This window comes from Micropterus salmoides, unplaced genomic scaffold (genome assembly GCF_014851395.1).
Source record: "Micropterus salmoides isolate LMB-PRFRI ecotype aquatic unplaced genomic scaffold, ASM1485139v1 Ms_hic_scaffold_4, whole genome shotgun sequence".
Taxonomy (NCBI): domain Eukaryota; kingdom Metazoa; phylum Chordata; class Actinopteri; order Centrarchiformes; family Centrarchidae; genus Micropterus; species Micropterus salmoides.
The window spans coordinates 13,185,826-13,328,721 of record NW_024043372.1 but is presented as its reverse complement, the minus strand read 5'-3'; the positions used below and the strand labels follow the sequence as shown (position 1 = coordinate 13,328,721).

Genomic DNA, 142,896 nt, shown 5'->3' with positions numbered 1-142,896 from the left:
GGGTGGGAGCTCAGTGAATACATGCAGAGAGCAATTCAAAGTAAAGCAAGGCCCAAAATTGTATCATTAATCTCATACTATTTTATAGAGTTAATATTTTTTGATAAATCTTCCCAAATACACATAACGTATCAGCAAAGCAGGGGTTCTTGGAGGTACTTTTTCTCAATTTTGTTATTTTGTTGTATTCATTCTCATTCATTTTCTTGTTGTGAACCCACTGTTCTCAGCTCTGAAACATCTGACATTCCTCTCTTAATTGTCCATTGAAATATCAGCTGATGAAAGGCTTTATAACCAAGACTTGCAAGACTTCTGACGAGCTTATCTGTGACAATATCGTCTTGAATAAATGTTGCTGCTGTTTTCCAGTTGATACAGAGTTGATACAAGTGTTCAGAGCTATCAGATGGAAGATACAAAGCTGAGGACAAAACATCAAGTTCAAGACAGTTTTACAATATGCATTTACTGCTGGATTAATACATATTCACTTAAGTCTTTTATTTTCAAAAAGCCAACCGTTTATTGAACAACTCTCAATCAGTGAATTATTTTCAACATGTTTCAACAAAAACATAACAAAGTAATCTTTAAAGAAATAAAAACTAATCAAGTAATTATCTTTGCTGTTTTGTTCTCTCCTGAACAGGTCATCATATCTGTATAACGTGTTGAAATTTGAAAAGAGGAGATTTGTGAGTGAAAATGGCGCCTGCTGTCGGTGGTCCACAAGGCTACACACCACCTGAGGGTGGCTGGGGATGGATGGTGGTGGTTGGGGCCTTCATCTCTATTGGATTCTCCTATGCATTCCCCAAGTCTATCACGGTCTTCTTTAAAGACATTGAGGTGATCTTTGACGTGTCCAGCAGCCAGGTGTCCTGGATCTCTTCCATCATGTTAGCGGTCATGTACGGTGGAGGTGAGCTGTGAAACAAAATACAACCAGCCAAATGTTGGTTTAACGTTGACATTTAGCACGCAAATAAGATTTATAGATTGAATCAATTTCTGGCTCTTAGCACAACTGTAAAAGATTTATTCCTGGAGTGTTCAGTTAAAAGTCAATCCACTGCTTTTTGATCAAATACAGACTTGCATTCAGCCTCAGTTTATCCACAAAGAGGCCACAGTTTCTCAGAATTATAGTGTGGCTTAAATCAAACATTTCATACCGAGATAAAACAATACTGTAAGTCCTCTATTGAAAGTGCAACATTATCTGTCTCTGGAGCACATGAATGAGTTTTTGCCTTTTGCTTTGAGAGTGGAAAACCACCTGGGGTTCAGTTGTGTTCCTGCACTGATGAGATGAATGAGAAGCTGGGTGATGTCACACAGGTCCGGCCAGTGAGGTGATAAGGCTCTATTCATGTGCGTGATATTTAATACAGAGAGAACAGAGTTCAAAGGAGCGTTCCTCGTCCCTCAAGACCGTCTGCTCTGAAATCAAAACACTGCACTTCTCTTTACTCTATCGTGTGATAAACTGGAAAAATGATGACTTAGGCATCTTTTTTTTTAATCTCAGGGAAGTTTCAGAAAAGTTGCTTTATGGTGCCAAACTGATGTGAAGTAGAAAATATTACACCATATAAAACTACTTTGTATCAAATTTTCTATTCTGGCCAGAGTGGAAAATTTATTTGCAAGATCTGCATGTAATAAAAGTGGACTGTATTTTCTTTTGCTAGGCTAGCATTTTCATTTCATTCCATGCATAGTGTTGAACATGTTACATCTAAACAAGTCTTTATTGTATATCATATTGGTACTACATAACCTACATAAAAGAAAGTTGAGAACATCTGACTGTTAATTTGTCTCTCACCTTACAGTGTGTTAATTCTGTAGGAGCACATAAAGGCTCCAAGCTTGTGTGAGGTTACAACCTTTTTAATGGCTATAAAAGTGAACAAGTCATGAGCTACACTGGACTCAATATGCATTTTCAGGTGTAACATTGTTAATTACTGCAAATGTTTACCTGTAGATATACACAGATGAAAGCAAGTGATGCCTGGTAACTGAAAGTATGAGGAAACGTTTGTCACTGCTGTGAGTAGATAGACAGCTGAGCCTGTTACTGTAGGTGTTAAACATTCTGAGCACATCAGCAGGGGAAGTTCATTAACAGCCTACTGTCGCGTACCTCTGTACTCCTTCAATTTTTGATTCATTACATTCATAATATTCTACATTGGTTTGTCTCCAACCTTTTTATTCTAACTCCCTGCAAGGCAGAAGGAAAGAACTCATTGCTAGCTTGGAGACCGCCTGCATTACAATTTAAAAACCTTTTGTCTTGCACCGTGCTGGCAAATGAGTCTGGACATCCTCTAAACAAAAACTGTCAGTTTCTATTTAGGTTCATTGGGTAGTGCAGGGATTTGGCAGGAAGGCAGAAGTGTCTTCCATGTGGGTCCTCATACTCATTTGGGCCGGTTGTTATAAGCTGTAGATGGATGTGGTGTTTTGTGACCTGAACCCTCTTTGCATTTCAGAGTGATTTTCTTTGAGAATCCAAGTGGGATTGCATATTAATAACTTAATGGACCTAGTGCACCAGGTGGCAAAATTGTAACAAAAAAAATTTACTTAAGAAGATGACAGTTATTTTAACCCCATAAACCCCCTCATACCCCCCCCCCCCCCCGCACCCCCCACCCCCAACAAACAAAAACAAAGAACACACGCACACTTACACACCCATCCTCCTGTCTGAACTAAGGTACTTCCGATAATCATTTCATCCATTTAAGAAGAATCCACAAACAAATCATTCCCTTGTCAATTTTTATGAATCCCTGAACCAAATAAATGAAAATTTCATTACAGCTTTCATGTTTTTTCTGACAGATCGTATTATTAATGGCATGAAAACACATCTACTGCAGTGCAGCACTTACACAAATGATTGCAGAAGTTGCTTGAATTTGCTGAGCCGCAGCTGTGGCACTGGAGCTCTCTGGTGGTTAACTATAGAACTGTGCATTGATGACTGGATAAAAATCGTCATCTTTCAGCTTCTAATATGTATATTTGTGTATTATCATTTGCTCTTCAGGTCCTATCAGCAGCATCCTGGTTAATAAATATGGCAGTCGTCCTGTTATGATGGCGGGAGGATGCCTGTCTGGAGTGGGCCTTATTGCTGCCTCTTTCTGCAACTCCGTTCAAGCACTGTACTTTTGTATTGGTGTGGTGGGAGGTACCTAATTGTAACTTTCTATATTTCTAAGTTTGCTCATGAGTCATCTATTTTTTTCCTGCGCACTGTTGCCATCTAGTGTTCCTCAAATGTAAAAACACCAAGCTATATTTTGAATCTCCGAACACTGTTTAATGCTCAAATCCTTCTTTGTCAACTCTACAGATTTCAGATACACTTACACAAAAAATTGATTCTTTCAGGTTTGGGATTGGCCTTCAACCTCAACCCTGCCCTCACTATGATTGGAAAGTACTTCTACAAAAGGCGGCCTATTGCCAATGGAATTGCCATGGCTGGAAGCCCTGTCTTTCTCTCCACCATGGCTCCTATAAACACCTTGCTATTTGACCGCTTTGGCTGGAGAGGAAGTTTCTTGATCCTGGGTGGTTTGCTCCTCAATTGCTGTGTCGCTGGTTCCCTCATGCGGCCTATAGGACCAAAACCCAAACCTGTAGAGAAGATCACAGAGAGGAGGACTGTAGCGCAGACCATTAACAGCTTTATCGACCTTTCTTTGTTCAAGAACCGTGGCTTTTTGCTTTATATTATGGGCAATATTATCATGTTTTTTGGTCTCTTTCCACCACTGGTGTTCCTCAGTAATTTTGCAAAGAGTAAAGACATCCCTAAAGACAAGGCGGCTTTCTTATTGTCTGTGCTGGCTTTTGTCGACATGGTTGCCCGGCCCTCAATGGGCATCGTGGCTAACACAAAGTGGGTCCGGCCCAGAATACAGTACTTCTTTGCTGCCTCTGTGTTGTACAATGGTGTTTGCCACATTCTAGCACCAATATCCGTGGACTACACAGGCTTTGTGATTTATGCAATCTTCTTTGGGTTTGCTTTTGGCTGGCTGAGTTCAGTGCTGTTTGAGACCTTGATGGACCTAGTGGGAACCCAGCGCTTCTCCAGTGCTGTTGGGCTGGTCACTATTGTGGAGTGTGGTCCTGTATTGGTAGGGCCCCCTTTGCTTGGTGAGTACATCACCCTTGGGACTTGGAAGTTCACAGTCACCAATTGTAATTTATTTCTGTGTAGTTTACCCCAGCTTAATGTTGAGAGTGACTACAAATTATACAATGGGACTCTTTTTGTCTTCACAGGGAAGTTCAAAGACATCTATCACGATTACAAGTACACATACCAGGGCTGTGGGATCCTCCTCATCGTCTCCAGTGTCTTCCTGTTTGCAGGGATGGGATACAACTATCGAATGCTGGCCAAAGAGAAAAAAGAGGAGGAGAAGAGGTCTAAGGTGGGATGTAGAGAACAAAGGTCCAACAGGGTCAATGCTGCCAAAGAGGTGGCAGAGGAAGGGAACACCGAAGACACTGTCTAATATTCTGTATCATGCTCATTTCAAGTTCATTTTTTTGTCTGTGAGGTGTATATATGCAAACTATTTACGCACCTATTAAAGCCCTTTAAACTAGAATGAACAATCCACATAAAATACCTCTAATATTCTTATAGGATTGTCAAGTTTGCTTAGCCTTTTATGCCACTTATATTGTTATATTATGGTATTGTAAAAAAAAATAATCTCAGATGGTATCAACTCTTTCTACAGCACATCATTTATAGTATTTCATCCTTCTAAAATGTACCATCAGATAATTAAAATATATTTTTCAATGAGGAACACGCAAAGTGCAGCTCTCCATTTTTTCAACATGAATGCAAATATTCTCTATGAGCATCTCTATGTGCATACTTATAGTAGTCACCTCATTTTGCCTGCAACACCACATGTATAGACTTTTTCCTGTTTACAAGGACTGTGCAATTTTGGAAGGTTTGAAAACATCCTGTGCCACTTTCACTTTGTATGTTCTAGTCAAATATATTCATACTTATTCTCAATTTCTATTTTAAACATGTTTTGCTGTTCCATTTTTGATGAGTATCAATAATTCTGTATTAAACCTTGTTGCATAGCTTTGTGTACTGACATGATAAGACAATGTGCCACTGAGTTACTGTGTATGGAAACGTGTCAGGAAATCAAATAAACTAATCTGACAAGAATACAAATGCCGCTGTTTCATTTGTTTATATTTCCAATAAATCTGAGATCAGAAAAATGTTAGTTCTTGAGTATTTGAGATGCAATAACACTGTTTTTCTAAAAAAAACTACACCGGTATCATATATATTAAGCAGACTGAAGGGAGTGCATTATTAGATTTACTGTATAGTAATCTGTGGCACTTATAAGACAAATGCCTTCACTGCATCAACTCATTTGATTTTAATTATGCGCTTGCCATTTTATAACAACCACAGTCAAAAATAATAACAGACCTTCTCACACAATATTAAGTAGGCTTAATAGAATATTGGCTAGACAATAATAACTTGATATTATTTTTCCACTGGCTGAACATGTGCAAAACTGACACAAATCAGTGACATACTGCTCATTAAACCAGCAGATAAAATATGCAAACTAAGCCTTCAAAATTAAACATGAAGCAATGTTCTGTACTAAACAGCATGTCATGCTTTTTCCATCTGAGAAATTTTCAAAGATTAGATCTGTACTGAATTTCTAGGACATGGAGAGGATTGCATATGTTTATTTAATTTTTCCTTGAATAATACATGACCTGTTCATATGCCCTAACCAAAGAGGAGGCGGAACCAAGGAACACCAATGTGTTTTATGATATCATTCATCATGACTCAGGAACCTCTTCTATTTATTTAAGGCCATTTAAGGAACAAGTACTTAGATTATTTACTTCAGTAGCAATACCACAGTGTAGAAAAAGTCAAGCAAGTAAAAGTACAAACGTATTTGAATCAAAATATACTTTACTAAAAGTAAAAGTACTCATTATGCCGAATGGCCCATTTCAGAAGAATATTGTAATTATTGATGCAGTTATGTGTAGTTGCAGCTGGTAAAGGTGGGGCTAACTTTAACAAATGTACGGGTTGTTTAATCTATAATGAAACATCATAATTAATTATATTTTATATTACTAATCTGAATCTGGAAAGTAACTACAGCTGTCAAATAAATGTTGAGGGAAAAAAAGCACAATATTTCCCAAAGAAATCTAGTTGAGTATAAGTATGAAGTACCTCAAAAGGACTTAAGTAAATTTACTGTTACTTTCCCCCAGTGCTTAAGGCTTTATGCATTACTTTCTAGTTAAATATGGCCAAACTCTTAGTCTTCTTTCTGAATTTATGAACCTGCAAGTCTCATTGTTGTCTGAAAGGCTTGGGCTCCAGCGCCAGTGTCTTCTACTTTTCTTAACCTTACATGTTTTGTTAACTAACATGTTAGGGGGTAATAATAAAGCCGCACATATTATCAGTTACCAGCTTCTCAACGTCCATGCATGTGTACTTTGATCTAATTATTAATTTTGCGGCCCATGGGTCCGTTATCAGACAAACAAGACCTACCTAACAGCGGCATCCATGTCTTTTGTCCTACAACCACCTCACCACTAAACATCTACCTCTACATGTCATAAGTTAAAAGGAAACATGTCAAATGACATTGACATGATAAATGGCATTTAAAAAGTACGTTTGTGCTCTTAGCTGTCCGATAATGGATGTAATCTTACTGGTAGCCGTTACACAAAGTTTGAATTAACCGTTAACGTCATGTTATTCAACAGGAGAATTGTTGCTCGCGCCGGCAGACGTTCGTCAGCTTAAAGGAGATAACGTTTTGTTTGACCAGGTCATAGACAGTAAATGCTTGAAACTTTAAGTTACCAACAATATGTAAGTTAAGTAACCTGGCTGTTACGTAACTTTAAATGTTTTTGCCTAGTAGCTATCTTGTAAATGTTTAGGGGGAATTAGTGCTAACGTTAAGTAAGCTAACGTCAAGTGACACCGGTTGATAGCTAACGTTAAGTTAACGTTATAAGTTAAACTGAATTTATTAGCGAGCTAATTCGTTAACCCAGCCAACAGCTAACGTTAAGGTAACGTCAGGTCAATGGGTTAAATGAAATAATGTAAAGGTTGTCTTACATTACCTCTCATACTCTGTTACAAAAAAATGTATCCCTCTTGATAAAGTCGTAACGCTAATTGTACCACTGATAAATTGATAAATAACCTGGACTTTACCTTAAAGCTGTGTCAATGTGTCCATTTCAGGATGGAGAGAGACCGGGGTTTTAACTTCAAACTGTTGGTACCGCCCAGGGTCAATAGTGGACAGGTGTCTGCTGTTCGACCTCAGGAATTAGTTGAGAGCTGTGGTGATTTCGTGAATACATTGCAGCAGGTAAGTGATATCAGCAAATAGTTAACCAACAGCAGCGTTAAATGGTGATGAATAAAGTAAATGCAAAACACTTCGACGCTAGCTCAGCACTAACATCATCTGCAGCACAATTATTAGCCAAGTTTTTACCAGCAATGAAATTCTTAACCATACTTTTCGCGCACGTATGTGCATTGTTTTCCTTGTTGTAAGCTAAAAACATAAATGCATGGTGGCAGCTGTAGTCTAAGAGGCAGTAATCATTAAAATAAATCGTGACGAAGCATAATTGCTGTTTTCCCTTAGGAGTACAGTAAATGTTTTGACAAAGAGCAGAGCATGCCTTTCCCCAATTCAGGCATGGTTGCACCAACGAGACAAGGTATTGTATATTAAACAACACTGGCTACATAATTTCAGCACATAAAGTTGGCAACTATCATAAACCTTATGATATATGAATTAATTATTGTCTCTCCTCTAAAGACTTTGCCAAGATGAAAGTCGTGCCACCAATGGAGAAAGATGAGGTAACATTTTCATTGTACAAAAACCTGAAGCATGAATAGGATAGAATTGGCCTTTGCAACATGTTTGTTCTGAAGTGTGTCAGTTTACTTCCTATCATTGTGAATATCTCCCAGAACAATGGCAATCCAGTACAGCTTTACTCCAAGCTGTTTGATGAAGTTGAGAAAATTAAGTGTTGGAAGGTCAAAGTTGACTCTGACACTATGCAAAAGGAAAGGAGACTCCAAGAAAACAAAAGAACAATAGAAACTCAGCGCAAAGCCATTCAAGACCTGCAGGTGGTGTGCTTCAGTGACACATTTCTTTGTCTCTGTCTCTGTCTGTCTGTCTCTCTCTCCCTCTCTCTCTCTCATTAAAGCATTATTGATCATGTTAGTACAGTGTATTCTGACACCCTTTGTAGTTAATCTATTGTGCGTGTTCTGTCTTTACAGTTTGGAAATGAAAGTCTCAGCATAAAGCTGGAGGAACAGATCAGTGAAAATGAGGATTTAAGGAACAAGTATGGGTTTATTCTCTGAAACACTCTAAATGTGCTTTGTAATTTGGTCTCTTTTTAAATGTCAATGTTTACATTTTTAACAGAAACAATGGAACAAGGAACTTGTGTAATATACTCAAAGATACTTTTCAGCGGTCAGCTGAGAAAATGCTTTTATGTAAGTAAAAATGCTTTAAATTTTCTGCATCATTAAGGTGTATAAAACAATTACAAATTACTGCATGTTTTAAAACCAGTTTTTACATTTTGCAGTTGAATCCGAAAGAGAAGAAACACATCACCTCTTTATGGAAAATAGTGAGAGTATTCAGGTAAAACACCTCTAAATCTATATCATAATGCAGTATTTACTTATTAAAAAGAATCTGTTGGACATGAGTTAGTAAAACAGTAGGACATGGTTTGATGGTCAGTTTACAAGTAACTTTCTTTCTGTAGAAACTGATGGCAGCATTCGAAAGCCTTCGTGTTCGAGCAGAAGCTGATCAACAAGAGATGCAGAAAGGTTGTTTTTTGTATGTGTATGATTACTAGGCTTTTCACTACAGTAGCTCCAAATCTTCAGATGTAATAATCAGTCAGAAATAATATGAAGAAGGAAGATAATGAGCAAAATAGCATGTCCACTAGCAAGAGAATTAACTCTTCAGTCTTTTTCTAGTCAAAGCGGACTTGCTGCAATTTGAAGATCTAAGAGAGAACTATCGTCAAGAATACAACATGAAAGGGGAAGAGGTTAGTAAAATAAAACTCTCTTAATGTAACTACAAGTGTCAAAACAAACTGCTTAAGGATTAACACTGCATTTATAGGTTGCAGTTCTTCAAACACAACTTACAGTTAAAGAAAATGAACTACAAAAAATCCTGCTTGATTTCCATGAAGCTCAGAAGCACTGCAAACAGCTTCAAGAAGCAACAAGTAAGATCAAGATTAGATTTCAAGATCTAACTCATGCTCATATGTTTATTTTTACATACAAAAAGAAAATTTGATAAACTTTGTTTCAAAACAAAACAATAGTGTTGTGGTGATTGTCAATTCTTTTGTTAAACCACATTCAACAAAGTTTTGATACACATTCCCAATGCAAATGTTCAATGAGCACTTTAATTGAAAAATGATCAAGTAGCAGTGACTATTCATTTGGTAAGCATTATGAATTAATTAATGGTTTGATCTTATTTTACATCAGACTCAACAAACAAGTAAATAGCTGAACTTGTGAAAATGACATTAAACATGAAGAAAATAGTACTTTGTATAAAATGATTATTGTAGTTGGTTATTTTTTCTCCAATGTAAGGTCAGTGAGCAGTATTAGTGCACTTTGTTATTTGAAGGAAAACTAGAGAAGGATGATATCATTAAATATTTACAAACTTTACAGATGAACAATATGAACTTCTCAAAAGCTCAAAAACTGAGCAGGAGTGCCTTCTTCAAAAACTGCAGAAAGCAGAGCAGCGATGTAAAGAAACTGAGGTGTGTGTTGAGATTCTTGTCATTTTCAGTAAAACTGTTCTGTGCTTCTGTCTGCTTTGATTAAAATGTTTTCTTTCCTTCAGAAAAATCGTGAAGCTGTTGCTGCAATGCTGGAACAAAGTAAAGAAGAATTTACAGAGTTGATTCAAAGCAAAGACTTAAACTTGCTGGAACTCAGCAGAGTTAAAAATCAACAAGCAGAGAAGCTGGAGCAGATTCAGACAACCATTCAGGAGCTACAGAATTCACTAGCCTTAGAGATACAGAGGTATAATGAACTCCTGAATATTCATAGCATTTTCCTGACCAAAGGCAAATCTTCTTCATACTGTAATGTTCATGTTGTGTCATTTTCAAGGGCCAAGGAACTAGAGGATAAACTCATGGCAAACAAGAAGGAACTTGAATTAAGAAACACACTTTTAGGTAAGCCTCCCTGAGTGAAATGTCTAGATATTTTCATTAAATGCTCTGACAAGCTGAAAGAAAATGTTTTAATCAACAGGAGAGACCGTGGAGCAGTGTGCAAAGAAAGATGGAAAGATCAAAATCCTCGAAGATGAACTTGTAAGGATGCATTTTTGATTTTCTACAGGAATGTATTCTTTGTTTCTCAACCATTCATTGTAGTCCAAACACTATAGAAGATGACTTGTAGACACTCACAGTGTGCTGCTGTTGTTCTTAGGACAAAAAATCCAAATCTGTTGAGTCTCTGAAAGGTAAGATTGACATCACTGAAGTCAGAGTGAAGGAACTGACAGCCGAGCTTTCAAGGAAAAAAGAAGAAACCCAGCTATTTCAGGTGATTCAAATAGATGCTTATATCTCAGAGGGAAAGGGGATGTTTATACAGATATTCTAATACAGATACCTAAATATGTATGCCCTAGATAACATTTTTTACTAAAACAGAATAAAGTAGAGATCGCCTTTGCTGAAAATGATCTACTGAAGAAGGCATATGAAACTGCTGAAAAGGCACAAGAAGATTTAAAGGAGAGGTCCACAGTGACAGAGGTTTTTACATGATTGTCTTGCTGCACTCATCTCACCCACTGTGGAGATATTGTTTGGGAAAATATTTTTATAATGAAAAACATTCAGTGATATGGTGTATTAAATGCAAGACATAGCTTCTCTGTATAATGTTTTAAATACCCTCAGATCAAAGTGCAGGAGCTGGAGGGACAATTGTTTACTGAAATACAGAAAAATAAAGAACAAACCTTTCAGACGGAGCAACTAAGGAAGGACATCACACAGCATGAGTGAGTTCTTAATAGCTATTGTTCCATAATATTAGCCTATAGTATATAATAATAAACTATTTTTAATCTTGATGTCTGTGTTTGATTTATGTCATTTTTAAGAGTAAAGTACAAAGAACTATTATCCAACTTTAACGAGCTCCAGTCTGAGAAGGCAGCCATTCAGAAGCAGTTGGAGAGTGGATCTTATAATGTGCAAGCTATTGAGGTAAACATGAAGGTCAGAATGATCAAATCAAATGTGAGAGATTGTTTTCATGTGTACAGTAGTTGTTTGTTTTGTATTACATATAAATGACACATTTTATCTTATCAGGTGAGTGAGGAGAAGGCTGTGAAGCTCACAAGAGAAATTCAAAGACTGGAAGAAGAAAACCAGTGTTTACGGTGAGTTTGCACTTCAAAGAGGTAAAGAGGTTTGACATTTTGCAATTTTTGAGATTTAGATTTTTGAATTTTCATTAAATAGAGAGGAAGTAAACTCCATTCAAACCAAAATCCAAGACAAATATCAGGAAACAGAGACTCTACAGAAGAAAACTGAACATAATGTAAGTATGCCAACTAAAGCAATTATCAATAAAAACACAACATGCCTTTTGTTCTGAACGTGTGAAACAATTACCCATTTATTTGTGCCTTTTCTGTATAGTGTGAACATCTGCAGAAGGAAATTAAAGAAAAAGAAAAACACATCAAAGCCGTGGAAACAAAGGTAATTGAAAAACTTGTGGAAAAAAGTGCTGTTATTATTGTTGCTCATTTTCGGGAAGTAACAAGAACTTGTTTGGTTTGTAGCTGTGCAATCTCAGGAAAAAAATTGAAATGAAACTTAAAGCCCAGGAGGAATACCAGAAAGAGGTTTGTGATGACAATGAAACTATAGATAAACAATACTTGCAATGAGGTTGTTATTTATTCAGCTTACATTTAATTTTTTATTTTCAGAATAAAGTGCTTAAGAAACAAATAGCAAAGGAGATTGCAAAATCCAGTCAACTTGAAATTGTGGTATGGTGATGTTTTTTTAAATCTTCCAGTTCTTAATATTGATATAAAACAACAAAAACTAATAAGTATAACCCTGTTAAATGTAGATGGTTGTTTTTGTGTTTAGGTCAACAGTCTTCACAAGGAGTCCAAGAGCCTTAAAAGACTGAATGAGAAAGACCATCAGAAAATGCTTAAGGATCTTGAGTCCAAATCAACCTTTGCAGCAGAACTCGAGAATGAGGTAACTTATATAATGTTAGGATAAAGACCACATTTTTAACTCCACAGAACAAACAACTAAGAATAAAAACACCTTGTCCTGCAGGTACAAAAGATCAAATTAACAGCAGCAGAGGCCATCAAGAACAAGGAAGACACAGAACTCAAGTGTCAACAGAAGATAGCTGATATGGTCGCATTGATGGAAAAACACAAAGTAAGATCATCATAAAGTATGTATTTTGCTGTATGAAACTGGTTTTGTAAAAACACATGCTGCACTGGAAAGATCTTGATTTGTTTTCAACAGAGCCAGTACGATCGGATGGTTGAAGAAAAGGATGCGGAGCTTGATGAGAACAAGAAGAAAGAGATGGAGGCTGTTTCCCATAGGAAATCCTTGGTATGAAATTCCAAATTAATGTTTATTAAAGTATATAAAACAATTATAAAATAAATACATTTTAAACATTGCCAAATTTATATATATTCTTAAAATCAGGAGTTGGCACTCGAGAAGCATAAGACAGATAATGATCAGCTGAAGCAACAGCTGAAGGCAGCAGTGACGGAGAAGGTGTGTCCTTTTGGCTTTTTACTGAAACAGGTTGTACTTCAGAGAAACGATCTATTCTTAGATAAACACTTTTCATTGCTATTAGGAAAACCTGGAGAAGGAGCTAACTGATTTGAAGAAAGAAATGTCATCAGTCAAAATCTCACTGACTCAACTGTCAGAAGCATCAAACAAGCAGGTACAAAATCTGTACATCATCAAATAGGCTACCTCTAATAGTGTGGTTTGTCTTCACTAGTACTTAACCAAGAACACCTCTTTAAAATTCTAGTCGCCTGCCTCCAACAACAACCAACAGACTCCAAAAGAGAGCTCTTCAAAGAGACACGTGTTTGACTTCTCCAAGAGCAGGAAAACACCCTCCTACAGCAAAGATGATGGAAATACTGCACTTATAAAGAAAACTGTGAGTTTAATCTACCAAATGTTTTTAGACCGATAGAGCAGTTTGTCTCATTTCAGCACTGTTTAATTTTTGCGGTGAGTTTGAAATTCAAGAAAGGTTAAGTAAAAATACTTTGGACATTGTGTATTTAGTCACCTGTTAGTCCCATTCAGACCATTCTCCCATCAGGGATGCCAGCTTATAACCTTTCAACAGTATTTGTGTTTTTCATTGAGACTTACTGTCCATTATTCACATAAACTGTGTGTGTAGAAGATAAAAAAGCGAGGTGTTTTGTCAACAGTGAATGAATGCAGTGTGAGCGTGTAACTGCTGGTTATTATTGAAATACTTGTACGATTTTCTATTCTATTCTCTATGTCTATTGTAGCATTCATATTAACTCGTTCATTCCACTCTCATATTGACTTTTCATCATAGGAAATTCGCAATGAAGACCTGAAAAACCCAAAAAATATTACCAACAGGGTTGGCGGAACATCAAAGATCAAAGTAATATACAGTATCATTTTGACATTTTCCAAAATGAATAAAAATATGAATGCCATTTGCTGACATTTACTCTTTGAATTCCCTTACAGTCCTACAGAATACGAACACCCCCTTCTGAAAAGGCGGCACGCTGGGCGAAGAGCACCATAGAGCTTGATCCAAAGTCTGACAGCTCTGATCAAAATGATCTCTTGGTGAGTTTTATTTTCATTGGTTGATGGAATCTTTGTTAAAAGTATACAGTATCACAAACTGTGTTGGTGTTCATTTGATCATTTGTGCAAGATTGCCAGAAGAACTGATTTGGCCTTTTGTTTCTCTTCTTGACAGAGCTTTGCAAGTGCACCCACACCCAATTTGTCTGCTCCACTCTACAAATGCAACATCCTTAAAAAGGTAACATGGCCACAGTGGTGCAGTGCTATTTGAAAATTATATGTATGCATGTTATGCGTGGACAAAGAAGGAAAAAGTCCCTGGTAATTTTTATTTAATATTATAAAAAATAAAGTTACAAATGATTTCAGATCCAGAGCCCTGTCACTCATAAATCACCAGGGAACTCCTTGAAGCTAGCTGCAATGAAAAGGATGAGAGATGCTGGTTGGACTGCTGTTACTGGTGGGGACAAAAAAAAGAAGAAGACCAATGAGAAGATATTTGGATAAATAGTGCTGGTAAAGGTCAGATAAAGAGTGATAAAAACAGCATTAGACAGATTTAGGTGTTCATATTCCAACTTTCATAACATGCATATAGTACTGTTAGGGATCAAAAAGGCAAATGTATTTTTTAACATGCTTATATGGTTTTGTTATGGATCAGCTAAAAAGTAGAAATAGTAAAACAGTAGAAATATTTAAGTATTCATACTCCAGCTTGTTTAGCAAGTTTTTGGTTGGGGTTCTGAGGTAACTTTTAAGTGACTTTTAAGAGTGTTGAATCACCCTCTATGCTTTAAGTACTGAGAAGAAAAAAATCTGTTTGATGTAGTGCTGTTTTATGGAATTATTTATCCTTACTGGTATTCACATGAAATCTCATTCATTCTGCATATGTGTATTTGATGAACATTGATGTGGGAAAAGGTGTAGTTGTTATGTATTACTATCTAAATATATTTACCGTAATATATTTATGTATCTTAGTATTGGCAGTGATATAAGTAAAAGTGATGTTCAAATCAATCAGCATTGTCCTTGTTTAAATGTTCTGCCCATCGTCATTTTCTCTTCCTCCCATTAGCCTCTCATGAAGATTTATAATTTCACAGGGGTGAAATTTCCATCTTGAAATTGCACTAATTGGGAGATGAAGAAAATTGGTTTTGTCCATGCCTATCGAGCAGCAAAGGACCTCTCTCTCCTTAATGAAGGAACTCAAGACGGAATTGAGATTGGTCTGCTGGGACTGTTGGTACATTGTCGTATATTGGGTGACCATCATAAAGTCCTCCAGAAATTACAAGTGTGTCATCGTCTGCCACAAATGCATCTGTTGAAAATTAAAAAGGCAGTTTTAACTGCTGATAATAAACAAAATAGTTTGTACTGATTGTATGATGAAGGGGAACTCCTTACCTGTGTCCTCAGTGTTGTCAAGAGGCTGATGGAAGTATTGGATTTTGTGTTTGCATCTGTGGTACATGAACACAACCAATGCCGTAGCAAACACTCCAAGTACAACGCTGAAGAGAATAGTCATATTCCTTTCTGAAATGTTTAGTCCCAAACCTAGTAACACAGGAAAAAGAAGAAATTAAAGCCATTCACTTGAGTTAAGTTTCAACATACAATAAGCAGTTAAATCATTTATAAAACAGGAAGCCTGATGCTTACCTTGTGTGGTTCTGTCCATTGTATCTGCAGTTGTGTTGACAGTGTGAGATGAATTTGAAGTAACAGGTGTACTTATGTAGCCTTCTGTGGTCTGCTTTGCTGGCGTTGTACGTGCAGTAAATGTTGAAGTGTGAGTGCCAGTTGTAGTCATCACTGATGTACTATTTGTTAGAGAAGTCATGATGGTTGTTGACTGAGAAGTCTTGAAATGACTTGTGCTCTCAGTTGTAGTTGCTGTAGTTTCGCTGAATGTTTCATTCTGCCGTGTTGTGCTGGTAAATGCCGTGGTGCTCTCAGTCAGGTTTGAGATAACAGTTACATGTGCAGTCGAGTTAGATGGGGTTACCACTGTAGTCGTGTGTGTCAGGTTGAAGTCAGGGTTTGTTATTGTAGGTGTGGTAGTCAAATTCCTATTTTCTGTTTGTGCCACAGCAATAGACAGGGCCATGAGGTAACAAGCCAGGGTAGCAAAGATTGTATCCATGACCATGAAGTACTGTACTGGGAAACAAAACATGGGCTGAATTACACTGTGAAATCGGTTTCCCATATCCTAGTTATATTCAGTTTAAACCTAAAGTCTGAGCCCTTGACTATCAAACATAGTGAAAACAATACCTTAAACATGGCGTATGACCTTTTGTAAGTAGGTCATATGCAGTGCATTTTTAGAGATCACATCAGTAGATCTGCTGCAGGAAATGACTTCATACATACTAAACACGACTGTACACGCACAAAGAAAATACATGATTGGCTACCAACTCTGATCTTTTGTTGTTACGTCGATGGAAACTTTATTAATCTCCCTCCCATGTAAAAGCTTGACTAAGTCCAAACACTGATTAAGAGGTTACCTTTGCTGAACGTATTGCTGTAGACTTAAAACTCAGGCTCACCTTGTTTTGTTAGTCGTGAAAACAGCAAATTAGTTCAGTTCCCCAGCAGCAAGTCTGCCTCCATGTCGCGTCTCACTCTACTTCCTACAAACCTGTAACGGCTCAAGGGTTGATATGCTGACATAGTAGCAGGTAAAAGTGGGCAGGTCAGTGCTTTGTAAACTTCCTCTATTGTATGTTGCCAGGGAGACAAAAGACAGTTAATACCTAAACTAAATCTCTCTCTCTCTCTCTCTCTCTCTCTCTCTCTCTCTCTCTCTCTCTCTCTCTCTCTCTCTCTCTCTCTCTCTCTCTCTCTCTCTCTCTCTCTCTCTCTCTCTCTCTCATGAAATTTTTTTCCTTTATTTATTCAGGGGAGCTTCACTTAGAGGAAGTCTTTCTGTGTTTTCAGTTCGTTTGAAATGTTTATTAACAAGTAGAATTCGTGACTAATTCTTACAGGTAGTTCATAAAGAGTGCAATTCCATATAAAAAATAACCAGGTAATAAACAAATACCCCAAACCAACTTCCATCAAAAGTAGTAATCATATCATACATAGTGTAAAATAAACAGTATTCCAGTGTGTCTGTCTGTGTCAGCACAGACAATTTTCAGGTAGTAAATATAGAGCTGTTAGCTGCTATCAGGGAGAACAAAGGGCAATAAAAGGAAAACTGTGTTGCCACATCTGCTTAACAGGAAATGGTAGACGCTCAGTTGTGTGGCAAAAGATGTGGTGACCTTGCATTATTTTTAATGTCCTTTTCCCTATTGCTCTGAAACTGAAATGTCTTTTTTTGCATATTTCTTGTTTTTTCTATTGGAAAATACAATATAAATAAGCAAGCTTTTATAATTATATAATTTCAAGTATATCATTCTACAGTTTCATTTTTGCCAAGCTTTATAAGAAGTTGTTCTCCTACATGTAAAATCTAAATATTTTCAACTTTAGTAACACATTTAAAACATAATTTATATCAACATAAATAGGCACATACTGATGATAGAGTTTGCAAATCAAATGTACCACAGCTACACAACTACGGTGGATGTAGAAGCAAAACAGTTGTGGCTTATCATTTATGTGTTTATAAAATGAAATGGCATTAAAATGTCTCCACAAAGGAACTACATGTTGATATATAAGGATTACAGTTTAGTGGCTTTTTCAACATCTTTACTCATCACGTCAAAGTCTGTGAACACTGAGTCGTCAGCTTCCATAGGAAAGTCTGTTGCAGCCTTTTTTGTGACGTCTGATACCTGTAGTGAGTTGAGAACATTAAGCAAACACTAATATCTTGTGTATTTTGGTGTCATATACTGTATCCTCTTTTTGTTACCCGTAATCTAATAAAAGACTCAGTCTCTTACCTTTGACTTAATACAGCTGCTGAAGCAGATCAGGTCACTCTTCCTCACAAACAGATTAGAGTCTAATTTTTCTTGCTTGCATCCACCTTAAAATAAATAGAAACACATTCCCATAGCTGTTTATGGTAGCTTTAGAATAAAACATTTAGACTACAAGCATTGATTTGTCTCTGCAGAGGAGTAGAGGTTAAAAAATTATGTCTCACCTGTGATCATGCTCACCAGCAGCCCAGACACAATTGTGGTCAGTGTACCCAAGAGAGAGAAGTAGAGGTAGGACAAAGAGTACCAGGAGTCTGCCAGATATGGCCTGACACTGACACACAAAGGATATCACTTTATTATTATCCTCCTGTTATTCAACACCAACATGATTCCCCCATCTTTCTGATGACATACTGAACGAAGAAGCTCTACAACTAACGGTAAACTGCCAATTGTTTTCTCAGTTAATCAGTTGGTCAAGTCTTCAAATGTCTTGTTTTGTCCAACCAACAGCCCAAAACCCAAAGATTTTCAGTTTACAATTATATAAAACAGAGAAAGGCATCAAATCCTAACATTTAAATTTAAATCAACTCATTATTGTAGTTCCACTATACAGTGTGTTTTATAGGTATCTAGACCAGTATCTTTGGATCTTCTTTCCATGGAGGTCTTCACTTAATCACTGTGCATATCAGTTGTATTCCAGAATCTATTTGAAAAGCATCTAAAGCCTATACAAAATTGTGTAGAAGACGTGACTTAGCATTGTACCGGAAACTTGGATTCCAAGTTCTTGTACTTTGTATTCATTTGCTGCATTTAAATGACCGCAGTAAATTCCTATTTGGTCCAAACCTATCGTGTGCTTGATGGACCTTTGTTTTATGTGACATGACTCACTCAGGCTGCGGGGTTAGAGTCACTGGACTTGTCCACGGAGCTGTCGTTGTGTAGTTTTGGTCCATTGTGACATTGCAGCCTACAGTGCTGACTCCAAGAGGTTTTGTCTTTTCATCTGTTGGTGGGTAAATCTGGCCTCCAATCCCCACCCAGAGAGTCAACACTAGACCAATAATCATTCCCACAAGTCCTCCCTGCAAAGTAGATAATGACTGCAGTCAAATACTTCCTGGATGTGTCATTGTTTTATTAGCTTGCTTTGTGTTGTGAGGGGGTGCAGTTGTGCTAGTGAATGTTCCAGTAAAAGTAAATACTCACTATTGAATTTGATGTGCGGAATAGCATGCCTAATAGGTAAAGTCCAAGAAGAGGCCCGCTGATCATGCCAAATATGGACAGAGCTGCCTGAAAATAGAAAATGACCAGCATGCTTGTAGTTCCTAATATTTAGCTCTTGGTGGTGCTGTAGAGCAATAAATGGCCGCAGTGGTGTTGGTGCATGGTGTTAAGAGAGGTTTACCTGCAGAACGCTTCCCATCACTGAAGCAACTCCAGCCATCCCAATACACAGGGCACCGAAGAATACACCTGGGAGAATTTAAAGTCAGCATGATTGAAATAAGAGAAATGATGTAATCACAAGTTTCCAAGTGCATATCTTTTTTTTTTGTTCACATTTGCTCATCAGAAGTTTGTGATAGATATAATTGAAATCTGAATTTTATTGACTTTGTTTTTGCATCTTGGTTTTTACAGGGAATCTGCAGGTCTTAAAAGGTCTTTTCTTCAAAAAATTCCTTAGTCTTTAATTTACAAAAGTCCTATATATTTTCACTTGCCCGCCACAGGCAGTAGTGTTAGTTATAAAATGTTTTATTTTATTTTTATCTGACTGCAGGCTGTCAGGAGTACATGTCTATAAACCAAAAGTGGTATTATTTCGACAGTGGATTGAGTGCAGGAGCCTGCTCAGTTCTTTTTATGACGTTTCAATCAAATCTAGCAAACACTGTCACTACTGCTAGCTACAGTAGTTATTCATGTCATTAGTAATGGAAAGTACTGGGGAAAAAATGTGATATAATAATCATTCTTGGCCATATTGTGCCTATACTTTAAAAATTGATTGTGAAACCAGTATTAAATTGTTTTCTATGTAGTATTATAAAAGTCTTAAATTTAACTTAGTGACCCCAATCCTGTTCTTATTAACACATATAACTGCACTGTAAGTAACAGGAACGTTCTGACCCTATATTGAAATAATACAGTGATGAGCTGTTTTTGCTGCAGAATTCCTCTCACATAAAATGAGATAGTGGAGCCACACCCTCAATCTTAACCTGCCAAAAAAGATAATAGAACAAACATGTTTCTGCCTGGGCAGGTTTATCTCGGTGTTCCATTTAAGTTTTACACATTTTGATCATGTTGTAACTTGGGCAGAGTAACTGGGAACACTTTTAATTACCTGCTAAGAATAATAAGATAAGCTATAAGATAAGATAATGTTATCTTGTTGACTTCTGGTGTCTTTTAAGCTTCAAGGAGGCTGGGGGTTATAGGAGTCTAGGTTGATGTGTGTATTGATGATCAGAATGTACCATAAAGTCATACTAAATATGTGTGAATGAATAAGATATGGAAATGCATTCTTCAGAAAGGTTTTTCCTTAGTAGTAGTTTGTCCCTCTTTACCTTATGCTTTTCTAATGCCTGTTCATTCTTTGGCTACTGTGAAAGTAATTTTTACACAACTTACTCAGGCCCATGTTCAACCAGGTCACCTGTTTCTCTGTGAGGTTTTTGCACAGTGGATGAATAAAGTCTTCCACAGTGACAGCAACTAGGGCATTAATGCTGGAAGACACTGTGCTGAAAAATATACAATGGTAAGCTATTAGTCACTGAACAAAACAAAATGACTGATGCAGATTATATAACAGTTAAGAGTAGTCTGAGGTAGCATGCAGATTGTAGTTTTTTGCATTGTGTATAAATTAAATGACTAGAAATGTAAACGCAACAATAATCAGTGTCGTCAGTGCTACAATGAGGTGGACCTAAACAAAATCACCCAGGTATTGCCAGCTAATTCTTTCTTATCTTTGTATCTTATCTTCTAGAGCAAAGAATAATATTTCCCTTGTTTGTCTGAGGCCTCACCTCAGGGTACCACTGTATGCAGCAGCCACAAACAAACCAGGAATTCCAGGGTAGACTGCCAGAATATCCATCACAAGGTAGGGTAGCAGCTGGTTTACAGACATATTTTAACTGTTTACCATATTGCTTTGTTACATAACAAACAACATGACGTCTATATGATGATGACTAAAAAGACAACTACAGCTGCTTTACCTGGTCAGGGGTGCTTATATCACCGTTGGTAAGTGGGTCACAGTTCTTGTAAATGGAGTACATGGTAAGTCCGGAAAACACAGCCAGACTCACAGTTACCCACAAGCCCACCATGTTCACATACAAAGACCTGAGAGATGAAAGACAAGTTGTCAGTGCATGATCCTTCGCTCCCTGCCAATAAAATACTGTTTGCACCGCAGTGCCAGAAGGCTCACATCTTGGCGTGTCCCAAGGTTTTGCAGGAGATGTAGCGCTGCACCTGAGACTGGTTGATTGAGTAGATAGATACCCACATCATACTGCCACCGACTACTATTGTCCAGAAAGTGTGTCGCTTCAGAGGATCTGTGTCAAAACTGTGATAAAAGTCAACAACATGTGAAAGAATACTGAAAGTGATGTTTGGGGACATCAACAGACAGGCATCATTGATATTCCGTTTTCTTTATTATTGTTTGCAGAATGGTTTGCAGTAAAGTTTCCCTTCTTGGATACTAGATACTAGCAAAGAGTCACAGGATACAATTATATGAAAGCTGATCTAATTTTTTTTCCTGTGGCTGGAAACTAATTGCTCTAATTCAGGATGCCCAATTCATCTGGTAAAACAAACAAACGAAAACTATATGCGACAAGTCTGCTTGTGTACTTACTCAAACGCCTCTAGTCGTCCTCCTTGCCTGGCGTCTTCCCAAATATTTGTCAGGCCTCCCTGAAGTACAGCTCCTCTAGTTATAACAGCCACAAAACCTGCCAGCATGATCCCCATCTGTATCACATCTGTCCAGATGACAGCTTTCAGTCCGCCCTGAAACAATATCCATTTTAGAGCATGTTAAGTACTTTTGTAAAGCCTTTCCAGTTTAGTGCTAGCTGGGGATAACTGTAATGTTAAAATGTGTCCAAATATTCATTATCAGCAGAGAATAACTTGCATTAGTTTCACAAGCAGATCTGTTAGGTGGATGATGATACCAAAGTGTAAAATTGGTCATAGAAACCATAATTTGCTACTACTGCTTTTAGTCACAGAAATACAAACTACTAATAATAGTACTTTTTGAAATATGCAGTACCAACCAAAGTGCAGTAGATGATGCACACCACTCCTGTAGCCACCAGCACTCCCCATAGATCAAGTCCTGTGACTGAGTAATAACAAAAAAAGCTCCAATGTGTTTCATATTTCAAAATAAGCCTATTGAGACTTACCAACATGTGTCAATCAATCAGTCAATCAAAATTAATTTATAGAGCACTTTAACAGCAATCACGAAGTTGCATAAAGTGCTGTACAGAGTGTGTCAGTTTTAATCACTTCATGCCAAAGTCTCTGAAATTTATCCATCTTTTGCTACATGACGCAAGCAAATAACTTCCTTAATTTCAAACAAAAACACATGTGGACATCTTAACACGAGAGATATAGTGGTGCTACTGTATTAGTAGTATACAGCCTCTGAGGGTTATTCAGGACAAACTAGATAATTATAACGAAATTAGACGGAACACTGTATCAACTGGTTGCAGTTTACTAAGTTACAGTTATGTACGGCCAATATTTAAAAACCCTTGTTTGTCCAGACATTTGTTGTCCAGAAGAGGTAGACCAGAGAGTTTGCAGCAAAGGTGAAATATCGCAAATCAACAATAACACAGGCACCTTTTTATTCCTAATTGTTGCAATAGCCCATGTACATACTTACTTTGATTTAGTGCAAGAGCTGGAGCATAGATGACTAATCCGGTGTACAGGGCCTGAGAAAAGATTTCCACTATTAGTTGATTGGGTGGAAACAAGGCAAGCATGTCATTCATGTTAATCTTGGAATTGATATCAAAAAAGACAAAAGGGCGAGTGCTTTTCAGTATAATTATGGATGTTTGTTCCATTCTTCATGGCTTTGTAACTTTAGTTTTTAATTATCTAAATACAAAATGTTATTGAATATTCTTCTTTTAAAATAAAATCATGTTTTAGTTACCGTCTGTACTATGTACATTGATGTCCCAATGACCCGAATGGGCCGGCTAAAGCGCATCTCCAGGTACTAGGAATGGAAGGAAAACATATCAATACAGATATCAGTAAACCTGTGATTTGTTCACATACAGTGTTTACGTTTATACTTCCCGATTTACACAATATTAAATTGTAATTTCAGTGTCTGTTGACCATTTGGAGGAAACACTTTTGAAGCTTGATTCTGTATCTGTATTTTGATCCATTTTAAACCAGTCATGGTAGTGGATGAATCATTAGCTACTTGTCTTGTATTTTTATGGCCTATCAATAAATCACCCTTGCTTTATTGATCTTTACATTTTATGGTATTGCTGCTGCACCTGTCAGTTAGCCTTTGTACCATTATAATAATTAACAATGACATTTCCTTACCTCATAGGCACTGGTGATCCCCAGTCTATAGAAAAGAGGGACAAAAATCTCAGCAGTGATGACGGACATGATGGCATAGGAGAAGCCGAAGAGCCAGAATGCGGCTCCAAACCGGTAGGCCTCAGTAGGTGTGCCAATGACTGTGATGCCAGACATGAAGCTGGCAGTGAGTGACATGGCCACCGGCACAGCTGTCATTTGCCGTCCACCCAGCAAGAACTCGGCGCTGCTGGTCTCCTTACGTCCTCGGATGGCCTGGAAAAGGCCGATGCCAGCTGCCCCCAAAATTGTTCCAGCAAACACCACATAATCCCACACAGAGAAAGTGGCCACTGGACCACCTGTACCAGCCATGGTTAGTTTGGCAGAAGGAACTTTCTTTTTACTATAACTTCTCTCTTGACTGTTGTTAAGAATGCTTAGATTCAGAAGGATTTCTGTATCATGCAATCTTGCTAACGTTTAATGTTCTTCCTTCTAAATGATCCTAAATTTGTCACATATATCAATACCAAGAGGAAAAACACTAATACTAATTAATACTAACACTACAGCAAAAAAAATGCTTTTCAGTGCATTTCAGACCGTTAACTGTCAGATCCAATTAAATAAGCTGCACTCATACTAAAAGTTTGTCTTCAAACCTTCAGCAAAGAATAGAAAAATCCGAGATGTTGTTTTCTGCTTTGCCAATAAGTTGCTCCAACTGATTGAAGAACAATGAGAAATACATCTCCTGCAAGTGGCAGGAGTTTGGTCCACTCTGGATAAACTATAGACTGAGTAGACTATTAAAATGAGTTCACTTTAGTTAATAATCCATCAAAGACACTGAGGTCAGCCAAACTGTCAGTGATTGTAAAAGGTAGTGATCCTGTGGTGTGCCTGAGAGCGTGTTCTGAGGCCTGAGACTCCCTGTTTTCAAGATGTCTCCATTTCTTATGAAATGAAATGACATAGTGACCCATCCAGGAGGGGTCTTTATACAGCTCCAGGTTTATCAGTAGATATTGTCTATGTAAGGAATTTCCACAGGCGAGGCAGGGTAAATCTTCAAGGTTGGGTCACTACTCCTACTGTCACATCCTTTTTTATGTGTCACATGTGATTACCATTGCTTTATTTAGTACATCTAAGGTCTATATTGGATTATCAGCCCAGTGATGCATGGACAAGTGTGTCATTTCAAACTCAAAAACACATTGGTGTGTGTAGGGGGTGGGGTGGTAACAACTACAGCAAGAAAACATTGAAAATGAAAAAAGTAGGTGTAAGATGTTGTCGAGGACATTTGTCAATACAATAGATATTAAGTGTGATTACTTGTCAGATGAGTAATCTAATGAATAGAGATGTTATGGTTGAGTTCACTGAAGTCCCTCTTAATGAGAGCATCAAATCCAGTAAACTTAGAAGGTTAATGTAAAATGGCAGATACTGTTAATGTTTGAGTAGGTATAAGAGGTAGATGAAATGAGCTGCTAAAATGGACATTGACCTTAAACCCAGTTAACCATATCCATTGTAAAAGTGTCATTAGATGAGGACTTAAAGTCAGTAAGAAGTACTGATATTGAAATGAAAAAGAGGACATCAGTCTGTCCAGTGTATTTGTGAGCCCAATTATGACACAGCCCAGGAATGCCAAGAAAAGTGTTTGTCTGTAGGAATCATATTGAACTATAAATACAGAGAAAATAATAACAAACAACAGTGACATTAAAATGCTTTACAATGATGACTTAATGTGTTGGAGAGACTTTGACTATCCTCGACAATCATTAAACAAAAATATAGATAAGTAAATCCCTGTAGTTTGGCAGTGTTTGGCGGATAATTGTACTCCTCACTTTTTAAGCCAAGGCAGTGACTTGTCAGTATGTTGAAGTCTGTATCTGAAGAATTTGTTTAGAGATAAATGCTGATGTCTGCTCTTTTTTTACTTCCTGTGAGAGCAGATTAGATAACCTAGCTCTGAATGTTTTCCACTTATGTTCCTTACAGGTTTGAACTGTGGCAGCTTGTGAATTGACTTGTGCACATTGCTGACTGGTGTCGATTTTTGTAACCCATAATGCACGAAGCAGGATTTGGACTTACACACTCAGAAAGTGTGAAATCTGAAATATTTTGTGTTACAAGAGGTGCTGCTTCTTCAGTTTTCAGTTATTTTTCTTTCTTTTCTCAGATTAGGTTTGTTTTGGAAAATGAGGTAAAACTCAGGTTAACATTTAAGCGACACTTTACATAATTCTCTCAAGCAGAAATAAAGCTTTGGGGCATTTTGTGACATCTAGTGGATGCTGTTTTGTGTCAGTTTCCTTGGTTACTGCATGATCTTTGTTCATGAAGGAAATTATTCATGTCATCCACATAATGGACTGAGTTCAGTTCTTCCTTTTCGTCACAGATAGAAGATAAGCTAGCTTTGATGAAGGTGAATTATTTTTGCATAAATACTGTTCAGCAGGGTTGTTCAGATTCACAGCATCGTCAGGACTGCAGGTTCCCACGTCTGTCGAGCAGGTGACTCCCATACGCAGAAGGGAACAAATAATTTTTCAGATGCTAAACTTTTGATACTCTGTTATCTGGTTGTCAATTTGTCTCTTTCTTTCCTATGCAGGTTCCAAACTGATTGAGAAAAATAACATTGCTTAACATGGAGACTGCAGTGTTCACCTGCTGGCTCATTTTTCTGCTCTTCAGCCCAGCTGTTCCCATGTGTTTACCCACTGACTTCACCCTTTATGTGGAGAGGCCAGAGTGCGACTATTGTGTGGCCATCAACACTACCATCTGCATGGGATTTTGCTACTCAAGGGTATGTATGTAATTTGTGGTGAAAGAATAGATTGTCATTCATTTCTTCAGGTGTAAAAAGGGACAGAAGGTTGGGTGGCAGTAGTTGCGGAGGGTGGACTGGTAGCTGAGGTGCCAGTTCACCTCCTGGGCACTGCCGAAGGTGGCCTTGAGCAAGCCCCTGAACCCCTGACTGGTCGGGGCGCCGCACTGAGTGGCAGCCCCCCTCTCTGACGTCTCTCCATGTTTATGTGCGTGTGTTTTATTTCAGACCTGTGTGTGTATTATATACTGACATTAACAATAGAGTGAAAAAACATTGAATTTCCCCTTGAGGGATTAATAAAGTATGTCTTCTACTTCTTCTTCTTATACCATGGCCAGTAAAAATTCTCAGTTCTGATTGGCTTGAAGGTGGGAATCTACGTTTAATAAACTTTTTTTCTTTCAAAAAAGGTTTTTATTCAAAACATATATCCAAAAGTACAATCAAATCACGTGAAACTAAATATGCAGTAGAAAGGGAAGGTACTTTATTGGCACTGCGGTGCTGTCGTGAATGGCACTGACAGGAGAACCTATCAAGTTTTTGATGGTGGGGGAAACCCACAGGGAGAACATGCAAACTTGACTGGGGTTTGAACGCAGGACCTTCTTGCTGTGAGGCCACATTGCTATCCACGGAGCCACCGCTCCGCCTAAAGAAAATAAAAATAACTTATATACAGAAACACAATAAGATAATATAATAGAATAAAGACTGATTTAATTGTATTAAAACTATAAATACTGTAAAACTATTTTAAAAACTGTAGTTATGACATTTAATTTCATATACACATCTTGTTTTTTTTAAATTGTGGAATTTACTAAATATGTGAAATAATGAAGGAAAAGAGTAACACAAAGGTAATGTTTTAGAAAAACAGCATTTCTGCTAAAAAATGTTCACATTAAATAATAACATTTACAATGAACTTAATGGGGGTCTTTACATTCAAAAAACATTATGACATCTTTAACGGAACGTTTTAAACTGTGGTTATAATGTGGAAAATAACTAACATCTGACCAATATTTTGCAGGAAGATTAAAATTGTAAAAGAGATTTTATACAAAAACACAGCAAATCTTAGTCCCTGTTTCAACATATAACGTTTCAGGTATTATTCCTTTCATAAGTACAACATGAAGCACATTAATTGAAAAGTAAAAAAAAAAGGTAACTATTCTGGGCCCATTTTCCCCCCAATTTCAGTTGAAAACAAACACCCCAAATAGAATTACTATCATCTCAAATATAAGTATAAATTTATTCATGTGTTTGTGTATGGTGAGCAGGACAGCAACATGAGGGAGATACTCGGCCCACGCTTTCTTATCCAGAGAGGCTGTACCTACGACAAGGTGGAATACCGTGCAGCCATACTGCCCGGCTGTCCCGTCGATGCCAACCCTGTCTTCACCTACCCTGTGGCTCTCAGCTGCCACTGTGGTGCCTGCAAGACAGACAGCGACGAGTGTGCACACAGGGCCAGCGTGGACGGAGCTAGGTGTACCAAACCAGTCAGACGTATCTACCCATACCCTGGACAGAGCAACTACTTGATCCCTTTCTGATTCTTCTGTTATCGTTCATAGCTTGTCTCTTTTTTCATTAAAATTGTTGCATTGTTGTTAACAATGTTGCATTTTGTTTGATGTCATCCTTTAGCTTGGGATGGATACAGTTACATCTGCACTGTCTGTACTGATAGGCCTAACTACTGTACCAGCCTCTTTTTATTGTGCCTTTGTTGCCCAACCTGTCTGTGCTGAAGCTCTGCTTCTCAGTTTACAATGGGGGGTTGGCCCAGTTGCATTTTTTGTCAGCTTCATTATTTATCGCCCTGTACACTTGTGTGTGTGTGTGACTCTTGTGCTTATTATGTTTACTCTGAAAGGGGATACTCTGAGTGCAACTCAATTAAAGCTGAAGTCTCTAAATAGCTCTCAGACTAAGCTGTGCTTGACTTAATCACATTGTGTGTGGGACCATTGCTTTCTGTTTACTACATAACAAACATAAGGCCATGACGTTCCACAGCGTCACCTCAGCATACTATATTTGTCTCGAGAGTCATTCTGGAAGGCACATGATTGTTGACACACTTCTTATAAAATCAATGAGGATGTTGAACCACAAAGATCAGGCATAGAGTCACCTAACACCAAATTTACAGTGTGAGTTTTACTGTGTTCATTGTGTCCCAGCCCAAGTAGAGTATATGAGTTGTTTCCCATTCACAAGTGGAATTTGGGAAGACAGCTGGAGCTTATTAATAGCTCAGCAGTTCGGAGTGGGAGAATGTGTCCATCATGTGGATTTCTGTGACATTGTCTTCATCACCTTATTTTATATTCTGTTACTTCTGTATATCGAAGCAGTCTTCTATCCGTGACAGTTTCTATATTAAAGTGTCTCTTTGTGAATGAAAACACTGGGTCAGACAGTTGCTTCATGTAACTGAGCTTTATCGGTCTTATTTGTTGGTTCTGCAGCTTCTCACATTTTGTAGCATTTTGATCAGAATAGAGTAAAATATAAAATATAGAATAGAAAGCTGGTGAACTAAACTAAATGCCTGCAAAACATTTGATTTAAAGGGTTCGTTCAATGGGTACTGACAATTCTCCTCTTACTGAAAGAGTGACCACCATCTGCATTAATCCTCATTCCCATAGATGGAAAACAAGAAAATGCTGAGTCACTATAACCTCGAGGAAGCTTGTACAGCTTCTGACAATCAGACACTCTGTTTAACCTTGCCAACAGTCAGCTGACAAAATGGCGGAGTTTCATATCCACAGTATGATCTGTAGTCTGTTTATGTTTTTGTCTGTTAGTGTATATCAAATTCTGTACTGCTTCTTTTCCTTTGACCCATATTTGTTAAGCAGTTAAAATTGGGTTAATTTTATCTATATGATGTAGCATGGTTTTACTTCACATTACCAGGGTGTTAATTATGCTGTATACTTTATACTAACAGTTGACCTGAGATGACTTTAAAAGCATCAGGCTGATATGGCACAATGGTTTGAATTGCCCTGCTTCAATTCCCTGTGTGACGGTGTTTTCAAAACCCTAATGGATAAAGCAGTGGATGAAATGGAATTTGCTTCCATCAGCGTTCCAAGAGACCCAGCAATGCGGCGCACATACCGACCACTCTTTCATTCAGACAAACCACAAAGTTTTGTTTGTTTTGTGATAATTGAACTACAAAAAATGTGAGAAATGTTTTAGCCATGTTAGTAGCTCTAGGGATGGCAATGTCAGTCTGTTGGTTGGGTGAAACAGGCTGTGATAACTACTGACAGACTGAGATTAAATTTAGTACAGACTCCTGCAATCTTTGGTGATCCCCGCTGTTTAATTTAGTGCCACCAGCAGGTAGCCATTTTTGGTATTCAGTGGCCTATCTCGACAACTATTGGATGAACTCTCATGAAATGTGGTAGATATTAATGGTGCCCAGAGTCTCCTGACTTTTCCTGTAGCGCCCCCAGCTGGTTAAGGTTTTTACTTATCCTGAAATATCTCAACATCTAGAGGATGGATTTGCACAAACTTTTGTACAGACAGTCATGGTTCCTAGAGGATGAATCCTAATGATTCCCTGACCTTTCTTCTAGTGCCACCACGAGGCTCACCTTTGTGATTATGGATTAAATGTCTCTGCATTCACTGGAATAATACAGGACCTAAGAATTGTTATGTAACATAAACATGAACACAGAGTGAGCTGTCTTGCCTGCTTTACCCTTCCGCTGTGCAAAAACGTCCACATTATTATTATTATTATTAAATCCAAGGCTAATCAATAAGGCATACAGGCCTGGACGTTTACTTTATTGTCGTGTCTCTTAGATTCCTTCTTCGTATGTCCCAACTTGAAAACTAGCACTGTGTTTGAATATCCAGTATTTTAAAACTCACTAGATTAGAAAAATACTGTAAAGTGCTGTACACTAAGCTCCAGTTTAATATCCTGCTGGTCATAGAGAAACAAACACCCAATTTATCTCACTAGAGGCCACAAATATGTTGTTTTTCTTACTTAATATAGGTGCACTGAAAAGCTCATAGCAGTATAGTAAAAAGTCCCGTCACTTTCTTTAACTAAGGGTCTGACTCTCGAACAACATATTTGAGCTGTTAATGCAGCTGAAGAACAAATTTCTAATGCAAACCTAATGCACATTTCGTGCTGCTACTCCTTCACATTAAAAGCATTTTATTGACAAATATCTGGTTGGTATTTATTGTGAACCAGCCATATGCTTTCCAGTAAGCCAAATGCAATAAAAATAAGCGACAGAAAATATACTGCTGGTTGGGGTAGCAAATTATACTAAAATGCTGAATTAATATGTGTTTGTATTTAGCGTCCAGGACCACTGTTCCTAAGTACAGCCTTACAGAGCTACTAGCATGGCTCAATAATGACCTTAGTATTGTTGACATTATTAACTATTGATGCCTCTTATAATGTAGTTCCGCTATATTTGCTAGATCACACATGCACAAGAAGAATGGAGAGATATTGTTGAAGACAAAAATACATTTTTATAACCTTCATTGTAACGCATACACTAGTTCCAGCGCAAGAGCATACACATCAATGATATATATGAATAAATGTTCTTTAGTATCAATCTAGTAAGTTTTTCTATTGAACAGAATACTGTTTTATATCATGTAGATTATTTCAGATCCTGAACATCTACAAAATTGTTCAAAACCTTTAACAAAACAGACAGTCAGCCCAAGCCCTGGGAAATGTATCTTCTTCTATCTTCTGTTTTTGTGATCCTTGATTATCTGATTCCTGATTCGGCTTCGCCTATTCTAAGAAAACTGGGTGACTAGGAGTTTGGCTGTTTGTTTCAAGCTGACATACATTTAAACACAAAAGATTCTGGCTAAAACCTGTACATCCCACCCAGAGTTACACAACTTTTCAACATCAGTCATGTATCAGCAGTAAAAAAACAGGTTCCTAATGCCTTGGAATGTGTCTATACCTTTAAACCCAACCTCTCAGGTGACCCATTTCCAAAGCTAACAAGAAGCCTCTTGCCTTTGGCATTGGCAAGTTGTTTTGCATATTATGCAGCTTGGTACTGTGAGCTCCTGCAACTTGACCCTATTCAGTAGAATTTACCAGATGGTGTGTCTAAACCCATGAAAATTCCTTTGAGTAATTCAATAGACTACCTTTTGTTCCTGATTTAACCTAGACAAGCTATAGGTTTGTCTTAACACATCAGTACTTTTACTTTTTTACATTTATTTATCTAAGGTGAATTCACTGGGTATTGTTGCTTTTCCAGCAAAACCTGTTGGATACATGTCAACAGAGAGAGGGGAAAACGCCTCAGCTCCCCCACCTACATGTGTCCTTCTGAAGGACGACATGAAAGAACCAGGATCAGTGGTGGAAGAAGTATTTAGATACTTTGCTTAAGTAAAAGTCGCAATAACCCAATTTAAAGATACTCCATTACAAGTAAGATTATTTACAACCTTACTTTAGTTATCAGCAAAATTCAGTTAAAACACTACCCATAATGCAGGAAATGGTTACATATCAGAGTTGTATAAATTGTAGTTGTTGTATATTACATTATTTTATTGTTATTACTGATGCATTAACATGTAAGCAGCATTTTAATGTTGTTACAAGTCAAAAGGGAGCTAATTGTAACTATGTGGCATACTGTTTGGTAATTCATTATTAACAGTATCATATTTTATAAACTGATGGCATGTTTTGTGTGTATCTTAATCTATGAAGTAACTAGCTGTTGAGAATATTTCTCAAGGGGCGTTGTTGATGTAACAGGGAAAGGTAAGATAGGTATGGCTTAGAGTAATTTAACTAATCGCATAAATGTTTTCTGACATTCTAGCTTTAGGTAGTTCTCACATGTACTTGTCCTTGTCAGGAAGATAACAATAGACTGATTAATTAGAGACAGTAGCTCAGGCGTCAGGCTAGCAGATGTCAGTGTTCTCTTGGAATCTTACAAGGTTGAGTCCTGCAAGAATGTTTACAAGAACTCACTGGCTCCACAGATTAGAGTACAACTCATGGATAGTGATGTATTCCAGTATGACGAAGCATGGGAGTCAGACAAAGATTAGATAGACAGTTGTTCTAGGTGAAAGATGACCTAATAGAGAAACCTACAAGCACTAGGGGGAAGACAGAAACATAAAAGGGACCAAAAGATGTTATCCTTCACATTTGGTGTTGGCATTTGACGTGTTCACATGTTGTATGCTGGCACTGTATCTCCTCAGCCGGGCTCAACAAACCATGCTATGTTAATTCTTCATCAGTCTCCGAAACTTATTTTACTTTGTATAAGTACAAAGCAGCATTATGCAAGTTAAGGTACCTCAGAATAGTGCTTGTAGTGTATTTACTAATGTATCGTGTAGGTAGTTGTTTTGCACCACTAGGACCAAACAATATGCACCTGAATAGAATATACTAGAATGCAACAGAATAAATGATGTCATCTCATTGGTGTAACCAACATGCTTAGAAGAGTGATCTCATCTTAACCTCATGATCCTTTTCACAACCCTTTCACTGACCTCACCCTTAAAAATGTCTAACCATTGGCATTTGTATCCATATTCCTTAACTTGTAACCATAACAATTTCCCGTCAAACCTCTTTTTTTTATAGTCTAGGGCAAACAATAGTGTATTTCTCCACACACCCTAAAACATCTTTGTAACTGTATGATTGGTTGGACAGTTTGATTGATCGATTTATCCTCCAATAAAGCAAGTGGAAGGTCAAATTTCCCCAATGAATTCTTAGCGTGCAAGCTAAGTAAGCTGTGATTGGTTGCATTTGGGTGAGTCCGTCCCTACCCCCCACCCCGGCGCTTAAAACTCAATGGAAATTTCCAGCCATTCTACTCACAGCTATATTAGCAGAAGCGCCCGGCAAGGTAGACGGAAGTAGACATTAACGGCTCGAAACAATCCTAAAGAATAACTACCAGACAATCTCCTGGTAAGTAAAAGCTTTTGAATTATTGTTTAAGTAATTCAGTATGTGTTTTAAAGTCATTAAATTATTCGTGAAAGCCAACTTGTTCGTGTTTTAGGAAGAGCATTGTTCTGAATGGGGATCTTGAGCTGCCGCCTGCTAACCTGAGTTAACCAACCGTAATGTGTGAAACTGAGAGTAACAGCTGTTGAAACGAAGCTGTGTAGAAATGGATTTTACCCCTTTTTTATTTTTAACTACTCATCTCTTGCATTTTCTGCAATTGAAGATTAACCTAATAAACAAATGCAGAACATTTTATTTTAAATGCGATAAAGGGAAATATTTGTACCAAAAGACGGAACGAAAGCTCTTTGTCATTATTGAGCATTGGTGTGATCGCTTTTTAAAACTCGAAGTTAATCAAAGATAACACCGCTGCCTGCATGTTACTTGGAAATTCAGCTCAAACTCTCGCTCTCGATCAGTATCAAGAATGTCTGAAAGGTGCAATGACCGTTTATGGTGTTCCGGCATGTGAGCAAGAACACGCCCACCGGTTGTACTCATGGTTGTACTACTCATGTTGCAAGTAGCGGAGCTGCTGCGTCACTGTCCCGTGATTCTGCATGAACCTAGATAAGCCAACGCGTTTGCTGCGGATGGGATAAGCTCTATGTACATACGTCTGTGAGATCTCAAAAACCTGCCCACATATTCTGTGTTATATAACCCCTTAACGTGTTCTCTGTCTAGGACTCTACTCATTGATTTGACTGAAGAACACTTGGATCTACATCACTACATTTTACACTTCTCTCTTCACCTTTTTAAAGTCAACATGTCTCAGCAGCAGATCAGGTGAGTGTCATTCATTCTAGTTCTATATATATATAATTAGCCTAGTATAATGTAATTTCATTACAGTCCATTGACAAGAGAGTTGTAGATCTATTTTGACCACTGAGGGTTTTTTTTTTTTTCAAGCACAAATTGCCAAACATTACCTAATATCAGCTTCTCATGTATGTGTGTGTGTGTGTGTGTGTAGTCTTAATTGATGGTTCATTACATTATATAGTTATTATATTCATTAAATGTTGATAATGATAATTTTCCCTATGTCCGTAAGAGTGAAAAATGTCCATCACTGTTTCCCATAGTTGTCCACAAGCTAGACAGATTGAATTTAACAGAGAAAAGCGTCACATCCTCACAATTCAAAAGCTGTCCAGAAAACTTTCATTTCAGCCCAAATTATTAACCTATCCCCAGTGAATTGTTCACTATTTCAGTTAGAAATTAATTTCCACATTTTAAATGTTGGCATTCTTTTCTTTTGACTTACTTCAGCCTCCCAGCCAAACTCATCAATGGCGGTATTGCTGGCATTGTCGGGGTTACTTGTGTCTTCCCCATTGACTTGGCAAAGACCAGGTTGCAGAATCAGAGACAAGGTCAGCAGGTCTACAAGGGCATGTAAGTATTTTTAGCTTCTGTTGTCATCCACAGCAACACTCTTATTTGCCAAATCTCTTGGCATTAAACCTACTACGTCTACATATAATCCAATACTATCTTTGCTAATCCCACAATGACACATGCAGGGCCTCAGGATGAATGTGTAGAATTAGGGACATTCCTGACTTGATGGACCATGACGACCATTCATCTTTCTCATTCCTCTCCAGGGAGGTGGTCTAAATGCCTTTTGAAGGGTGGAAATGTACTGCTCCGTTTACCCCCTCAGCGTCCATGTTTCTTAGAACAGTCACTGTTCCCTGACCCTTGTGAAGCTCATTGTGATAAATCAATAACTAAGCTTCTGTAAAATGTTTTCTTTTTTGATATGTTTCTTTCTTTCTCCTTCTGTAGGATGGACTGCCTTGTCAAAACGGTTCGATCAGAGGGGTACTTTGGCATGTACAGAGGTAAGACTTCTTCACATCTGAATATTAAGAACCAGTAGGCTCGAACATGTAGGGGAGGGCAAGATCTTTCTATGGTGAGGCTAAACATTGATTACGTGATTAGAACTGGGTGCATACTGCCCAGGGTTCAGATACAGTGAATTTTGAGTGCATGGGATGCTTGATTTACTAAAAAATATATAATTATGAGTTGGAATATGTTGTATAGGAGGAGTGGCCAAAGCTGCTATCATGCAAAGTGGTTCTGGGGCTTTAAGCTCTGGTGTTTCTTTTTAAAAATATTATTCATACAGTAAACACATGTCCTGTTTAATTATAAGTTCATTGATTTTAATGTAGAAAAGTAAGATCTTGTGGACATAGTTAACTATGAGGAAAATTGAGACCTGTAGTCTGGGTCTCTGCTTGTGTGAGGAATGCTGTTTGCATCTGTGTTTTTCATATTACAGACTTGGGTCCCCCTGGGATATTGAAGGCTAGCCGATAAGGCGCAGCCACGCTGGAGGCAAATCGTTACATGGTTCTTACAATACTGCTCTATTAAACTATAGGCACACGTTTTTGTTTTACCATCTATATGTTCTATAATTTGACTACTTGTTAATAACTACTTGGCTTTCTCTTCACTTTCCTGTCCACTTGTTGTAGATCCTCCATTTTATATACAGTGAATTGTGTCGTTGCAGATCTTGGTTGATCTTGAAAATGAATCTAGGGGAACTAAAGTTTATTTTAGCTGCTCAACAGTCTCACAGATGAGTTTTTAAGCTTGCCCAAAGTCTGCGCACACAATACATGGTTGAAGATTTGATCTGTCCTTTCACTAATATCCCTTTATTTCACTAACGTCTCTTTATTTTACTAATGTTTCTTCATTTCACTAATGTCTCTTGATTTGTCTGGTCTGTTGTTGTTGTCATTAACCTACTTACTTTTTGTAGACTTTTTAATACACAAATTTCCTTAATGTGTGTTTTTTCTTTTTTGTTTGTTTTACCATAAATTGACTTCACTATACTTCATAGTCTTTTTTTTATTTATTTTTTGCATCTTCCTCTGGATATTCACAACCCTCATTACTTCTGTCTTGTGTTTTGGTGTGTTTCTCATTTCCCTTCTTAAACATGTTTTGGATGTAATTTCTGTTGCTGTAATCTCTTTCAATCATCATGACTGAAGCTACTTTTAAATTGAGCATTTGACTTGCCTGTGTGTACATCAGCTATACAATGGACTTATTACGTTATAATGTTTGAAATGATAGTTGTAGGGAATGTCTTTGTAAAAGTTCTAAATGGCAACGTGATTGTGACTTTAGTGCTAACTGTTTGGGGTTTTTTTCCTTCTCAGGTGCTGCTGTAAATCTGACCCTGGTCACTCCTGAGAAGGCTATCAAGCTGGCTGCTAATGACTTCTTCAGACATCATCTGACCAAGGATGGGTAAGCAAAATCATCTCATGAAATCCTCATCTTAATAAAATACAGTTTCCCATCAATTGTGTTGCTTAATATTTCTCCTGTCAACAGAAAGGGGCTGACTGTGTTGAAAGAGATGTTGGCAGGTTGTGGTGCAGGAATGAGTCAGGTCATTGTCACTACCCCCATGGAAATGCTCAAGATACAGCTACAGGATGCGGGCAGACTTGGTGAGAAGAATACAAAGTTGATAATGAATATTATCTGTGTCGACATTTAATTACAAACACTGCTTCTTAGCGGCAATGGTATCTTGTGTATATTAAATAATTTTTTGTCTTTTGTCCAAAGCGGCCCAGCAGCAAAAGCCAGTCATGGTGTCGGCCACCAAGATTGTGGCCACCAACACCGTGCTCAGCCGCTCCTACAACTCTGGCATGGTGGTCTCAGCACCACGAGCTGTATCTGCCACACAGATCGCAAAGGAACTCCTGTATACGCAGGGCATCAAGGGGCTCTACAAAGGTCTGGGGGCAACACTAATGAGGTAAAACTCTTATTCCCCTCTGAGGAGGAACCATGTTAACTTGTTAGACCAGTTACTTTTGAACCAGGTTTTCAGTATGAATAACCACTTTGTTTAATTTCTTTCAGGGATGTTCCCTTTTCTGTTGTCTACTTCCCGTTATTTGCCAACCTGAACAGCCTGGGCAAACCCAGGCCTGAGGAGTCATCACCCTTCTATTGGGCTTTCTTCTCAGGCTGTGTGGCCGGATCTACTGCCGCTGTGGCTGTTAACCCCTGTGATGGTGAGTTTTGAGAGCCCTGTCAGCCATGTTGTGTAGTGTTTTATTAGTAGTACCTCTGTAATGTTTCAGGAATGCTAATCTTTCTTTTTTTATCCAGTGGTGAAGACTAGACTGCAGTCGCTGAACAAAGGGTCCAATGAGGAGACTTACAATGGCGTTATGGACTGTGTGAGGTAAGATAGTTGAGTCAGTCATTGTTACATTAACTAAACTTCTGTTGTTTTTGTGCATCTGTATAAATAAACCCATTCCTCTGGTTCTCACAGTAAAATTATGCGGAAGGAGGGACCGTCTGCCTTCCTTAAAGGTGCCGGCTGTCGAGCTCTGGTCATTGCTCCTCTGTTTGGCATTGCACAGGTTATGTACTTTGTTGGCATTGGCGAATACATTATGGACAACTCGCCTCTAAGTCTCCTCTCTCCATGAGAGTGGATCAACTTGCTGGCTGGCTATGCACAGGACCTTCCTTCCTGGGGGAACAACTGGCAGCTACATCAGACCAGTTTACAACAACTAAAAAAATTAAATTCCACAAGACTTGTTTGAGTCAGAAAGGCTTCAGGGTCTGAAGACCTAAGATTTCATCTTGTGTATGGTCTGACAGCTGTGTTGCACTAAACACTTTTGTGACTTATTCATTAGGATATGGCCAATGTTTGCACTTGAAGCTGTTGGCCTTACTGGGCTGGGGGTCTCACAGTTGCAGTGTGATTCTTTGTCCCTAAGACAGTCCTGCGTTTCCCTCTGTGAGGGAGGGGAGCTCACTCCATCAATAGACCTATTTTTGTGTAATCTCACTTTTCACATTATTTTTTATCTGTATGCTCATTTTATTTTGGATTGCTGAAATGCAGCAGCTTGCAGTACTTTTTCTGTTTTAACATTTGATAACAAGGCTTTGAGGGGAATACATGAGGTCCAATTTACACATTATTGCAAAATTATATTATTATTTTCCCTTAACATTTTAAGCAGAAACTCTGTTGTTTAGGTGGACTGATTGTATTGACATGGGACCATATAAGTTTGCCAAACCATAACAATGTCCTGTTACACACCTGATGTGAAATACTTGAGAAGCATTCATGCACATTATATGTATGTTTATCCACATAACCTCAGTTTAGACATTTCAATATGCATACCTACACTTTACACGAGTATTTTTGGTGTATGCCTTATGAGAGCAGATTGACATTTCTCTCTAAAGAAACAAGCATTATTTTGACTAAGCATGTAAAAGATGACTGTTACCATGTTTTGTTTGTGATGGCTTTTTGTACATACTGTGTACTGTACAATAAACTTGCAATGCACTCACTCTGTTGTCATGGATCAGTTGATGGCTTTACAAGGGGCATGTAAATGTAGGGAAACCAGTCTTTGCAGTTTACATGAAGGGGATAGGTAAAATTATCAATGCTATATATATAATCATAACCCTAACATGTTGCAGTCCTAGTTAACATCATCACATTATTAACTATATTACATATGTTCTACTAGTGTTGCATAACTACATTTTCTTATTAATCTGAATCTGCAAAGTTAACTTGGTGGAGAAAGAACAGTATTTCCCTCTGAAATTTAGTTTAGTATACTTTACTGATTAACAGTTTATCAGGCCAGGTGATAGAGGTACCTATTCAGGTAATGTTTCATGAGTTTTCAAGGTATATTTCATTTGATTCGTATATTAACTAAATACTATATCTCCATGTAAGTTTTATGTTAGTTTTATGGACCCGACTGCTCCATGTAGTTATTTCTGAAGTTTGTTCTTTCATTTGGTAGAGGATTTCTTCATGAAAGTTAACAGGAAGTAAACGTTAGGCTAAGTTTGAGTATACTTCTTGCTTCTCCCATAGGCTTCAAGTCCAATAAGTCTGGCACCAAGAAGAACAATTGAAAAATCTGTTTATAAATTGTAAAGACCCTTTTTTCTTTTTTAGCACGGCAGAATTAATCCAGGACGCTTCAAACTTAATTGGCGTTAGGCAAGCAATTCTCATTGGACTGAATAGGCGCCATCTTTAATACTTTATTTGTTTTAAAGAATGAAAAAGCAGTAAATGCAAAACAATTACAATATGTTAAGATTTAAATATTTTTCTGTAATGCCTTTGTTGTTTGTCACATGATACTCCTGTGTTTTTTGTTCTTTAGTTTTAGTTATGTCATGTTATGTTTTGTTATTTTATATACTTTTGTCTTGCTTATAAAATGTCTAAGAGATGAAATAAAGATTTAAAAAAAAAAAAAAGAAAAGAAAAGAAATACGCGCCATCTTTGAGTCCGGTATCCAGTTTGAGAATTTGCGAGTCCGATCCATGGACCTATCAAAGAGCTTACAGCGAAGGTATGCCCCGCCCTACTCTGCCTCTGATTGGCTTAGCCCGACGACGTTTCTTACGTAGGCTGAAAGAACATTTTTGCTGTTCTGAAGTCTTCGGCAAATTGTCTCGAAATTGTTAAGTGTAATCATTTTTTTTTAAATGCAGGGTCATTTGTTAACGGTATAGGAAGCAGCATAGTTGTGGGAGGGTGAGAAAAAGCATTAACGGTTAAGTGTTTTGAATGCCGCCAACGATACCATCACAGTGTCACCCTTAACTGAATGCCCTACCTTGAATAGAATAAACATTGTGTTTGAAGTAGTAGTAACGTTAAGCCATGACTCAACATAACAATTACCAGATGGACGCTGGTGGGATAAACATGCAATAATGTTTATTTGGGAATGAATGAGTGAGTGAACAATAACGCTGAACTTACTTTAAGTTAAGGGGAAACTTTAAGGGAAACTTGACTTACATTGCTGAGCTACCAGTCCTCCGTGTGTTTGCGTCTCTTGAAAGCGTGTTACACATTTTAGGTAAAACCTTAATGCTGTCTGAGACCCACTTTCAAATCTGTATAACTTTTAATGTATTTGTGAAAAAGTCTATTACCTAGACCACTTTAGACCCTGTATAAATCAAAAACCACTAACTCGTGAAATCTTAACTAGCCCTAGAGTATCCCAGAGAGGCTTAAATTCTTTAAAACACAGTTTGATATGTGAAAGCTTTATTCTGTGCTTTATTTTATTTATTTATTTTTTTTACTGTAAATGGGACCATCATTTACATAATGAAAATCACTGTATTGAAGAAGACTTGAAACTAGAGACTGAGGCCACCAGTGGAGTCACCCTGCTTGCCATTAGAAAGAATTAAGGCATTTCTGCATTGGCCTCACATTATGTCCACTTCTTTTATACAATGTTCTTAACACAAGGTTTACATGCTTTTTGCAAAACTTTCATCCACATCGTCTGGCCTTCCTCTGCTGATGGAGTTTCTCACTTTGTCTGAGCAATAAGTAAGTAGGTGAGTGGGCCTCCTGCAGAGATGATTTTGTCCAGCCAGTGTAATATTGCTTCACGAATCCCGAGTTCATCACTTAACACTGGTTTAGCAGTGTGCTGCTATTCTGAATGGCTGCCATTTCTTGTTGATGAGTCTACACAGAGTTCTGACGTGTTCAGGAACTTCACCGACCACATCATTTACATGCATGCACACTCCTGCACTTTACAAGAAGCACATGTGAGTCAGACACTTCATAGGGGGGAAACTGAAAAAAGCCAAACGTATCAATAAAAGCACCCAATGTGTTTTTTTATTATGGTTAACAGTATGACATAAACTACATTATTTTATAATTCACATCTTATTGGCACACCAACAAAATTTACATCCAAAATAATGCACACAAAAGGCAAACTAGCTCAGTATTACAGTTCACACATGCTCCAGAAGAGCTCGAGACGTAGTGTTTGTTACTCATGACCTTCTAGATGAATTTGGAGATTCACAAAGTGACAGTTTATCATCAGACCTTTCCTAACCCTTTGGGTTGATATCATGTCTACACTTTCTCTATTGTGCTTTAAAAGTAGAAATACTTGAGGAGTGGTGGCTGGGAGCAGGCACAGTCATTATGTACAGTGCCTTGCGAAAGTATTCGGCCCCCTTGAACTTTTCAACCTTTTGCCACATTTCAGGCTTCAAACATAAAGATATAAAACTGTAATTTTTTGTGAAGAATCAACAACAAGTGGGACACAATTATGAAGTGGAACGAAATTTATTGGATATTTCAAACCTTTTTAACAAATAAAAACTGAAAAATTGGGCGTGCAAAATTATTCAGACCCTTTACTTTCAGTGCAGCAAACTCTCCAGAATTTCAGTGAGGATCTCTGAATGATCCAATGTTGACCTAAATGACTAATGATGATAAATAGAATCCACCTGTGTGAAATCAAGTCTCCGTATAAATGCACCTGCTCTGTGATAGTCTCAGAGGTCCGTTTAAAGTGCAGAGAGCATCATGAAGAACAAGGAACACACCAGGCAGGTCCGAGATACTGTTGTGGAGAAGTTTAAAGCCAGATTTGGATACAAAAAGATTTCCCAAGCTTTAAACATCCCTAGGAGCACTGTGCAAGCGATAATATTGAAATGGAAAGAGTATCAGACCACTGCAAATCTACGAAGACCCGGCCGTCCCTCTAAACTTTCAGCTCATACAAGGAGAAGACCGATCAGAGATGCAGCCAAGAGGCCCATGATCACTCTGGATGAACTGCAGAGATCTACAGCTGAGGTGGGAGACTCTGTCCATAGGACAACAATCAGTCGTATACTGCACAAATCTGGCCTTTATGGAAGAGTGGCAAGAAGAAAGCCATTTCTTAAAGATATCCATAAAAAGTCTCGTTTAAAGTTTGCCACAAGCCACCTGGGAGACACACCAAACATGTGGAAGAAGGTGCTCTGGTCAGATGAAACCAAAATCGAACTTTTTGGCAACAATGCAAAACGTTATGTTTCGCGTAAAAGCAACACCGCTCATCACCCTGAACACACCATCCCCACTGTCAAACATGGTGGTGGCAGCATCATGGTTTGGGCCTGCTTTTCTTCAGCAGGGACAGGGAGGATGGTTAAATTTGATGGGAAGATGGATGGAGCCAAATACAGGACCATTCTGGAAGAAAACCTGATGGAGTCTGCAAAAGACCTGAGACTGGGACGGAGATTTGTCTTCCAACAAGACAATGATCCAAAACATAAAGCAAAATCTACACTGGAATGGTTCACAAATAAACATATCCAGGTGTTAGAATGGCCAAGTCAAAGTCCAGACCTGAATCCAATCGAGAATCTGTGGAAAGAACTGAAAACTGCTGTTCACAAACGCTCTCCATCCAACCTCACTGAGCTCGAGCTGTTTTGCAAGGAGGAATAGGCAAAAATTTCAGTCTCTCGATGTGCAAAACTGATAGAGACGTACCCCAAGCGACTTACAGCTGTAATCGCAGCAAAAGGTGGCGCTACAAAGTATTAACGTAAGGGGGCTGAATAATTTTGCACGCCCTATTTTTCAGTTTTTTATTTGTTAAAAGTTTGAAATATCCAATAAATTTCGTTCCACTTCATGATTGTGTCCCACTTGTTGTTGGTTCTTCACAAAAAATTACAGTTTTATATCTTTATGTCTGAAGCCTGAAATGTGGCAAAAGGTTGAAAAGTTCAAGGGGGCTGAATACTTTCGCAAGGCACTGTACATATTCAAATCACGAGGAATAGATAAATAGCACGGTAGCTGGAGGCTTGTCTCTGACTAAATAGGCACGTAATGGAAATTTGCTGTGAAAAGGTAGACTAGTCCTCAAAACATTTAAGCACACAAAGTATGTTTGGCATAAGGCCTGTAAATAGCATAAAACGGGCTATAAAGGGCACGATAAATAATGTTAACAGCAAGTGCATAAAGTAGGTGTCCATATTTACAGCAACACAACATTCCTGTGTCAAAGAAGGCTTCTTGTACTGCGCTGTCACCTCTGTGGAGCGCCAGCAATAAAACAAAAATATATTAAAATGGAGGAATGTCACAGAGTTGTGCCAAAAGCAGAGTATGTGTTATGGAAAGAGAAATACACTTTTAGTGCTGGTGGAGTTGAGGAGAAGGTGTGAAGGATAACGATCCAGCGTATCGTGTTGAATTTGGCCAGTGAACAACTGGGATGTATTGTCCTCTCTCTCTGGACTATAAGAAATGACATTGAAATGGTAACTTTAGTGTTTCCCTTCTTATGCAGATGGATTGCTTATGAAAGGATCAGTGTAGCCGGCTGGGTGGGGGGTGAGTCAACTTACCATCTATATAACCTCCCTGTTGTTCCTGATGGCACAACACAGAACCATACTGAAGATCATTCCTATGATCTGAAATCACACACATTTTGGAACACGTTAAAACATCTGTGGAGCTTCATGTAAAGTATCACAACCCAGCATAACCAGCGAATTGCAAGTGAGGATAGATAGTTTAAAAATGAATGTGAAGTGGAATCACCATTTCTGGGTTTATGAAGTTTAAATTCAAGGTTTTGAACATTCTCACCATCACTCCTGCGACACCAATCCCAATGTATCCAATAATATGCAGCTTTTCATCAAAGAAGCCTGTTATTGCAGTGAGACAGTCCTAACAACAACAACAACAACAGTAAAACATTAATATTGTTATTACAAGTGCTGTGAATTATTTTATGTGAACTTTAGATTTGATACTTAATTCCAGCTGCTCTTTTAAAATGAGGCTGTACTGCCATCATGTGGGTGTAACGTGTCATAGCAGCCATGAGTTCACCTGTGTGTCCTCTGCAGTCTCTTCACAAAGTGTGTTAGATGTGTCAGATGTAGAGCCTCCACAACAGTTCAGCTGTTCATGTAAAAAGTACAAAAAGAATAAAGTTTTGATGCAGGTGGTGTTAATTGTGACAACCATGTGAAGGAGGCAACTGAACACAAGCCAAGTTTTACTCACAGTTTTGTGGTAAATCGATGCTATTGCAGTGGCATTTGAATTGGAGACATCAGCGATGGAGCTACTGTAAAACTTTTGGACCTCCTCAACAATCTATTATTGATAAAAAAGACATTTTTGGTTTAGAAGCCATATTACAATCTGTTTCAAAAAATTAAGTGCTTAATTTGTTGTACCTGTTCCTTGTTCATGAATCCAAACACACCAGCAGCGATCTCTGCTCCAAAGATTATCAGAAGACAAGCAAAGAACTGCAGAACAGAAAAAAAGAGGATTGTTATTGCCTTCTAGCGATGAAGAATTTTGATTTTACACAAGTCATTTCCTAATCATTTTGCAAACAATCTCTGAGATTGTTTTGTCAATTTCCTAGGGAAGTCTCCTGAGAAGAACTCATTTGGCACAACTTTACTTCAAGGGAAAATATGAATATCCTTGAAAGAAAAAAAAATCTCAATTTAAACCAAAGTAAATATTAAATTGTCCATTTATTATGAGAAATATTAATCCCCAGACTTGTTAAATTGTATACTTGTCTGCTGGCAAACCTCACATTGCTTTCACCTGCTGTGCACTGACTTTGGTTACACTAGCAATTAATTGGGATTAATTAATTGGAAATATACCAATCAAACTCTTATTTCCCCTAGAATTAGTACCACATTGCATGTAGATCTTTTCAGGAAGCTTCATAGAAATCACAAGGAAATAATTTAGAAATGACACACATGTAAAAATAAAGCATTACCCTAAAAAATTCAGAGGGACTGTGTCGCATACAGTATATCTGTAGTAAAGGAATATGTAAACACAACACTATAGTGCATGAGTAATGCCACGAGAGGCAGCACTTTGGAGCACTTCAACCCACCGATGCCAGAAGACACTGAGATTCACGTACAGCCCCAAAACAACCAAAGAATCCAACGATCATCATCAACCCTCCTGCACCGAGAAGGATGTACACAGCTGAGGAGAGAAAAGGCAGATAGATTAAAACTTTGAACTGTAAAATGCTCTGCAGAAATAAATCAGGAAATAAAGAATTCACCAATTGTGCAATGTTTATAAAAAGACTGTTGTTGTGTTTGGCTAACAGCAGAAACTTGTAGGCGGAAATTCCTTGAGTAGCTTTAACCCCCACCCCCACCCCTCACACACACACAATTAAGTCTGATTCTAAGCCTACTTCTTCAGTTCAGCAGCTTGTGAATTTTAGAAACTTTGAGCTGGGATGAAAGAGAGACACAAAGAGAATCTCTGACTCAATCTGCCAGCACTTTTTATTGTTTGGCTCACTGTTGTGAGATGGTATTTTTTGCCTCCACTTGGTATATCATGAGTGATAACTGAAAATATTTAATCTGTCAGATTTATGATCGGTGTATGAACTGTGTCCTGCTGTAGTGGTCACTGAGTCTAAATTACGTGCAATATGGGTTTCAAGATGGATTGGTGCTTTTAGAGGCAGTCCAGTAACTCAAACCTGCAGTGCCCATCTGTCAGTGTGTTGAACAAAACAAGGCGCTGGATATGTCCTGCTGCAGGCAAGCTACTAAAAGCTGGAAATCCTCCCCATCTATATATGTCTCAGAGGTACAGTCAGACTCTGTGCAGTATCACGGTCACATTTGAATTAAAGTTGATTGAGAAACAAGGCTTCTGGGTAACTCTTTTGATACATTAGTGTTGTTTCCAATTACTCAGACTTGATGCATTCATGGTCCTGCAGGGTAAAGCAGTTAAACAGATGCCATCTGTCTGGTAGAAAGGCAAATCACATTTTCACGGGTTTGATTGCTGCAGAATTAGACATAATCCTCCACCAGCTCCTGGATGTCGTCACCTCTCCCTGTCTACTCCCCTGCTCCCAGGCCTCACTACTGAGCCCTTTACACTGTAACTATACACCGGACTGGTCCCTGAGGTCCATGCTAAGGGCCTAATCAGTGACATAGACAGCAACCACTGCAGCAATTTAATTAATCCACATGGGGGGATGGCAAGCTGTTGTTTTCCTGCTGTTGAACGAAAGGGAAGGTAAAGATGAGGTGAAGAGACGGGGGACGGAGGCGAGGGATACGCTGCTTCAAAGCAGAGTGTCTGGGTTAGCAATGGAAAATATAATGGGCCAAGACAGCTTCTACTGTATATACAAAGTGTCTACAGAGAACTGATCTTGGCTCGTGATGTTTTCCATCACTTAATCACTGACTTTAACATGCACTGTTTTACTGTTGCACTTGAAACTGGAGCTATCTGGCAGGCAACTTCCAACTGCTACTTCCTCCTTGTTAGCGCTGGTAGCTTGTAGAAGTACATATCAGTGAATGTAAACATCTCGCTGTGTCTCAGGTTTCTCTCTGTCTGCATCTTTTATATGCACAGAACAGAGGTGTCAGAATGGAGAGTGATTCACCCACAGAGAATGCTGCCTTGTTATGTTATTGCTCTGTTTAGCCTCTTTGCTAGAGGTAAATGTGGACTCTACCATTCTGCTCAGGAAGCTCATGATGATATTTATTTTGTTGCTAAGGCTCCTCAGTAAGACTGCCGGTCGATCTTCTGCACGCCCTTTCAGATATGTAGATGAATTGATAACTTTGCATTCAGCAATCTGTTGCAGTCTGTTGTTGCCTTACATCAAGCGCCGCACCAGGACAGATCAGTGCTTCTGCAGTCGTTTCTTGAGTAAAAGTAGCAACACTTTTACCCAGTAAAAGTTCTGCATTCAAACTAAAATTACAGAAGTATTATCAGCAAAAGGTACTTAAAGTACTCATTGCAGATCGTCCCCTTTCAGTGTTTCATTATACGTTAGTGGATTATTATTACTGATGCATTTTAATGTTGTAGATTATTCTGACAGCTTTATTTATTGGGCAGTTTAATCTATAAAAAGATGCAATAGATGTTTTAAGATTATCTTTTGTAAGTTAAATCTTAATCTGCAAAGTAATTGTAAATGTAGTGGAGTGAAAAGTGCAATATTGCGTGGCAATGTGTAGTGAAGTACAATAAGGTACACTGAGGTACTTAAGTAAGTGTGCACATTAGAAATGTGTGAGACAAGTTGGACAAGCTCTGATAAGGTCTGGTATTTGCATGTCAAATAAAACCAAACTGAACAAAAATGATCTCACCTACAGTAGTTTGCATAAGCAGATAATTGTGAGAACATAAGTAAATTGTAGCTCAGCGACACCTTGAATAATATCTTGCATGCTGTGCATGACAGCATTACGTAGTTTAAGTTTATATTGAGTGTTTACTGTAACGTTTTTTAGGCTGTATTCTTGGCGTGTTTCTGCAATTAGGCTTTTATCATATTACTTTTTAAAAAACTTGATCCCACTGTGCCTTTCTTTCTCACATTTTTAAAAGCTACTTTATTTATTCTATTATTATTATTTTTAGATATATAACAAACACGCCCTGCATGGTACAGTATTATGACTGCTATTAAATGAGTCTTCAGGATAGAGTCCTTTCACATGCCCCACCCGACCTGCTATTCATGTCCTAAGGGAGGCAGCCAGTTCCATGAAAGCACAGCAGAGAGCTGATGAAGTGAAGTCACCATTTTAGGTCATGGTCTAAACTGGAGTAACAAGAATAGGCTTCATTCTAATCATCCACTCTTACGCAGAGAAAGAAAGAGAGAGAGAGAAGGCCTATTGTAGGGAGTACTGCAACACTACTGCACACTGAAGGGTGTTTGTCTAGTCTACTGTAAGTTTTAATCATGTCAAATACTGTGTGTTTTATTCTGAGCTCTGTAAAAGGAACTCGTCACTGAATATCAATCAAAAGCCAGTACAAAGTGCTTCAAACATATAAGATGTTTCAGCAGAGACACCGAGCTGTTCATTAATCAGTTAGAGGCTGTGGTCCATTTGTCATTGTTTGAGCATCTCTGACTGATCAATTAATATTATTCCAGAAAAAGGAAAATCAAGGAAAATTTGCAATTCTCTCCATAAACCCACAAACTGGAGCACTACCTACTAGTGGGGCAATAATGATTTGAAATGCACTCTTTCACTTCTCCTCGGCACTTCCCACCATCTGTCACGTCAGCGTTGTGGTGGCATATCTGAGGATTTAAAATGGGGCTATTAAGTAAGGATATAAATGATGGTTGAAACCACTAAGAAAAGTGAGTTAAAATGGCGGTGGGGAATCCTCAGAGAAGTTAACAAGGGTTTGTTGATTTATTTTTACAATGTACCATAAAACCTGACGTCATCACGCATGAAATCTAATACTGCCCTCAAAAGAGATTGATTTGGGGACATATAGAAATGTTTGTTTTTACACGTTTTTACACATTTCTTTATTTTATACCCAAAAAGAAATACATAAATAAATTCACTCACTCACATTTAATACTTGCAAACATCATTTCACACAAAACTCTTGCTTTGCAAAGATGGGAAATAGGCTACTATAAAACTGTTTATTTAAACCAGAATGAATATTACTTGTATAAAAATTAGGCGAATAACATATCAGTTACGAATCATTAATTTGATCTAGCTCAGAGAGACAGCGCACAGGCCAACCTGATGCCCAGAGAGAGAGAGAAAGCCCCATATCAAAGTTGTGGTAGCCTACCTTAGAAAGGATGAAAGCTGAAGGTTATCGTAGTTATTTGAACTTGGATTGATTATTATGAAAAAACATTTTAATTCTTTTGAACGGTGGAACCTTACGGACTAAAGGAATATGAATAATCAATTTTTCGACTCTCTTGTTTACCATGCCGATAAATCTGAATGAATTATACTTTGGTGCCTGTTGTTTCCATAAAATGAACTGAACTATATAATTGCGGAGAATCTAACCAATCTAATGATACGTACCGTGTCCATACTGACATAAGTTTAAACATTTATATTTGTATGCGTGTGAGCAGTTTAGTACTAGCTCAAGTGGGCGACCTGGTGGGCTTTAAGAGGTTCGATACATCCAAAGAACTTCTATAAAAACCAGACCCGGTGTCTAAATGAGACATGAGTTTATTTTTCAAAATTCAAATTTTCAAATTTCATTATGTCGCTCCATATTTTATGATCTGTAGGCATGAGGTCAGGTTTGATTGGAGGCTGCACGTACCTATGAAGAAGGTGTTAGGGGCGCCATCGCCTGTCAGTAGCTCCACTGTTTCTGGGTCAAACCTGAGCCAAAGTCCCACAGCCAGCACGAACAGGCCCGACAGCTGAGGAATGATAACGTATATAATCAGTATTCATGTCATAATTACACACTTTTGCAGAATAGCAATTCACACTTGAACTTTCTTGAAATGTGGTCCTTGTTTTTTAAGATCAAAGTCCTGTCTTTTGTGATAAGTTCTAAACATTATGGCATGTTTGCCCGCTAATCCCTTCGAAGTTTACCACCGAGGCCCGTCATTTTTTTTTTTCCTTTGGCTTTTTGTCTGTTGATTAAGATTCTGCAGGTGTTGCGCTTGTCTTTGTCTCGTCAGCGAAGTGGCTCTTGACACTCACTGCTCGTTTTTTCTTATGTTTATTCTAAACAAACTGCTGCCATAAATGTTAACGCATCACCAGGTTTTTAAAAAAATCCAACAGTTTCAGACTTGTTCATACAGATCGTTAGCTGCATATGTGCCAAAAGAATAGTTATTTTTATGAATTAAATTTTTTTATATAAGAAAAAATCCAATGCAACAATCTTAGTAATACTTTAATGGCACTATGGTGATGTATAGTCTAAGCTGAGAAACAGAATATCAGGTATGATGTGTCTGATGTATTTGTCACAACATTAAGAGGACATCATTGCACCCTGGGACAGCTTGACCATAAATAAACCGTTATGGATTGAACCCAGGTGTCACCGTGAGAAAGCTCATTCTTCTGACTTTTTACATACAGCTAACTGGCATTATTTGATTTAAACTGCCAATGTTATATTCAATTAAAAGACAGATGAAGGGTTTTAATACTAAATGTTATTAGTGTATATCGCTAAAGGATAGTCTTTTCAAGAGATTTTATATATAACTAAAAAACAGTTCTACAACATTTGACACAACAAATCCAAATTTGAACAAATTATAAACTAAATTCCAACCTATATTTCTCGTTCTCTTTCTGTAGCTTATATATCTGATATGATATCTGATTAGATAAGAGTTTCCAGGTGAAAAAATCACCTTAACCTTTAAACTTTTAACAGCAAACTCTAAGAAATCAAATTCTGGGAGGCAAACATGTCGTAATCAAAGATGTCTGTTCAATCTATGGTTTCTTTTCTCGACTCAATGGATCTGCAACTACTGACGACCCAAACAATTAGTAACAGCAGCTCGTGTTTCCATATGGACCATCAAAATATCACATCTAAACGGTAGCATCACAGCATCAGTGGTCCATCTCCCATGGTGCATTTCAGCCACAGGCTGTGCCAGCCTCACAGTGCCTGGGTGATGTAACTCACACTGGCATCGGCTGCTTGTTTGGCGCTGCACCCCAAAATGACACGTACTGTACGCCCCTTTTGGCTCCAACCACAACAGCTCCGCTTTCAGTCCCGAAACTCCTAAACAAAGAGGCCGCTGTCTGTTTTGGTAAGACAAGTGATCGTCTTACAGAGCACATATGAGTCAATGCAGCCGTTTGGATCCACATATACTGTATCGTTTAGCGGTAAAAAATGTCCATCAATCCACAACAGTTGCAAGAGTTTGTAATAACATCTAGACCTGAAACAGTTGGTGGATTACTCGATAAAATGAATCTGTAGCTATTGGTAATAAGTGGTAATTGATCAATTGATTGTTTAAGTCCTTTTTCAAGCAAGAATACCAAATGGTACCTGGTTCCAGTTTATCAGTTGTGATGATGTGCTGCTTTTATTTGTCCTCTGTGACAATTAATTGAATCTCTTTTAGCCTCTTTTTTCAGACAAAAATAGCGATTTGAAGACATTGCCTCTGGCTTTAGGAAACTGTAATGAGCATTTGCTGCTAATTTTACACATTTTATTGACAAGACGATAATTGGCAGATTAGTCAATTGTTAGTTGCAGTCCTTTCATTTACTGTTTTTTCAAAACTGAAACGTAGAACTAATGCTGAATTAAAACAAAGGAGTAATTTAAGCAAAACACATGTATCTGTAATCTGAAGTGGGAGCTTAAACTGACGATGATGTTGTTCTAGTGGTCCACAACCTGGGTGTCAGGACCCCCAGAGGGTTGCAGAACAAGTCTGCAGGATTGAGAGATGTTTAACTGAATGGGAAAGCAGAAAACCTTTTCGAACTTTTTTCTTGGATTATTTAATTTATTTGGGTCACTCAAAATGATTAAAATAAAACAACCCGAAAAGAAAGAATCTTTCATTCACTCTTTGGTCTAACAGTTTGCGTATGTCCACAACCTGTGATGAGGGATCACAACACAAACAGTAGCTTTGTTTTAAGGGGTTAGAAGCCAAAACTGTTGGAAACCATGGCGCTAAACCATGTTTACCAAATGTGTATTCCCACTACAAACACAGATAATAAGGCGCCACTGCACAGAAAATCGCAAGTGAATCCACAGGTAAGTTTATCTGAGCAGATCTAACAGCCCAAAACAAAACCCTCCATGATGCTCAGATTAAGACTAGAACAGATTAACCATGTCTGTAAACTGAAGAAAGGAAAGTCACAGTACTGCCAAACCATGAGAGAAAATGTAAGCAGTGGGTGTGTTGGAAAAGTAGCAACACCCTGAGCTGCAGGATGACAATGGTACATTACATACTACATAAAAGGCTTAGTGGCTTACAGGCTGTAATTGTATTTACTCAGTAATTATTTCAAGCAGTACATAGAGAAAGGATCCTTAAAGAGCTGTAATGAGGTTATTAGCGGTTCATAATGGATTTAGATGACTATAAGATGGTTGATAACATAGCTAACACAGGACTGGTTTGAGAATTAAGAAAAACAGTAGAGAGTCAGAGAGTAGTTTGCAGAGACAGTGTGCACAATGAAGATTCCAGTTCCCCAGTGTATCACGAAACCAGGTTAATTGAAAACCATATCTAACAGCATCAACAGACAGACTGTATGCCTGCAGTATGTTGAACATGTAAACACTCGGATAAGGCGGAGCACTAACAGGTTTTCCACATACAAACAAAGCCTGATAACCATTTAAAATAAATGAATCAAACACATATCGGCTCCTCTAACAAAATAATTTAAATAAAGGTGAGAGGCTGTTCAAAACATTTTAAAACAGCAACAACGAGGTTTCTATGCAAACCGTTAGTAAAGCGGACTTACCCAAAAGATGAAGTTGAAAACGAAAAGCAGATATTTCACGCATTTCATCCCGCCCTGCACTTTGCTCATGATGTCACCTGATCTGTCGGCGTCTCCGGTCTGAAGCGCGATGTCCTCTGAACGCTGCTATTTTGCAAATCCTCGCTTCTTCCAGTTGGACATCAAACCATGCAGTAATGATAATGATGGTGACCTGCACCGCTACATCACATGCGCACAAGCTACACAGCCTGCCTTGCACCGCCCATCCGCGAGTAGGCTGCATATCCAATGTGTGCTGAGATGTAGCCTACACGAGGGTGGCTTCAGGGACGATCTGGGACCCCTGGGAGCGAGACTGCAGGAGGTTCCCAACAACACAAGGATGGGTTCATTTTTGTAGCCTATGTAATATCATTTCTTGGGGGTTTAGCACGGTAATAAAAGTGCATGATTTGGCAACTGTTATATCAAAGATTAAATCCCCCAAGTAAGACCCTTGATTAATGAATTAGATTTCATCCATTTAACCTCATTTGTAAAGGAAATGTATTTTTAGATATGAATACATATCAAATTATATAACAGTGTGGGTGGGAGATGTGAAACTGCTGCCATCTGTTTGCAGTCCCTATTTTTTTTTTTGTTCTACTTTTTAATAATAGCCTACAACTCAGTGTGCTGAGGACACCCAGAGCCTGACCACAAGGACCCCTGAGGGTCTTTGGGACCACTGCAGGTGTCGCTGTCATCACTCAGTTATACAGTTTAAGTTCATTAAATACGTTTAAGTTAAACATAAGAATGATATATGTTTAATAAAATAATGTTTTTTTTGTTAATTCACAGCCTATGTCTGAAAGGACCTGTATAATGTTTAGGCTACACAGCGGAACTAATATTTTAATAGTTTCTTAAAACGTTAGCTGCTGTATATTTAAATGTTCATGAAGATTTGGATTAAGTGAAGACGCGTAAAGCTTCCCTTCATTGAGTTAACGTGGTCAATGATGTATACAAGGTTATTTCTACGTTTTTACATTATGCTAATAGGCTAGCTACGGCTAATAAGCTTGCCGAGTTCATGCCATGAATATCTGGCGGGCTAATTATCTACTTAGAGAAGTCAAAGTAATTGTTTGATTTTTGTGTTTTGTTCAGTTGTCTACTTCTTACGATATGCTTGACGACAAGGATGTGCAAATAAATGCCTGTAACCACAATAAGGTATTGTATAAGGTAAAATTCTTCAGGGCAGCCAGTGGGACGCGAAATTACATTTTCACTTTCGCTTCTCATACCTACATGACCTTAGCATTGAAAGTTGGACAAGAGTTTATACACTAAGTGATCCTTTAGTTCTGACAGAGACACTTTTAAACCTGCATGTACACCACACCACTGATACCTGTGTTTATTGTGGAAATATCAACATGTGTACAGTATGCACATAAAACACAGTCACCTGTGTTTAGTTTCTAAGCCTCTTTAACTTACTTCTTAGCTGAATCCCACGGAGCCCCAAAGTCCAGAGGGATGACTTGGGGATAGCAATGTGGTTTGTTGGTTGGTGCACCACTTTGGTGCAAAAATCTCAACAACTATTGGATTGATTAAATTCAGTACAGACATTCATGGTCCCCATGTGATGAATCCCATTGACTTTGGTGATGCTCTTCTATAGTGCCACCACAAGTTTTGACATTTGTGGTTGGAGTAACAAAGACCATGGTGTGGTCTTTGTTAAGGGACATCTTAATGCTATAACATACAATTTTAGACATTAGTTCTTCCAACAGTTTATGTTTGACCTTTTGCTGTTTCAGATTGACAATATCCCCGTTCACAAAGCCAGCTCCATTAAGAAATGGTTTTCCCAGTTTGGTGGGGAAGAACTTGACTGGCCCACACAGATCCCTGACCTCAACCCTATTGAACACCTTTGTGATGAACTAGAACGGAGATTGCGAGCCAGGCCCTCTTGTCCAACATGAGTGTCTGACCTCATAAATGCTCTTCTGGTTGGCAACTCCATAATAATACATATAGACTTATAATGGGATGTCATAAAAGTAATGCGTAAGTGTTCCAGTACTTTTGGTGGCTGCCTTTATCCGAGCTTTTAAACCCCTGGTTTATGACAACATGCACAATGCCTATCAGCCTCAATTTAAACTAAGGCATTTAATGCATGCTAAACATCATTATTAGCATTGTCACTGTGAGCATGTTAGCATTCGATGTTAGAGGACAATAATTTGCATTCACAAGATATGAAAATTTATTACATTAAAGTAATTCTCTTCTTTTGGATCTTTTGGATCTTGACTGAGTAATAATTTGTGTACACAAAATAAACACTGTTTTCTGTCTGTCTAAAAATAAATACAGTACATTGAAATCTATTAGAATATATATTAAAATGAAATATACTGACCTTAACCCCCCCCCAAATCCCAAGGCTATGACCTCATTGTCTCTAATGGGAGTTGCAGAGTTGTTGTGTATTCCTTAGTGTTACATGTCACAGTGAAAATCAACCTATTTGCTTTTGCATGTATTAATATAGACATATTTAATAACTATTTGTATAATTTGAACATGAATGCATAGACATGTTATTGTAGTGTTGCTTTACACACTGAATACAAACTAGTATCCGTGAATGAAGACTGCATATGGAGCTTCACCAAAGCTCTTCTGTGTGTTCTCTGCCGGGGGGGCGGTCAGCTCGGGTTCACGCGCTCTCTGCCTTTGTTTGCTGCATTGATGTGGGAGGGAAACGGGTGGCTCATGAAGTACATCACATCACTGCCTACCTCCTCTATTTATCGGATGACAACTCCAGGAGCAACAAGAGTCAGCAAAAATATGTAAAAGGATTAATTTATGACATTAGTAGCATTGCTCCTTTTGATGGATAGATACATGGACCATTGTACCCTGTTTAATTACAAATGATTGATAGTTTCTCTGAATAAGATCACTGAACTGCATCAATGTTAACCTAATATCACTTTGGTCCAAGCCTGTCATGAATTCAGAGCTGTAATTTCCACAGTGGATGTACATCCAAACTGAAACCATATCCTCAGGGTATAATGGAGTCAAAATCTCATTATCCTTCCGCAGCCGCCCTCTCCTTACCCTCCTCTACAGGGCTTGATTCTGGTGCAAATAATGTAACCTGATCCCCACATATGTGTCACCCTTAAGATCCAAGACACATCAGAAGAGATGGGCAGTCTGGTGATACCAAAATAGTAATTGAATTGAAAGACAGATCAGATCAGTTAATTATTAACAACTTTATCAAAGACAAAACAGAGTTGAAATCTATCCTGAAACACAGGGCTTGCAAGTAATTTGTAAATTACATTTCTCGTCAGTGTTTTTACCACAGTGTGTTAAAACTAGGGCCGTATTTTTGCATCTGTGTCACCAAGAGTGCAGCAGAGTGGGAACCTTAGAGATTACCAGGACTAGACACCTCAATGTGTCCATCCAGTGGACAGACTGAGAATTGCAAATACAGTTTGATAGCTTGTTTACACTCATTTATATGAAGGTAGTCTACACTTCCTGAATTTATGTGTTCCCAAATGTGACCAATTTCATTTGTATGCCATTACATTTAAAATGTATTATTATTATTATTATAAGCTTGCTTCCACAAGCTTTTTCAAGAGATAAGATTATTTTGTCAAACTATATCAAAAGTCAAGAATCACACAATCAATTAATTATAAAACTTATATAAATGTGCTTTTTAGTATCACATGTTACAGTAACAAGTATTTATCATCTAAATCTAAATCTAATCTAATGTCAAACCTACCTGCGTTCCAGTGGTGGAAGGTAAGTGCATATACTCAGGTACTGTGCTTATGAACAATTTTGAGGTACTGTTATTACTATTACTACTATTACTATTATTTTCATTGTCTATTACTTTATACTACTCCACCACAATTTAGAGGCAAACACTGCCCTCCACATTTATTTTGTAGATTGAGATTAATAATATCAAATAAGAAACTAATAAAACAGCATAATAAATTATGATATAAGTGTTGTACACGACTGCACAAATAATCATAATATTATACAATATTCTGAAAAGGGCCATTCTGCATAATGAGTACGCTGATGCTTTTGTACTTTTATTTCCATACTATTTTGAATGCATGACTTTTACTTATAATAGAGTATTTCTACACTGTGGTAATGGTATTTTTAAGTAAGTAAAAGATCTGTGTACTGAAACACTGAAAAAACACTGCTGCTTTATAGTTGTGACTAATGCCTTTTCATTTGTGATAATAGAAAGCTACAAAAACATAGGCCTATCTGTGTTAAGATAAAATGATAATATACTGTTTTATGGAAGTTTGTATCCATAAGGTCTTTGTCCACACGCCATTGTCTTTATCTATCGCCTCTAAGCTGTGTTATAAAAAATATCGAAGAACGATGAAGAGCTCTTTTGTTCAAGCAGATCGCCTGAACGTGAAAAGAGCACGACGCACGCGCAGTCCATATATTCACTAACAAGCTTTTAGCTTTTTTCCAAAGCTGGCACTTAAGTGAGAGTACCATGCATTTTTCTCGTAAAACTCAAAATTATAAGCGCAACAAACTGATGTTTTGCATGCAATCCATGACAACGTATAGAATTATACAGTTTTAACTTTATAATTTCACTCCTTATAATACCTAACCGAAAGTATTAAATATATGATGTTAACATAAGATAATATGTTTACCTTTTATACAGTCTATGATGATAACACATGAAGTTTAATTTAAAGACGTGTTCCAACCTCTGACCTCTAGAGGGCAGTGCTGCGTTATTTTTGTGAGGCATTACGGCATTACGTTAGAGATGACGGCGGCCGCCATAATCCACCCGCCATAGCAGCAGGGGCGGGAAATAAAAACAGTTCCGTCAAGTTGGACACATTCTACCTGCGCGAGCTTACTGTGAGCTGAGATCAATGACTGATCTCGCGTCGTTTGCAAAGAAAATGCCGCGAGACCAGGCAAAAGTGTGGTTCCAACTTGGTGCAGCCGGGGAAAAGCAACTGCGGCCGCCGGACTCGGCGCCTGCAGCCGCCTTGCTCCCGCGAGGTTTTAATGTCATGCGACATGGTGACGTTTTGCAGCGCCGGTGTCGGACACAATTTCTAAACAGCATGCCTTATTTTAAGTCCAGCACTGCACAGCGCTGCATTAAGTCAAACGCACCTATTGTTTTGGAGACGTTTGAGGTAAACAAATCAGTAGTAAACTAAACAAATGGGCTTTAAAGAAATAGTATTTATAGTTGATGGAGACAACTTGAATGTGAGTACTTGTCTTAAAAGTCTTGTTTTCCAGAAACATTATTTCAGCAGCCTCTTGTTTATGTTTCCACTTTACCTCCAGGTTCCCTGAGCTTACATCAGACCTTAAATGTCAGCTGTGATGCAAAATTGGGCAATGAGCCTAAAATCACTACTGATACTGATGTTATGCCTCGAGTATAGTTTGTTTTGCACTGACAACACTGAAATGTCACTGCCAAAACAAAGAAAATGCTATTAGCCAGATGAATCATAGTTTGTCTTTTTCCTTTTTGTTTTATATCTACTATAGAATGGAGAGCAGGAGAAAAAACACAGAGCAAAGCCAAAACACCAAATTACTGGCAGTAAAATGAAGCCATGAGGGGTTTCTCTCCATTTTTCAATCGAGGCCAAAAAACTAAATTTATTCTTGTGTCAAGAGGCTTACTCAGTCAGGAACAACAGGCGCACCGTACAATAAATGTCATAAAACACACAGTGCACGTATGTAAGTGTTTAATAAATAACAATATCAACATCAACGTTTTAACAGAAGTATTTCTTAAATGAGACCTGGGTCAAATTGTACTTTCAAAGTGTGTGGGTTGCATTGGTCTACTTAGAATAGGTGGGGTGTGGTATAGGATGAGTGGCAGAAAAAATACTATAATCAGCATGACTGTTGTGTGGTGCTAAAACTCTTAGGGGCTGTTGCTCTCTCACTATGTTAGCAGCGGTTTAAGGATTAAGGCCTGTGCTGTCTTGAACAAAATCAGGTAGTTTCTTAACCACCATTGCCGAGTCCAGCAGTAGTCACTTAAATGCCACTGGAGTTCATCATCTGAGGTTTAAATTAAACCTGCTGCAGAAGCAGAAAGAAGGTTTAAGATCATGTGCAGGGTTGTAATAAGGTGGAGGGAAGATAGTTGAATGAATAGGTGTGGGAGCAGGGAGACGGGAGACGGGTCCAGAATTTTGTGCTAGGCCCCTGGTTATGTGGAACTAGACTTTAAATGCTAAAATTGACACTGTATGGCCCTAGTGCTATTTTTAATTTCGTTCCTTCACTCAGACAGCTGAAACTAATTTCCTTTCAGTCACAATTTTCCGAGTCTGGATCACCTGTGGCGTGTGTGTAACTGTGGGATTTATTTTTCAGAAATACATTTTGCATTTTACACAGAGAAAGGCTGATCTGTATTATGATTGATGGCTGATGAGTATTATGTATTATGTAAATTCTGAAACATGATTTATGATTGTACAAAATGTCATTAGTCAAGTGACATATAATTAAGAACATCCAAGGTGGGTTAAAATCAAGGGCAATTGGACTTATTGAAGATACTTGGAGATGTTTTTCTTCTCATCCAAGAGGCTTCTTCAGTTCTGACAGACTGGCAGGGAGTCCCAGCTATATAACCTCTTTGGGGGGTCGTTATCAAGGTGATGGATACCACTTGGTTCACTGGCACTCTTTGCTGTTGTAACAGCAGTCGTCATGGTTGTTGAAGTCACCTGAGGCCAAGTCTGAACAACCGTGGTTGGGATTGTCTCATGAGGCCAAATGTGAGTGTATGTTCAATCTCTTGGGAAGGGATGAAAAGACAGCATTGTAGATGGGTGATAAGTGGTGTCGCAGACCACCTCCCCTGTTGAGATATTTTTTCTCTACTCTGCTGCAAATGGCTTCTTTCACTCCTCTTTGAAACCATCTTTCCTCTGTATCCAGAATATGTCCATTATCCTTCGAATGCAAGTAAACTGCTTGACCTGAGGAGTTAGTTGAGAGTTGAAATGTACTTCTTTCCTTTTTGCAATCATTAGTGCTACTGACTAGAAGTATAAAGCTGGCTTTGATTTGATTGAAATCACTTTTCATGCATCTTCAATGTCTGCACTTGTCAGTGTGGTACTCCTGATTTACCTTGTAGCCTATACCAGCCGCTGCTGAGTTTGATTTGCTTTTTATTTTTATTGTAGCCAATTTAACACACATCTATCCCTCAGTATCTATTATAAAAATATTTGATTGTTATTCCACATGGCAATTGCTAATGGACATATTAAGGATTCTTGGTTAATTTCTTGTTTCTGATGCTCCTGCTCATAGCATACATGTGATCAATCATGTCAATCAAGAGTTGCTCCTAAAGTTTACTTTTACATTAACAAGTCGCTTGATAAATCTGTTTCTTAAGAGTACTCCACTGATTTAGCATTGCACCCCTATAATGTTGTTCTTATATAAATGTGCAGAAAAAAAGTTGATGTTGTTGAAAATTCATGCAGCAGAACTGCAGATGTTCTATGCGTTCCTCTCCTATGTCAAAACTGCTGGTGCCTACATTACCCACAATGCAACTTGACTGCAGGCAGTTCAGCCAGACATTCCGGCTTGTTATGCTTATGGTTATGTTTGTAGCGACTTATGCATCGAGCCACTGGCCTCAAGGAGAGATGAGTAGTGGGCTGCAGAGGTCTGGTTAGCTCACTTCTTTCTAACTCCACATCCCCTAGAATTGTTTTTATTTTCAAACTGGTCTTTAGCTCCAACCCACGCTGCCTAATCTGACGTCAGTTGAGGTAATTTATCAGACTTAATACAGCTCCCTCTGGAGCCACAAAAAGCTTTATAAAACTTTTTATACATATGCAGTAGGATTTCCAAGCCCTGTAAAAGACTTTGATGTGTATAATTGGTGGAGCTCCTCAGTGTAATTCTTAGCAGTTTAATAAATACTGTCAGAAGCTAAGTGACAAAGCAACAACCCCCCTTATGTTTGGTACTCCTAAACGGGTAAATACAATAGTTACAAACCAGTGGCAGATACTGTTTGACCCAGGCCTGGTGTATATACATGCAGTCCTGAAACTTTGACGTATACCAATAATTTACTTTGTGCAGAGAGTGAGAGGTGAAGAAGAGAGTGTGTTATCGTGTGTGTGATGTACACGCTATGTCTTCACTGCCGCCATGACTTGCGGCTCAGCACACACACACAGGCCACGTTGATGCGTATGAGCCTCCATGCCACCAGGTTCTTAAACGAAGTCAGCGCTCGTACAAAAGTGTGTGAGTTGGTGCAGTAGGAGTTCCAGTGTCTTGCATCGATTCCCAGACAGCTAGAGCTTCCTGAGCGGGTGCTGTGACACGTTGTCTCAAAGAAGTACTGCTTCTTGTTTACATTGTTGATATTCACATATGGCAGCACTGTCACCTCATTGCCAGAGATGTCTGTGGCTTTGGTCTTGTTGCCCACCCAGACACTGATGCTCTCACACACTGAGTAAACTCCACGGTGCTGAGGCTGCCTTGCTCGCCTGCGGGTCCTTCGACCAGCATCCTTCGACCCCGCTGGCTCTGCATCGGGGAGATGAGCACTGAAGAGCACCCTGGGTGAGAGGTAGCGGCGCTTGGTGAAGAGTTTAGGGTCCACTGTGGGGATGGAGTTAACGTTATTGGCTGGATCCTTCTGCTGTGCTGTTGGGGCGGTGCACGTGTCTCCTCCGATGGCAGCCACAGCCCGGGCAATGAAGAGGAGGAACAGGACCAGCATGGACGACCTCATGGGCACACAACCTGAGGGTGTCAACAAGCACTTTGGTAGATTAGAGACAGTTTGTGCAGCACGTTCTTACGACCCATATTAGACACATTTAACTATCTGTAAAGTTCTGTGTATAGCATGAAGGGACTACAAACTTTCTTAGCGTAATACAACCTTGCTTTCTATTATGACAAATAAATAACCATGTACTCTTTTATTTGCATTTATTGTGGTAGCGACCTCTAGTGGCCATAAAACGGTAGCAAAGGAGGAAGATAAATAAGCAGAAAGTCAACATAAGGAGGCAGGATGCTTCTTGATTCCAAAGATATCCACAGATAAGATATCCAAAGATAAGCAGGGATTTTTTTATAATTCTCTAGAAACACAGACCTGAATTCCCCTTGTGGAACAGTAAAGAATATCATATACATGAATAGACCTTGTACATGCAAGATATTCATGAAAATAGGTGTCACATAATCCACAGGAATCGAGACACTGTTGTGAAATCCCATTGGGTTGATACCATTATCCTTTCATCATACTGCGACTCCACACACCACAACACAACATCTGTCTTTACTGGCTTGCATAAATTGACAGGCTGTGTTCTGTATTTAACCCGGTACATCAGGGATTCAGAGGCGTGTTAACACCTGTGATGGCTCTGCTAGCAGGCTCTGTCAGGTAGGTTTATTACATGCTATGTTTCCTGAGGTGTTGGGGTGATTGCTCGTGAATTAACATTGTTGGCACAACAAATCAAAAGAAAAATCATAGCCTGTACAAAAGTATATAATGTGAGCTTTGATTACATTAATCAATGCTTGTGAGGTCTGTCCAATTCAGGTTAGAGTCTCACACCTCGCTTCTCTGCTCTCTCTTCCTGTGTGTGGTGCAACATTTGGACATGAAAAAAAAATCATTACTGCATCAATTGTAAGATGATTAGTATAATTTCTAGAAATAGAGAGCACCACTGCAGAGGAGACTGTTCGCTATTCTTTTTTTAAAATTAGACTTTTTAATTTATTTTTTACATTATCTGCCTTTTTGAATTGCTTTAGGACCCACAGGAAGTTTGCTTTACAGCAGGAAGCAGGAAACATTCATCCAGTGAGAAAACAGCAAAAACCTTTGGAGTCAAGCACAAGAAAAGGGTGATGAAAAGGAAAACAAAACCTTAAATGAGGACAGCACCTCCCCGGTGGCAAAAGGCTCTTTTTGTTTATAGGTATGTAAATTAATGCTTAAATCGCTACCTGAAGTATTTTACTAAAACTCTATAGGACATGCATCATATGTATTATGATTATTATTATTATTATATGTAAAGCAAATATGTCAACTATTAGGCCCGCTGGAGATTTTACTTTAGCACAAATGTCTTGTCTGTTTTGACAGCAGATATCTTTACATGTCATAGCAGAAAAACACATAATAAATAACAGTATTTATGGATGCCTTCTATTTAATTCTTTTAGATCTCTGGTATTATACTGTTTGTTTACTGGGACACCTGAATGCCTTAAATAATGTTATATATTACACCTGTGCATTTCCTGTGTTAAATCTCTATCTGCAGTGAAAAAGCTCTGTTAAGTGGGACTGTTGGTTTGTGGGTATAGGTCAAGACCTATGTTTAGCAAACTGCTTAAAGTGGAATTTTTTATTTAAGCGGAGACAAAAATTAAGATTCTTCATACCAACTCACATTTTTCAGAACAAAAGCTATCATATTTCTTACAACTTAAAAATACTAAAACTGAGAGTGCTTTGGATGTTTCTGAAGTTGATTAAGAGTAGAGATGACTGCAGTACAGAAACAGAGGTGCCCACCTTCTGAGACGCTTTGAAGATATTATTGGTTAAGATGAATAATACGCTAAGACCAATAAATAAAATACAGAATAGGGTCGTTTTAGCCAATTATTTGCATTTGATTTGAACATTTGATAGACTGTTAATAATTTTTCTTCATTGCATGTATCAGAGGAGAAAATAATAAGAATAAATCTTTTATATTATTATATATGATTTCTCTAATACACCTCATCAACCAGCAGTCTTCCCTGCTCCAGTTTGTTTTTTTGTTTAAATTGCAGTGTCATTTGGCCTATGTCTGTTTCCTATGAAATTACTGCACTTTATATGTTAATTGATATCCAGGAGATGTTAAGGATTTCACATAACTCTAGCTTTTTAAAATGTTTTTGCACATATCAACAACATATCACTTTAAAGTCTCTACTAAACCTAAACTGGACTCATTTTAGGGTGTCTCACGTAGAGAGGAAGCACGGTTTTATTAGATTTTCAACATGGCAAAATTAGCAAAAATGAAAAGTATTACTTGCTTGTATTTGTGTTTGTAACCCAAAACAAGGTTTGACTGACAGATCTAAATGCTGCTGCATCGATTGATAGGACACATCATTTTGACTATGACCTTATCTCCATCTCTCAGAGACAGCCAACGATAAACAGGAAATGTGGGAGACAGACAGGCATACTGCAAAGGGTCGCAGGCTGGACTCAAACAAGGACCGCTTTATTAAGGACTCATACGCGCTACCAAGTAAGCTAACCGCACCCCATACCTCTATCTCTATACCTTTTCAGTGTCTCCACATGAACTGTAGCACCTCGGTGGCTTTTAGAGGACGTGATTAGAGCTCACTGCGTTCTGGGCTCCTCCCATCAGGCCCAGTCGCGGCCCCCATCCAGCACACCTCTGCCCTCCTCTGCCTCCACTCAGTATCCCTGTCGAGAGACGAGCAGAGAAAGTGTCTCACCCGGCTCATAAACCCACTGTAAACAGATTCTTTGTGAGACTGATGCGGGAAGAGAAAGTTAATATGCTATTCCCGCTCACCAGATCCTCACATACGGAACATACCGAAATAAAGAAGCAGACCTGCATAACTTTGATTATCTAGAGTGGAAACATGAGGTTTGTAGTTTAATATTAACATTGTAAACTCTGTCAGCATTCCTTAGCATTTGAGTTTTGGCAGGTTTGTTGAGACTTTAACACTCCTGTACTTTACAAGACAGATATATAGCAAGACATATAAATGTTTAAGGTTGTTTAGTAACAAGTAGAAACCAGATCATTTGTTTTTTCTGTATGAAGCCACATACACACACCAGAGGGGTTGGAGAGGCGTCAACGCCGCGTAAGATTTTCTTACATCAGGATATGGCTGTTCTGTCTCACTGTTCAATTATTCCAATAGGTGTGATTTCCTACATTCAGAGTGCCATGATTCATTATTTGTGCAGTGATGAAACGCAGCCACCATTCAAGCAAGATGATCCATCACAGTAAACCAGAAGCCGTAATTTTGTTTTTGTCATTCAGTTTGATCGATTTGTCATTGTACTCAAGTGTCATCAGACTAAGAGTTGTTACACTTTACTTGGTGTCAAACACCTGACACTCACAGAAACAAAGTCTTGAAAAGCTAAGAAATAATCCCTGAAGACATCTTGCCTTACAAAACTCAGTCATATTCCAACAGTGTAATATTTAAAATTTAGGGTATCTTTGCAAGTAGTTACTTTCATGCACAGCTGAGGAAGTAAGAAAACAGTGTGTGCCATTATCTTCTGACAACAGAAGGTAATGGCACACTCGCAAAATGAAAAGAAAGTCAGATATATACAGTATAAACAGAAGCAAATGGACCGTAAATCTAAATGACACCAGTGTACTCCTTTAAAGAATGTGGCACAGGAAGTGTTCTTGCTTTAAGGCACCTCAACAAAGGTGGTCTCTGGCTGTTATGGGATTCTAACCTGTGACCTTTCAATCGCAGGACAGGTTGTTTCACAAACCAGCCACGCTGCTATTGTGACTTGTGCTCTGTCTATGATCTCTAATCGTTCTCAGCCATAGTGTGTCTCTATCATGAAGTCTAACGGTAACTAATTTTTCATTTTTTCTGCAGAATGTAATGCAGTTAACTGCTGAACTAACACAGACATTGAATAACTACCAAACTGCTGTTGGTATAAAACCTGATACTAACAAGAAGCCCGTTCCGGTGTTGTTTCCGGTGGGTCTTTCTCCACTGACACTACTGAAGTTTGTTTAAGGAACATAACTGTCTCAAAAAAAGCTTCCATGCAGTACATGTATGTGTAGGCAGCTATTTGTATATATGTACCATATATACTATATATTTCAAGCATCAAATCTAAGTGAAGGGCTGAAGCTGGGGCACAGGAAATCTGTGCAAGCAACAGTTCAAGCATACCGTTTGAGCAGAAGCTGAGCAAATCTAAGCACAAGCAGGGGTGTTTGAGTGCGAAGGCAGCGTTTTCAGGGAAAGCATTACAAAATCTGAACGTGAAATCAATAAGTCATGCTCTCAAATTGAAAGACCACGCTCTGGAATAAAGATGGAAAATAATCTTATAAGCCACCAAAGACCATGAAATTTATTATGAAATACTAGAGAATGTGTTACAGCAGCAGAGAAATACAGAAGTACAAACTCATGTCATGTGTAATTGACCCTTAGAGCTAATATCTGTATAAACATATAATATGTTAAGAGTACAATAGGAGTTTGTAAAAATGACATGGACATATTTGGGCTTTTAACTTTTTCTTCATGTAATTATTTTGAACAACAACATTGTTATTCTACATGTCATGAAAAAGAGCAATCATGTTAAGAGAAAACAAACATTTCACTTATTTTGAGGGTCTAAAATTTTGGCCCTCGACACACAGCTTTAACAGCTACTCAGTGGTTAAGAAACATGCAGTCAGCAGTCTCGTCCTGTGGCGAAAGGAGAATGGCAACATTCATTCAAGTTATGAGGTGGCCTAAAAATATGCACAGAACAGCGCTTTCCAACATTAGTGTGCACTGAGGCATCTCACATCGCACTACTCTTTGAACCTTGAAGCAGATGGGCTACAGCAGCGCACGACCACCTGATGACAGGAGAGTAGAAAAATATTGCTTGGTCATATAATGGTGATGGTGCAACAGTGAAGGAAATGCTATTTTTTGGCACGTCTTAGGACCCTCTGTGTCTTTCACCAGGATAATGTGTGTTGCCATGGAGCAGACACTGTCATGTTAGTTTTGGTTTGGCTTTAGCTGAACCCCCTCCCCCCCCCCAATCTAACCCAATAAAACACCATGGGAAGATGCTGAACAGGATGTTTGCAGCACAATGTGCCAATGATAACATTACAGGAAATGCTGTTGTATTAGCATGAAATGATCCTTGTGGAACATTTTCAAAAACCTTGATGCAACCCCGCTTGGGACATTTCTGGGGTCATGCTCTCCCCTTTCACTGTATTTCATGCTACTAACACCGCTATCTGTAATCACAAGACACCTTACATTCACCATGTAATTCAAATGTTCTAATGTAGCCATGTATATATAGCAACTTCCTTAGTCTACTTCCCCACTTTATTTGTGATTGTGTCTCAAGACAGTTCATAATTAATATTTACAGTGGGGAGAACAAGTATTTGATACACTGCTGATTTTGCATGTAGAAGTCTGTAATGTTTATCATAGGTACACTTCAACTGTGAGAGACGGAATCTAAAACAAAAATACAGAAAATCACATTGTATGATTTTTAAATACTTAATTTGCATTTTATTGCATGACCTAAGTATTTGATCACCTACCAAACAGTAAGAATTCCGGCTCTCACAGACCTGTTAGTTGTTCTTTAAGAAGCCCTCCTGTTCTCCATTCATTACCTGTATTAACTGCACCTGTTTGAACTTCCTTACCTGTATAAAAGACAACTGTCCACACACTCAATCAAACAGACTCCTCTCCACAATGGCCAAGACCAGAGAGCTGTGTAAGGACATCAGGGATAAAATTGTAGACCTGCACAAGGCTGGGATGGGCTACAGGACAATAGGCAAGCAGCTTGGTGAGAAGGCAACAACTGTTGCCGCAATTATTAGAAAATGGAAGAAGTTCAAGATGACAGTCAATCTCCCTCGGTCTGGGGCTCCATGCATCTCACCTCGTGGGGCATCAATGATCATGAGGAAGGTGAGGGATCAGCCCAGAACTACACGGCAGGACCTAGTCAATGACCTGAAGAGAGCTCCTGCAGCGCACGCAAGGTCTCCCTGCTCAAGCTAGCGCATGTCCAGGTCCGTCTAAAGTTTGCCAATGACCATCTGGATGATCCAGAGGAGGAATGGGAGAAGGTCATGTGGTCTGATGAGACAAAAATAGAGCTTTATGGTCTAAACTACATTCGCCGTGTTTGGAGGAAGAAGAAGGATGTGTACAATCCCAAGAACACCATCCTAACCGTGAAGCATGGAGGTGGAAACATGATTCTTTGGGGATGCTTTTCTGCAAAGGGGACAGGACGACTGCACCGTATTGAGGGGAGGATGGATGGGGCCAAGTATCGCGAGATACAACCTCCTTCCCTCAGTAAGAGCACTAAAGATGGGTCGTGGCTGGGTCTTCCAGCTTGACAACGACCCGAAACACACAGCCAGGGCAACTAAGGAGTGGCTCCGTAAGAAGCATCTCAAGGTCCTGGAGTGGCCTAGCCAGTCTCCAGACTTGAACCCAGTAGAAAATCTTTGGAGGGAGCTGAAAGTCCGTATTGCCCAGCGACAGCCCCGAAACCTGAAGGATCTGGAGAAGGTCTGTATGGAGGAGTGGGCCAAAATCCCTGCTGCAGTGTGTGCAAACCTGGTCAAGAACTACAGGAAACGTACGAATCTCTGTAATTGTAAACAAATGCTTCTGGACCAAATATTAAGATCTGCTTTTCTGATGTATCAAATACTTCTGTCATGAAATAAAATGCAAATTAATTATTTAAAAATCATACAATGTGATTTTCTGGATTTATTTTAGATTCTCTCTCACAGTTGAAGTGTACCTATGATAAAAATTACAGACCTCTACATGCTTTGTAAGTAGGAAAACCTGCAAAATCACCAGTGTGTCAAATACTTCTCCCAACTGTATGTATAGTGTAAGGTAAAATTGAACCTATTATTTAACATGCCCACGCTTCATAGGAAAAAGAAGACATGGGCTACTTTTTATTAATCCCTCTAATGGAATAGGCTGTAATTTTATTCACTCGGTTGTTATTATTATACATATACAGGTCCAAAATACACACATGAATGAACATGACCTACCAGTGTTTGAAGCGGGCCTGTACTTACCAGCACTAACTCACAAGCAGCCGAAAACTAAAATCTTTGACCCATCAGATTCTGTGACCCAAAAATACAAGTTAAGCCCTCGGGGCTTTGTAACACATGGTTGACGTTGTGAAGCGGTCGCAGTGTGGTCAGGTTTAGGCGCCAAAAGTACATTGTTAGGTTCAGGAAAAGATTCTGGGTTGGGTTTCGACATTGAATCTGATGGCTCACATGTTTTATTGCAATAGGAGTGTTGTGGGTCACAGAATCTGATAGGTCACATATTTTGGTGTTACATCGGTACTCTTTTCTGCACTCTCCATATCATGTTCTCTGGGCAGTTTATATGGCCCTAAATAAACCGCATTACCCAGGGTGCACTATGTGACGCTCGCCTGTTCCCTTTCTTGCCAGCCTGCTAACCTCTGTCGGCAGACACAGAGGAGGGAGAAGATCGTTTGTCTTTTATCCACACATAATGTTGCTCGTCAGTGTTGCTTTTTGTGCACCAATCTCAGCCTGGATGGGGCGCAACTTCAAAAAAAGTGTTTGACTTGCTACAGCAAACTTTAGAAATGTTTTACTCATTGTTTTGCATGAATGGTTATGATTGTTGAACCACTTAAAGTCACGACCCCTCTGGACATATGCTAAAGCATCACACATATTTACCTTCCATTGACCCCATAGCCAAGAGGCTGGAGACCCCTAGTGAGATTAGTTACATGGCAGTGTTTTAAAGATGGTTCTCATGAAATTCCCATTACACAAGTTAACTTGCCAACATTGGCACTTAACATCAACAAATTATAGACCAACCACTATGTAGACCATTTTTCTTGCACAAGGATTTAATGATTCAAAACAACCCACAAAAATAAACTACTATTAGAGGCCTACTTCTAACTGGCTGGGTACCAGCTGATACACATGCCAACATGTGACTGGAGAGTCCTGGCACCCATTTTCTTTCCACTTGAAACAGAGATGTGAGATGTCAACGCTTGGGTGCAAAGGATCGCTGCTTTGCTTCATCAAGCAAAGCAATGTAATGCTGCTTGTGCCGCTTATGGTGACCTAGTGTTTGTGTGCTTGGAAATGAACAACGTAAGGAGGCTTCCCAGGCTGCTGGCTGTTACCTGTTTTGTGTTTGCTGGCTGCTAAAATCTGCTATGTCATGTAGCCTACTTATGCACTATTTGTGTTTTAATTGTGAATACATTTCTTGTTGTTTCTGAGCTTAGTTTTCATTGGTCACAATTATATTAATGTTGAATGCTGTTTATTTATTTGTGTAGTGTTGAACGATAAGAATGTTTATGGGCTGAATTGGAGTTTGCAGCATATTTCCTTATTGGTTGTTGCTTGTCTTTGCCGTAGCACACTTAATATTAAGCCACACTTTCAACTCATAATAATGTGTCAACTTCCTTACTGTTCTTCATTCTTCTATCATTATTATTTGCTGCAAGGCCAGGGTGCTATGCATCAGGTAGTAGACCTTTTTCACAGCAGACATTTTAACCGTTAGCAGCAAAAACACAGGTGCATATAATAATCCTGATGATGCTCTCTTCCATTTAAGTGGCCCAGTTAACTACACTACTCATCTTTGGAATAGTTTGGGGAACTGTTTTGATGGGGAATATCCACATGGGCCCACATGAAGAAGGTGCTCCCTAAGCGATTTAATTCCCTCATAGTTCCAGTCTTCTATTGCTTCTGTATCTAACAAGGTTTTCTGGATGAAGTTAGAAAGTGATGAGGTCTTCACATAATAAACCCAGTTTATTTGAGGTCTATCTCTACATTTGTACATGATAACTGTACCCGATGCAACATACTGTATGCCAATTGTATGCGCGCTTTGCTGTAGAGCTGAAACGTTTAGTTGACTGATCAATCAGTCAACTAGCTGATTGATAGAAAAAATAATTGGCATTGTCATTCTATGTCATTTGACTGTCTAAATGTTAAGTATCTTGTTGAAGGATAGTTTGAGGCTCCTGTAAATGCTGGTATTTTTTGAAGGCGGACAAAACACTTCTTTCCTTGTTGATGTGACTTAATGAATCAGCAAGCCAGTCAGTTATTTGGTCTGTTAGCACTGAATGGAAAGGCCACCCACAACCAGTGACCTAACACTCATTAGCTCTAATGGAGCAGTTTAATAAGCCCCGTCTGGGGTGACTGACAAGCAGCCCGGGATGGCACACAATCCAGTCTGCAGACCACGAACAATCTACCTCCCTCTGAAAATAAATGGACGTGGCTTCATTCATATGGTAAAAGTCACACAACCCTTCTAGTAACCTGATCCACCAGGGCTGGCTCTCATTCAAAGAGGAAGGGAGGTACAGGTGACTTTATCTGAAAGCCACCAACAAGCTTTGAATGACATGCTGCTCATTACGTTGCTGTGGGCATTCTTGCAAAACTGAAGCATTGCTTTGTACTGAATTTAAGCCCTCAAAGCAGAGGTTCCAGGAATGACAGCCAAAGTAAAATGTGAGGATCTATATGAAAAACACAAATACTATTGTCTTTACTATGATTTTTTTTTTCATTATAGTATGTCTCTTCATTTCCTTTCTTCCAAAAGCCAGGTTATCAATTACATATAGGCCAACACAGTTCTCCTAACATTAAAACTTATAAAAAAAAGATATCAGTATTTATCCGTCATTTGTGCTCTACTGTAGCTTTGTGGGTTTTTCTAAAATGTAGGTCCAAAGGAGAAAATTTCATAAACTACAACCCAGTGGAAATGATTATGTCCATTCTATATTCTATTCTATAAATAAGTATAACAACCTTCCACTTTTATGTGATTTGTTCAAATTACACCAAAACTAGGCATAACATCATTTGATTATTAATTTATTCTAAATCTGGAACCCACAAAAATGTTGGTGTAAAATAACAATAATAACAATACATTTTATTTCTATAGCGCTTTTCAGGACACTCAAAGACATTTTACAATAAAACCAGTAGTTATGTACATTTAAAAAATAGATAAAATACATAAATATAAAAATGTATGAACGATAAGTAAGAAACATGTAATGCAAAATAAATAAGACAAATGCTACAGTAAACATTTTCCTTCATATTTCAGGTTGTATTTACTGTATCTTCAATATGTGGAATAAATGTGAACTATTTACCATTATCTATAACCATTTATCTCCAATTTTTATATTTTCTACCAGGTTCATAAAAGAAATAAATTAAGTTAAAAAACCCTTAATGTTAGGGTTGAATTGTTTCTAATTTTCACCTGCTTGGCCAAGTTGTCCCTGGGTCAAATGGTCCCGAACGCTGCTGTGAAGCTGCTGACCAGGACTAGTAGGACAACTCACATCACAACCATCCTGCCGTCTTTACATTGGTTTCCCATCATGTTAAGGATTCATTTTAAGGTTCTTCTTTTCACATATAGAGCCCCGAATAGACACCTGGGTACAGTTCTGACCTGCTTCACCCCTAAATCACCACTAAGTCACTTATGTCTTCTTACTGGGCTTACTGGTTGTTCCTCGGGGTCAAGCAACAGCAAAAAAGATGACCGTGCCTATAAAGTGGTCGCACCCATATTGTGGAATGCTCTTCCATTAGACATACATTCTGTGGTCTCTCTTGACGCCTTTCAAAAGAAGCTGAACCTGTTTTGATGGTCTTATTTGTAATATTTTGCTCTTGTAAAGCTTTATGACCTTGCTCTGTGAAAGATGCTATGTTAAAAAACTTTACTTACTTATTTTCTTACTAAATTGTACTACCTAACAATAGTTTCTGAAAAAAACTTTAAAACATTTTTTCTTCTTTGTGACTAAATTGCTAGGCTTTCACCATGTTGCCGTTTTCCTCTATAATTAGACTTTAGTTACAGGCAAAGCATTTCCCCCTCTGCAGTTGTTACAGTGCGTCCTGTTTCTTGAGCCACTCACATCTTAATTGATGGATTGGGAGCCATCAATTAACCATGCACGCAGCTCTGCTGATGTGTATTCCTAGACACACAAGGGGAGGCAGGAAGATGCAGGTCTTTTAACTTGAATAGTGTTTTCAGTCAAATATATAATTTTGTTGCTATGGCAAATGTGCAGTATATTCCTTCCTGAGGCATCACAGAGAGTAGGTACACAGGAAGAAGTAATCTTAAAATGAAAAAAGAAAACACTTAGAAGCGTGGAAAATAGATAGGCTGTGGCAATAGAAAGTTACAAATAGCTTATGTGTAACTATATTCTGTTTAAATTCTACTAAATAGAGGAAGCATTTAATAAGTCAGTGAGAACTGATCCTGATTACTAAAATACTTCTTGACTGTGGTCCTGCACAAAATGGTGAATGGTAGTTCAGTTCTTGTTCTCTCATTGATACCCCCCCTGGAGAAATGGAGTTTTCTGCTAAATACAGTTCTTAATACAGTTCTTGCATCGGACAGACCTCAGTGTATTCACATTTGAGTCTGTTTGACAAAGACCAGAGTACACAAAAACACAGTGCAGTAACAACAGGTGATAGCTGGTAATCGGCTAAAGACAGTAGGACGTTGCCACGCAGATAAACTGAGGAGAGGTTTGTCTGTCACTGAAACACAGTTGTTTTGTGTTAAATCTGTAACAGTGCCATTTTTCAGGAAGCATGGGAAACTTGAGCGGAAGAAGAGAAAACGAGGTCAATAAATTTAATATTGTAAATCTCCAGTGAACATAATCTCCTCCTTAACCTTAAGATGACATTATTTGCAGTTTTTGAACAATGTGAAGAAATATCACCCTCACACCAGAGCTTCAAAATATCTTAAAATATCTTCATTCTAAATGAATAAAGAACTGATTATAGGATGTAAACAGGCACATTTTAAAGCCCATTTTAAGGCTACTATAGATATAATCAGGGTTGTCACTAAGGCTGCAACCAATGATTATTTTCAGTATCCATTAATCTGCAGATTATTTTCATGTTTAATTGTTAAGTCTATAAAATGTCAAGAAATGACCTCATGCTCATCACAATTTGCCAGAGCCCAAGGTGACGTCTTCAAATTGCTTCTTTTATCCAACCTACAGTCCAAAACCCAAAGACTCAAATCCTTACATTTATGAAACTGGAATCAGCAAATGTTTGACATTTTTGCTTAAAAAATGTCTGAAACAATTAATCAGTTATCAATATAGTTGGCAATTAATGTTCTCTTGAGTGACTAATCGATTAATCGACTAATTGTCATGTCATCATTCTCCAAATCCACAATTTGATTCAATTTAAACATTTTTTCCCAGGTCTAATGGCGATGTCATTTTTGGACTATCAAGTCTTGATATTTAAAGATGAACAGATCATTGGTTTTATGCCTTGACAACTGCCATTTATCTTTTCACATTCTTCTTTAAAAAGGTTGGCTACATGGTATCATGTGTGGTATAACCTCCCAATTTGTTTTTTGAAATGTACCGCACTAAGGTTGTGTGGTCAAATTTAAATAATTTATTTAACATGTAACAACTTATTCAACCAACAACTGGAAACAAACAAAAAAAGTGCAGCTGCAGGCTACTGGTAAGTTACACTGTGTCGTCTTTGAAGTGTTGGGGGTGATTTTTTTCGCCGCAAGTATGGATTGAGAGAAAAAAATACTGGAAATTCGCCAATCTTTCTAATGTATACAAAGCTTATTTTCATTGATTTTCAATTAGAATCGAAATCATGACACTCCTAGATACATAACCTGTTGGAATATAACATATATAAAATTTTTCCTCACACATGCTATGAGACATGCTTATACATGATATTGGATGGTTTGCTTAAACACAGATGGTCACATTGCACTGTTCAAGGACTCACATGCAACACATTTAAGGTTACATTTTAGGTTTTGAGCCTTTGCATGCCTGCCTCAGCTTGTCCACAAGTTGTAGGGAAGTGAAATGTCTTATTTTGTCTGTTGGCAACTAGTCAAAGGAAACATGTTAAGAAGGATAATGGCATGCAATTGAAGCACATTATTTCCCATTTTTCCTGAAAGCTGTCCTGTTGCATCTAGTTTAGGCAATTTTCTGTTTTATTGTTATCAGACTATGTAAGAAACAGTTTCCAACCAAATATGACCTTTTGCTTGAGAAATGGGGCCTCTGCTGGCAGTCAGTTGTGATTTAAGGCAGATGTGTGAAAGTCTGCCTGGCGCTGAGACCAGAAGACCACATCAGGTCCACACTGAGACTGAACTGCATCAAGCCAAGGAGTAGATTGGGGAGGGCCACTCAGTCGGGAAAGGCTCAGACTGGATTCGTTCTTTGAATCCGAAGCTTTTAGTGATGCAACAGATTGAAACTTCATCACTTAGAACAGATTACTTGATTGCAACATCTGGATGACAATAGCAGCCAGTTGTTCATGTTTCCTGCCATGCAAAATCTGCAGAAATTATAATGTAGCTTTGTGATTTAGTATTTACAAGTTAAGGAGTTCCCACAAGAGGACTTAGCACTTCCTGTTGACCACTCAGATTATACGGCAGATCACACATCTGTACACACACGCAACAAAATCTATTGCATTTTTTAATGTCAAACATAAGTGAAAACAGCTAGAGAAAGAATGTGTCATAAAGTGTACAACATCTTTCTTTATACTGCCCAAACCCAACGACACGCGATGTAATCACTGACTATGACAGAAACAACCACATGTGAATGGTAAATGACAGATTTAACAAGGACAGTTTCATTACTCACTGATGGCTGTGTTTGGTCTCACTGCGCTGAGGAAACACAGCTGACCCCAGTCTCTATACACAGTGTAACTAAACTCAACAGGCTCGGCGGACAAACAGGCTCTGCTCGGGTACTTCAAATAAGTTAAATAAACTCTTACAACAATGACTCAAGGGGTCAGCGTAGGTGTTGTTCAACAATGCTGTGGAAGTTTAGTTTGTGCAGTTTGTGATGAAACCTTGGCAGACCTCGGTCTCCTGAGATGAACTATTTATCATCAGTGTATCATTGTCATATATACTTTTGGATTAACTTTGGCCCCTTTAAGAGCTGAACTTAAAAACAGCCTCAGTGACCAAGAGCTGTCTCAAATTCTCCTGCTGATAATGAGTGTAACAACCAGTGATTTTTGTTTTCAGGATTACGGCCAATTCAATTATTGGAGGACATTACAACGGCAGATGCCAGATCAGATATGGCTTTCAACGCTTGGAAATTATATAACTGATATAATATATAATAGAATCATGCAGATCCTATACAAATAAAGTGCCAGACACATCTTCACATTCAAGCCATTTTCTCACAGTTAAACTATTTTGCTGTAGGAATCCTCTGTTTACACTAATGTTTAGTGCTGTTCGTGTCTGTCAGCAGTATTACTGAGGAACGCCAGATCAAACATTTTCAAATAGCCTGTTGAGTTTTGTCATTCGAAAACATTATCCACAATTTATTCTTGGTATTCTGGCAGTCTATGTGCTGTTTTGTAAGATATTGAGTTGTGGTTGAGTTTGTGGTGTCTCTTCTTTTGTGTGTAACCCAAACGTCCGAATGTTGCTTTCATTTTCACCAAATGAAAACCAGGATGCAGGATGTGAGTTTTTATAGAAGAACATACACATTTGCAGTAAAAGCACCACATATTGGCCTTGTACTCTTTCAAGTGCTGACCCTTGTTAGCCAAAATATTTTAATTCTTTGTGCAGCAGCTTCAAGTACGAGACAGCCTGAAGTTCTAATCTACCAGTATTGTTTCGCCAGATTGCTCTTTTGACATTTTGTGGCAAACTCTTTCCAAATTGATTGTTTAAAGTCTCGGTTCACTGAGCGTGTGATACATCTGCACCTTTATGACCAATCAAACAGCTTCTCACATACCATCTGACACCTTTGTGCCTCTTTTACTGCGGCCATTGTTTTTGTCACTGCAATTTTCCGTATCCCTATATTATGGTTACACCTTCTCCAAATAAATTCACCTCTGCTGTTATGGAGGGTAAATAAAGTGACACCACAGAAGTGGCGGTGTGTATGTCAATATGCATACGTGGAGCAGTGTTTGACGTTTTCTGTTACAAGCTGATTTGACTGTTTGTATCCTGTCACTTTTAGTGGTCGTCTAGGCTTTTGCCTTAATTGTTTTTAGAGGTTAGTTTAAATGTATATTTTGAAAAGCAAGTTTCCCTTCTCGCTGTTAATGTAGAGTTGAATGTGTCTGAAGGAGAAAAGATACAGATGGATAGTTAGGTTTATGGGGTTGAGTTGTAGTTGGTGTGCTGGGTGAGGAGAGTGAGTCACAGCTCACACACTGTGTGTGTGGCCTTATAGTAACTTGGTTGATGAGGTGCTTCTGCTTGCACTTCAGTGGAGAGAGGTAATACAGCCCAATCACAGGCACAGGCTTGTTGTATCTCTTCTGCTTAACCTGCAGATATTCAGTTTTTCAATGGTTTTGTATTTATCTGCTGTCTTCAGTTACACATTTTGAACTTGGACCACTTGTGTATTTTAATGTCCACTGTGATATCAGAGGGAGGTGCTCCTCCTGAATTATTAAGAGAGATAACACTTTCTGCAGTTGTACAGCAGCAGGTTTTAACAGCAGCTTATGTTATTCTTTTAAATGTTTTGTAATCGGTACCACCATGTTACTGTGCCTGAGGCTGCAAGAGATGATGGGACATGTCTGTATGGAAGGATAGATGCTGATGCAATTATATATGAAGGGTGGCTAATCAGGTTTGATGCCAGTGAGGGAAAGAATAGCACAAACCTCTGTAATAGTAGACAATTACAATCCTGCTTTTTACTGGCAGAATTTGAAGCAGTCTGTTAATTCTTTAACTCATTCTTCACATAACTACTTATACTACTGTACTCTTCAACAGCTCAACAAAAAAACAAAAAAGGAAAAGGAGTGTTTACCTTTATCAATATTTATTAGTTCCTGTGTAACCTTACAAGTTACTGTAATTGAGAACTTTTAAACTATAACAAACAATGTAACTGCATAACTGTACATCCCTCAGATTGGAGCCTTAATGTTCCATTTGCATGTCAGCTGAAATCCAACATAGCTGACATGCAAATGACAGCAAATACATACAAATACATATTGCAAAGGACATGCTGTCCTTTGCAATATGTATCCAGTGGGATCGTGCATCTTTGAATTCTTGGAGTTACATAACTACTTCTCTACATGGCAGAAAATGTAAGAGGAAAATTAAGATTGTGATAGTTTAAATTCCAATATAGGTACGGTACGTACGGTTAACCAGTGTTAAAAAGCTTTTATTGTATGGAGTACGGCCTACGTGAGACCAGAATAAAAACTGCACGCTTAACAGGTGCAAGATTTAGATTTTAAAAAAACAACAAACATAAAGAAAAGATATAGCACTATTAACATGTAAAGACTCAGTTATTGAGGAGCATCTTGTTAAAACAAGAACAACAACAAGAACAGTTAACCACCAAATGCAAATGCATTGCTTAATAAAAGTAGTTCTGACAGATTTTTTTTGTCAGTGGTTCACTTTTAAATCTTGCGAGACAAGACTGGAACTCATTATATCTCCAACAAAGCAAAACAGAGCCAAAGATAAACAGTCAGATGTCTGTCTGTCAGATGAATAGAAAGAAAAGGAGGAGTATATGTAACAAAAAACACATAGCTTCTCTACAATTGACACCATTCACCTTATCGTCTGCTCAGCAAGTTCTAAAAAAGGTGTCAATGACTGACCATTGCAGACAGATTTTGACCAGGTTTTTTTTTTTAGGCAGAAGCCTGTTTCCCTGGTTTTACTCTAAATGGACCATACAGCATCTGTAACCTGTCTAAGAGTCTGAGCCCGGTATGCCAGACCCTGTTCATCCACCTGTGGAACAGATTGTTCAGCAATGAGGAATGCTGGTGTGTGGAAAAGTTCTACTGATGTACATTGTTGGTCTGCATACCAGAAGAGATGGAAAAAGATGAAGATTGTGGACAAGAAGAAAACTGAACTCCACATTTTTACCATCTTCCACCACAACAATTTTTGATCCAATCTATTGAAAATACATAACACGTTGATTGTGGGATAGTTACATGAGTGGTCTTCTATTCAATTAGATTGTAGCCAAATAAAAACGTCAGTTGTGGGTTGAAGACGATCTGGCAGTCACACAATATTTCCAGCGGACACTTTCCTGTGTTGCTATAAGTTCAGCTCAGTGTAGTTAAGTTTCTTAAATTTTGGCAAAATGAAACAAATTTAATGCATTTTAATTATGAGGCTGCAATTTCTTGGCCAATCTATTAATTATTATATATAAATATCTAGTGAGGTATATTTTGGCATATATATTAAATCATTATTTTTGTTGGGCAGCACTTCTGTTATTACTGGATTAGGGAGAGGAAAGGTTGGAGTAGTGCTGAAAGTTCACTTGTTCAGATTCATTTTCTCTCAAACATTCTCTGTTTTTCCGATTGTTAAATGTGGTGGTGTGCTACTTTTCTGTTTTAAATCATTGCAAATGAAATATCTTTGGGTTTTGAACTGTTGGTTTAGACATACTTCAGTTATCTGTGGTCAGGGCTCTTGGGAGAGCCATGTGCATCAGCTGTAAAAGATGACAAACCCAGCCCCTCATCACAGAGAGTAAAATAGGCCCTGAATTGAAGCTTCCATTGATCAAAAACTTTAGACCAGATACCATCAGAAATGCATGGGGAAATCTGCATTTATTATTTCCATTCCTTTACAAAAGTACCTTATTTAAGCATTGAGAGCGTCAGCCCACCCCCACCCGATTTCATCACTCTGACTTCATCACTCTCTTTGTCATTGTAAACTGACTACTGCCTCTTTTGTTTGAGCGCAGAGAAGCCTCCCTATTGATACTGCAGTTTATTTTTCAAGCTAGTTGATAACAGCCATATGGGTTAGTTTATAAATGGGTTGCTCTGTTCTTGTATTCACCATGTAGCTCAAATGCAGACCCACTCTCTGTCTGCAAACTCATTGTCCTGTATATCACTGTTAAGCACTCCACACAGAAAACATCTAGAAGTAAAAGTGATTTTTCTCACAACAGGAAATGTTCAGTACAGGAGAATGACTTCTTGAAAATATAATCAAATGTGTCCAAAATAAACCACATTTATTTTTAAAGGTCTGTTTGAATTTCTATTCCAAAATGCCAAATATACAGTACCTCTTATCTAAATAGCATAGCAAGTCTTTTCGAGTATAATCACCTGCTATTATGTCAAGAATGCAATAATTTGTTTCAACTGTGTGGCACACATAATTTGAGCAAACTACCCTGCAGCTAGCCCATTGTTTCCTCCCAACATGCCATACAAATACAAAAATTCTGTAGGAATGCTTTGAGAATATTACCTAGCCTAAGGAGACGAGTACAGGTCTGATCAGTGCTATTGTAACCCGATGAGCCCCAGGCTAAGCTTCAACAGTTTCTGAAGGGATGGAGGAGATGATCAGTTCCCTGTTAGGTCTGACTCTAAACCCACATTATCCGTTTAACACACAACAATTTTGATCAGATCCTCTGAAGGTAACTATCATAATCTATGGGGACAGAACATATAAAAATATCCAAGGGCTGCATGTGAAAGTTTACCTAGTTCAATACTTTCTCACCTGGTTATCGGAGGTTTTCCTTTGAAGCTGCACATTTAAATCTATTCCATATATTAAAAACATCTTCCCTGTATCTGTAAATTGGTTTAACATAATGCAAAACATGTTAAACTACTTTGTTGCTTTAGCATTTTACCGTAGTAAGTTCCTGTAGATTCACGCAGTGTAGGTGAAAGTAAAATAGTCCTCTACCTCTGCAGAAGCTCTCCACTGACGTAGGACTCCAGAGGATCACTGAAACATATTCCAGTTTGTGTCCGCAAGATGCCAGGGTGAAAAAGAACAAAATTCTGTGTCAATTATCCCAAACAGTCTTTTCTGAGTCTTGCACTTGTTTGAAAACTGTTCAGAAAGTAAGTGAGAAGTATCCCAGAGGCTGCAGGCTCTGTCTGACTGCAAGTACTGCAGGTCCTAGTGCCTGCCCTTCTGTAAGACACCAAGGTCTGATAATTCAGTTGGTTATTGTTGTAGTTCTTGTTCAGAGTTTAAAGTTTCCATGGTATAAACTAGTACTACTGCCGCTACTGTTATTACAGTTACTACATCGGCTACACTAGAATAAATAAAGAGTTATTTGATATGGAGTTACTGCGAATACATCAATACTGCTTTTGGCACATTTTACTGTGTATTGGTAACTAGTGTTTATGTTATTTCACAAACTTACACTCAATCCATCCACTATTTCATGCCATGCTAGCATGCATGTATGGCTCTAGGCATGGCCATTTCTGCAAGTTGGTCCTCCACAGACTGAAATATCTCAACTACTGGATTAATTGCCATGAAATGTGGGTATCACTGCTGCCCAGAGTACTAATCCTGATGATCCCATGACTTTTTCATCTACAACTGCTAGAAGGTCAAAGTTGTCACTTAACCAGTGAAATATCTCTAACTCTACAAGATTAATTGGCATAAATTTTGTACACACATTCATTGTTCCCAGAAGATTAATCTAATGACTTTGGATATCCCCTGACTTTTTGTAGCTGCAACATGAGGTTCACATTTGTTGTTCAACTATTGGATGAATTGCTGTGGAATTTAGTACAGATATTCATATTACAATCAGGATGCATCATAATCAATTCAGAGATCCCTTAACGTTTGATCTAGCCCTATCAATACATTTTTTTATTTGTCCAACACTTTGGCTTATGACCAAATAGGTGCAAAACAAATGGCATTCACATCAGTCTCAGATGTACTTTGTGTTCAGAGTTAATTAACACATTTTAAATTGTTAAACTGAGATGGTAATTGTGTAAAAACATACTTGCTAAACATGTAGGCATGTTAGCATTTAGCTCAGAGCACAAGTGCAGCCTCACATAGCGGCTGGACTCTTAGGCTGGTTATTATATATGGTCCTTGCAGTGTGATGCACCCCTTGATACAGTTAATACTCTTTTCCATTAGTGCTCCATTTTCTATGTCTGCACAGATGTACCTTTCTGTACAGACCTTTTCTCCACAGACCTTTCTATTGCTTAGAACCTCATAACAGTAACTAGCAAGTTATACCTTGTCTTTGTGAAAAACATTTTTTTTTACATTCAAAGCTTCTTTTGAGGTTTTTGAATGAAGTTTTGAATGTCTGTCTTCAGACATGACTGAGAGGGCAGAGGAGAGAGACGGAGACAGCGATGTTACCTGGTTGCTACGGTTTTATAGAGTCCCGACCTCTCACCCTTAGCACTGCAGAATGAATAGACATGAGCAGTGTTCAAATGTTGATTTAGAATTCAAATGTCAACTTTATGAATGAAGCCTTGTATTATTTGGTACAGGCCTAGAAATTGTTTCACCCTTTCCAGATTCAATGCAGTTACTGCATCTCCTGTGCTTTCTTCTGTTTAATTCAAACACACTTAGAACTGAAATAAACAGAATAAAACATTGCTAGTGTTTACTTTATTATCCAGCTGTGGAAGCACAACATTGGCCTTTTATCAGGTTTTTTACTTGCAGAAGAGCCATATTCAGATTATGATGTAACACAATGCCCAAAAAGAATGCTTTCTGTCTCCTTAGGATTTCCCAAGTATTGTTATCTCAGATGTTTAGCCCATTTTGATTTGGGTTTCTTCTTGTCAAAGTGCCAACACATGTTTCACAGAGACAGATGTTCATGAGATCACCTTCTTTGAGCAATTAATTTCACAGATCAGAATGCTTCTAAGGGCTTTTCCGTACATATGTACTCATTTGGCTGATATTAATTTCAGTACTGTTGAACTTCTGAACTTCAACACTGGAATAGAGAATGCCCCCCCCCCCCCCCCCCCCCATCATCCTAAAAAGAGAGATGCAAAACATCTTGCCAACCAGGAATTTGAGAATGAATTCATTCATTCATTTGTAGCCACCCAGATGTTTAATTGGTGAAATTGTTCAACTTTTTATAAACGGATGTAATGGTCAACACCATCTCTTACCCAGGATAGAGTTACAGGGTGTATAGGTGTTTGGCGCACTGAGAGTGTGTGTGAGTGAATAGTGCTAATGTTTCAATAACAGATTTGAGCTCAGAGGTGCGACAGCATAAACTAATCCAGGTGTGGAACAGGTTTAGATGTGGCTTTGAGTGTGTTCATATGGACCTGTGTGTCTTTTTTCTCATGTCTCACCCCCACAACAAGTTTGAGGTCATTGGATAGTCTGTGTTTTGGGTTTTTTTTACCCTCTCGTCATAAACTAGATAATGGTTGAGATTTTAAATAAGAGAAAATAAGGACTTCAGTGTGTTCGTATTTATGTCACTACCAGCCTCGCACATCTGGATCCTAATAACACCATATGGGATCAAGATCTGCTTACCATATTACACAAGGATTATACTGGGTCTTTGATTGTTGCTCTGAACTCTTCATGGTGTGGCTGGTATTTTTAAGAGTGGTCATGGTCATGTTTTGAAAAGCTGCCCTCTGGTTTTCCGATCTTTATTCAGCTATAGGAGCAGGTAATTTATGAACATTACAGTTAGACTGTTTGTCTTTGGAGAATCTGTATGACCAGACACCAATGAGAGACAAGTTACATCAGTGACTTCTTCCTGCTTTGGCACTACAGGGCTTTGGGGATTTGTAACCTGGACTCCCACTGATCTCCTGTAAAACTCATTTGCAGGAGCCCATTTAGTCACTTAGGCCAGACCAGACTCTTCTGCTGTTCATCACAGATTTTGGACATCTTTGACATGGCCAGGAATAAAAGTAACAGAGGAGGAAACACCTGGTTGTTTTAGGAGACAGATAGCATTTGGTCAATGTTTCCATTGTTCAGATGGGAAATCGTAGCTAACGGACACTTTTTATATGCTGTATTTAACCAGACAAATTGCTTGATGGAAGGAAAATACAGGGAAGGTCATTTTATTGTTTATTTTGGTATTGTAGCATTCGCACAAAAGAGTTTTGAAATTTAATTTGGCAGTAGCACGCAGCCATGGGCCATCATTGACCATGGGAAACTATGTGTTCGCATTTTACTGGGTTATATGAGCCTTTCTTATTCCAGTAACTGTGCTGTTGACTGAAGGTCATAATGGGATATACTGTACATACTCTATCTTATAATCATTGTAATTTGAGCATCCAGATCTGTATCATATATAATGGGATACCGGCCTGCAATGCAATGAAACACTGTCTTATTAAAGGGATAAGCTATTCAATGTGTGCACAGTAGATGACAGGAAGAGCGTTATGGCTCATGTTTACAGTAGCTCCAGTGGGGAGATGATGGAGGATTTCTGGCAGGCAAAAAGGAAGCTACCTTTCTCTGATTTCAACCTCTATTCTGATAGTAAAATTGAAATCAAGGGGAATATATAACTTGCACAACGTGAGAAAATCTAGATTGCTGACAATCCCAATAGGGAGCCAAATAGCCTAAAAAATAAATGCAACATCACTCCTTTTACAGTGCTCCTTTGTGATAGACCAATTCTTGGTAAAGAAATAAAAACCAAAAATGGAGAAAAAAATAATGTACCGATACATTAGTGGTGTTAAACTAACATGTCCCTTCCAAAACTAAACCCAAGTTTTTGCTTTAATACAGTGTGAATTACCAGTGACATGAATGGTATTTCATGGAGGACCACAGATCAGTTCATCTGTTTGTAAAGCAACACTGTAACTCTCAGTTTCTCTGAAGAAAGAAAATGTTTGCGCTGTGGTGATCCACATCTGGCCTTCATCAGCCACATCAACTCAGAACCGGTGTTTGAAAAGACAGCTGACTTCGTGGAACTGAGCAGGAAGTAAGGGCTTAATCTTCATTCTATGAAACATTCAGATTTGATTACCACAAAGACACAGCAGTGCAACATGTAACGCAGGTCATCTTTCTCAGCCAGCTTTAGCTCTCCTGGTCAACAATGGTTGTTTTATACTGTACATTATTTAGGATGCTGGTTGCAAACACCCGGAATGAGGTCATATTCAGATAAACATATTATTATAGTATTTTCTCTCACTTATAAAAAATAACAGCATACTGTGTTAAACATAAAACAGTAAAATTGCCAGTGTTGAACTGTAGATAAATTCAGTGTTTACTCAGGCCATAAGTTTCAACATGCTCTGGTGTCCTTGGTGTAAAATTTGTAACTTTTAAGAAGAAGACTCATCAGTGAACACCCTAGATACAATTACAATACAGGGTTTCCACTTTTTTTTTTAAAGTTTCAAAAAACATTTTGAACTGGGATTGAATTAAATATTGGATCTGTGGTCACCTGTCTGAATTCTTAGTGTATAAGTGCAACAGGCAGTGCCCTATACTCCAGCAGGTATGTCCCTAAATGTTTGCTGACTTTGGCTGGGGCTGGAGACAAAGTCTATTTGGCTGTTTGGATTTCAGATAAGCTTTTGTGCACTCCTCAACTGATTTCTGGTTCTCTTTGTACTCAACTTGGTGAAATCTCGTAAAATATGTTTGCTGCATTACACCCAATTGCTATTATCTTATTCATACAAGCCTTAAATGTTGTCATGGTTTGTTATAGACACAACATTTTATATCCAAACCTCTTTCACACAATCCAGGTCTCTACATTGTTTGGAAAATAACAGTAATGTCACTTTATGTTATCTAGTCATAACATATAGTGAACAAAATTATAAATTTATATTCTGTAAATAGCATCATAGAGTACGGTCTAGACCTGCTCGTTTATGAAAAGCGCTGTGAGATAACTGTTGTTGTGATTTGGCGCTATATAAATAAAACTGAATTGAATTGAATAAACGCAACACTTTTGTTTTTACCCCCATTCATCATGAGCTAATCTCAAAGATCTAAGACTTTCTCTATGTACACAAAAGACCTATTTCTCTCAAATACTGTTCACAAATCTGTCAAAATCTGTGTTAGTGAGCACTTCTCCTTTGCCCAGATAATCCAACCACCTCACAGGTGTGGCATATCAAGATGCTGATCAGACAGCATGGGTATTGCACAGGTTTGCTTTAGGCTGGCTACAATAAAAGGCCACTCAAAAATGTGCAGTTCAGTCACACAGCACAATGCCACAGATGTTGCAAGCCCTCTACAAAGGAGTTTCAGACAATTTGGCAGTACATCCAACCGGCCTCACAACCACATACCACGTGTAACCCCACCAGCCCAGGACCTCCACATCCAGCATCTTCACCTCCAAGATCGTCTGAGACCGGCCATCCGGACAGCTGCTGCAACAATCAATTGGTTTGCATAACCAAAGAATTTCTGCACAAACTATCACGAACCGTCTCAGGGAAACTCATCTGCATGCTTGTCGTCCTCATCGGGGTCTCGACCTGACTGCAATTTCGCAAAGCCGTTGAAGAGGAGTGGGCCAACTTTCCACAGGCAACAATCAACAACCTGATCAACTCTATGCAAATGAGATGTGTTGCACTGCGTTAGGCAAATGGTGGTCACACCAGATACTGACTGGTTTCTGGACCCCATGGACCTCCCCAATACAGTGAAACTGTACATTTTTGAGTGGCCTTTTATTGTGGCCAGCCTAAGGCACACCTGTGCAATACCCATGCTGTGTGATCAGCATCTTGATATACCACCTGTGAGGTGGATGGATTATCTCGACAAAGGAGAAGTGCTCACTAACAGAGATTTTGACAGATTTGTGAACAGTTTTTGAGAGAAATAGGCCATTCGTGTCCATAGAGAAAGTCTTACATCTTTGAGTTCAGCTGATGATGAAAGGGGGCAAAAACACAAGTGTTGCGTTTATAATTTTGTTCAGTGTGCATATTGTTTATTGTTGATCATTTTATCACATAAAACATTGTACTACACCCCGGCACACCCCGAGACGGCGGTAAGACATGACTTCAGTTGGAGAAATTTACCTGCAGCCATGAAAGGAAAAAGAGGCACAAGCACGTTTGTAAGCAATAGCAGCGGGAGCTAGCGTGCTAACATTATTTCACAAGTAAAACATTATACAGCGTTTTATCAAACCCTTTACTGTCATTACGCTCTATTAACGTTCTTGCTCTCACTGTGTCCCATTAAGTCTTGAACTTGAGGCCTGGTGAGTTCTCAAATGCCCTCGAATACGTCTCTCCCAGGTCGCTATAGAAATAAATGGGAGTGAAATCCGGTGTGACCATAGAGTACATTCGAAATGGCTTCATGGGTTGCATTCAAATTAATTTTAACAACTCAAAACTGTTCAAACCTGATTTTGTTACACTATTGGTGTGCATGTGAGCAGACTCTGTGTCAGCAGACTCTTTGTTTGACTCTTGACCTCAGGTTGTTTAATCTGGTTTGAGTTCATCAGTCTTAAACTGAGTCTCACAGCGGGCGGTTGCCTGCTCTTCTGAAACAAAAGTACTGAAAAAAAAAGGAAACCTATGAAAGGTATGTCGGCTCTTTTGACAGATTATCTCAAGCAAATTGTGCACCTGACCTATGTAGTGATCTAAAGGATCTGTGCTCAGACCACCAGCCAAAACCAGGCTAAGCATGTGCCCTGTGACCTCTACTCCACACAGTCCAGATTAGCCTGGGGCCACCAGGCAGATAGCCTTTCAGGAAAAGGCTACCCTACTCTGAAGGACAATGGCTGTGTTGTCTTTGACAGAAAAGACATTATTTGCATTGTATTACATTTCTTATAGGACAGAAAAATTCAAAAAATTTCACCACCATTCTGTAATTTCACTTCAGTCTGTTGGAGTCTTTATTATCTTGATAGCTTATTGTGTTCATCTGAATCCATATCTGCACCTGATTTGTTAGTTCTCCACTGCCTCCCCCATTTAGAAAATGTTTGGCTTTGTATCTTTTATAGGCTACACCAGTTATTGAGTGCAAATGATTTGTTCAGGGCCTACTGTACTTCCTGTTCAGCCTTGTCTGTTACATGACATGATTCTCTGCACATCTGTTTTTACAGCTGTGAGATCATGATCACTGGATCTATTCTCTCTAGTTAGTGTTTGTTTACAAAGCGTTCAGCGTGTGTGTGTGTGTGTGTGTGTGGTTGGTTGGTTGGAGGTTGTGTTGCTCTGTGAGAACTGACTGCCAACAGATGAGCTCTCAATTACCACAGTTGACGGTTCAGACTACCACACTACAGTATTTCACTTCCTTCTGCTTGGTTTATTCACTAAAGGTTGAATGACCAACGTGTTTCACATTGAGAAAATGTGAAGAATACATTTTTAAAGTTTTCATGATTAGCATCACCTCAGATTACTTTCATTTACTTTTGCTCAAAGGTCGTTTACATCATTTTGACTCATTTACTACAATTGCAAACTCTTTATTTTGCTGGTGAACGTTTTCTAAAGCACATCATATATTTTTTTATTGATATGCCACCTTTCATGAACTGGTTTAAATACATTTAGCTATTACATAATATTAATGCAGTGCTTTTCGGTGCCCAACTCAAATCTTGGATACAGACAAGAAGGGTTTTCCAAGTGGTTCATAAACAATAATTTTACTTATATAATAATGTAAATAAATAAAGATCAAAAAGCATTCATTGTAATGGATTAGCTGTCTCAAGCAAGGTTACACTCTAAACATATAAACAAACCTGGAGAAAGAAAATCTTTCTAAAGAACAATGCATTGAAACAGTCATGTTAAATGATCATGCAATTTGTAGATAATAGGCAAAACAACACAAGGGACACAATAACACAATCATGTTCCTTCAAGCATCTGCTAACCACACAGACAGCGAGTGTGAACATGCATCATCCAATTCAGTTTAATTTCAAGATACCAGTGGTGGAAAATAATTAAGTACATTTACTCAAGAACTGTACTTAAGGACACTTTTGAGGTGCTTGTACTTTACTTGAGTTTCTGCATTCTTTGCTACTTTATTCTTCTACTCCACTACATTTGAGAGGTAAATATTGTACTAAATTCATTTGATAATTTTAGTTACTAATTCAGCTTTTCACAAACTATAAATAAACAAATAAAAGATGATGTAATATTATAGGTTAAGCTGTATAAAGTAATTAAAATCACGTCTGTTTTTACCAGCTTCAACATTAAAGTAAAGTATACGTTAATGCATCAACAATTTGTAATCCAATAATATAATATATATTATTCAGTGGCAACTCAGCATAATAAGTACTTACACTTTCTACACTGTGGTATTACTACTTTTACTTAAGTAAGAAATCTGAGTACTTCTTCAATCACTGCAATCAGTGTGATGTCAATGCCAGAGGATGTACGTCAGTCAAAGTGGCATTCTGTCACAATTAGGGTTTGTGATATAGTCTGCCATTCTCTACAAGGCACTATATCGCCGGGTTGGCTCCCTTCCCACCGCTGTTGCCCTAGGGCATTGAGTCAGTGCCACAGTTTTGTGCTGCAGGGTGATATACTGAATCAGTGGAAAACATAGTTTGAGTCTGCTTTCACATACACCAAGATCTTTCCATGAATGTTCGTCTGTCATCTAGTTGGAATGTTTCCCTATATCAAACATTGTTATAAATTGGCTGTATTATTCAGTGCCATTTCCTCATGTGGGTACAGAAATCTTTGTTTGTAAAAACTCAAGCATCCATTCTCCAGAGAGAAAACCCTGGTTTTCCATTTCAGCTGAGTTGTAAAATATTTTCCCATGAAACCTGGAAACAACTATATGTTAATTAATTAATGCAAACATATTAATGATTTAAATTGAATCTATACATTTTAGATTTACATTTATTCCTTTTCATGGCCAGATAACTAAAGTCCACACCTGCTTACCCAGATCAGAAATGTATTTCTGTTCTTTTTATAAACTGCACAATGGTTTATAAGCACCGACAAATCCTTTCAAGTGGTGAACAAATGCATCAGCCAGAGAGGGCCTCTGTAAGGACGTCTCATGTGGTTTACAAGGCTATAACAAATTATAAACCAAATGTAAAACACCAGGAATACATCAACACAAGTTTGTAATATTTTACAAACTCTGATTTCCTCTATTACAGATGTCTTTTCTTGATGCGGGTGCTTATGATCGCATAAGAGGACTCACACAGAGCTGAACCCATCCCATTAACTTGGTGAACACTTCACCAAGCACAGCCTGACAGTGACAGCTGTGGAGAATAAAATCAAAAGAGCACAATCATCTCCCTCGGTCTCTTTCGTACCTGTCCAGAACCCATCAATTCAAAGATTGTCCCTTGAAATCAAATATGACTGAGGCGGGACACTGTGTCCAAAGGGCTGGAGAGGTTTGACCCCTGGAGTGGGTTGATGCCTATTATACCATTGCCCCAAGGCATTGAGCACCCCCTTCTACCACACACACACACACATACCCAGAGGATCAGGTGACCCTCCAACCTTTGAAACTGTGTATGTGATCAAACCTTCCGCCTCTGCTAAGGACACATTGAGTGAAACACAGGCCTGTGTCTCTTTACAGGGATTTTTTCTCTCCTGTCATTGTGCAGTTACAGATACTTAATGATGGGATGGATACAGTAAATACTCTACGTTTGGTGGTATTCTACTTTAACCAGTATTAAGCAAATTAATTATACATATAACCTATTTTTAATTTTTTATTACTTCAATAATTTAACTACATTATCCTAGTCATTTTGTTTTTTAGGTATACGGCATTGAATCAGAACACTTCATGTATAACGAAATGTAATTCCTCCATAATTACCTGACCTGATCTAAACTTAATTAGGTCCACTTGTAGCATGAAAACTAATACGTTAGATGGCTCCCAAATATTTGGCAGATGTGTCCAATCTATATCAACATAATTCCCAACAGCTGCACTCAAACCTAGTTTAAATTTTAATATGTTCTCAAAAGGTTGATGCACTGTAGTTGATGTATGGGTAATCGTTGACTGTGGTACCTTGTATGGAATTTATAGGTTCCCAGTGGTCATAAATGTAAATGTATGTATGTTTTTCTACATTATAAATAACATTCAAACAGGTGCTACCACTCACTGAATATTGATTAAATGCATGATATGTTCCCTATCCAGTTGGTGACCTTCATGGACGATTTAACCTGAAGAGTAAACGCAGACCTTTGTGCTCCACGCTTAACTGCACTTTTGTGTCCTTGGATTCTGAGACCCCAGGCTCTGAGGTTGCAGCGAGCATGTGATTTTCAGTTTAAACATCCTTAATCCACACTCAGGTTGGTGGGTCAGTCAGCCACATGAGACGGTTAAGGGGAAAAAAAGCATTACTAAGCTTTTGCTGTCATTTTCAATTAACCTGTCTGGTGTCTGTTTAAGTCCAGCGGTGCTGCTGCAGAATGTCCCCAGAACTGGAACAAGATGAATAAAAACACCTCACAGTATGGCAGCAGTGTGAGCAGTGTTGAATTAGCAAAGTCTATCTGCTGCCCTCCTGTGGAGCCAGGGTGACACTGTTTATGTTATGGTACATTCAAAAAACACAATCTGTGTAGCTGTCAGGGTTATAGATCGATTGAGCTTAATTGAATTAGCTCACTTTCAGATAGTTAATTAATGTATCCATCAGCCTTTTATTTTTGCATTACTGACCCAACATTTTAATACATCAGTGATACATTTTTGTATTGTGGATTGAGCCTTTTTAAATGTTTACATGCTAGTGGTGATTAAAAACAGTTGCCAATAGTTTTCATAAATGATGTAAAATGTTAATAAAACATATTGTTACTTAAAGCTTAAAGCAATTCCATTACTTTTTTCTCATGTTTCTCTCCTCTGTACCCTGCCAGCAGATGTATAGCATAACACGTCTTGTTTTGACGCCTATATCCTCAGAGGAGTTACGACAGGCAGGTATGCCTGTCCAACTTCTCATTAGAAGAAAGAGCAAAGTAATCCCCTTAGGGATCTTTTCACTTTGCGAGGCCAACAACAACAGATGTACAGGCCAGGCTGCTGGAAAACTCTAAATTATTGCTTAATTAAGCTTTCTTTTGTGAAGGAGGGTTTGCCCAGATCGTATTGTGAGGACCCACGGAAGTAGACAAAATGGCAGCAGCAGCAGCAGCAGCAGCAGCAGCAGCAGCAGCAGCAGCAGCAGCAGCAGCAGCAGCAGCAGCAGCAGCAGCAGCAGGGCATACAGAAGAAAGCCCCCAAGGCATGTGTGACTTCATCTTTGTGACAGTCCAAGACTGGAAAGCAGCATGGTCTGACTGAATCTAGACATGGTATAGGATTATGTCAGATCACAGTGTCTGATTGTTCAGACGTAGATACAATAGAGGCTTTACAGGCAACTAAGAACAAATACTTTATTCATGCTTATCCAAAAGGTATTCCTGCATAATATAGATGGCTATATATAGACAGCAACATGCATTCAATGCTGCACAGAGGCTTAGAAGACTATAACGTTGTATGGGATGTAGGATGCAGTGAACGTAAACACTGATGGATCACATTGTATTCTGTCATTTTACTGTTATTGTATCAGATGTTTGAGCATCTTTCTCTACTAATCAAAACATTGCAACAGTGATGTAAATTACTGTAGTCGGTATGGAGGGTTTCATAAATGAATATGCTTTGTGGATCCAAAGGAGGTTGAAAGATTTAAAAGTAAGCTAAATTTTAAATTATTAAATTATTTTTTTATTGAAGCTCAGTTTGTATTGTGAATTTAAAGAGTCTCTCGTTTCAGACTGTCCTGACAACAAAAGCACAGCATTGGGAAAGGTGGAAGTAGTGGGGGTGTTGTTAGTTCTGCAAAACCTCTTAGGGATCAGGTTCGGGCAGGGGGATGAATCAGCAAAGCATGTGACATGTGAGACCTCTGTTCCCATCCTATTTAGTCAACATCGTTTTCTTTACTATGAACATAATTAATAACTAACTGAACTTTATTCATTCAATAACTGCCATTTTTATCAGTTTCATGTTACAGGTACTTGAGTAATGATTTATTGTTGGGTTGTTGTTGGGAAGTAATCAACACTAAACATTGCGACTGTACTGGCCACTTACAGGCTGCAACAAGACTTTCCCATTTCCTACAGTGTCGCTTCCCAAGAGCTGAGTGGTGGGACCCTGCCCGCCCTCCTTTGCCCCCCCAACACCAAACCATCACTGATGGCTCTTAGGTTAACATATAAATGCAGACAGAAACTAAATCAAAATACTGCAGGGATACGGGTCTCAACAAACAAGTTACTCAGTATTCTGCAATTTGCCAACTTTCCTGCGAATGTGTTTTCTTCCTCCTTCACAGTTTTGCGTCTTCATTTGATTGGCTCATATTAGATAAGACCCATATTGTTCATATTCAACCAAACAATAGGTCAGTGACAATGACGTAATCATGGCAAAAGTCACTGACAAACAACCTTATCCTGCTGATGAAGAATATGCTCAAATCTGTCATTTTGGAAGGCTGTCGAGCAGACGATATTATCGTTTAGCTTAGTTGAGAGAAAAACTGGTTGACTCAAACTTAGCTGCTTAGTCACTAGAATAGTGAATAATGAAGCAGCTCCGATGGCTGCACAATTTAACATTGATTTGGCACTTGATAACTAGAGCCTGGTTGATACTGAAATTGTTAGGCTGACATCAATATTTTAGAATTACGAAATATATAGAGCCAGTAGATTACTGAATGCAAAGGTGAAACTCATTCTAAATTCCCTCCAACATATCTGTATATTTTCAGTTTCTTGTTACTGCACACACAGTAAATATGAGAATATCAGGCAGTTGTATTGTCCATCCAAAATATCCATCAGGTTCTGATAACACCATCCAAGTAAATCTTGATGCTCTGATTTGTAGTCTAAGCAGACCTGACTTTACTGTATAAAATCAATGGAACAGTGAAATGAGCATTTTGCTTTAGAAGGGTGTTCATCTCAGAAAATTGCCTTCGATTCTCCTGGGAACCTTGTTGGAGGAACAAAAACAAACATGCACTGATGTTTGGCAATCTGCCGGCTGGATGAGGTGTAGATAGTAAACAACTGTGGCTGTCCTGAGATACCACACATACGATTAAATCACACGCAAAGTAAATCTGAAGAAAACATATTATGTATCATGAAACAAATCTGTTTGAAGGTGTTTGTTGTATTGAAGATTAGAACAGAAACAACCGAGACTGATGACCCTTGATGGTTCGGAGCAAGAACTCAAACACAACTCCATTTTTCGCCCTTTGATTAGAGGCATTTTCTTTCCTCATTCCAGCACTGCTCTAATCCTCTCTGTGTGCCTTGTCATAGATTACCTGAAGCTAGGAGCAGAGCAGTCTGGCCTCCTTGTGACAGGTCAGAATATTTATATCTGTGTCCCATCTGTGCACAGATTGTTCTCCTTTTCATAAATGATTGAGCTAAGGCAATTGCACAGGCAGGAAGGAGTGAGACCTCCCCTTGTGGTGGCCGGGGCAGCAACTGAGTCCAGTATCTGTTACTTGTTTGTTTAGCGAGATGTGCTGAGAGAACAAATGTGAGCGGTATCATATGTGACACATTTAAAGTCTGAGCGGATGTTTTTAAATAAATGTGTCACTTTCTGCTGTCTTCATTGTGTGCATGAATTACTGTATCTGTGTGAGTGTTTTGCAAGCTCCACTCGCTCCAGTAAATGAGCCCAGCAAGCCTCATATTTTATCACATTTGCACAAATATGTTCGCTCAAGATAACAAACAGTGGTGAAGGCTTTGGAAAAGGTTCTTTGTGTGTGCCTGGGTGTTTAATTGTCTGCAGGCGTTGAAAAGTCTTGTAACACGATTTTAAATATTTTTATGTTTTGATCAGAGATGTGTTAATTTCTGTAATGTTTCGTAATCTCTCACACAATACTATATATACGTGGATTTAAATACGCACCTGCCAAATACAGGGTAAATGCTGTCTGTTGTAAATTTTCCTGCCACCATAGCATGGTGGGTGATTCTTGATATTGAGTTATGATCTAATGTTTTCTATGAAATATGAACCTTAAGGCTATACAATATATTCCAAACCCACAAACAGGCCAATTACAAAACAATTCTTTAAATGGATTGTACACTAATTGGCCTTATTTCTATCACATTTGATCAATGCCACCAGAATGAGAACAAGCAACAAGAGTCTTAATTGAGCCAATAAACAAAGACTTCCACAGGATTTATGGGTACACTTTGTCATGGCACCGCCTGTCAGCAGCAAATTGCCAGTGGTGTAATTGATTACAACGGTCAGTGATCGTATACACACGCACAACACCACTTTCCTTGTCATGGACTCCAGTTATACTACAACATTTAAAGCCAAAAACAATACATTCAGCTAATGTGTTCATAATTATAGGAACCCCAGAGGGAGAAAAGCAGAGCCTTTAGAGAGATCCATCTGTGATTTTGCACTGAGGATTGCTGATGTCTCTTCAAAGGCGTCTTATGTCTAATGAGGGCTCGCGCTTTGAAGTCTGTCCTCATAAAGCTTTGTTTGCTTTTGTTTGGAGTTTTAGAAAAGATGAATTGCTCGCATTAACATTAAAAAAGAACTAAAGGGAACCCTTAACTCATTGTTGGATGATTGGATTTGATTGTTATGGTTTGGTAATTATAATAACCCCTTTTAATATCACAGTGTATGGTTAATGGGGGACGACAGCCCCCTATTCGATGCCTGCCCAATGTACTCGTTATGCAACACAGTAAGATGAAGCAACTTGAAAAGCACATAAAGCAGATACATGACGTGTCCTCTGGTTTGTATTACTTCTGGGAAATGCCAAAGAAAAAGTTGCACTATTATATAATTATTGTTAGGTAGAAATGAATGCTCATTATTATTCTGATTGAATTTGCACTACAACACTCTCTTCTCCATTATACATTGTGTCTGTAAGCTAACACAGGATGCGTTGTTCACTGGGTCTTTTCCCACAGCTGTGCCCAGGCTCTAATCATCTCCACTGACCTGGATCATTACCTCAGTCAGGCCCTCACAGCGCTATCGGTAAATATTTCAATGCAAACTGATGCCGGGGAGGGTAAATGGTCCTGTAACACAGAGTCATGTCAGGATGCTGCTGCTATCGTCACCGATATGTGGTTGTAGTTTGATATCTGTTGATCTTTGTGTGGATGTTGGAAAAGAGCATCAGTCATGGCCTTCTGGAAATAGTGTAGGAAAAAATCAATGGACATGCATGTAGTGCATTATGGTCATAAGTCCATTGAATACTTTCACAGAACGTCAGGATTCTGTCTTGTACAGCATTTAATTGATGTGATCATAAAATGTATTGCCTGGAAAACTGAGCTTCCAATTATAGTTGATATCAGATTCATATTTTGACAATTTTAGCAACAGTTCAGACAGGAAAAAAAAAAATCCATCTTTGCATCTTAGAACTGAACTCTGATTAATCCATAGTACGGATATAAAAAAAATTTCTACGGGGTCCAATCAGTGCAATCTCATTTAGAGGTCAGGTCAATATGGATAAATAATTTTATCACAGTATATTTGATTTCATGTATGATGCGACAGGTTGGATTTAATGTATGATGCAACAGGTTGATTCATGTTAGATCATTATTATAGTTGATTTTCTGGAAATGCAATTGAACATCATCTATTGATAAAATGACACACTGATGCAAAACCTGGAGATGTAAGAATTTTTAAAAAATTGCCAGTCCTTCTCATTAGTATGGAAAATTTCTTACAATGGCCTGATACAATATAAATATGGATGTCAAATAATTTCCTCCAGCTGAACTCAGACAAAACAGAAATCCTGGTCATTGGGACCAGCAGATGGCATCCTACCATCTGCTGGTTCCCTAGTAAATCACAGTAAGCCTGTTGCAAAGAACCTTGGTGTCTGGTTTGATTGTAATTTAAATTTCGAGCAGTACACCACAAAGCTTGTTCAATCACGTTTTTATCAACTTAGAAATATAGCAAAAATTCGATCTGTGTTAACTTTTAAGGACACCGAAACCATTTTACACGCCTTCATCTCATCACGCCTGGATTATTGCAACAACCTTTTCACTTGTTTAACCCAAAAATCTATTGATGTTTTAGAATTGACTTTAAAATTTTAGTGATCACTTTTAAAGCTCTTCATGGCCTCTCGCCTTGTTATATTTCTGACCTTTTAGTCCCATACACACCAGCACGTACCTTGAGATCCTCGGGCAGAGGTCTGTTGTCTGTTCCAGAGTCTCGACTGAAAACTAAAGGGGACAGAGCGTTTGCTGTCAGGGCCCCGAGGCTCTGGAACAGCCTGCCCGAGGAAATCAGGTCGGCTGAGTCAGTGAACTCTTTTAAGTCCCTTCTTAAAACACACTTTTATAGGAGAGCCTTTCCCGATCTTATTTGACTTTATTTTATTCTATTTTACTTATTTTATATTTATCTTAAACGTGTATTTTAGTCTTTTCAATGTTTTCTTGCTTTTATCTTGTATTGTTTCTGTATTATTGTCTTTACACTTGTTAAAGCACTTTGTAACTTGTTTTTGAACTTGTTTTTTTTGTTTTGGGCACTCGTCATGCAGAGTACTCAGCCAGTCATCCTTGGCTTTGGAGGAGCCGAACAATTACCCTATCGATGTCATTGGGGCATCTCAGTTTGGGATTGACAAATTTATAACAGAAAGCTTGGGTGTATTTATAATAATACAATGATAATATATACAGTATATTGGCGGTTGTGTTTTGGGACATTTAGGATCCAGTGTTTCAGAGCTTTACCGGTACAAAGGTCAAAATATTATATAATATATATATATTCTGCTGATTCAATTTTGACCATTCTTTCTAGTCTGTCTCTTGTACTGTAAGTTTCCCAACTTTATGGTGGTGCAATACTTAATTCCTGGAATTCTCTTTTAAAAGGATAGCTTTGCTGTAGATATTAACAGCTCTGATGCAAGTCTTGAGTTTAAGCATTTAAGGATTCTGGCTGGTTGCAACTTAAATCCTTTATAGTGTTGCTGTGGCCATAATTTCTATCAGTTATGATAACATTCCAAATTGAGATTTGGGAACACAAAGATTTTGTAACAATGAAGTCTGATGCGGCATTAAACTCTAGCCAACAGTTTAGCCAGAGTATCCAGACCACTTTATTTGGAGGTAAAACTGAAAGTGAACGCACCACAATTAAATTGGTAAGTACATGTCAATGTTATAGGCATGAAGGTCAACACAACAGGAACATGCCAATTTGTGATCAGAAATTTCCTTTAAGAGATGTATTTTTGCCTGAGAGAGCTCTAATCTATACAACCTTCCTACAATTTACAGCAGGTGTCAGGTTGCAAGGTAGAATATCAATGATGCAACTGTACTTGTGGTTGTTACTTGTGTGCAACTTTGGCAAGAAGAGGTATGTGGGTTAACTCTATTTACGTTTATGCATGTGAACGTACATGTGAGCCATATATTTTCTCTGTAATTGTAAATGCACAAAGTGTTTAGATTTTCCTTCCTCTGGCAGGAAATGAAAGCCAAATAAGTAGCAAATTTCTAATCCTGATTTACATGTCTTCCTACCCATGTGGGTTTATAAGCAAGTTCATGTGTTTGTGTTTGTGTATACATGTTCGGGTAGCTTGGAGGGCAGTGTGTAGTGGGCAGCAAATTTAATCTGAGTATTAATTTCACAGGCTGGAATACTGGGGAGGACAATTTTTGCTGCATCACTGAGTAACAGGGATCCCCCTTTTACCATGGTTACCATGGTTACCACTAGCATGCCAAAATACCATCAAAGTGATGTCACCATCTGTGCATGCTGATATTAGTATTACTTGGCCTATTACAGAATACAGTATTGTTAGGCAACTGCACCTACAGGAACGGCAAGCTACTGCTGTTGCTGGTATTTCTTATTGTCATTATTCTTTACTTCCTCTCCTTTGCCTCCTTCTTTCTCCTTCTTCAACACCTTCATCCTCTTCCTCGTACTCCAGATCCTTCGGGAAAGACAGAAACAAAACCAACAAAATATTTAACAAAAGTCAGTTCCAAAATCTCCATCAGATGTAGGTCTATGGGCGATAAATCACCTGACTTTTCCTCTAGTGCCACCTTGAAGTTGATATTTGAGTGAAATTTCTTCATAACTTTTGGATGAACTGCCATGAAATGTGGTCAAAATTTAAATTTTTCCATTAATTTTGTTTATTACCAAACACCTGCAAAACGAATGACATTTCCATCAGACTTAGCTGTGCTTTAAATGTATAATGTCACTTTGATGGCATCTTGTTATGCATTTATTTTTTTTACTGTCTAATAAAAATCTAAATCAAATATGTTTAGTACTAATTTGCCATCGTAGCATGCTAACTCACTAAACTAAGATGATGAACAGGGAAAACATCATAGCTGCTGCAAGTCATTATGAGCATGTTAGCATGCTGTTGTTAGCATTCAGCTGAAATCATCACTGCTGAAGTACAGCCTCACATAGCCTTTAGTGTGGCGGTATACATATTCATCTGTTCATTATTCCATTAACATGTGTCTAAGTTGATTTTCCAGAAAATCTTCTATAGTGCTTATCATATCATTAATTGTTGCAAAACTGTAAATGTTTAATCATAGTATTTTGTTTTAAAATATATCAAAGTGTGTGACTGAATGTAACATGCAATAACATTGCAGTCTAAATGCTTCTCTTTTTACCTGTAACATTAAAAGTATATTTTAATAAAAATGTTGTCTTTTTGTTCATCCCTCATAGTAGATGCATTGTGTATTCTTCTCATATGAATTTTCCTGGAAAGGTCAGCGTGCCTCCTGGGGGTTTTACTCTGGAATACATGATTTCTCACTAAATGGCAGTTTGGCACTGTTTACCAGCACAATAAGTGTATTACCATCAACATGCATTTACTAACAATGTCAGGGCTGAAACTAACGCATATGACTCTCTACATTTCTGTCAATATGCAATCCCTCCAACATGAGTAAAATCTTCTTCTGAATAACTGAATCATTTTTTGTATCAGTGTTCTTGAGCGGAGATATTGTACTTGGAGTATTAGTGATAAAATCCAATGATAGCAGCCGAGAAGACCAAAATTAAATAAGCATATGCATGGTGTTGTTTATTGTGATAACCATTTTAATTGAGTTCTTGCTCCCGTCCATCCTGGAGATTCCCGCTGCAGCCTGCTACATTCCCAAATGAGCCGTTCTGCCATCTTAGTGTGATTTGGCAGCAAGACACTCACAGCTCCAGTCAGGAGTTACATTAGTCAGCCCATCTGCTCCTTACAAACTGTGGTTCACACTTCAAAGATGTCTCTCGCGCCGGCTACTGTGCGGAGGTGCGAGCCCGATAATTTGCAGAAGAAATGCAGCAGGGTGCTGTTTCTAAGACATATTTGAAGAAAACTTACTTTTCCTCTCCAACTACATTGATACTGCTTATGCTGTTGATCAAATGCTGACAACTACTCATCATTACCTGTTGAATATGTGTATGTAGAATATGTATTCTACAGTATTGCCCATTTTAAGTATGCAGCATCTATTTTGGAGTTGCAATCATTAGTTGTTTAATTGATAAGTAGATTTATTGTGAACTATCTGGCACAAATGAAATGTCAAATGTGAGAATTTTCAGCTTTAACTTTTGTTAGTAAATTTAATCTCTTTGGGTTTTAGACTATTGGTCAGACAAAACAAGACAAAATTGATTAAACTGCATTCATTGATAATGCCAATTATAAAACTCATTGTTATTCAGGTTTTGACTTTCATTTTGATTTTGGACTAAAAAAACAACAATGGAAGTGAATCCCAGAGGGCCTACAATCCCTTTTGACAAAATACAGTATATGGCCAAGCTCAGTCCACAATCAATTGAAGAGGCTTTATTAGCATCCAAGACCATTCCTGTGATTTCTCTGCTACTGAAAACTCCTCTCAGGTCAGACGTAAAGCAATGCTCCAATGCTCAGGGGGGTCTTTCTGTGTAGCCCAACCAATCTATTACTGTGACAGCATGTCATGCAGGGGCCAGGGAGCGTGTTCTCCCCAGGGATCTCTAATTCAGGAGGCAGGATCTTTTCCCCAACATATGCCCTCCTCTTTGCCAACGACCTTCACATTTCACTGCAGGGATACCGTTCGGAATAGCAACGACACATGCTCTACGTCACATGCCATATCTGGTGCTGTAATTTATGATACTTGGATCACATTCTGTCTCATCCCTTAGGATAGCACAACTCTTGCTCCCGACTGTACCTCAAATGTCAATTAGAACCTGCCTTGAGTTGAGATGACCCTGATTCAAAATTGATATTTGATGCTGCCTGTGTGGTTAAAGGTCAGATGATGCTAATCAGAAGTATTATTCAGTTATGGGAATTGTGTTTCAGTACAAAAATTTCATTTTGTGTTCTCTGTCTGCATTTGCAAGAAATTGTTTGTCTTGGAAAGTCTGTGCCTCTGTGTGTATGTGTGTGTGTGTGTGTGTGTGTGACACATATGCAAACACAATTATGAAATATATATTAATTAGTATACAGTGCTAAGTGGTCTGTGCTGTCTGGGTTTTGTGTCTTTGTTTTTGAAGTGCAACCATAACATTAAAGCAAAGAGTTTAATTCCCTTGTCGTCCCTTCTGTGTCACACTTGTTTTATGCATCACTGTGGCGGCAGCTGCTCGCACTTCCTTGAAGACTAACTGAACTCAAATATAAAATCTTAGCATGAACAGTACAAATATTGTGCACCATAAACATAAAACACATACTTGTTGGCTAAGTGGCAAATGGTTTAATCAGATTACCTGTGAAATGTTTACTCACAAAGTCTTTGATTCCCCCTTCCATTATTTGCTCATATCAAATAAACCACCGTTAAGGTTTTATTAGTTGCAGATGGTTCTATGGATCTCAACACCGATCTTTTGGTCAGTCCACCACATTGGTCCAAACTGAAATATCTGAACAACTATTAGATGGATTGCCATGAAATGTTCTGCAGGTATTTGTGGTACAAAAAAATCTAATGATTTTGGTGAACCCCTGACTTTCCATCTAGGACCATCAGAAAGTCAAAGTTTGAGTGAGATAACTTGAAGTCTACAAGATTGATTGGCACAAAATTTTGTACAGACGTCTGTGGTTCCCAGATGAAGAATGTTAATGACTTTGGTGATTCTCTGGCTTTTCCTTCAGTCCCACTTTCATTGTTTGTTTTAAGTGAAGTACCTTGACAACTATTGGATGGACTGCTCTATTTGATACGGATATTCAAGGTCAGTAGAGGATAAATTTGAACAATTTGCCTTGTTAACGTTTCAAGTGGTGCCATCATCACTTCAAAATTTAAATTTGCCTAATACTGCGGTTTATGACCAAATATCTGCAAAACCAATAACATTCCCATAAGCCTCTACTTTGTGTGTTATGCAATTTGGCAATGTTTGGCATGCTAACAGGCTAAACTAGGATGTTGAACGTGGTAAATACTGAATCTCACTCAATATGTTTTTCTCAAACATGCACACACTACAAGATTTGAAAATAACTGGGCATCCCACACTACACGATCTTAAGATTATCGTGCCAAAGGGAGCAATGCACCACCTCACGTGATCTCATGTGATCTCATGGGGAAGCAGATGTTAACAACATTGCCATTGATGTTTTGCAACAACTTCCTGTGGCAATGCTTTGCAGTGAGGAAAAAAAACAAAAGCAGTGCCCAATGAATCTACAAGTAGTTCTGGAGGTTTAAGACTGGATCTTTAAACCCCTCACATTATCAGATACTCTGGGCCAAACATCAGTACCAAACAAGGTCTTAGACCAGATTTCTTCTCCGATTGTCAGATGGGGTGAATCTGCGATATATTGACCCACAACTTCTGTAGTCTGAGCACCGCTTTATAATTATTATGACTCTGTTCAGGTACTCAAAGAACTTGATTAAAGTTAGGAAAAGGTTACGAGAGTGGATGTGTTTATTGTAGTAATGTTTAAACTAAACCACAATCTTTTCCTAATGCTAATCAAAGTGCTAACCACACAAGACAAACCTCAGTCCTTAAGACAAAAGTGCTGGACTTAATGCTCTTAAGTCGTGCTCACCATACACCCAACCACCTCTCTATACGACTTGTGTTCAGTACAAAAGGTTGCACTTCTAATCTAAAAAAACAAGCATTGAGTGCACTGTGCACATATAACAAGGTGCTCATTTAACCCCCTCGGCTGGCTGCTTGAAATAGTGGAAAGAAAAGTGTTGTTATTGTTATTAAATTATTTATGACCTTGGCCTTCACCTTGACTCATGACAGTTGTGGCAGCGGACATTGTGAATGTGTAATGATTCTGCGCTGGCAGGGATCACAGCCAATGCATGACTGATCGATAGACACTGGTCTCTCTCTCTCTCTCTCTCTCTCTGCCTTTATTGATCAGCCAGTGTGTGTGTGTGCGTGTGCCTGCAAGCCAGACTGAACAGACAGAGAAAATCCTTGCTCCTCGTTACTCAAAGAGCAGTCCAAGCATTGTCATTTGTGATGGAAACCAGTCCTTGTTCCCCTGACACAATGTTGAAGAATGAAATGTGCAGTTATGATCTTTTGGAAGGGACTTTATCAAATGCCCATGTCTCCCTCCAGACCAGACGCACAATGTAATTTGTAACGTCACTTAAAATTACAGCTTCTGCCAGAGTTAATAAGTCATTTTTTAACTTCCCAGACTGATAAAAAGTCTATCTTTAGCTGCCTTCAGCTCCAGAGGTTTGGATATAGGCAGCAGAATGAGCTAGAAAATTGTGGAGAAAATGGACTGCATGACCTTTTGGAATAAAAACTCTATTAAGCATATATGGATGCATGTCAGATTGGACAGGCAATTGCACAACAAGGTCAATATCTAGGGAAAAGCTGTTGCTTGTGTTTACAAAGACAATAAGTCACTATGCTCTCGCATTGATGGCATCTGCATGGGAATCACAATATAACAGGGTGTTGGGACTTCTTGCTCTTAATCCCACAGAGGTACACATGCATTCAGTCTCATGACAATGGAATTGGGAAAGCACTTTCACTGAATGTGCTCTAGAAGACCATTTATCCATTTTCTCTGAATCTGAAATCAGACCCTGAGCTGATACACAAAATCAGTCTGTGTTTACAAGCATAAATACTGCTTACATGGCCCATTGGAATTCAAATGTAATTTATTTTCAGCTAATAAGTTTAACTGGAGGCTGTTTGATAATGAGTGTCGTTATAAAAGTGTCTCTCCAGCCCAGGGTCAAAGCTTTATATCCGTCCTTTTTTGCTGAGCCCATTCTTCTGTGTCAGATAAGTGGCCTGGCAGTCGATGCACAAACAAAACACAAGTCAAAACAAAAGACAACAGCCTGGTTCCTTTTAATCCTGATATGTAACATGTTCATTCCTCAGTGGGAATGTGAAAAATAGTCTCTGGTTTACTTGCTCCTGCACAAGTTGGACCAGAAGCGATAACTTCTTCAACTTAAAGGGAGAGTAAGTGATTCGGCAGAAGGATTGCTGATCTATGAACTCAACTGCCAAACAAATATATCCCTCCCTTCAGTGGTCCTTCAGAAGCTCTGCCCCCCAAATTTCAAATCGCTGAGGTTTCTCGCCCTTGCCTGGTCATATAACTTTCTTCCACACGCAAAACAGAGAGGTAGTCAACAGTGAGGAAATATTTGCTGAATTTACAAAAAGTGTGTATTAAAATCACTTACTATCCCTTTCGCTCCTTTTCTCTTTACAGAACACTTGATGTTTTGTTGCCATGGAGATGAAAACCCAGACAAAACTGAGATGCAAGTACTGGGAGGTTCTTAATAACAGAATGATTTTCTCACTGCAGAGGTATTGATCAGATTTATATGCAGGGATTGGACGAGCAGGTATGACTGTGTTGTGCTGACAGTCACCTAAAAATAATCAGACCACAAAAAACGTGATTAAGCAACATAAATCTATATATGTCCATTTTACCACACAGTTCTCTGCCACCAGTCATTTGAAATTCAATGGAGAAGACGATGTATTGATAAGTCTGTCTTTAACCCCAAGGTTACAAGGTACATTTACTGTCATGCATTTCAAGAAATGTCATCATAAGTAACAGGTAGTTCATAATGAATCAAGAAGGATCGATGTACTGTCTCGCCAATCAGCACTTTAATAATGTAAAACAAACTGCCCATTGCTTTCTCAATGTATCAGTTAATCCTTTGGAAAGTAGTGGAAACAGCCCAAAATGATCACATTGGAGCAGCTGGAACCAGAGAATGGTTGGAATGTGTTCTAGTAAATGACTTAAATGATTACAGTTATCCCACCAGGCATAAGCCTGGAGTGGATCATGTGTTTGATTGCATGTGTGCCTGCATCTGTCTGCAGCTAATCTAGAATACCACTGGATTCACCAGCTTAATATTTTCTGTGCGGTGTGGGTGCGGTGAGTCACAATTTTTGATAAAATTATTTTATTGACTGAGCCTATCATAAAACTTAGACTTTTGTCTTTTCGGCACTATTCACCATTACACGATATGTGTTATGACATAACAAAAGGCATTTCCAGCACTCGGCTAGGCTAAAAACAAGTCTTACTTAATCTGTTGCAGGCCACATTTTGGCCTCTGTCATGGCTCAAAAACTGACCCGTAGAAAGTTTCATTTTGAACCAGAGCATCTGCAGATTAATTCCATAAAGGATATGTTATGATCCAGTAAAGTTAGGCACGATATGAGATGAATAAATCATCGTTTTTGCCATCTTCACCACCATCTTGACTGCAAGGAAGCCGCTATGGACAACTATAATTCTTGTTACGTTATATTGAAATGCAAACTTTTTGCTGGAAACTGCTTTGGCAAAATTGGTAACTGAAACATTCATGCCAATAAAGCACATTAAACTGAACTGAATTAAGTGAGATTCAACTCTTCATTGTTTGGGAGGGGAGAGGGAGGGGATTTATTCATGTGGTGTGTTACAACAAATATTCTAAATAAATTACAGTGTGTTCAGAAGTTTGGACTTATCGTCATGTTTCCTTATTAAGTTTGTTAGACCAACCCAGGACACTTACAATACCACACTGTTCTATGCATCTTTAAATAAAACTTACTCTATACTATACAAAAAACTTTCTTCCTTTCTTTCCACTGCTCGCATGCATATACACTGGACACAGTCTGCCCTGGACTTTTCTAGTTGCTGATCATTTTCTGTTAATCGACCAATTGTTTCAGCTCTAATCTGTTGGGTTGGAGCAATTTAGGTCATGGATCCAGTGTCCCTCTTGCTAATATTGCATCAGGCAGGATTGGCATACTACTTATTCTATTGTGTATGTTTGTTTTATTTTGCTTTAACGTTGGGCACTCTTGTATTTACCTTTTATTAAATATGTATATCTAAGATGGACTTGGAACAAGTATAGAGTTTCAGCCTTTGTGGAGAATAGTGAGAGACTCAGATCTGATTGAGGAAGGAAAGGTCACTCCACCTCACTCCAGCAGCAGAGAGGAGACAAGACTGAAACAAAACTGGAGTGAGAATGATGACCAAGTTATCACACAGATGCAAAGGACAGAAGAGGAAGTCCAGAAGTGAAATAAGTGCAATTTATAAATGATAAGTAAAATAAATAAATGAGATATTTTAAAGATACTCTAGAACAGTTCTGTACATAAAACTGAGTTCACTGAAATCGTTTCCTGTATTGCGCCCATAGACTGCATAAAGTAGGGGGCGTTGTCATTGTGACATCACACATTGTTTTATGGACTAGTGTTTGGAAGCCTCAAGTTTGGCATTTGGGCTGTTGCCATCTTGGTTTTTTGGAACCAGCAGTAATCAGGGTGGAGCTGATGAAGGATGCGCGTTGCTATACTTGATAGGTTGCCATGGTAGTGACTTATCAGTTCATTGTCTATTTCACTGAAAATGGGACCAGAATTTACAAATTGAACATCATGATGTTTCAAAGAAGACTTGACACTAGTGATTGAAAACATAAACTCATTAGGAAATTGTTTTCTGAGGTAATAAATCAACTGAGAAGTATAGGGCCATTTTGTCATAGACTTTAATATACTCTTTCTTTTTGCAACCAGTGGAGTCGTCCCCTGACGGCCATTAGAAAAAGAACGCAGGTTGAAGCACATCCACATTGGCTTCACATTTCAGACCTGGAGGTTGTCATTTGATTGTGCCTGAGAATTTGGGGGTCTGACACAAAGGAGATCTTAACATTACAGTTGCACAAATTACCCATGTTTTTAAAAAAGTCTTCTGATTATCTCTATTTTTTCTTCTTTTTTGCTATGTGGCGGTGTAGAGAAGCTTTTGAAATGGCACTTTGATCATTATGTAGTCGGAGAAATGTACAGAGTACCTAATCGAACAGTTAAAAGACTTTCAAGCTTTTATGATGGTAGTCAAAATTTTGTTAGGAGTTGGTTGTATATGGGCAGTTTGGACTCCAGATCTTGGTCTTTCTAAAATCCTGTCTCAGGTCCTGCTCAGGAAGGTCCAACATGATGATGATGAGGTTCCATTTGTCAGTGTGGTTCTTAGTAATGAATCAGTTAAATGAAATAAAGTTCTTTTAGTCGTGATATTTTTAAACACAGGCTAATAAACTATCATTTATTACCTCAGTTTTTACAATACTGCTAAAGTCTGCTTTTATTTTTATATACAGTATTCCTGCTAGACAGAGGTTTTCCCATGCCCCAGAACAAATTTTTTCAGGCACTGCAAAAGAGGTTAATAGTTTTTTTGGATCAGTGTCAATCCGCTTTAAGAGGATTTTCATTTTCGGGGGTATGTTCATAGTGGAGTACTAGATGTTGCCATATTTGGATAGAAAGAGGCTCAGTTTTTCCTTTGGGTTTAACATGTTGAAATTAAAACCCACACTGGCACAATAAAAATGTCAAAAAAGAGGAGCTTGTGTAATGCATTGAATCCTATTTAAACTAATTAACCCTGTGCATGCGTTCCTAAAACCATAGGCAGTGACAGAGGCCTTTGATGAAGCCTGTCAGTATGAATTACAAACACTGATTTTGCATTTTCGTCATTACTCACAGCTGTAACAAAGGTCGACACTTGAGATGCTTCTTTGAAGCGATTCTATCAACACATGTGTGAAAGGCATTTTTTTCCCCGAGTGGAAATGAGGTGACTGATCCCGGGGCTTCTGTGTTCTGCTAACATTGTCGGGAAAAATCATCTTTAGACGACCACACACACAGGAGCTGTGCACATACAAAAACTCAGCCACTTACAAGCTGGCGCGCGCTTCTTTTCAGCACCATGGAGAGTAAAACCCCCTCAACAACAAGAATAAGACACAAAGAATGAGTATTTAAATAGTCTGATTTTGCACAGCGCAGCAATCTGTTGTCAGTTTCCCTGACACTTTCTGCGGGAGAAGCGAAGCAGCGTCTGGTGACAACATGATTTGTCTGACTGACCAACGCGTTGATTTTTCTCTTCAATATATTTTCTGTTATGTTTTTCATTTTATTTAAAGTTGACTCAATAAGATTTTGATTTTAATTGAGCTTTAAATGACACAGGCATGAAATTGAATGTCTTAAGAGAGCTCTGGATGATCTATAGCTTCACGTCTGTTTATTCAAGGTGACATACAATCTATGAGAGCTGACAGAGAAACATTCCAACTTGGATCCAACGGGTGTGGATGTGATTTCATCAAGTGTTTCTGTTCCACCAAATTTGAATGAAGGCGTGTGCTCGACATTGTCAAGTTAATTTCTGATTGGGCGTGTGGTGGACGTATGTCAGACATATGCGCGCCGTGGGCGTGTGTCGGCGTGTTTGTAAAAAGGAAAAAAGAAATAGGCAGATCGGAGTGCGGTGCTTCAGTGTGTGTATGCGCGGAGATAGGTGATGGTTAGAGGAGATGCAAGTGGTGTCGGCCTCAGCTCTCCAAAGCTGTAGGCTTTGGTTGAGAGGCGTGGCGCGCTTTGCCCCTCCATACCGAAAACCACCTGTATGGATGACCAGACCTTCAGCGTGATCCAGTCGCCCTCGTCCGCAAGGCTCAGGGGCAGCAACGTGACCGACAGCCAGGGTTATGTCGAGGTGGAGAGGGGCTTCATGACGGTGGAAAACATGCTGGAGGAGTCCGCCGTGCTCTCGGCGCCTCACCTGCCGGCGGGTCGATATGAGCGTGCTAGCCAGGGATGCTGCGAGAGGGTGGTGATCAACATTTCGGGTTTACGCTTCGAGACGCAACTTAAAACTTTCAACCAGTTCCCAAACACACTGCTGGGGGACCCCATGAAAAGGATGCGCTACTTTGACCCACTGAGGAACGAGTACTTCTTTGACAGGAACAGACCAAGCTTTGACGCCATCCTGTACTACTACCAGTCAGGGGGGCGCATACGGAGACCTGTTAACGTCCCCATTGATATTTTCTCCGAGGAGATCAGGTTTTATCAACTCGGAGAGGAGGCCATGGAGAAATTCCGTGATGATGAAGGGTTTATAAAAGAAGAGGAGCGCGTACTGCCCAAGCGTGATTTCCAAAAGCAGATTTGGCTTTTGTTTGAGTATCCTGAAAGCTCTGGACCAGCAAGGGGAATAGCCATCGTTTCAGTGCTTGTTATTTTGATTTCAATAGTTATTTTCTGCATGGAGACTCTGCCGGAATTTCGGGATGACAGAGACCAAGCCACAGTGGCACCCACTGTCAATGGCACTGCCCCACACGTGCCAAGCCCGTTCACAGACCCCTTCTTCGTGATAGAGACACTGTGCATCATATGGTTCTCTTTCGAGTTACTGGTCAGGTTTTTTGCCTGCCCCAGCAAAACTTCATTCTCCAAAAACATCATGAATATAATTGACATCGTTGCCATAATCCCCTACTTCATCACTTTGGGGACCGAGCTGGCCGAGAAGGAACCCAACAGCGGCCAGCAGGCGATGTCCCTCGCCATCCTGAGGGTGATCAGACTGGTGAGGGTCTTTCGCATTTTTAAGCTGTCACGACACTCAAAGGGACTTCAGATTTTGGGACAGACCCTCAAGGCCAGCATGAGGGAGCTCGGCTTGCTCATATTCTTCCTTTTCATCGGAGTTATTCTCTTCTCCAGCGCGGTTTACTTTGCAGAAGCAGATGACCCCTCGTCCAGTTTCACCAGCATCCCGGATGCATTTTGGTGGGCAGTGGTCACCATGACCACAGTAGGATATGGAGACATGCATCCGGTGACCATTGGTGGGAAAATAGTGGGGTCCCTGTGTGCAATAGCAGGCGTGCTGACCATTGCCTTACCCGTGCCAGTGATTGTGTCCAATTTCAACTACTTTTACCACAGGGAGACTGATGGAGAGGAGCACCCACAGTACGTGCACACAGGCAGCTGTGAGCACCTCCCATCGGAGGAGCTGAGGCGGTCATGCAGCTCCTCGTCCCTCAGCAAGTCTGAGTACATGGTGATAGAGGAGGGCATCAACAGTGCGTTCAAACAGCCCAACTTCACCACCGAAAGCAACCAGAACTGCGTGAACATCAAAAAGATCTTCACAGACGTGTAAAGGAACAGCAGAATGGATCATTAATGGAGCATGAAGAAACAGTAGCTATAATATTTTTTATATAGACAATCATAATGTGTCAGTCCATATCTGTGGATAAACGCTGCGCAAATGTCCGTTTTAACAAGTCATTTATCCTTTTATTTGCTTCCAGTGTGTAGGGTATTCACATTGAGTAACAAAGTATTATTATGACCCTAAAACATTTGCACAGGAAAAGTATTCATTTCGGCACAAGCTGGAGTCAGAAAAACATTTAAAGGTAGTGGCTTGTTAAATCATATTTTTGCAGTGTAGGCTATAGTGCCACACGATGCCTGCATATCTTGATGTTTATGCGAAAGTTGTTTGTGTTCATGATTGGGATACACGTGTAAAATAGTCTATTACAGCCTATTGCAAAAAAACACAAAAAAACATCGACGTCTTGTGCTTCGTGGAAGAAAAGTTTCATTGTCCAGTAATGTAGGCCTAATGAATAGACTATGGTAATTAATATAGCCGAATGCCTGTTTTAGGTTATATTTAATATCATAACCTGTCGAGATGTTGGACTCTGAGTCTTGTTCAGATTATTATTCAGGTACAAACACAGTGGTGTAGATCTTATCATAGATGTCGAGCTTTTCGTAAAATTGTATTTTTATTCAGAACTGCCTATATCGCCTATATTAAATAAAACGGAAATCAAATGATCACGACTCCAAATGTCATTATAACCTTTGGTTAAATTTCCAATATCATCACAATTTCGTCCCAAGCGAGCAGGTGGTGGATATGAAATATAAAGTGGTGTGAATAAATGTGTGTTTGAGGTCGTGTGCGCAGTGACGACAGCAGCGTGAAAACGGCGTGGATGAACGTGCTGGACGTCCCGCCTCCTGCTCGCGGAACACACCTTGTGATGCAGTCTCCATGACGACGGTGGTTTCCTGGGTAACTCCCTGTAGTGTTACCATGGCAATGGGTTGCATTTTCACAAAGACTTTCCAACTGTGGTTCACTTTCACCTTTGTGTCCTAGGAGGGGAGGAAGGAGGCAACTGCTGCAGATGTATGCCTTAAAAAATCTTGTTAAACTACCGAGTTTAATAATAAGTTTATCAGTGTCCTTTTCAAGGCGATTATATCAGTATAAATCAGCACTATTAGTCCCTTTTGCAAAGTTAGTAGCCTGTAGCCTCAGGCAGTGGATTGGCAGACAGTGGAAAGTGAAAATCATGAAAAGATGGTGTATTGGTGCAGCTTCTCTTTTGTTTCCCTTTACCAAAATTGCCTCAGCTGCTCTGTTTTCAGATGTGAGCTCCATTCTCTGAGTTGGCATGCCAACTAGGTCTGACGTCAGTCACCTTTCAGCCCCTCCAGCAGGCAAGAGCACGTTTGCTTTCAGCACAAAGTGGCTGACAGCTGATGTGACACAAACAAACTCAAAGGAGTCCACTGAAAATTAATTGCATTGCTGAATTTCCTCTTCAGTTCATCTACAGTTATGAATTCACTTTCATCATTTCTGCAACCAAATATGCCTATTATGTTCATTAGTGATTAATCTGGTGATTAGTTTAACAATTAATTGATTAATAATTTAATCTATAGGCTTAACTATCATAAAATAGTCAAACTGCTAGTTACGATTCCCCCAGAGTCCATAATGAGGTCTTCAAAATGTCTTGTTTTGTTCAACTAACAGTCCAAAAACCAAAAGTGTTCACTTTACGATGAATCACGAGGAAAAGAGTACAACTTCACATTGGAGATACACAAGAGAATGTTTTGTATCTTTGCTTGAAAAACGATTTGCAATGAATAATTATTGATCAAAGAAATTGCCGTGACAATTGATTTATCCATTAATCAAATAATAATTTTAATTCTAATAATGTTATGGAGTGATTAAGAGTGCTCTGTTCAGTTTAATCAATATGAGAAGAGAGATGTGTGCAGAATTCAAAAGAAGTTGCATTACTGCTGAACTGTAGGTTTAGTCAAGTATGACTTGACGATGAGCCATGTTGTTTCTGAACAAAATCAGAAGCGTCATCATTCTGACCATAGCTTAGCACTGCCCCCAAGTGGATGAACTGAGTCATTACTGTTGGGAAGGAGTTTAATATCAACAGTACTGATGATATTTAGCCCGTTTTTATTAGACTTGATGTCTCGACAACTGAATATATTATTGTGCCTTTATGATCAAGCTAGTTTTGTTATGACTGCATTGATTGTAATAAGACTTCCTGTGCCCTTTATTGTTTTTATGAGCTTGATGCTTAATGACCTCCCTGATTTTAAAAACTGCTGAAAACTGTTTTCAAAAGTCTGCCACATAAAATGATGCATCACTTCTGTTTGAAGTCTCAGAGACTCCAGATGTAAAATATGGTCATAAACGATGGACTGTAATTTGCTCTATATGTGTGAATGGTGTTGTTAGTACAGTTTGAGCAGCATGACACCTCTGGATCCAAAATTTGCCTATTTGGATTTCTCTTTTTTTATAACAGTTTCTTCATAAGAGGTCTAACATGTGGTTGGACCTCTCTGGGGTATGACCCCAAACTGGAGAAGGTCACTGTGTAGGATAACAAACTGTACATTTCTTTGTATAGTAATGGATAGTAATGTTCACAGTATGATTTTATGTAAGCCTGAATGATATTCAGCTTTTCTCTGTCGTATTAATCTTAATACTTGTTTGTGTTTGTATGTGCCATGTGGTCATGGTGATGTAAACGCTGTCTCTCCGGCGTATCTCCGGCGTATCTTTGATAGCTGTCATGTTGTCCAGACTGTGCGTACTTGGCCTACCACGATAGAGTGGTAATGGTGCGGACCCACACAGCAGGGAAACTGAGAGTTTATGTTTAGAGGAACATGAAGCACACTGAACTGAAGTTTACATTTTACCAAATTTCTGCCAGAGATGAGAGTAACCAGATACATTTACTCCAGTTCTGTACTGAAGTACACTGCTGAGGTACTTGTACAACAAAATCAGTTCTGTTAATCCTGTATCTTTTAGTGTAGGGCCAGCAATAATCACCAAATCAAACAAGTTTATTTTGTACTTCTCTAGAAAAAGAGGGAGGCACTGGCTATGAAGCAAAACACAAAAGAACATTTCTTTGAATGGAGCAAAATAAATGTAATTTACTTAATATTTTAGTGGTGTTTTTATTATACAAGTGACAACCATAGATGATACTAACAAAGTAAAGAAACAACTTTTTTTTTTTACATTCATATGGTTAAAATAGTTTTGTCGGACGGTGGTGAAAAAAGTCCTGGGGTGACCACTTCAAACAAATCTATGCACTGGGTTTTATTCAGGTCAGAAAAAAAGAAAAATAATAATTTTGAAGAAAAAATGGCTCATTTTGAAATTATTATTACTGTTCAGTTCTGGGGCATGTGAGACACCAAACAATGAGAAGGGAACAGTGTTTTGTCCTCGAGTTGGCCATGGGACTCTCTGAAATTTTTCATACAAGTCAGGAAACTACCTTAAAATTCTACCTAGAGGCTTTTAGCCGACCCATAATTCTCATGTTTCCAAGGAAACAAAGGGTGTGAGCCAGTGTGATAAAAAAAACACCCTCTACTTCCAAATTTGCATAACTTTGAACAAGCACAGAAATGGAGACGAAGGATACATTCGCTTTGCAGTATGCTTGCACAACAAAATCCACTTTTGTAGAATCACATGAAAGCTCATGTAGTGTCTTTTATATGGCAACATTTTATAGGTGTCATAGGTGTCATTTACACTGGGGACATCGCCCCACCACTTTTTGAAAGCATTTGTTAAAATGTTCTGAAAAATAACTCGCAATAAGAAATGTTAACTACCATATGAAAATGCTTTGACAAAGGTTTATTTGCACAATAAGAAAACATGCAATGCAATGTAAATATAGAAGAAACAAACCCTCCATTGAACATTTCTGCAAAAATAGTGTTAAAATAACTTCTTGTCTTGTTCTCATGAACCTAATATTGTGCTTCATCATGTCTTGTGAGCTAATTGTATCGTCTGACCCCGAATCTGAGCCCTTATGTCCCTTCCACTTTTCAATGCAAAGTGACACACTTGGCTCCACACACACAAAGAAACACTTAAGGGAGGTCAAACAACATTTTCATCATGACTTAAACTAACATATGACATGACTGTCCACACAGGATCAGTTTTAAGTGAAGCAGTTTGAGTTTAACAGATTTAACCCTTTGTCCACATTCTTTGCTGAATGTTCATGCTGAGCGACAGAGACCTCAGTCGTGCAGGTCAGATTTAATACAGCCCACAGCTCCAGGTGCTCTGCCTCAGAACTGCTGAGTGGCTTTGTTCCCTCTGTCTACCCTGCCCCGGAATTTAAGTCCTCCTTCAAAGTATTTTTAACCAGGGGAAATGAAAACATATTTGCAAGTTACCCAGCACCGTTAATCATCTCCTGCAGAGCTCGACGGCAGGGCTGGCAAGGGACACCTGCAGTTCAGCCTGTCTTGTTCTGGTTTGTGGCGAGGTAAGAATCGGATTAGAGGAAGACTTGTTAGACTTCCCAACTGAGATACTGCAGCCTCATGAGGGGATCAATTTTGCTTTTACACTATTTAACAGAAGATAATCTCAGTCCTTTCTGTGTATACTTGTCTTATCAGGAATAAAGGAAACTTATTACACAAGATTAATTACCAAGACATGATTCCATATTTATTCAAAATTAAGGATCTTGTAATACCAACAGTATGAAAAACACTAATTTATACATTCTTTCAATCAGGGATGGTCTGGGACTTAAATTCAGCCTGGGACTTTGAGACAGAGAGGCCTTTTATGTGAGTGCCGTGTGGGGGCGCGGAGAAAGATTTTTTGCAGCTATAATATATAGTGTTGTACTTGTATATAGTCAATCACATTATGATGAAGACCTTCAAGAGACTTTAGGATGACATCTGCCTCTTAAGTTTGTATAAGCAAAGCACCACTGAACTGAACAAGTCCTGAATTAGTTAAATATAATCAAAAACTACAATGCAATCCCATAAAATAGAGCTGTGTGTATGTGTGTGCATACAAATCAAATCCCTCAGAGTAGACTTCTCCCTGGCTCAGCTTTCCTTGTGCTGGACTCTGCTTGTACTGATTGTACAGGTACGTCTGCACCAGAAGAACATCAGTAATAAATATGACTAACCATAATCCATTTCTAATTCTATCTTTGCATAATACCCAGCCCTGCACACTAACACTGACCTGTCACTGCTTCTGGTTTCATTGTCCTTCTCCTCCCACTTCTCCTCCTCATCCTCCTCTTCCTTCTTCCCTAAACTGTTGTTTATAATACATATGAATATATCATATAGCCTATATCCCTATACATAAATGCATATATAAATAATTTCAGCATATAATAAATGCATTACTTAGCAGTGCCTGTGCTGGCTCTTGCCTCATGTGCGCCTACCACAGCACCTTTCCACCAAGGAAGAGGTTGGTTTATTTGGCACATTTAGCTGCCTCTTGTGCCAAACTCCCAGATGGAAAGTAAACTCCTTTGATCGGCGCCATTGAGCCAATCAGATTTCAGCAAAAACAAGGATCGGTCCAAGTTGGGAGGGGCCTCTTGTAACGCCCCTCAAAATTGAAAGAATTATTTTGGCCCAGTCTGATAGACACGGACAGTGTTCGCTGAAGCTGACCGGCACTATCTGCCGGTGCATCGTTTAAAGTTGAACATAAGAAGCCAGTTCGGCCTGATATGAATGACTAATCAGCCCCTGCTTTCAATAGACTCTTCTTGTTGTCCCTTTGTTACATTTAGTGCTGGGTGTCAAATAGCAATAACTGGAATTAAAGCTACACTAATCAGTATTTCTGTCTCAGCAGTGGATCCAAAGACCATGTGTAATATCACAGGTGTCGCTCCTGCAACGTTAGCAACTAAGGCTTGCATGTCAATAACATAAGCATTAAGAAAAAGACATTTAAAGCAGGTCGCTCACCTGGCTTTAATATGTGTGTGTTTGCTAGTTTTAAAGTGTGTTGATGTGTAATTGTCTTGCAGTCCTTGTGTGTGTGTGTGTGTGTGTGTGTGTGTGTGTATGAGCATGCTTGAATTCTGCACAGCTGTACGATGGTCACAGCTGGTACGCCTGAATGCACTCTGTTGTGGGATCCTGGTAAAAGGTAAAACACACAGATATGAACTTGCATGTATAATACACAAATCCCCCCCCACACACAGAAAACCGCAAACAGTCAGCTCCACTGCCGTTCCAGGTAGATGTGAGGATGTGAGTCCAGGATCGTGCTGGGCGTCCCCGTCCCCTCTTGTCTCCTTGCTGTCCTCATCATGCCAGCATCCACCACATGAGAGGAGTGATGCCTTGCAGCAGCATGCTACCTCTAATGATACCCAGCACGCCAACATGGGGAGTGTCTGCCAGGAGAGATGCCGCTTGTCATCCTTGAACTTTACCAACGCTCGTGTTCATGACACATGGGTTAAGGGAAGAGGGAAGGCAGTGGCTGAATCCGGTGCAACCATTGACAGCCCTGCACATTTTCCTTCCTGCTCGGATGATATTTTTAAGTGGTACAGTATTTGCCCTAAAACTGTAACTCAGTGCTGCCAAAAATAGAAAACATGAGACATATTGCCATTATTTCTCAGGGTGCCATTCATCCATCTGCTCTTTGGAGAACATGTAATGGCACTCTGGGGGCTATTCATAAAGTTCACTCTTCTGCATCAAGACTCAGCGTACAGGGCTTTCAGTGAGAAAAAGGAAAGATCAGAAAGCATGTCAGAGAAAGCATATATCCTGCCCAGAGGGAAGACGTACTACAGCTAACAGTGGAACCAGTTTCATGGAGCCAACTGTACCACATGCTGGAAGACATATCCCAGGTGTGGAACTGTGAAACATGGAGAATAGTAATTCAGATATTTTGCACTTTTCTAACCTCTCAGACATCTTTAAATAATGCAGCTGACTGCAGGCCAATGAAAAGTGCTTTGTCATCGTGCTCTAACTTTACCTGAAATATCACAGCAGCACCAGAGACGCTGTAGGCGTGATGTCACCACTCAGCCTCCTCCCACTGCTGCCCCTGGAGATGGTCTCCATAGCAACCAAATGAGGCTGAGCAAAAGATTCACCCATCTACAGTGGCAATGCTGACTTTGGACAGTTTCTTTTTGATGCTCTGGTGCTTTTAGACGCTTTCCAGCAGTCTGTTTGTCTCAACCCTGACAGACAAGATTAATATTAATGGGAAAAGTCAGATGTGTGTGAAGTTGTGGTTATGAGGCCGTGTGACCCTGGAACCTGTTCAGACCTGGCTCATCCCTCAGGTGTCCTGTGAGAGAGAGTGGCTGCCGCGTCCAGCAGCAGTGTCAGGCTAATATTTTGGTTCCTCGAGTCACTGGCAAACAAAAACCCAAAGACAACATCATCACAGTTCCACACATCTGTCACTGTAAATCCCATATTGCTCCAAACAAACAGGGCAGCTTCTTCTTTCTCAAACCTTGCAGAGCAGATCTGAATATGCTTTTAATGCCAAATGATTTTGTGCACTTTCTTACACATGAAAAGGGAGCAGAACCAGGCTTTGCTAAAATATTCAGGGGTGGAGCAATGTGCTGCAATAAGTAACTGCTGCATGCAATGCATAAAGCCTCACTGTGTATGTGAAAAGCTTATTGTCACTGACACACAATCAGTTTTATTTTTGTTCTCTCACCTTCACACAAAAGGTATCATATTTCTAGTATGACCTTGGTGTACTATAACCAAGTGTTCCTGAAGCAAGCACTTACCTTGACTTGAATATCACTCACTCGTACAGACACATTGTATAATGCAGCATAAGGGTATCCCTGTAACAGTGACACTGACTCACTCACTCACTGACTCATAGTCCTTCCCTTCAGCATCAGGATAGCTCACTGAACAATTGTTTTTTTGTTTTTTGTGGTAATTTTGCTGCTGTCTGTACAAACGACAAATGAAGAAGCTGTATAGTAAAATGCATTTGTGTTTATTCCAGCCAAATGTTGCATGATGTTATTTTCGATTTGCAGAACAGCAGCATGTGTCAATGCAGACACTGTTACCACGAGGAAAATGTCTACAGGTTGTGACTAAACCTATATGTTTAGATGGTATCCTCTTGCAGTGGGTGTGTGCAGATTTCTGCGCTGTTATCTGGCCAAGTGAGATGCAGCTTGGCAGTATACCGCAGTGGACCAGTGTCCTTGTGTCTCTCCTGGTGTCTGGCTCTTTTCCAGCATCTGCCCTCATCCTGGTGGGCCTTAATCTGATGAGCACGACTCTTTCCTTTCCCTCCCCTTTTTTCTTTTTCTCCCTCTCTTTGCACAATGCCCTCTCTTTGCTATCCCTCCCTTCTTTCTCTCCACCTCTCTTTTGTCTGTGCCTCAGATTCACTGTTAGCTCCAGGGGACATGAAGAAGGACGCATGGAGCTACATTGCAGTTTTAAATTACAGTTGTATGTATAACGTGGCCTCTTTTGCAGGGCACCTTCTTTTCTCTCTCCTGAGCACTGATACTGGAATTACTCATCTCCCAGAGGGTTAAATAAACTGAGTTTCACTGGAGAGACATTGGAGAAATAGGTGTTTACCAGAGGTTTTGTGATTGCTAGATAGACTGAGAAGTGGAAAAAACACGGTTATTACATTGTCAAAATGAGGAGTTCTTTTCACCTAAAGATTCCCATGAAATATGGTAGTGAGGATCCACTAATGAGGACATTTACACAGGAGAACGTTGCATCACATCTAGAAGTACAAAATCTCTCTTATTGCAGCTGCAAATCCAAGAGTGAACATGAAATGCAGAGTTCATCCGTTCCATCCTAGTGCTTCATGTTGGCCATTGAACTAGCTGGTAATATGAAGAGCAGACTCCTGAAGTTGAATCATTGGATCTTTTTGTTTGCACCCTTTTCAAACAGTGTGTGTGTGTGTGCTGGAAACCTGTGGCTGCTGCAATGCAGTATCAAGAAGCAAGGAGGTACAACAGACCACAGCACTCCAGGGACTAGGCTAAACAGCACTGACACTTGGTATTGATAAACATACATATATGTCACCTGGGGACATATTCGTTGCAGCTAATTTTGTAGTGATTTTTAAACCCATCAATCAGAACCAGAATCAGCTTTATTGCCAAGTAGGTCTACACATACAGCGAATTTGTTTTGGTGACTTGGTGCATAACAATAAACATAAAACATACACATATAAAATATTTAATTGATGGATGATAAATATTTAAAAAATCATTATGTGCAATATGGAAGTTTGTGCAGTGATACCCAAGAATTTGAAATACTAATACCAAATAGACATATAACCACTATGTGTCCTTGTGTGAAGGAGTGTTGAACTTCAGTACTTTTTGGCATAAAATTATATTTATTTAGTCTACCGCAATTGGTTTAAAAGGCTGACCAGTGAAAAACATTTTGATACAGACTGAAATGTCAGGGTTGTAGTCTTGTTTATTATTCTTTGATCAGATAGTTCCTAATTGAAATTAGTAAAGTGAAGAAAAAAAAGTGAAGAAATTACCTGCCATTAAACTAAAGGCTCAGTGAAAATGACCCTTCATTTTCTCAGTCCTCAAGTTAACTTTCTCTGCTCCCTGTTCCTGTGCCAAAACAACTTCTGGAGACGAGGACGAGCCCTGAAATCAATAACTCTTGGAAACAAATTCACCTTTGACAACTGCATCTTCAGATTCCCACATTGCATTAATTTTCACGTCCCCATATGATCAGAACACACGCAGCATTTAGAGAGCTGGGTCCCTTCGCTTTTAATTAAAGCAAGTCAGCTAATGCAAAGTGAACCAAGCTTTAGAGCCTGCATTAACAGTCTTTGTAATGGGCCCCCGGCTCATAAATAATGGCTGTGCTGTCATGAGGAACCTTGGAAAGCCATTAAGAGATAGTGAGAGGTATCAGCATGTGTGGCAGCAGGCAGGCAGACAGACAGAAGGGACGAGGCTGGGAGCTGGGATGGTCTCAGGTCTGCCAGGAGTAACCTTGGCAAAGCTAAGTCTCACACAAATCATCCCGCTGCCCCCCTCCACCACACCCGCCCACCCACACACACACACACACACACACACACACACACACACACACACACACATATACTTTTCATCACATTCACTTCATCCCCTTCACAACCAAGGGATTCCCGCTGACCTTTGGCTTCACTGGAGGTCATTTCTGGCCACAGTGCTATCTCAGCTCCAGAATTGATAGTGGCAAGAGCATTTACTATTGATCGCTTTGTTCTGAATATAACAGGGCTCAGTGATGAAGGTTTTGCTCTATTTTAGTCACCCACCTATCTATTATAAATGAAGCTTGTTGCCAGGAAAGCTGACAAATATAACTTCTGTAAAAAGGCAGAAAGTGCTTTCATAATACGTTGTTGCAAAAAGCTCAGAAAAGACACCTGAATAAGACATACAGTATGTCCTCTCTAAATGCATTCAGTTAGATTGTTTGTGGGACAATGCTATTGAACAAACAATGCAGGAGTGCAAGCCTCAAGTTTCTACTGGCTATAGAACTCATATAAGTACCAACTGCCTTCTCAGGAGTATAATGTTAGCTAGCTCTTATCAAATCTCATGACATTGAGTGTGGGTCTTTTCAGTTGTTTGTTCTTCAAGCTAAAGCAAATTCCCACCATCTCTGGACTATGGCAGAAGTATTGAGTGCTGAATCATGTCTCTGGTTTACCTGACCTTGTTGTCTTGCTTTGCTGTACATGCAGTCAGATCCTCTAGGTGACATCCTGTGGCCATCAGGTCTTTAAGGCATTGAGCCCCCTCCCTCTCCTTGGCTCTTGCCTGCAGTTCTCCAGGCTGCAGGACCCAGAGTCACTGAAAAGTGCAGGCTTATTCCTCCTGCAGAATGACTGAGATGAGGTGGCTGCACACCCGGGCACCCACAAATCTAAGACAGATGTCCCCTTAAACATGCGTTTAAGATAGGTTGTTTGTGGGGCAATGCAATGGAACAAACATGCTGGAATATTTCCAAAATAACAGCTGCAGTCAGATCTACTCACAGTAATGCTGCCAGTTACAGTTACTTGTCTGTTAAAATAGTTTCACATTAAGGTGACTCAACCCCATTATGGTCTAATCTTGCTAATCTACAATAAAATATGTAAAACATGCTGCTCTAAATACTCGTTTGCCTTTAAATTTTGCATTGCAGTTTTTAAAAAAAATTTAATAAAATCAACTGACCAACAGCAGTGCAGCAGAACAATGCTGGAGATGTGTACCCCTTTAAATTGCCCACACTGCAGATAAGGTAAGGAGTGTTAGGCTACAGTGCGGCTGGAGAGCGCGTTTTTCGCCCTTGCGTTCTACATCACCAGTACTCTTGGTATGCATAGCAATGCCCAAATGCAGGTTTGACTAAGCTTTATAGAGCAGCCCAGAGGCCACTGAAATATTTCACCCTCTAATGTCTCTTTCACCTAAAAATAAATAAATATCTCACCCCCTGCTGAGCTGAGACCAGGCAGGACCAATAACGTCTGGTTTATATTTACGTGGGTGTGTGGGGGGCTCTGGCTCAGTGTAATTGCATAATCTTGTAGCCCACCACGGAGGGCGATTCTTTTATGCATGTCGTTTCAAGTCAGTGTCTGAAGACGCTGCTCTGCTCACCATGCAGGCTATTAAGAGACTCACAGAACTGTCTCTGTGCAGTAAACGTTGGGACGCACTTGACTCTGCCTGAGTCTATATCTGCAGCCCAGACACTGGATTCTGGTCGGGATGTTGTTTTATGTGCCGGGCGCATGCCCCCACAAGAAATCAAAATGTGGATTGGCTGTGTGACGCGTGAATAGATTACATTTTATGAGCGACAGATTTATTCTCACACTGAAATGAAAAGAGGACTCTTTATTGATGCATGTAGGCTATCCCAGAATATTGGCTGTAAGATTATGTTTTTTAAGCTCTCTCCCTCCTCCACGCCTTGCTTGTTTCTCCCTTTGCAGATGTTGCCTCTCTGAGCACCTTATCAGGTCCATTTACCTTTGCGGGCTGTCCGCAGCCACAGCTCGTCACACAATCACACATGGCGTGGAGGGGAACAGTGGAAGCAGATCTTTCTGCTGATCCCAGCACCTTTTGATATTAAGGGAAGCACCAGCAGATCCTTGATCGGTTCCCTCCTCCCTTTTTGCCAATCGCCATCCCGCGACAGCCTACCCGGAGGACAGGAGTCGGGGAGGGGAAAGCGAGGACACACCCGCACTTACTGTACCCGGTGTACACGGTGAGGATGCTGCAGACAACACGAGGTGAATATCAGCGACTGCCCCAAATTGAAATTTTATTTTTTTTGACCTGCTCTGAAGACAGAAGACCTGATTGTCGCAGCTGGTTCTTCATCTTCCTACTACACCAGTGTTCAGCAGGAACATCAACTCACAATAAGATATGAAAAATATGTCTGCAGGTATGTATGAAATCAAGATACAGCATCTTATCATTACCCACCATCCCTGATTTCGATAATATATGTTTTAAAGTCTTAATGATATGCAACTCACAGGAAAGGAAAACGTGATAATATGGAATAAGCCTGCACATTTGCATGTTTCAGGAGGATTTTATTTTGTAAAACCGTGCTCCCACTGTGTGACTGAGGATGATGCAGACAAGAGATACAGTGTTTCTCTTGGAACCTTTTTCTTTCAATGGATAAATTATTTATAGATGTTTTTGAATATTTCAAAGACAGGCACCATTTCAAGATTTAAATGCTCAAACAAAACTAAGCTGAAGCCAATTAATGTGAGGCGTCTGTGTGTTTGTTTGGTACAGCAGTAAATCTTAAAAGCGTCTCGTACATTTGTTTTTAGACTGCAGTGGTTTTCTATGACATTCTAGACAGGATGCTGTCTGTATCAATTTGGTGCCTGCTGCATTGCCATATTCATGCATGGCTTCACTGCAAAAGGTAGTCCCATTCATTTCAGTAGATACTGTCCATTGCAGCAGATCAGTGTCCTAATTTATGAGCTTCTGTACCTTTTCTATGCCAGTTTGCCTCTGAGTTTACCTGCATTGAAGCAATTTATATGCAAGGCGGATGGTTTATTTGCATATTAATTTGCCGAAGTCAGGAGCAGGAGTGTCAGCCTCAAGTTTCTATGAGCTGATTAATTTTTGTACTGACTGCCTTCTCAAGAGTATAACATTACTAAGCTCATATCAAATCTCATGACATTGTTTAAGAGGGTGTGTCTTGTCAGTTGTTTGTCCTTCAAGCTAAAGAACATTCCCACCATCTCTGGACTATGGCAGAAGTATTGAGTGCTGAATCATGTCTCAGTTTACCTGACCTTGTTGTCTGTCTTTGCTTTATCTGTCCTACATGCAGTCAGATCCTAGGTGACATCCTGTGGCCGTCAGGTCTTTACGGCGTTGAGCCCCCTCCCTCTCCTTGGCCCCTGCCTGCAGTTCTCCAGGCTGCAGGACCCAGACTTACTGAAAAGTGCAGGCCTCCTCCTCCTGCAGAATGACTGTTGCCACAGGAGACCCCTCTGACGAGGCGGCTGCACACCCGGGGCACCCGCAGGACTACGACCCGGAGGCCGACCATGAGTGTTGTGAGAGGGTGGTCATCAACATCTCAGGGCTTCGCTTTGAGACTCAACTCAAAACCCTCTCCCAGTTCCCAGAGACCCTGCTCGGGGACCCCAAAAAGAGGATGCGGTACTTTGATCCGCTTAGGAACGAGTATTTTTTTGACAGGAACAGACCCAGCTTTGACGCCATACTGTATTATTACCAATCAGGGGGCCGGCTAAGAAGGCCGGTCAACGTCACTCTTGATATTTTCTCAGAGGAGATTCGCTTCTATGAGCTGGGCGAGGAGGCCATTGAGATGTTCAGAGAAGATGAGGGTTTCATCAAGGAGGAGGAGCGGCCTCTTCCTGATAACGAGTTTCAGAGACAGGTGTGGCTGCTGTTTGAGTACCCAGAGAGCTCAGGTCCTGCTAGGATTATCGCCATAATCTCTGTCATGGTCATCCTGATCTCCATAGTCAGTTTCTGCTTGGAAACCCTCCCCATTTTCCGCAATGATGAAGATGACATGCACAAGTCTCATGCAACAGTCTTTTCACCTGAGACCAACACCACAATCGTCAGCTATACATCCACATACTTCACTGACCCCTTCTTTATCCTGGAGACTCTCTGCATTATATGGTTCTCATTTGAGTTTCTGGTGCGCTTCTTTGCCTGCCCCAGCAAAGCAGGCTTTTTTGGTAATATAATGAACATTATTGATATTGTTGCTATCATCCCTTACTTCATCACTCTTGGCACAGAACTAGCAGACAGGCCAGAGGATGGTCAAGCGGGTCAGCAAGCCATGTCTTTAGCCATTCTCAGGGTCATCCGCTTAGTACGAGTCTTCAGAATTTTCAAGCTCTCACGTCACTCCAAGGGGCTTCAGATTTTGGGTCAGACCCTGAAAGCCAGCATGCGAGAGCTCGGCCTGCTCATTTTCTTCCTCTTCATAGGAGTCATCCTTTTCTCAAGCGCTGTCTACTTTGCTGAAGCAGACGAGCCCGAGTCACAGTTTGAAAGCATCCCAGATGCGTTTTGGTGGGCTGTGGTGTCCATGACAACAGTCGGCTATGGTGATATGGTCCCAACTACGATTGGTGGAAAGATTGTGGGTTCCCTCTGTGCCATAGCAGGTGTGCTGACCATTGCCTTGCCCGTGCCTGTCATTGTGTCCAACTTCAACTACTTCTATCACCGTGAGACTGAAGGTGAAGAACAGGCGCAGTACCTGCAGGTCAACGCGCCCAAAGCCGATTCAGCCGAGGAGCTGAAGAAGAGCCGGAGCGGCTCCACCATCAGTAAATCGGACTATATGGAGATCCAGGAGGCTGTTAATAACAGCAACGAGGACTTTCAGGAGGAGAACCTTAAGACAGCCAACTGCACGCTGGCCAACACAAACTATGTAAACATCACCAAAATGCTCACAGACGTGTAGTCATCTGCTATTTTCCTCCCCGTCTCAGCAGGAAATGTGGAGCTGAGCAATTGGACAGGACAGGTGTACAGCCTCCCACCTCACGTGCTGGAAAAATCAAGGCAATAGAATTTAGGACGTTGATGATGATGATGATAGACAGTGAAAAAAATATTACAAAGACCGTTCGCACACTTCGCGCTCATCCTGTCTTCACCCCTCACAACTTGCCCTTAAAACTCCTGATAACTGTCAAACAGAGTGAAATTTCAAATTTTGCATTTCTGCATGGAGTTGGCTTTGTCTGCGTAGCTCTTTAAAAAAAAGATATAACAAAACCTCAAAATTCCCTGCTCACAACAGTAGCCAACAGTAGTGCACAAAAAGAAAAGAAAAAGGGGAGATACACAGCAAGAAAAATGTTTTTTTTATCGCTTTCAAACAGAAAAAAGCAACACAACACGAACCCTGCTTTAGTCCCCTGTCCATTGGTCCCTCATTTCCCAAGGCACACTGCTCTGCCATACGCTTTCTGAAGAGCCCTAATCACGCGCTACATGTGCTGCTTCCTGGAGCTAATGAAACAAAACTGTCTTATGCTACACCATTTAGAAATAAGAGGATGTGTGAGCATAAAGCAAGCCCACTCCTGTGCCGACATGGCCTGTGGGTGACTTGTGACGAGGTTGGTGGTTAAGTACACCACGCTATTTCAAGGATGAATGACAGCCATCAGCACTAAGCTTATGGTTCGACACCTTTTTTCCCAGCAGGCATCAGTATCTGATGAATGACTGAGAATGGCCTTGACTTTTCACTGCTTTGGTCTTACATGTATGACTGTATGTATTGCAATGCAAGCTTCCCCCCTTCCATTCACCTAAAACTGGTCTTACTGCAGAGCTTTGAGGACAACTTGAATGTTTCTTCTTGTTTTGTAAGCTTTTCACAGTTTCTCACACACACACACACACACACACACACACACACACACACACACACACACACACACACACACACACACACACACACACACACAGTACTTATTCATATAGATAGGTAGGCTAACTGTGACTTGGCTAACTGATAGCTGGTAGGAAGGTAGGTGCTGTTAGTAGTAATCATAGCCAGTAGACTTTGCATGACATTTATCTGATTGAGAATTTCCACTCGTTTCTCGACTGCCACATTGCTTCATCACACCACTGTATATTTGTATGTTCACTGCCTTCTACAGAAATCCACACTTTTAAAAGGATGCCTGCAGGTAGCTGTGACAATAACCTAAAGCTATATGTTAGAGGATTTCTTAAGGAATAACCATAAGGCCATGTCCTACACTTAACTGGATGCGGTGTCCTTGTCAATATTAACATTCCGTGTAGAAGTCATTGCTGATAAAACTTTAGCCAGGTTGCTGTAAACGTATCGCAGCTGAGCTGTGATTTCAGGCGTAAACTCACACTCTAGGACATTAATCCCAGTTGCAGATGTGATAGACTTGCAGTGCTGTGTTTTTCACAGGTTTGTCACACGATCACGTCCTCATGATCAAAATAGCAGCTTTTAAGGACTGGTGTATTGACTAATGCTTCCCCCTGAATTGCCTTTTATCTGGGTTTACGCTTCTCTCCTAGTGTTGCATGAACTCAAAAACATTCCTAGAAGCATGCATTTAAGGTCAAAAGAAGAAGCCTCTGAGACAAAAAAGTATAATAATTACAATAGATATATTTATTTCTTAAATATATATATATATATATAAAATATATGTATACAGACAGTACACATATACAGTACACATATACAGTACACATATACTTTTATCAGAGAATTAAAACTTTAAATAGCAATGTTTAAGAGAAAACAAGAGCCTTTCCACAATGCGCAGATCATTGCCATGTTTTTATTTTTAATGACAATAATAATTGTTACGTGCACTGTTCTCCTGTTTCAGAGCCTGTTCCTGTTAAGAGTGCATAAGACACACTCTTACTAGCCCGTTCAAAAGCATTGTCTTTACTGGTGAGTTTTTCAGCAAACCTCGCATGTGGATTTAAACACAAAAAAAGTTCAAAAGGTTCAAAACTGCCTTCTGTGAAGTAGTTGTTGAAAGGCAGGGCTTTTTCAAAACTGTATCATCCCTAACCAGAAGCTTGTACCAGAAAGCTCTTTATTGGTGTTAAATTGTTTAGAATTTAAATGGAGTCTGGCTGTCCTCTGAGAAGTCTTTGATGTCAGATGCTCAATCTGTCTTTAAAAATTGGCATCAAATGTGAATTAGGTTCTGATTCTAGGATTGTGTCCAGCTGAGATTTTCCACTGTTCGCTCAACACTGCCAAGTTAACACTCAAAGGCAGTAACGTCAATATGGGAAGTGATAATTAGCATCAGTGTAGCAAACATTGGCTAACCTGGGGTCCTCTGACTTCACTCCTGAGTCTCTTGCCTTTCTTCATCTTTTCACAGATGTCTTAGGTAATTAGAAAGGCGATCGATTAGGTCTGTAGCAAGAACTGTCTAAATCAATTCAGTCATGCCAGGATGTACATCTTTCTTCTTAGGGTTTCACTCTGCTCACTACAGTCTTTAACCTGCAGTAGCAAAATGTTTTTATGCCATCGCTGCCAATATGTGCTCAGGATGCCTCGTCCAACTGCCTGACATGAGGCTTCTGAAGTAGTCTCTCTGTCTAGATCCGTATCTGCTTTCATGTATCTTGAAAGGATTCAGAGAATTTTAGTATAAATGCTTGAGCTGTTATGTTTGTTGTTTTCCCAAGAGTAGCATAAATGTGGACTGAGATGTTAAAATGGTCAGTAACTTGAGGTAGGACCAGATTAAATAGTTATTTAGCAATATTCCCATAATCCTTTGGTGGAGGGGTATGTGTGGAGAACATACACTTTGAAAAAAGAATGAACCACAGTCATACCAAGATCTTGTTGATCATCATTTGAGTATTGATGTGGATGTGTTGATGCACAGCTATATAGGAGTTGTCTGTGCATGTGTGTGTGTGTGTGTGTGTGTGTGTGAGAGAGAGAGAGAGAGAGAGAGAGAGAGAGAGAGAGAGAGAGAGAGAGAGAAAGAGAGAGAGCCACTGAATGTCTGTGTCTTAGCCTGGTTGTACAGCTGCATTTATGCAATAGCCATTTGCATATCTGTATATGTGAAAAAAAAACACTCACAGTCTGACCAAAAATATTTGTCTATGCATGCAAATGCATTGTATCTTATTGTCTTCACTACATTATTTTGGACAGATATTTAGGATACATGTTACTTGCAATGTATGTAAAAATGACACTTGCAAGATGTATCTGTTATGTTTGAAATTGGGCACATTACTGTACCTCAGCCAAATTCACTGTAGCAACTCACATACTGGAGTTCACAATGTGACAGTTATTTCTGCTTAAAGCACAAACACGAGTAGAATCTTCCTCATCTCTACACCTGCAGATTTAATCTGTAAAACGTTTTATTCCGTGGAAACAAAGTAAATTAAAATTATCCTGTGTTGCTTTATAAGGAGCACCACCGCCTCTAAAAGTATCATCTCTCACCTGCTGAGGGACCCACCAGCAAATCCACACCATAAGAAAGGGTGCCCAACAGTGAATACACTGAGAAATCTATGCAGAGAATGATTATCAGCTGGTAGTTGAGAGGGTTTAAGTACAGAATTTTTGTGTTTATTCCAGCACCAATTACATGTTGATCGTGAGAGCTGGCAGTGCATTTGGAACAAACACTTTGCAATATTCTGCTGCTGAACGTCAAACACTCAAATTTTAGCTGAATGTGAACATGAGCTTTCTGAGCTTTTGGGGTTTGTTTGAATTGCGATGTCAGCTCTTCGAGACAAGGCTCCTATACGGGAAACAAGATCAATATGCAATCTGTATGCATGTGTGTGTTTGAGAACGGATGTTTTCTTTTCTTTTGACCCCTGAGCCTGAAAGTGTGGCATCCACTGAGACAATATGTACAGTTATTCACCCCCCATCCTCCCCCATATCATAGAGGCCTAAAAAACATCCATCAACGTTGGTACAGTGGATTATGGATTTTCTTTCTATGAAATGAAATGAAATGTGACAGAATAATGTAAATAATAACCATTGGATGATGGAGCAAAAACCATGTACTATATACTGTATGTGAAGTCTGGATTTAAAACGTAGTATTATCTGCACTTTACAAGTCAAAAAGGACAATCTATGGACAAGAAAAACATGTGAAATTAAAAATGCATTTAATCCTTCCAAATGATCATATCCCTGACAAAGTAATGAAGTAAAATAATGAAGCCAATAATAATTCAACTGAAACTGTGTTCAGTGTGTTCATTGTGTGTCATTACTGCACTTTTTGTTTAAAAAGAATGTGATTTTTGTGCGGAAGGAGCACCTGAAAATATGTGAGAGGTGTTTTTCAAATGCTTATGCAGGCCTTTTCACATTGTTCGCAAGGTATTTAGTCAGCAAATGATTTGAGGAGCTAATTTTAGCTGAAGAGCAACTGCGCTGATACAAAATGCCATGAATCGATCAGAGGCCTCTTTGTTGTTATTCTTAGGACACCCAGCGTCTTTGTAGCCATGGGCAGTGTGGAGGACACACAAACGCCTCCTGGTATCTTCAGCTTCTTCCTCCATTTAAGTGCATGGTATATGCTCCCTGCAGATTAAAAGAGAGAGCAGGGTGTTCTATTAATAGCCTTTTTGTTAGAGAAAGAGAGGAGGAGGAGGAACGTGAGGAGAGGAGGAGACAGAAAGAAGGGTGTAAAGGAGATGGCAGAGGAGGAGAAAGGCATTTTTCTTTAAGAAATCCTCCACAGTTAACTTTTTTATGGTCCTAACATCCATCCAATAGAAGAGATTATACAAATAGTCATTGCTTTGAAATAAAACAAGCAAACAGGACATATCATAGCTGTATTTCTCAGATGATGTTACACTGTTGTGTTCTGTATGATATATTTTTGCTTGAATGAGCCTCTTCTCTTCACCTGTCACATCTACACCTGAACAGGTTTTTTTTATCTTATGCTATCTGCTATCTTTAGTCCACTTGTGGTTTAACTACAGCTCTGCATTGCGAGTGGGAACACTTGGGGCCTCGGTGCTGTAGCTACATGTCCGCTGTAGTCATTAGTCTTGCTTTGATCCAGCGATGCAGTGCAGCACTCTGCAGCTCGCTCTACTGAAACCAGGGCAAATGGGGAGAGGCAAGCAGGATGGTGCAGCCCAGCTAAGGACGCAGGCAGCGGGAACACAGGCCTGCTGCAGGTGGCCACCGCTGCCACAACATTGTTATTGTTGTTAGGGAGGAGAGTGTATGAATGTGTGCGTGTGTTGTTTGTCAGGGATGGTAGCATGCCCACAGGAGAATGGTTGAGCAGTCATACAGGTTTGCACTTTGCTTACAAGCTTGTAATTAGGAGACAAGCACTGTGGGACTTGCTGCTATTCCAACAGCGCTGGCCTGGCACAGGACCACACCCCGTTTTTAGGAGGTATTCAGCATCACTCACTGACTCCTGCCCTGATATCTGCCAGTGATGGTTTTCTGTCGTCACCCAAGAAGCCCCGCAGTGAGTCTTGAAAAGGTTCAGTTACTCTTTTAGCATACTGTAGCTGTGACTGGGTTTCAATTGTTTGGCTTGAAGTGAAGGTTAAAATAATGGAGATAGATGTGAAATAAAATGAAGAGAGCATTACTGCCCTCTAGGGCTGTTGTTGCAGAAATGACACAATGTTTTGTACCTCAGTTTCTCTGAGGACCATCAATGTGTTACTACTACTAAAAAAGCTTGTTTTTCCAAGAGTATCCTTGAAATTAGTGGTGGAAGAATTCTTTTGATTAGGTAAAAGTGCCAACAAGATTATCTAAAAATACTCCATTATAAGTAGAAGTCATGCATTAAAAAGCTTACCTTAGTAAAAGTACAAGCAGATTATCAACAAAATCCAGGGTACTCCATGTATCACAACTAAAACTACTCATGCACAATAATAGCCTCTGGAGTACTATATCAGTGTATGCCACATTATTAGATTGTTAAAACTGATGTATCATGTGTAATTAGCAGTTTGTTGTTTTAGCTGGTTAAGGTGGTGCTAGTTTTAACAACCTTATATACAAATCTGTAGTTTATTCCAGTGGCTCCCAACCAATGGGTCAAGCCCGCTTTAAAGGGTCACAAGATAAATCTGGGGTTTGTGTGATTGTTAAGGGGAGGGCAAAGAAGAAAAACAAGTTCTGCTTTGCAAATCAATATTCCCTTTTTGGACAGTTCTCTAATCTTCCCTAAAATATTAAGAATTACTCGTTTAAAGCTTATCGTATGAAAAGTAACTACTGGTAATAGCTACAGATATAAAATAAATGAAGTGGAGGAAAGGTCCATCATTTTACTGTGATGGGCAAAAAGTGATGGTAGAGTGTAAAGCAACATGCATTGGAAATGGAACAGTACTTGTCCCTTTCACCGGTACATAAATACTTTCCACTGGTCTCTCTTCTATAGTGACGGGATACAGTAAGTAACAGTAGTGTTAGGTTTCCCAACACAATAGGACACATGTCCACGCCTGTTCCCTCCAGAGTCATATGGAGGATCAGTACACTCCTATTGTGTGATGGCCATGTTGAGTGGATTTGAGAACAAGCACACACACACACACACACACACACACACACACACACACAGTCACCCTTATCTAGCCCTCTAGGGACGAGGGATGAAAAATAGATGGGTTAAGGTCTGCCAACCATACGTCCCATCTTACAAGGGACGGTGAACCTGTCAGAACGCAAACAGCAGAAGTAATGTGAAAGACCAGACCAGTATGGAAACTCGGGAAAATCCTCTTCCATTAAATGTCCTTGTGGGCTGAATAAACAATGTGGAGTAAGGTCACAGGGAAACCAGTGATTATGAGGCTGCAGGACTATAAACTTCAAAATCCCTCTGGCTACACTTGACTTATCTTTTTTACTTCATCAGGTGGACTTTGAGAATGGATCTTTTGGAAAAACTTATTTGACTTTCTTATCTCAAATCTGACTGTTCAGTATGAGGCCACAGCCAGGACATGATTTGTTTAATTTAAAAACCAAAACAGGAAACGGCTACTTTACTGGAGTCTCTGCTGGTTGCTGCCAAGAAAAAGTCTGGAACAAAACACTGCAGTAAAACTGCAACTTTAAGCTTTGTAGGGATTCAACAAACGGGATAAATATAGAGATTTGTTGCTTATAGACAGAGCAATGCTAGCTGTTTCTCCCTGTTTCCTGTCATTATGCTAAGCTAAGATAATCAATATTTTCATCTAACTCTCGATAAGCATATTTCCCAAAATATGTTTATTCCTTTCACTCTAGAAATGATGGCTTGTTAGAAAGTAGACTGAGAAGTAGGTATTAAGTAATTACCAACATTTATATCTGCATTGTTACCAAATGTTAAGTATAACCAACAGCCATGGGGATTTCTCAAAACTTATAAGTGGCTCAAATCGATGGCTTATAACTGATCTATACAGCAATAGTAAATTATGCATTAATTTATAATAGTAAGTACATAAGTACTTAGTACAGAGAAACAGTACAGAGAACAAAAAGACATTCTGACTGGAGACATGAGTTTAAATCTTTGATCAGGACATGTCGTTTAAGTCTCACATTAAGCAAATTTCAAGGACCGCCTTTTTTCACCTACGTAATATTGCGAAAATCAGGAACATCCTGTCTAAAAATGATGCAGAAAAAATAGTCCATGCATTTGTTACTTCTAGGCTGGATTACTGCAATTCCTTATTATCAGGCTGCTCGAAAAAGTCCATTAAGACTCTTCAGCTGATCCAGAATGCTGCAGCACGTGTTCTGACAGGAACCAGGAAAAGAGATCACATTTCTCCTGTTTTAGCTTCTCTGCATTGGCTTCCAGTAAAATCCAGAATAGAATTTAAAATCATTCTTCTTACCTACAAAGCTCTTAATGGTCAGGCACCATCTTATCTTAAAGAGCTCATAGTACCTTACTACCCCACCAGAGCACTGCGCTCCCAGAATGCAGGGTTACTTGTGGTTCCTAGAGTCTCCAAAAGTAGACTAGGAGCCAGAGCGTTCAGCTATCAAGCTCCTCTCCTGTGGAACCAGGTTCCAGTTTGGGTTCAGGAGGCAGACACCATCTCCACATTTAAGAGTAGGCTTAAGACTTTCCTCTTTGATAAAGCTTATAGTTAGGGCTGGCTCAGGTGAGTCCTGAACCATCCCTTAGTTATGCTGCTATAGGCCTAGACTGCCGGGGGATTTCCCATGATGCACTGAGCTCCTCTCTCCTCTACTTTCTCTCCCTCTGTATGCAACCTTATCCCATTATTGCATGTTACTAACACAACTTCTCCCCTTTCTGGTAGTCTTGTGCTTTCTCGTCCCTCTCCTCTCTCCTCCTATCACTTCCTGCAGGTTTTCTGGCTCTGGAGCTGTGGAGTCTGGAGCTGTGGCTGCGAGTCACCTGCTGCCCCCGTGTTCCTGCTCGACACCCTCTGCTGCAACGACTATTTTTGCTAGTCTTATTGTTATTATTGTTATTATAATCATTAACATTACGATGGTTACCATTAACACTATTATAAATATCTGTACCATTTTTCATTTAGTCTATAGCAACATTACCTTCGCTGTGTGTACCTCTGTGTGTATATTATGTAGGCTGCCTCCCTCCCCTCTCTCTCTCCTTACATCTCTCTCTCTCTCTCCTTACATCTCTCTCTCTCTCTCTCTCTCTCTCTCACCCCAACCGGTCGAGGCAGATGGCCGCCCACCCTGAGCCATGGTTCTGCTCGAGGTTTCTGCCTCTTAAAAGGAAGTTTTTCCTTGCCTCTGTCGCCTAGTGCTTGCTCTTGGTGGGAACTGTTGGGCTTCTGTAAATAACATCACAGAGTACGGTCTAGACCTGCTCTTTTATGAAAAGCGCTGTGAGATAACTGTTGTTGTGATTTGGCGCTATATAAATAAAATTGAAAAAATTGAATTGAATTAAATATCTCTTTTTAAAGAGGTGGTATTATGCTCATTTTCAGGTTCATGTCAAAATACATGTTGCCGACCAGGCTGGCAATTTGAACTGGAGCAAGAGTTTCAGAGTGGTGAGATATTAATCTGTAACAAAAGTATTTTTCATCCAAAAAGTTTTAACTGAGCTCTGCCTCTACATCACAGTAACAACTTCATGTCCACTGACTGCTTGGAGGGTAGGTGTGTGCTGCAGCTCATTGTTTGTCCACTGGTGTTTTTGAGGGTGTGTTGGACTAGTCGCTCAGCGAGCATTATGACTCAGATTTTCATTGTGACGTCACAAGAAAGGGAAGTTAAGGCTGGAATACAAACTAGCTGTTTTCAGGCAGTTCAGAGCAGTGTTTTCTGTGGGAGATGGGGACTCCCTTTGGGTTGGACTTTGGGCTTTTTCACTTTGCAAACCTAGTACATGCACAAAAAAGATATATAACTCAATAAAGGAGAGGGAAAAAGCCAAAAACCATAATACCACCTCTTTAATACATTTCAGGGCTATACAGACAGTAAAAATATGTGCAAGAATGCAGAAGTTTCAGTCCATGGTGGACTTTCCTCAGTGCAAAATGAAGCATGCATAGTGAGTCACCCTATATGTGGGTTACTCTACAGGGGCCCCTAGTCAATAATCTACGGCTTGATTGACACATGACGCCAAATACCAGCAAGTCAAGTCTGCACAAACAAGGTCATGCTTCATTTTGCAGGGGAAGGTCTAACATGGACTAAAATGTTTGCACTTCTGCAATTTTGCAATTGTTTTCATTTACCGAACAGTCCTACAGTGTATTGAATTATTGAGATATTTAAAATCTAGTTCACTCCATTCGGAATCTTTTTTTGTTCACTGTGTCCCAGTCCGCTGCACTGTAACTTTTTCCCTGACCACCACACCAGAGAAGCCAAACAAAGGATAGTTTTTTAAGGCGCAGCTCAACCCTTGTGAATAAAACCATTAGTTACCACTTAACAAACACTTTATTAATTAAGGATCTCTATTGTCTACAAATGTAAAAAAATATATATTTGGCTTCACAGGCTGGCTAAAAACCAAATAAATCAAAATCACAGTAAAAACAATAAATAACACAACATACACATGAACATGTTTATAATTTGGGAAAGGTTATTGCATTTGGTATGAAAGACTTTTTGTAAATGTTCTTGTAAATGTGCTGCAGCTGCTCTATAGCACCTTCCAGAGGGCAATTTAATAAATTCATTGAACAAGATCAAATGTAAATTGTCTAGCTTTTTTTCCTCCTGCATTTTATATGGACATTCCAATTGTTTCTGCTCTTTCCCCATAATCTTAGCAGGCATATTTGTGATTCTGCAATCAATCAAGCATAAATAAAGTGGTACAAAATGTCTTTAATCTAAACTAATTATTTCAGGATAATGTTTATTTATTTATTTTAAATACCAGGGTAGTCACAATGACTTTTGTCTTTGAAGTGAGCCCTGGCCTCATGCCATGAACATAAAACATTCATCAATGAAGGCAGTCCCGTGAATGTTTATGAAAGCTGAGAAGAGAAGTGAAACACTTGAAAGCTTTACAGAAAACACTTAATGGTCGTCGTCTCTTCGAACATCGATATCGAACTTGCTGTCACCCTCCAGCATGTGTTAAAATAAATCAAAATGAGTCCAGTAAATCTTTGATCAGGATAATTTGTCTTGATCACTTGACTTTAGGTGAAAACTGCCTCCTTGCTGCTAGCTACATTTGGTGGAGGCAATTTCTAACATGCAGACCAGGGAAAGAATGTCAGAGGCTTTAAATATCCTGTTGAAGTTAATATTTTATCATCTCATTCCCAGGGCCTCTCCCCTTTTCCATCCCACTTCCAACTCTGAGACTGTGCATATAGCAGGAACTGGAAATCTGTAATGCCTCCACTGCACTGCATTTTGTTTAGACTTAGCTGCTTTTTAACCTTCTCTTAGCTTATCAGTTTAGCAATGCCAGTTCCCTTATAGAAAACATTGCCGCTGTTATCATGGCAGATATGAAACACTGTTGTATCAGAGCGATTAGAACAAAATCAGTGTTATCTTGATGAAACGAAGACATTCAAATGTGCTTAGTAAGCAGTCCAATTTAGAGCGAAAAACAGAAAATCAGCTTAGCAACAGTAGGAAGGCAGCATCTCTGCGTGTGTGCATGGGGTGGGGTTGGAAGGGGTTAAGGTAAATGTGTCCCACTGCACTCACGCAGCTTATTCATTATGTATGCAATGATCTCTTGATGAAGAGAGTGTCTTTTGCCTCAAACAAAGTGTCGTCATCACTGTGTGGATGACGCCGCTTGTTTTCCTTTTTACCAAATACACTGCAAAGATAGAAGATGAGTTGTGCTCCTGTGTGTTTATGGATGTGTGCGTCCAGGTTATTGTGGGTTTAGAGGAAACTTTGCATCAGTTGCCCTAGAAAGGCAAATTCCTTAAAGAATAACCTGGATTAATTACGACTTGTGTCTTATTTTTGTCCGTTTTGTCCACCAGTCATTTATAACGTTGTACTCACCAAGTTAATTTCTGAGATTTGGGAACGCAGCAACATTGCTGAAAGAAAAAGACAGGGCAAGAACCACAAGTAGATCATACACATCTTAAACAAATCAGCAGGTTAGCTAACTCAATTGGAAATAAAACAAAGGTGAACAGTAAAACTATTTGTTGTAAACATCCAACCATTTTTTTTTACAGTCCAACATCCTGGTTAAATGTTAACCTATCATACTTGATGTAACTACAGGGACCTATGGTTTTCCTGTGCTCTGAGGGATTATCAAAATTTTAGACACAGACTAACATTAGCATTTATTGGAAGTAATTTTTCTGGCCACCCGAAAAACACAAGTCTAATATTCACTCTCCTTTTAGCTCTGCTTTTGGTCTCTTCCAACTCCTGAAGGAAATATGTGGCTCTTTAGAGGCTAAATGCTCAACCAGCCAGTTGCTAACTTTGTCTCCCAGGTCAAAAAGAAGTGCTCTTAAAGGCACTGAAAATATATTTGAAATTCACATAGTATGCTTATATTTATATATATACTTATATACTTCGAACATGCTTACTACAAGTATATTAAAGATATATTCTCCTGAGCTTTAACATACTTCTCAAAAGGATACTTTGAATAAATTGGTAATAAATATATACTTAATTGAACTTTTAATAAATATGCTTAAATAAAAGTGTACTTTTTACAACATTTTAGTCTATTTATTCAAAACATATTTATTTAACTCTTAGTAAATACTCTTTTGGTGTAGTTTGTGGAAGTACATTGTTAAACAATTACACTTTTAGTGGGTTAAAAATATTTATGCCAGACATGCTTCATTGTGTAGGCTACTGCAAAATATTGTAATTATTTAAGTAATTGCCACATGTTTTAGCCTGATTTCCGGAAGTATGATTTTTAAAACATATTTTTTTAACATTAAAATATATTTTTCAAAAGCACATTATTTTTCTTTATCTTTATCTTTTTTCATTTATTTTCTTTCTTTTCTTTTTTTTAATCAGGTAAATAGCTAGTTGATATTAGAGACCTCTTTCATAAGGGTAACCTGGCCTAGAAGGAAGCAGCACATAATGTTAACTTAACAAACAACAACATATAGAAATAAGCATACTTTAAATCGTAATGCAGTTATACTTGTTTCTGTTTGTAAACAGTAAAGACATGTCTACAGAGGGCCGAAGTGTGCCCACCCACCCATCCCACTAGCACAGTGCATTCAGTTGGACCAATCAGAATCAAGCTTGTCAAATCGACGACCCAATCACACAGCGTGAAAGTCTGGGTTTGAAAATATTTTCCTTGGTGGATAGCTCTGTTGTGCATTAGCTAATGCTAGCACATGGATTAATATATTTGTTAGCTAACGTTATTTAGCATGTTAATAGCTTCATAATCGAGGCAGCAACTTTCGTCTGCCTTAAACACTGTTGGGAGTAACGTGTTACAAAAGAAACACAATTAACATTACAGTAATGTATTGCTTTTTGCTGTAAGGCAGTTTTTAGTGTTACTAAAATTTCATTAACAGTCAACAATCTCAGTAATCTGTTGCTGGAATTTTATACATGAGATTTTAACAAGGCAGCCTGTGCATGTGTGTGTATGAGCCCTCAATTCTGCATGGTTAAAATGACCAGTGAGGTCTTTATCAGAGTAAGAAATGCAACTAAAAGGTTGCTGTCTGTGTGCTAAAGGTTCACATTTTAGTCTACCTTAATACTCACATGTCCATGTTTACAGGAAGTTATTGGTCACTGTCATCATTATTCCTGCCCATATAGTCTGTAAAGACATCACCACAGTTGTCATTTTTGTATAAATTCATTCATAACTTTAGCTGAAGCTACTATGAATCACCAGCTAAGCATCTGTGTTAGACTATTCAAAAGTGAAAATCTTCTAAAGGTACACTGTTTCTCTTCACTGCAACCATGGAGGGGGAATTATTACAGTGACCAATAACTCAGTTGTAACAGCAATGTTAAAGTGTACACGCGTATGTGAGAATTGTTTTAAGACGCACTTGAAATAATGTTTTTATGTACTGCAATGCCTGACCACACGATATAATAGCTTGTGATGTTATGTAAAATACTGCTCAACTTTATGTCCATTTGTATGGTCATAGATCCTGTATTCAACTTTTAAAAGTTGAACCTACCCTTTGCCAACTTTAACCAACTGCCTTAGCTCAAGAAAATTAAATAAAGAATAATAATAAAGATTTGCTATAATAATAGAATTACAGTGTTTATAATGATATGCAAATGAAGAGCTAAACTAGGTGAAAGTACTGGCCTAACTGAATATTTATTATATCTCATTTGCAACTGTATTTCTTTTCTTTTAGGGGTTCCTGGGATCGTTGCCTCACTCAGATGGCTTAGAGGCCACGAAAACCTCAAAGGACCAGCTGGACCCTCACAAGCTCGATGTGCTCATAGGTATGTCTGGCTCCTGCAAACCATCACTGTTTTTGCTTTATCAACAGGGTCAGACTAAATAAACAAATATTCTTGTGAAAAAATAATTTTATTTAAAAGATTGTTAAACATTAAGTAATTGGCTACTTTTGTACTTCACAAATTGACTGCTGTGTTAATGTGAAATGACATGCTGACAGAACAGTTATGAAGCAAGTCTGAATGTTTGTGTTATTTGTTGTATCATGAACACCACTGCACACTTTAAAAAAGTTATTAGCAAGCATGTAAGGAGCCTAGCCAATAAGGAAAGCTATGTTAACTTTAGAATGGGCCTACAGCTGTCAAAGATAGCACGCTATTCATAACTGGTAGACAGTAGGTGCGTTCGAGATGACTGCGGCTGACTTTAGCCGATTTGATAGGCTAGTCTAACGTGAGATGCAGGCGACTGCAGGGGCAGGGTATTAAAACAGCGCCGTCAGACACGTCAATCTACCTCCGGTAGACTGCGTGAGTTTACTGTGAGCTTAAAACAATGTTCAGGCAAAAGGTGGTTACAACTTTGTGCATCAAAAGAAAAACAACCGCGTGCGGCAGACTCTGCGCCTGCCACCGCCTTGCTCCCGCGAGGTAATGTTATGTCATGGTGATGTGTCATCACGGTCACGGTGACGTTTTGTAGCGCCGGGTGTTGTGACAAATTCTGCCTGCCTGCCGAGAATTAGATGCACCTCACGTGTGGTAACGCCCTTTTATGCTGAGAAAAGAGGTGGACGCAAATCTGGACAGGTAAATTAGCCTACATCATCTGTTCCGCCAAATTATGCATCCACCTGTATAGGACCTTTTAAGACTCTTTGCTGTACTCATTGATCAACTGCGGTTATCACCACATACTTTTTGCTAAATCTCAAGGAATGTAGCTAATAAAATATCAACAGCTCTAAACTTCTCTAAATGTTCATGAAATGTTTTGAATCATTTACCCCACAAAGAAAATTATAACGTTTAAAAACAGTATTTGGAAGTGCATGTAATTCTCGGCAGGCAAGCAAAATTCTGCATATCACCTGCTGAAATCGCCCCCTCCCCCGCCACACTTACGCTGTCATTCTGTGGGAAACACTGCACCTGAACCTAAACAGTTAGCATCAGAACAGTTACAGTGGGTACGGAAAGTATTCAGACCCCTTTAAATTTTTCACTCTTTGTTTCATTGCAGCCATTTTCCAAAAATCAAAAAAGTTCATTTTATTTCTCAGTAACGTACACTCAGCACCCCATCTTGACAGAAAAAAACAGAAATGTAGAAATTTTTGCAAATTTATTAAAAAAGAAAAACTGAAATATCACATGGTCATAAGTATTTAGACCCTTTGATCAGTATTTAGTAGAAGCACCCTTTTGATCTAATACAGCCATGAGTCGTTTTGGGAAAGATGCAACAAGTTTTTCACATCTGGATTTGGGTATCCTCTGCCATTCCTCCTTGCAGATCCTCTCCAGTTCTGTCAGGTTGGATGGTAAACGTTGGTGGACAGCCATTTTCAGGTCTCTCCAGAGATGCTCACTTGGGTTTAAGTCAGGGCTCTGGCTGGGCCATTCAAGAACAGCCACGGAGTTGTTGTGAAGCCACTCCTTCGTTATTTTAGTGGTGTGCTTAGGGTCATTGTCTTGTTGGAAGGTAAACCTTCGGCCCAGTCTGAGGTCCAGAGCACTCTGGAAAAGGTTTTCGTCCAGGATATCCCTGTACTTGGCCGCATTCATCTTCTCCTCGATTGCAACCAGTCGTCCTGTCCCTGCAGCTGAAAAACACCCCCACAGCATGATGCTGCCACCACCATGCTTCACTGTTGAGACTGTATTGGACAGGTGATGAGCAGTGCCTGGTTTTCTCCACACATACCGCTTAGAATTAAGGCCAAAAAGTTCTATCTTGGTCTCATCAGACCAGAGGATCTTATTTATCACCATCTTGGAGTCCTTCAGGTGTTTTTTAGCAAACTCCATGCGGGCTTTCATGCTGCTCTCGCCTTTGGCCGCAGATGGTGTCAGAAGTGGGATGGCTTGCCGTGAGGTCACCTGAGCCGTGCCCAGAGTCCGAACCCTATGAGGGACCCCCATGGGTAACATTAATGATGGGATTTGTATAGTGTACTTTTCAGTAATACTGATCATATGTCATCATTTTACTGATTTTATTTTTATTTGAAGGTATTTTGGGCAAGATGTGATACATGCTGCTGTACCTTTTAATGTACAGGAATTTATTTTTGTAATGTCCACAAAATTAAAGTTTTTTTAGTTGTCTGTATGTGTGTGTGTTGTAAAATACTTTTTTTTTTTTTTTTACTGTTTTTTTATTATGCTAAAGGGGAATTTTGCAAGATATTTTTAATGCATTAATAATGAATTATTCCCATACTGAATGGTTTCATAAAGCAGCTTCCCAAGATATTAATAGTGGCGCTTGGAGTATACTAGTAATAAATTACTAATATGCTAAAATGCTAATAAAAATGTTCAGGGAACACATTTAAAATATATTTAAACTTTCCTATAAGTATAGCACAAAAGGTTAATTTAAAAAAAGTATATTTAAATTACAATAAAGGTACTTAAAATAGGTCCATTTTAACACAACTAAGTATATTAAAATATATTGCAAGTATCTTAAAGTTGACTTTAAGTATTTCTAAAATGGCACTTAACATACTTTAAGTTGTTCCAAAATAACACATTTAATATACACTTAGTATAGTACAATTAAAATATGATAAGTACATCCAAAAAAAGTGCTACTTAAGTATATTTCTTTTTCACTTGGGCTGCCTGCTGGTTGGTACTGGGCAGGTAATGTTCAGTAAGTTTTTAGAGTTTTATCACTGAAAATAGCAGTAAAACCAAAACAATGAGCTGAAAAAATCTCAGACACTCTCTTATAGTAACAATCTTTTATCGTTACAAGCAACTCCTTTCATATTACACACAGTCATTTCACCCATTGTTCATTTTGATTAGTGCAGCTTTAATTGTAATGCAGTTAAGTACTTAAATAAAATAATAAAGCGTAAATGTTTGTATTATCATG

General features: G+C 39.1%; 10 protein-coding genes and 2 long non-coding RNA genes across 21 annotated transcripts; 7 read left to right on the top strand and 5 right to left on the bottom strand.

Annotated features, from left to right (window-relative positions):
* Positions 1-501: 501 nt before the first annotated feature.
* Positions 502-7,408, bottom strand: LOC119886371. 3 transcript variants are annotated; one of them, XR_005441478.1, is made up of 4 exons: positions 7,322-7,408; positions 4,362-4,433; positions 3,554-3,666; positions 502-930 (listed from the first exon to the last, which is right to left on the bottom strand). It is a non-coding gene; the product is annotated as an uncharacterized LOC119886371 (long non-coding RNA). The 3 variants fall into 3 exon arrangements; XR_005441479.1 differs by lacking the exon at positions 7,322-7,408 and adding an exon at positions 7,228-7,296; XR_005441480.1 differs by lacking the exon at positions 7,322-7,408 and adding an exon at positions 6,638-6,762.
* On the top strand, positions 675-5,208 carry slc16a1a (solute carrier family 16 member 1a). The gene is made up of 4 exons (XM_038697059.1): positions 675-925; positions 3,071-3,214; positions 3,418-4,191; positions 4,321-5,208. Exons 1-4 carry the CDS (start codon positions 709-711, stop codon positions 4,554-4,556), a joined length of 1,371 nt encoding a protein of 456 aa, XP_038552987.1. The 5' UTR covers positions 675-708; the 3' UTR covers positions 4,557-5,208.
* On the top strand, positions 6,882-14,632 carry sycp1 (synaptonemal complex protein 1). Of its 6 annotated transcripts, none has more exons than XM_038697053.1 (34): positions 6,882-6,967; positions 7,352-7,481; positions 7,767-7,842; positions 7,947-7,990; positions 8,105-8,269; positions 8,426-8,493; positions 8,577-8,650; positions 8,746-8,804; positions 8,932-8,998; positions 9,155-9,228; positions 9,306-9,414; positions 9,884-9,978; positions 10,062-10,246; positions 10,337-10,404; positions 10,484-10,545; positions 10,667-10,783; positions 10,894-10,998; positions 11,146-11,249; positions 11,352-11,457; positions 11,566-11,636; positions 11,719-11,800; positions 11,902-11,964; positions 12,048-12,110; positions 12,198-12,260; positions 12,367-12,483; positions 12,568-12,678; positions 12,772-12,864; positions 12,964-13,038; positions 13,124-13,216; positions 13,310-13,444; positions 13,865-13,936; positions 14,026-14,130; positions 14,267-14,332; positions 14,464-14,632. In XM_038697053.1, coding segments are annotated over exons 1-34 (3,060 nt in total). In that variant the 5' UTR covers positions 6,882-6,965; the 3' UTR covers positions 14,605-14,632. The 6 variants fall into 6 exon arrangements, with proteins under 6 accessions (XP_038552981.1, XP_038552978.1, XP_038552982.1 ...); XM_038697050.1 differs by having other exon boundaries at positions 11,352-11,469; XM_038697052.1 differs by lacking the exon at positions 6,882-6,967 and adding an exon at positions 7,017-7,173 and having other exon boundaries at positions 11,352-11,469.
* Positions 14,410-16,874, bottom strand: si:ch211-105j21.9 (sialomucin core protein 24-like). 2 transcript variants are annotated; one of them, XM_038697056.1, is made up of 4 exons: positions 16,674-16,874; positions 15,775-16,275; positions 15,517-15,669; positions 14,410-15,430 (listed from the first exon to the last, which is right to left on the bottom strand). In XM_038697056.1, the coding sequence occupies exons 2-4, from the start codon at positions 16,262-16,264 to the stop codon at positions 15,303-15,305; spliced, it is 771 nt and encodes a 256-aa protein (XP_038552984.1). In that variant the 5' UTR covers positions 16,265-16,275; positions 16,674-16,874; the 3' UTR covers positions 14,410-15,302. The 2 variants fall into 2 exon arrangements, with proteins under 2 accessions (XP_038552984.1, XP_038552985.1); XM_038697057.1 differs by having other exon boundaries at positions 15,775-16,270.
* A 190-nt stretch (positions 16,875-17,064) lies between these two features.
* On the bottom strand, positions 17,065-24,808 carry slc5a8l (solute carrier family 5 member 8, like). Its single transcript, XM_038697982.1, has 15 exons — positions 23,682-24,808; positions 23,269-23,334; positions 22,990-23,041; positions 22,364-22,431; positions 21,937-22,091; positions 21,499-21,639; positions 21,281-21,410; positions 21,086-21,174; positions 20,682-20,794; positions 19,441-19,508; positions 19,239-19,325; positions 18,921-19,114; positions 18,239-18,348; positions 18,033-18,118; positions 17,065-17,921 (listed from the first exon to the last, which is right to left on the bottom strand). The coding sequence occupies exons 1-15, from the start codon at positions 24,033-24,035 to the stop codon at positions 17,808-17,810; spliced, it is 1,827 nt and encodes a 608-aa protein (XP_038553910.1). The 5' UTR covers positions 24,036-24,808; the 3' UTR covers positions 17,065-17,807.
* A 1,221-nt stretch (positions 24,809-26,029) lies between these two features.
* Positions 26,030-28,861, top strand: tshba (thyroid stimulating hormone subunit beta a). Its single transcript, XM_038697259.1, has 3 exons — positions 26,030-26,207; positions 26,308-26,505; positions 27,825-28,861. The coding sequence occupies exons 2-3, from the start codon at positions 26,344-26,346 to the stop codon at positions 28,101-28,103; spliced, it is 441 nt and encodes a 146-aa protein (XP_038553187.1). The 5' UTR covers positions 26,030-26,207; positions 26,308-26,343; the 3' UTR covers positions 28,104-28,861.
* Positions 28,862-33,422: 4,561 nt separating this feature from the next.
* On the top strand, positions 33,423-39,018 carry slc25a55a (solute carrier family 25 member 55a). The gene is made up of 10 exons (XM_038696343.1): positions 33,423-33,565; positions 34,298-34,402; positions 34,895-35,020; positions 35,417-35,472; positions 36,823-36,913; positions 37,001-37,119; positions 37,241-37,436; positions 37,544-37,698; positions 37,796-37,871; positions 37,965-39,018. The coding sequence occupies exons 2-10, from the start codon at positions 34,383-34,385 to the stop codon at positions 38,122-38,124; spliced, it is 999 nt and encodes a 332-aa protein (XP_038552271.1). The 5' UTR covers positions 33,423-33,565; positions 34,298-34,382; the 3' UTR covers positions 38,125-39,018.
* Positions 39,019-43,239: 4,221 nt separating this feature from the next.
* On the bottom strand, positions 43,240-53,118 carry tspan2a (tetraspanin 2a). The gene is made up of 9 exons (XM_038695448.1): positions 52,890-53,118; positions 49,702-49,804; positions 45,455-45,552; positions 44,760-44,834; positions 44,584-44,676; positions 44,407-44,478; positions 44,158-44,241; positions 43,911-43,979; positions 43,240-43,800 (listed from the first exon to the last, which is right to left on the bottom strand). The coding sequence occupies exons 1-8, from the start codon at positions 52,956-52,958 to the stop codon at positions 43,914-43,916; spliced, it is 660 nt and encodes a 219-aa protein (XP_038551376.1). The 5' UTR covers positions 52,959-53,118; the 3' UTR covers positions 43,240-43,800; positions 43,911-43,913.
* Positions 53,119-58,069: 4,951 nt separating this feature from the next.
* Positions 58,070-92,716, top strand: LOC119886943. 2 transcript variants are annotated; one of them, XR_005441574.1, is made up of 5 exons: positions 58,070-58,214; positions 62,384-62,436; positions 62,817-62,983; positions 64,217-64,327; positions 92,059-92,716. It is a non-coding gene; the product is annotated as an uncharacterized LOC119886943 (long non-coding RNA). The 2 variants fall into 2 exon arrangements; XR_005441573.1 differs by lacking the exon at positions 92,059-92,716 and adding an exon at positions 91,116-91,786.
* ngfb (nerve growth factor b (beta polypeptide)) lies at positions 58,695-80,952 on the bottom strand. The gene is made up of 3 exons (XM_038697938.1): positions 80,793-80,952; positions 64,364-64,512; positions 58,695-61,778 (listed from the first exon to the last, which is right to left on the bottom strand). Exon 3 carries the CDS (start codon positions 61,765-61,767, stop codon positions 61,162-61,164), a length of 606 nt encoding a protein of 201 aa, XP_038553866.1. The 5' UTR covers positions 61,768-61,778; positions 64,364-64,512; positions 80,793-80,952; the 3' UTR covers positions 58,695-61,161.
* Positions 92,717-108,769: 16,053 nt separating the features above from the next.
* LOC119885512 (potassium voltage-gated channel subfamily A member 3) lies at positions 108,770-111,354 on the top strand. The gene has a single exon (XM_038695581.1). The coding sequence runs from the start codon at positions 109,123-109,125 to the stop codon at positions 110,674-110,676; it is 1,554 nt and encodes a 517-aa protein (XP_038551509.1). The 5' UTR covers positions 108,770-109,122; the 3' UTR covers positions 110,677-111,354.
* Positions 111,355-122,505: 11,151 nt separating this feature from the next.
* Positions 122,506-130,085, top strand: LOC119885430 (potassium voltage-gated channel subfamily A member 2). Its single transcript, XM_038695469.1, has 2 exons — positions 122,506-123,212; positions 124,140-130,085. The coding sequence occupies exon 2, from the start codon at positions 124,278-124,280 to the stop codon at positions 125,772-125,774; it is 1,497 nt and encodes a 498-aa protein (XP_038551397.1). The 5' UTR covers positions 122,506-123,212; positions 124,140-124,277; the 3' UTR covers positions 125,775-130,085.
* The last annotated feature ends 12,811 nt before the right edge of the window (positions 130,086-142,896 follow it).

What these genes read in the sequence shown, in the direction of transcription:
- slc25a55a (XM_038696343.1), top strand. Translation starts at nt 34,383, where the DNA reads ATGTCTCAGCAGCAGATCAG. An exon ending in ATGTCTCAGCAGCAGATCAG is followed by an intron (nt 34,403 to 34,894) that starts GTGAGTGTCATT and finishes GACTTACTTCAG; the next exon opens with CCTCCCAGCCAAACTCATCA. An exon ending in CAGCAGGTCTACAAGGGCAT is followed by an intron (nt 35,021 to 35,416) that starts GTAAGTATTTTT and finishes CTCCTTCTGTAG; the next exon opens with GATGGACTGCCTTGTCAAAA.
- sycp1 (XM_038697050.1), top strand. An exon ending in AATGAGGATTTAAGGAACAA is followed by an intron (nt 8,494 to 8,576) that starts GTATGGGTTTAT and finishes CATTTTTAACAG; the next exon opens with AAACAATGGAACAAGGAACT. An exon ending in CTGCACTTATAAAGAAAACT is followed by an intron (nt 13,445 to 13,864) that starts GTGAGTTTAATC and finishes TTTTCATCATAG; the next exon opens with GAAATTCGCAATGAAGACCT.
- slc5a8l (XM_038697982.1), bottom strand. Translation starts at nt 24,035, where the DNA reads ATGGCTGGTACAGGTGGTCCAGTGGCCACTTTCTCTGTGTGGGATTAT. An exon ending in GGATCACCAGTGCCTATGAG is followed by an intron (nt 23,335 to 23,681) that starts GTAAGGAAATGT and finishes TTCCATTCCTAG; the next exon opens with TACCTGGAGATGCGCTTTAG. An exon ending in AGCTCTTGCACTAAATCAAA is followed by an intron (nt 22,432 to 22,989) that starts GTAAGTATGTAC and finishes GTTATTACTCAG; the next exon opens with TCACAGGACTTGATCTATGG.
- LOC119885430 (XM_038695469.1), top strand. Translation starts at nt 124,278, where the DNA reads ATGACTGTTGCCACAGGAGACCCCTCTGACGAGGCGGCTGCACACCCG.
- slc16a1a (XM_038697059.1), top strand. Translation starts at nt 709, where the DNA reads ATGGCGCCTGCTGTCGGTGGTCCACAAGGCTACACACCACCTGAGGGT. An exon ending in AGCGGTCATGTACGGTGGAG is followed by an intron (nt 926 to 3,070) that starts GTGAGCTGTGAA and finishes TTTGCTCTTCAG; the next exon opens with GTCCTATCAGCAGCATCCTG. An exon ending in TTGTATTGGTGTGGTGGGAG is followed by an intron (nt 3,215 to 3,417) that starts GTACCTAATTGT and finishes TGATTCTTTCAG; the next exon opens with GTTTGGGATTGGCCTTCAAC.
- LOC119885512 (XM_038695581.1), top strand. Translation starts at nt 109,123, where the DNA reads ATGGATGACCAGACCTTCAGCGTGATCCAGTCGCCCTCGTCCGCAAGG.
- tspan2a (XM_038695448.1), bottom strand. Translation starts at nt 52,958, where the DNA reads ATGAGCAAAGTGCAGGGCGGGATGAAATGCGTGAAATATCTGCTTTTC. An exon ending in CCCTAACACCTTCTTCATAG is followed by an intron (nt 45,553 to 49,701) that starts GTACGTGCAGCC and finishes TTCTCTCCTCAG; the next exon opens with CTGTGTACATCCTTCTCGGT. An exon ending in CATCGATTTACCACAAAACT is followed by an intron (nt 44,479 to 44,583) that starts GTGAGTAAAACT and finishes TTACATGAACAG; the next exon opens with CTGAACTGTTGTGGAGGCTC.
- si:ch211-105j21.9 (XM_038697056.1), bottom strand. Translation starts at nt 16,264, where the DNA reads ATGGTCATGGATACAATCTTTGCTACCCTGGCTTGTTACCTCATGGCC. An exon ending in AATGGACAGAACCACACAAG is followed by an intron (nt 15,670 to 15,774) that starts GTAAGCATCAGG and finishes CTGTGTTACTAG; the next exon opens with GTTTGGGACTAAACATTTCA. An exon ending in TGACAACACTGAGGACACAG is followed by an intron (nt 15,431 to 15,516) that starts GTAAGGAGTTCC and finishes AATTTTCAACAG; the next exon opens with ATGCATTTGTGGCAGACGAT.
- tshba (XM_038697259.1), top strand. Translation starts at nt 26,344, where the DNA reads ATGGAGACTGCAGTGTTCACCTGCTGGCTCATTTTTCTGCTCTTCAGC. An exon ending in TGGGATTTTGCTACTCAAGG is followed by an intron (nt 26,506 to 27,824) that starts GTATGTATGTAA and finishes TATGGTGAGCAG; the next exon opens with GACAGCAACATGAGGGAGAT.
- ngfb (XM_038697938.1), bottom strand. Translation starts at nt 61,767, where the DNA reads ATGAGGTCGTCCATGCTGGTCCTGTTCCTCCTCTTCATTGCCCGGGCT.